Below are 144,179 nucleotides of genomic sequence, written 5' to 3'. Positions count from 1 at the left end.
CATATTGAAACTTTCAAACGTCCTTCTATACATTTGAAGCTTTGCCTTTTTTACCTTGTCATTTCCTTCATAAATATCGATGAGCTTGTCCCACATCTCTTTAGCTATTTTGATTCCCATAACCTTGGTGAATTTTGAATTTGACATACCACTTGCTATAGAATTCAAGGCATTTTCATTTGCCACATATTCTTTCTTCCCATATGGATCTATTGGAAGAGGAGATGACATCTTGTATCCATTTGTGATAGATTTCCAAACTTCGACTCCAAGAGACATTAAGTAGTACTCCATGTTGACCTTCCAAAAGGGAAATTTTGTTCCAACAAATTGGAGGACCTTAGCATCCTTACTGGCCATTGTGATTCAAAAATCCTTCTTCCAACTTCTACGTTGATCTTGAAGAAGTTGACACTGATACCAATTATTGGTGATACTGAAAGGGGGGCTGAATGAATATTTCTTTCTGTTGAGAAATCTAGGGTATATAGTTAGGGTATTTATTTAGTTTTATTTCTTTTTAATCCTTGGCATTTTCTTGTGATTTATATTAGGAAATTATCATCATTATGTAGTTATGTTTATCATCAAGACAAATACTAATATCAAGATCATAATGCAAACACAAGAACACCGGATGTAGGATGTTAGCTAGGGCCAAAACCTATCCTAGAGATGAAAACCCACAAAAATATATTCTTATAGAACTTCAATGAAGAATTCCAAGACCTTGACCTTGACACAAGACCAAGCCCCAAGTGATGAGCTAGCCAGAACTCCAAACCATTTTTTTGCAAAGTGATGACTGAGGAAAACCTAGTTCCTCCAAAATATCCACACGTGTGAGTTTTCTCCTTCCATAACCTCTACAGAATTCACTCCTCCTTCCACAGACTTCGCTAGATCAAATGTCTTTTTTCTTCATTGGGATCAAAGATCGTCCTTTTTATGTATGTTTCACAAATGAGGTGAGGCTTCTCTTTAAATATGATTTTCATGAGAGCAAATTAAGGCTCCTTAGGCTGACATGAGGAGGGTTGGCCAACCCATCACTTGGAGGCTTCTAGACATGACATTTTACATTAAACATTTTTCTTTCTTGACACATGGGCCTTCCAAGGGCTAGTACATCATGACCTTGACCTTTTGACTTGTCAACAAGACCCCTAGAGCACTCATTGGGTGCTTTGAACTAGGACAACAACATGATGGGCAAGAAACCCATTTCAATAAAAATATTTTTCTTTTCTTTTCTTTTGACAAGTACATCAATAATTACATCAATTCATGACTTAAGTAAAAATTATGAAGACCGAAACTAGTTACATTTCAACACTTTCAATTGTTAAATTATGCTAGTTAAGATTTTTATCATAAATTAAACCAAAAAAAATGAGATGGAATAAGAGAGAATTTTATTAATATGACAGTGAGGACTCCAATCCTCTTTTACAACAAAATTCAGGCTCCAACATGTACAACAAGATATTTAACTTATTCAAGGCAACAAACTTGAATGAGGAATCTAATCCTCACAACAAATCCATGCTCCAACCTAGTCTATCAAAAGGCTTGAATCTTGAAAAAGGACTCCAATTCTCAATCAGGCTCCAACCCAACACTACTTCAAAACTTAAAATACCAATGACTACCTCAAAAAATCATAAAAAAGACTTCAAACTGACTACAATAATCTTTCCAAAAACTGCTCGAAAATGCTTTACAAAGTCTGCACAAAAAGTACTCCAAAGGCCGCTACAACAAGTCTACTAAAGGCTGCTTCAATGGCTTCAAATCTTTCTTTAATTATGTGTTCAACACTGCTTTAAAGATTCTTTTAATAATGCTCCAATGATGTCTTCAACAAAGGTCCAAATATGTCATCAAAAGATGTCTTCAACAATGTCCCAAAGATGTCTTCAATAATGCTCTAGAGATGTCTTCAATAATTCTCCAAATATGTCTTCCTATGTTGCTACAAAAGTCTTTAAAATTGATTAAACTCCCCTTCTAAAAAGCCTTATAATTTTGCTATAGTTTGAGCTTTAGTCTAAATATTACGAGGCTAAGTGGTGTAGGAGAAAGGAAGATTTCAAAACCTCAATTTCACAACCAAAAGATTTCCATAATTTTGGGATTGATCACCAAACAATGTTGTAATTATACATCCTTAACCATGGGAATAAACCCTTGCTGCGCTCAACACTCTAGGCCATGATCAATTCTCGATATGGTTTTTCATTTCCTCGGATTGACAACACCAAGATCATTCCAAACTCATGCGCTATAGTTCATTATCAAATCCACTCAAAATCTATATGATGGATTTAGGTGAAATATCCATTGTAGGTGTGCATTGGGTTTTATTCTTTCCAAGGAGAATTTACTGGAATATGAGTCTCCACAATTCAAGATCACACCAGTAATTGTTAATACATGGTACCAAAATAGAGTAGGTATTAACCATAATCCTCCCCATTGATTTCTTTCTTGGAATCATTTCACTCATACAAAGGGTTTGATTGACAGTGATTGGGTATGTTCTATACTCAAAGAGACAATTTCTTATCGATTTCTGCAAACACCCATTTAATCTTCACATAAATTAGAAAATACACTTTAGATTGTTCTCAGACTTATATGCCTTAATACTTTATGCAGAGGTGCATTAAAACAATTACTTAGGAAGACGGAGTTCAAAATATATTAAAGAAATGGAAGGATTCATTCTTGTAATTCTTTATCACTACAAAATCCCCCTTTCAACAGTCTTTGAATGGGTTTTGTTTACAAAACTCAGATCCAAAAGAATAGGATTTGCCTCACTAAAATAGAAAATAAACCTACTTTTTCTTTTCCCAACCTAATTGACTAAAAATACAAATACAACAGACAAAAAGTAGCTCTCAATCATCCAGATGATTTCAAGATAATTTATTGTTACACAACTCACTACTAAACTCAACAAGTTAGACTTTCTAGAAGTCAACCAAGTAACTTAACAATGCCCTCTTCTAGGCTAGAAATTATTCATGGACTCTTGTCCATGAGATTTCCATTGGACTGTTGCTTTTCTGTAGTATTGTAGCAGTTTCCAAGCAACTTCCACTGATTGTTACTCCACGCATTTTTTAAATAACTTGTTCCTACATTTAAGTAGCTCTCTTTTTGTTTCAATCTATCATGATTCTGTTTGTTACAACTGGTCTTTCCAATTCATAGCTTGACATGTATTTACAATATTTTCCATTCGGCCTTATTGTAGGAGTTGTTCTCTTTCAATTGGATAGATCCTTCTACATGCCATAAAAAAAACAATAAATATAAACTTTTTGGATTTAAGAGATCTGTGGTTTGCATATTTTGAATCAGTGACCGGAGAATCCACAGTATGAACATTTTTATACCAACGTTTCAAATCCCAAATGGGATCCACCACCACCTAGCCCAGAAGTTTGGTGTTCTAAACACTCTTGCCATTAGAGCCCTTTGAATTTCCGACTCAGAGCATCTAAACGATGAAAAGAAGCATTTAGTTTTAACTTTTAAGGGTTTAGGCTACAAAGAGCAAGAAATTGAAAAAGCCATAGAGAAAGCTAAAAGAAGGTTGTTATCTCATGAGCCCAAGGCTCAGGACCAACCTCAATATGGTAAGGTTTTTCTTCCTTATATCCATGGAGTTACAGACAAAATCGCAAAAATCCTAAGAAAGAAAAACATTATCACGCATTTCTCAGCACCTGGTACGATCAGGCAAGGTTTGAAGTCTGTAAAAGATGATATTGACAATCATCAGCTTAAAGGAGTCTATAAAATAGATTGTTCTTGTGGAAAAAGCTACATTGGTGAAACAGGTCGCTCCCTCTAGACAAGGCTCAAGGAACATGGCGCTGATATTAAGAATGGAAGATCTCGTACTTCAGCCCTGGCAGAACACTCCTCAAAGACTAAGCACCATATCTGCCTGGAAAGTGCATCCATTATCGCAAGGGAAGAGCAGCATCAGAGACGAAAGATCAGAGAAGCACTTGAAATTATCAAGCATCCTCACAATCTGAACAGATACAATGGTATGGAGATTAGCGGGAGCTGGCTTCCCTTGATCAAGGAAATCAAAAGCGCCATAAACGCCAACACATCCCCAGGTGAAGCAATCAATAGGTAAGTTATCCCTCTCCTTTTCTATTTTATTAGTCTGTACCTTTTATTAATATCAAAGTCGTAGAGTTAATATTAAAATTCTATAGCATATTGATTTCTATATAGCTATTAATTAATATATTAATTCTTATATTAATTAATTATAAATATTAAATATTTATAATTGTTAATATGATTTGGTTTAATATATTAGTTTAATTTATATAGAAATTAATATTGTTTTCCCTAATATTTTTAGAAATAACCTTTCAATATAAGAATTAGCATTATAATGCTATAATATAATAATTTCGATATAACTATTAATTAATATATTAACCAATTATAAATATTTATTATTTATAATTGTTAATATAAATAGTTTATTATATTAATTTAATTTATATAGAGATTATTATATTGTAGTTCATTAAACTAATTTTACTTTTAGTTCTAGTTCAATTCCCTAATTTTGTCTTTAGGTTTTGTGTTAATATATTAACCCTTCAATAATAATTTTTTTATTAAAATAAAAGTATTTTAGTAAAAATAAAAGTAATTTTAAAAATTGAAATAAAATAAAATAAAATTATTATTTCAAGCCGACAGTGTGTTGTTCCCTAATTATTTTTCCTCATTATTATTTATTCCCTAAGAAGCTCTTCTTTTATCATCATTCTAAAATCCTGATGATGGATCCCATTTGGGATTTGAAACGTTGGTATAAAAATGTTCATACTGTGGATTCTCCGGTTACTGATTCAAAATATAAACTTGTTAAGATTGTTTGGAACCACAAACTCTTTGTGGAAATATTATGGTCCTACTTTCTCTTGCTTTCTTCTTGTTCAAAACTTCCAATTACTTCACTATCTTCAACAATTTCCTCAAGGTCTCCTTCTTCACTATCCTTCAAGGCAATGTTCTGCTCCTCATTCATTTGAATTTCCTCCTTCATAACAAATTATGCTACAAAAAGTATTGACTGATTTGCACTTTCCATTGGCATCCAATCATTAACCATTTTATTAGCTATCTCATTCTCAAAATCAAGTAAATTATGGTCAATTACCTTTAGGTCTATGGATTTAACCTCTGTTTGGTCTTCTTTTCCTTGCTTCACATTCTCTGTGTCTGTGGTCACCATCTTCTTTCCAATCATTACCAATATGCTTGATTCATGTTTCTGCTTGGTTCGTTCATCTCTCATAGAAATAATACATGTTTCTTACCATCCTTATTGTTGAAAATGTAACTAGTATCAGTGTTCATAATTGTTGTCTATCTCATGACATGATATAATTCATTTGTATTTATAAAAACTAAAAACTAAAATTATTGTAAAGATCAAAGCAAATTATTTTTATAAATCATGGGTTTCATGCTCATTCTATTATGTTTATAGGTCAAAGCACCCATTGTGTGCTTCTAGGATTGAGTCATAAGTCATTGTCATTGTCATCATGTCTTAGACCCTTATTGGGAATTTTGTATCAAGGAAGAAAAAATATTTGCATGTAATTTGGTCATGTAAACCTCCTCCACCAAGTTGGCCTCAAGTACTGTCACATCAGCCTTATTGGGGAGCTTCAACCACTATATATAGCAATGCATTAGACCTATTGTAAAACATTCAAGAAAGAAGTTTAATCTACAATCCAAGGAGGTGTGAAGGTACGAAAAGAAGAAAATAAAGGCTTGAAGAAGGAAGATAAACACGAGCGAAGGAAAGAAGATAATTTTATGTTGTTTCTAGTCCACACATGCAGAGATTTCGAAGTTGCAAAAGGGCTGAAAATTGCAGGTCTACAATAGAGGTCAAAATTTTGATGTAGGATGCCTAAACTTGTGATTGATGCTAGATTGAAGAGGGTGGACTTTTGTTGACTAAAAGAAAAATTTTGTCACCTTGGAAGTACTTTCTTGGGAGGTTGACTTAGTGGATTGGAGAAGGTCTTTTTCTTGGTCAAAGGGTCTTGGTTGTTTCTTTTGTTTTGGTTCTTGAAGAAGAGAAGAGAATTTTTGGGTTTTCCCCTAAGAGAGGGGTTTTGCCCTGGTTGAGAGCCTACATCCCGTGTCCTTATTGTTTTGATCTTCATGCATTTATGTTTTGGTAGTTTCTTGATGATAAGAAGATAAAAGAAGACATAAAATAAGATAATAAGAATACAAAGAAATCACAAGTAATTATCAAGATAACAAAATATTTTTTCCTTTCCGATTTCTAACATGGTATCAAAGCTAATGTGAAAAAGAAGGAAAAAGGTAGCTTGAAGATCTATAACTCTCATTATTTTAAGGAAGGATTCAAGAAAAGTTTTCAAGGTAGATCACAAGGAGAAGTGAAGTCTTATCTATCGAACCTTTTGAAGATCCATTGAAGGACTCCATTTGCTAGGAGGAAGGAAGTATTGTGAGATCTTATAGAAGTTTTGAAAGGTAATAAGCTAACTTGAAGAAGAAAGCTACAAGGATATCTAGACTCCCTCATAAGAGTAACATTGGCAAGTTTACCTATGGTCTCATCAATGAAATCTAAGAACAAAATTCAAGGATCCTCTAACTTTAGAGCATGGAAGAAAAGGATGGAACTCATCCTTGCAAGAAATAAAGTATTGGATTTAGTACAAGGAAAAGTCAAAGAACCAACTGATGATGCTAGAAAGGAAAAGTACAAAGAAAATGACATTATAGACATGATCTTAATTGTGGGTGGAGTTAAGTACAACTTGATTCCCTACATATCCAAATAAATACTTCATAGATAATGTACGATGCTCTCTCCAAGTTATTTACTATCAATAATATTGGACAAATGAAAATTATAAAGAATGAACTACGAACTGTCAAGATGACCAAAGATGATACAATTTCTCCCATATAAGAGATGAACTACAAACAATTGATGAAATTATCCCAGATAAGGAGCTTGAGTTTGTTTCCCTACTAGGATTACCAAAGTATTGGAATTCCTTTGTAGTTGGAATTAGTAGTTGGAAAGATACTCCCTAAGTTTGAGGAAATGTGGACTATTTTTTATCAAGAAGAATATTGCCTTTCTTTAGTAGTTGAAAGCAAGAGGATGGAGAGAACACCACCTCAAATGCCTATTCTATTCATTTCAAGAAGAAGTAAGGAAATAATAAGTTTAAAGGGTCAAAGAAGAACTATCATGGGAAGATTGACCTTTCTAAAATATAATGATATCATTATCACAAGATGGGACAATGTAAGAACTAATGTCCTGAGAATCCTAAGAACAAGAAGAGAGAAATAGATGAAGCCATTGTTGCCACTGATGAAGCTCCACCAAAGAAGAACAAAACTGTGGACTTTGAGGTCAAAGACTTATTTATTAAGTCTCTAGGAATGTTATCCCTTGTATATCCTTTGTTTATAGCATAGGTTATTGCTTTAGGTCTTGTAGAGTTTCTCTTATGATTGACTATAAGATTAATCTTTCTTTTGATTCCTAGGGTTTATAGATCTAATATGATTTGCTATAAAATTATTGAGTTGTTTTTTTTTTTAAGTTGAAGGAATCCCTCACAAAGACTGGATTAATTCAAGATCAAGAGGGAGCTTCTACCTTTTCAAAAAATTGCAGGAATATTCTCAAAGAAAGAATTGTGGATAGATTCAGAGAGAGCCTTCAAAGGGAAACTTGTAAGAAGATTTGTTGCAGAGGGAGCCCTTCAAGAGGAAGCCCTACAAGGTTTGTAAAGGAAGAAACTCAAGGTGTGTATAAGATTACAAGTTTTGTAGTAGGTATTCATCATATACAAAAGTACGAGCATTTTGTCTCTAAAATTGCTTTATATTAATGAATCTCCCATGTCTAGGATTTTTATTATAAAATCTTGAATATTCTTATATAGTTAGGGTGTTTGATCTCTAGGTTAAATCAACCCTTGTAATAACTATCTTTTGCTATTTGTTCACTTTGGTAAAACCATAGCCTTTTAATTTTTAGGGTTTGTTGATGGTATATTGGGCTTACGATAAAACCCTATATTTTTAGGGTTTGATGATAATATTTAGGATTTATATAAAAACCCTTATAGGAGTTGATATAAAATTCTAGGGTATGAAAGTGTAACCCTAGTTGATTTCTCCAATGATGATTGTGACCCTAACTAAATTTAGATATTGAACATATAAAGTTTAATTTCTTATTCAAAGTTTCGATAACCCTAGATGCTCTCCTTGTGATAACATGATAACCCTAGTTTGATAAAGTTAATTTCATACTCTTGTACATATATATTTGTGTGCTTGGTTGTAGTTGTTGTTGATATTTCTAGGCACATAATTTGCAAGAGGTTGTAAAGAGGTATGCCTACCTCATACTTGATGATGACCTTATGATGATGATGAGAATGATAGAAAGAGGTATCTACAAGAACCCTGATAACATTGAATCTTATATTGAAGATTGAAATATGACCTTGTTTCCATATAAATATAAAAGGAATTTGGAAGGTCAAAGTTCTTCGATGATATGGCGATGCCAAAGAAAGAGCTTTTGTAGTTGGAAGAATAAAATTTGTTGATAATGGACTTATCTCTCTAGTTAAGAGGGAGGACATGATGTGTCATGACTAATACCTGTATGTATAGTGAAGGTCATAAGGAGAGAATGAGATCAGAGAATAGCTAAAGCACTATTGGTGGTTAGTTTTGATGAGAGTCACGAATAAGAATCAATTTTTTGAGAAGTGCTGAGGCTGAGTTTGCTGCTGCTCGAGAAGTTGGAATAGGTAGCTTCCATCGATATTTGTTTGGATATTATGATGACCTAAGTAACCGTTGTATTGTTAGCATTGTCAGGATGGCTAGTGGTTGTGAGTGTGTTGGCATTGATGTCAACTGGATGACTATGGTGAATCGGGGGGTCAGATTCTTGGCATCATATTTTAGGCTGCAAGTGGGCTCATTACTACATCATGACCTCTCCATTGGAAATTGCTTTGAAAAAGATTTCCAACAGTATGAACAAGTCCAGGAAAGGCCATCAGGATCAAAATTTATTGACTGCCAAAGTTTTTCCATAATAGGTCAAAATATTGGGGCAGGCTAGCTTATAGGAATATCCTATTGGAGGCTGCCGAAATATCGAGACCCGATATCAGAGGATGAGTAGGCAAGCATTTTGGCAGGGCCAAGTTTTGAAATCTGAAATATTGGAGGACAACAGATCAAAGATTGGGATTTCAAAACTCCAATGAAATTCCCTCTGAAGAATGTTCTGATCTGATAAGATAGGCCCGATATCGGAACCTCGAAACTTATTAACGAATGAATTCTTCAAAATCTCCGATAGTGTTAAGTGCCGAGGGATGCCAAGAAGTGAAATACAAAGGATTTTGTCAAAAAACCAAATTCCAATGGACCCCTTTCTCTCTCCTCTAGGTGGACACATGGCAGCGGTTTATTGGCCCTAAGGGATTGAGGTGGTAGATGGTGTAGTCATGACGTGGCCATACGACAAGACACTTGGCAGGAAAATTAGGCATTTTGGATTGCCTAGTGCGCCAAGTCTGAGTGACACGTGTCACTGTTGAGGAGGCGCCATGTGGAGTGATGATATCAGTGTGACATCACTCGCAGGTTGACATTGCAGAGGTCAAGGATTTCGTAACTCCTATATGAAGGCCCTATGAGAAAAGTTCTGATGAAAGGGGATCCGATAAGAGTGGTACAAGGTCATGAAGCTCGGATAACCAAGGGTGCAGAGAAGGGCTAGCACCTAAGTGCTATGTAGTATATCAGAGGATGGAGATTTTGTAACTCCTATGTAAATGCCCTATGAGGAAATGTATGATGAAAATGGGGGATCAAATGGTGTTTTTGATGCTCAGTTGTGTTGAGTCTAAGAAACCAAGGGTAGAGAGGACTTAACAAAGGAAGATAGACCTCTGATAGGAACATAAGGCCTTAACACCTAAAAGATAAGCCGTTGGTTACAACGCCTAGTCCCATGGAAGAAAAACAAGAAAATGTCAAATGAAAGGAGCTCAGAACCTCGTGACCTTGTAACATCATTTGAATAAAAGTTACGAGATATGGTGGCTCTGATATTGCAGCACCCAAGGGCTATATTATTAGTCACATCTCTTGGTCCCATGGAGGAGAAATGATAAGGGGCTAAAGGAAAATCAAAAGCCTGCGATTTCGTAAGGTTTTTTTAATAAAAGTTACGATATGCAGGGGCTCTGATATAACACCACAACTACACTATGTCCATTTCCCACAACAACCAATTCCCAACCCTTGAACCTCTCTTACAAAATATCTCAGTGGCTCTTCGCTTCATCTCAACACTTGACATAGTCCCACTGAATCTACGTAACTCAGCACATTCAACAATCCACTCTTTCCATTTTTTACTTGATGAAAATCGGTGCCTTTGATCCTCTGTTGCACATTGTTCAACACTATCTTTGTCACAAGTTTCCATCACTATCCGAGTGTACCTATGTAGGGATCCTCCATGTTACTGTTGTATCGAATGGGTGAATTTTGTCATGGAATTTAAACATAAGGATGGGCTTCCAAGTTCTTCACTTACTCCCTGAGAAATCCTCCATACCGATAATTTAATCTCAGTCAGCTTGCCCATTCTATTGTGACTTCCATGCTTATTCAAGGCTTAATAGATCTTTCCAGTACTTTGAGAATGGCTTCTCTGTTCCTCATTTAAGACTGTAAGACATGGACAAGAAACAAGAGATGGCCTCTGTCTCTGTCTCAACAAACTTCTGAAGTCACAATAACTCCAATGACCAACCTTATTTAATTCCCTTAGCTGCTGACTCATCCAATCCTGCAATGCACTCAACTGTTATATCAGAGCTCTTACACATCGAAACCTTTTATTAATACAAGATTACAAAATTGCAAGGTCCTGATTGACTTAAGTAACAATAGAATAATTGAGGACCCCATATTTTATGCTAGCATATTGATAGTAAGAGGCAATATATTGGAAGTTTGATACTAGTTGGGGTCATGAGGTTACAATATGTTCTGATGGATGAACAAGTAGCTAATGTGTTGATCTCTCCCTGAGAAGTTTAAATATTCGATAAGCATGCTTGGATTGATGATTTGGTTTAGAGGGAGAGATTAGTACCTTAGGTTGTGTGTCTGTATGATGGTACTTGGGAGGACATCTTGGCATAGTTGGTGTGGAGATCTAAGTTATAGTTTGGCCTTGATAATGTCTAGATCCATGTGTGGGAGGGTATCTTGGTCTTGATGATATGGAGCTTTGTTTTAGTGATGATATCTTGACCTTGATGATACCTAGATCCCTGTGAAGGTTGGCGTCTTGGCATGGAGGCCTATATGGTATGTATATCTAGTTGGATTGATACTAGGGTTATAACTTGATGGTACCTATAGTGGAAAATTTCCTTAATGACACCTTAGTCCCTGTTGAGTTAGTGTCTTGGCAGGTAGCCTTAATGAAACTTGATTGATACCTTGGCAGTTTTTTGCCTTGATGGCATATAGCATTGTATATGCTATAGTACTCTTCTTGGAACACTTTAAATTGAGTTCATCCTTGTACTGATTGAACAATTATGAATACCTCCCTAGTTAAGAGGGAGAGTTAAAAATGTAACTAGTATCAGTCTTCATAATTGTTGTACAGCGCATGACATGATCTAATTCATTAGTATTTATAAAAAGTATAAAAGAAAAATTATTGTAAAGATCAAAGAAAAATAATTTTACAAAGAATGAGTTTCATGTTCATTCTAATATGTTTATAGGTCAAAACACCCATTGCGTGCTTCTAGGGTTGAGTCATGAGTCATGATGCAGGAGCATTCAGGCCTAGTCAGCAATGTGATAGCATGATCACATGTTGTGACTAACAAGGGGTTGGAAGATAAGAGATTAGTTAATTTTATTTATTTAAATGTGTGAGAGTGTTTATTTATTGTCAAATATGAGAAAAGGGCATAGTGGCTGATTGATCCTCCTTGTGTGGAGATCAGGCCAAACAGTTAGATTTATTTGGTTTGAATAGAATATGAGGAATTTGAAAGCTTGATTTAGCGTTTGTTTAGAAAAGAGTGGAGTTGAAGAGACTTTTTAGGAGAGAGTGAGAGATTTCTAGTTCTGAACCAGAATTGGTTCATGAATCCACTTTTGTATAAATTGTGATCTTTTTGTATAATTCAGGGGTTGGATAGGTTAGTGAGAGAGAAGCTAGAGAGGTTAGATAGGTTAGTTAGAGGTTTGAGAGAAACCACAGAGGAGAGAGCGAGGGTTTCAAGATTGAAACATGACCTTTTATTTATGTAAACGAGCCAGATAGGCGAGACTTTATAAATTCATTATATTGAATAAATGATTGCTGTGTGTGTAAATGGGCCATTTCTATTGAAATCCTTTGCTTGTCTCTGTATTGTTTGCCTGCAGAACAACAGAGGCATTATGCTCTGTTTGTTTTATGCATAAGTCATGCATTGCAACGATCAAAGGTAATTGGAGCTTTATTGTTGGTAACAATGTTTGAGCCACTTAAAACCCATTTGTCGCTTCAAAAAAATATCATAGTTATCCGTCGTATGGAGTAACGACAGTGTAAAATAGAGTTTTGCGGAGAATGTGTTTATAACGTAGAGTCTATTAAAACAACCGAATTCAAGGAAAGGAGAAATAGATGAGAGAAGGAATGGTGGTCATTGGATCTATAAGATCAACGGACCAGATCTAATCGGGCTGAGCAGGACACTTTATCGCATCAGCAGAAGTCTTTGTGGATGGATCGGGCCCTAACCCTTTGTAAACTCTGATAGAAACATGGCGATGAAACGTGGACCGTTGGATCATACGCTTGATCAACGACAGAGATAAGGCGCGCACATTAACTAGAGAATGGTTTCCAAATGATGGTAAGCGGTTATCAGGTGGCCTCAAAAACCGTAAGAAATTTTCCCAAATCGGACCCGATGAGGTAATGAACCGTAATTGAGTTAATTTGAAATCCGGGTGTGATCGGACCGTCCGTCAAATGGACTATCGGACGGATGTCTGGCGTGAATAAGCGTGAAAGTTAATTTCTAATCCGGACCCGATGGGATTATACCGCGGATTGGAATTCCACTTGAAGTCCGGGTTATGTGATCGAAAATCGGAAAATATAAAGGAAAGTGTTGTGGAGCGACTAAAGGGTGTGGAGTCGAAAATATATATAGTTCCGGCTGTATAAGTTTTGAGTTCCGACTTTTGAGTTTCGGAGCAGGTTTTCCCCGTATTTCCTTTGTAATTCAATAAAGTTGTATAGGCCGGGTTTTAAAGCCTAAACCTGCCTTAGGCTGAGGAAGGCAAAATTCAGGATAACCACAAACCAAGTGATGAGCCCCAAAAATGGACAATTGTTTGGGCTCATTCAACCTCCTAATTTGACTTAATCCACCATTCTCATTAGTTTATTGCATGTCTTTGATTATATTTATGTTAATAGAGTGAATTTGGTTAGTCATTATGCCAACAAGTCTAATGGGTGCTTTGTGTAGCCTTTTTGGTCAACTTGGAGACAAAATTGAAGGTCTTAATGAGCACTTGGCAGCCAAATTCGTGGGAGAACAAGCTAGAGGATTTGTAGGAAGGTGTCCCCCCTCATTTATGGGCCCTTACCTTGAATTCTCCACCATCAACTCGGAGTTCAAAAGCCACCAAATCAATGAGCACAAGGGCAACCAAGCAAGTCAAGTAGGACTGCTGTTAACTACAAGTCTTGGGCAGCCAAGTCCCTAAATTTTAGGAGGACTGTTGGGTCCTCAAATTGTATAAATAAGAAGGCTTAGGGCCTCATTTTTGTTAGCTAGTTGGTAGTCATTTTTGTAGCTAGTAGTTAGTCAATTTGTTTAGCCAGTTAGTCAATTTGGGTTTTTGCTCTTTGTAAGCCAGTTTTGGCATGATGTTAGACTCATGATTATTTAATAAAGGCAGGCAGCTTTGGATTCAATTCTGAGTTTTTAAGGGAGCTATAGCTCTCAGGTTAGGGCCCAACCTGAGAGAAATAGACCTCCTCTTCCTTGTATTGTTACTTGTTTCCTTGCAGCACTTTATTTCCTCTGTTTTGACATGCATTTAGAATTTACAGTCTGCTGATTCGATTTCTTTTGTGTGATTGAGTAGGATTAGTTTACAGTTCAAGTGCTTTTAGTTGTTTAGATTAGAGTAGGAGGATTGTAATTCATTGGAGATCCAAAAAAGGTTGATAGTGCACTCGCTGCCATCTCTGTTTAGAGATTGGGGGTGTGGGTTGTACCAACCACCAAAAAACGCAGTCTTATGCTTTCATGCAAGCTGCCACACAGTCATTTCAGTTATAAAACCGTCCATGCATTCTGATCTTGAGCAATACTTCTTCGTTCCAACACCATGCACGATTTCTCTCCACAATTTACATTGCTGTTCATTGATTTAATAACACAGTTAGAATAGGTTGATGTAATTCTTGGTTTTGTGCAAGACATAGAGGATTTGTTTCTTTTACACTGCATAGCTTCACTTTATCATGTTCTTCTTCTTCTCAACCACGCCTGAAGCCACTTGCTCGACCTCTGTTCAGCTCATTAGCCTTCCAACCCTTCTACTTCTCACGTAGCTCCATCTTTTCAACTTTTCCTTGCTTCCACCCTTCTATTCACCAACCAACTGTACCCACTCTTTCCTCATCTCATATCTCTGTCCCTAAGCCACCACAAACTCCTCCTTCACCTTACCCATCCACTCATACCACTCCTTCACTCCTCCAGCACCCAAAACTCCAACCATAGCACATCCTGTAGAAGTTAGCAGACTTCCTGTAGAATTCCTGAGTTTCCTGTAGGATCCCCTGCAGACATCCTGTAGAAGCCTGCAAACTCGGTTGCCGAGCACCTGAACGTTGTGGACTTCTGTGGACTGATGCTAGGGATCCCCTAGGACCTCTCCTAGCCCTCCTGACCTTTCCCAAGCTTTCTCTCCCTTCGCACCACCTCTGCACAACCAAACCCTAATAAGAAACAAAATCATAATCACTCCAACCACTTAAGCAAAAATACAAAAACAATGTTCTTTTCAATGGAAGTAGTTTAAGTTCATGCATTTCATATCACTAGAGGTAATGGCATCATTCTTAGACATTTGCACTCCCACCATTGCATCATAGAGATTAAGCTAGTCAGATTAGGGTTTACTAGGGTTTCCATGTTTTGGTTGGCTTTCAGTTCATTTTTGCAAAGTAGATTAATTTCCTTTGAGATAGCCTTCGTCCATCATTTAGAAAGCTTCTTCTGAGAGCATATAGAAGTTGGCTTGAGCCCTAGCGGACTTGTGCCAGCTGACCAAGTGACAACTGCGACAAGAGCTAGTACTTGTGCATACAACACCGTCGCTTCCAAGTTTGTACGAACTACCGGGTTGATAAAATTAGAGATAGGAAGCCCCAGGAGTTGTAGCATTATTGCTACAATACTGGAGCCCACCATCTTTTTGGCGCCGTTGCCGGGGAAGCATCAGAGTATTGGTGATTGTCGCTTTTCTTCTATTTTCCACTACAATCGTCTTCTAAGTAGTTTATTTCGTTTCCATTATGCAATTTCGTTTATGCAAAAGTAGATTAGCATTTCCCGCTTTCATAGATTAGCATTTCTAGCTTTCATAGATTAGCATTTCAATTTTGTAATTTCATTTCTGCAAGCGTAGATTAGCATTTCAATTCTGCAAGCGTAGCCTAGCATTTCATTCCTGCAATTTGATTTGAGCAAAATAGATTAGTCCTTTCCTGCTTTCATTTCAATTCCGCATTTTCATTTTAGCAAGATAGTTAGTTGCAGTTCAATCTATTTCAGTTTTGCAAGTAGAAGTAGAAAAAAGCAAAAATCAACCAAAAAGATTTCATTTCATGCGTTGTAGGAGTAGAGATAAGTTAGAAAAATGATTGCAAAACACCCCCACTGCTTCACACAGCCTTCTCTCTTCTTCGATGGCTGTGATTGAAGAACCCCTGGGTGGACATCAAGACATATTTGAAGAACCTCTAGGGGAGAAGAAGAAGAAAACATTCCTCTGGAGCAAATGGCTACAAGCAGAGATGTTGGGAGCAACATCTTGTCCAAAGATGAATTTGAAAATCAGATCAAAGATTTTAAGAGTGATATGAGGCAGTTCCTTGCCATGCAACTGGATACCTTGCGGATCCAACAGAAGCAAGAGGAAGCCAAGAGGGCTGTGGTCATTTTTTGTCCTAGGTGCACTAGAAAGCATCTTAGGAACGAATGTCCATTGTACTCCATAGAAGTGTGTTTTGTCTGTGAAGAATACCATCCTACAGATCAGTGCCCTTCCTTACCCAGATTCAAAGCTGCATATCAGAGAGCCAAAGGAGCCATTGAATCACTCCGTTATATGAACCAAAGGAGGCCATATGGACCTAGATCTTACCAACAAGAACTACAAGGGACACCCGAGACTTATTATGACCCCTATCAAGCCACTTTCATGCCTTCTTGGGGTCCCCCTGCTCATCCTTCCTGGTCTACACCTCCTCCTTGGTCATATCCTCCTTGTTCCTTCACAGATCCATATTATGCCCAACCAGTTGCTCATTCATTTCACTCTTATGCTTAGCCACAGCCTCAGTGGAATGCACCTTATCAGGAGTGGAGGCCCCAATACAACTCTCATCCCGCTCATTTTCCTCCACCACCTGCTCATGCACAACCATCGCCTCCTCCTCCACCAAGGCAACCCCAAATGCCTACCCAACCACAATGCCATCCATCTCCATCTCAATTTCACACCTCCACTCAACTACCCGTACCACCATTCCCAAAGCCATGCCATAGAGTAGCTCAACCCAATTGCAAATCTGAGGCACAACATATGCAAACAACTCCTCTTGAGCTCAATGATCTTCACCATAGCTCAAGAAGAGTGTTGCAAAGCAGATACTATGTTGCAAGCATTGAAGGACCGCATCCAGCAAAAGAAGATTCAAAAGAGGAGATCAAAGAACCATGGGCTGCACTTGATGAGGAGAAGAGATCAGAATCAAAGATGGAGAGAGTTTCCTCATGGTTACCATCAAATCCTCCATGTACTCAAGAGAAGGATCAACAAAAATAAGAATATGAGAAAGTCACGATAGAAGGTGACATGAAGAATGATCCAGATCAGCAAAAGGACCAAGGATATCAAAGCTATATTGAGACATGGTTCCAGACAGTCACTAAGTTGCAGCAGTACTCTCTTCATCAGCTATGTTTGATCCCTTCAAAGTCAGATCAGTTGGTCCCTGAGATCTGGATACCTATCCAAGCATGCATTTCGAGCCTCCACATCATTTTGTCTCTAATCTCGATGTGCACATGGCTCCATTGCAAGTATTCTTATACTTGAGAACAATTTTATTTTTCAAGTAGGGTAGGGTAGAAAAAAGAAAAAAAAAGAAAAAAAGAGAAAAGAAAAAAAAAAGAAAAGAAAATGAAAAAAGAGGAAAATAGAAATCTAAGGTGAAAACCTCCTCGGAGGCGCCTTAGATTGGCTCATTGATTGAAAACCTCCATGAGGCGGTCAATGGGTTGGAAAAAAAGAGAAAAGAGAATAAGATCTTTGGGTGAAAACCTCCCTTGGAGGCGCCCAAGGCAGGCAATTAGGGTGAAAACCTCCATGAGGCGCCCTATTTGTTTTTCAAAAAAAGAGAAAAAGAAAAAGAAAAATAAAAGCTAATCTCCATTGAATAATTTCATGTTGCAGCAGTGACATTGCAGGTTGCAAGAAGGACGTTTCATGACAGGAGGAGCACTCAAATCAAGGTCAAAGTAATTTTTCTTGTGCCTTCTACAGGAAGCTCTGTATTTCTACAGGAAACATCCTGTAGAACCTTTGGATGAGCCAAATCCAATTTCAAAAGTGAATCTAATGGTGGGAATCTGTTTATTAGGCCTACAAGCACTCGTGTGTCCATCCCTTGCCTTTCTCCATCATTTTTTCCACCTCCTTGTGCTTCTCATTGTGCTTCTACAGGAACTTCTTGTAGAAATTGTGGGAAACTAGGCATGCATTTCAAAAAGTGGTTTGGCGAACATGGTAGCTTCCTCAAGGGTTCAGAAGTCCTCATGCAATCTTCCAACTCCTCCTCCATCATCTCCATACTTGCATCACAGCCCAAGCTCAGTTTTCCCTTCCATGCAAGCACATGCAAAAAGCCTTGAGGCAAAAATCCATAGAACAAAATTTGTTTTTGCCATAACTTGAAAACCATGCATCCATTTGACAAACCGTTTATGGGGAATTATACAAGGTTGATGACAACATGCCTGAGCAGTTTCATGCAATTCTGGTGCACGGTTTCCAAGAAATCATCCTCCATCACCATAAACCATTTTTACATTTTCTCCATATCCGTGCATCCGTTTCAAAACCTATTTCATGGGGATATGCATGTGAGTGATGGTAACCTACCCAAGCAGTTTCAGCCGATTTCGATGCACAGTTTCCGAGAAATCGAGCTCTGAAATCTTCAGCCATTTTCCATTTTTCTCGAAATTCGTGCATCCATTGATCACGATTTTGCTATGGGAGATGCATAATGATGATAGGAACATGCTCACCGAGTTTCAGATCAATCCGGTTTACCGTTTGAGAGCAATGGCGAAAACAAGTTCTGGTTTTGTGACCATGCAGCAGCATGCATGGGGAAGTCATTCACGTGGAAGTTGAAGAACACAGTTAGTGGTAGATCAGTTGAACTCCAGTGCACAGGACGTCAAATAATTAACAGATAGAGGAGAACATATAGTTTATAACATCACTGTAGTTCGAATGAAGACAACACACGTTTTTTTGCCAGCTCACCACAAATCACGCAGCAACTAAAGAAGGCTCGGCTGAAACTCACGAACTGCTGTTCATCTGCACTTGCCACATCGTCAACTGAGGTTTGCACAACATGATTAACTAAGTCATCCTCCACCAGTTTCCTACTTTGTTCTCGAATTTCACTCATGCATCGGGCTCACTCAAAGGCAGAATCACATTCTATAGGAAACGGGTGGGGTCTTCTACAGGAAAGTGCAGCAGAGTCTTTTCAAAAGCAGAGAAGCCCAAGTTTTTTCTTCATCCAGTTCGAAGCTTGAAGAAAGAGAGGGATTACTGTAAGAAATTAGTCAGTGGTGAGAACAGGTCCTGGTCAAAGTGCAAATCAAGCTCAAAGGAAACTTTACATTGGTCGTATTTCATATGACATGGCCAATGATAATATTCTAGAAGTTTTTTTTTTCCAAATATGGAGAGATGGAAGAAGGTTCAGTTGCATATGATAAGAATACCAGCAAATCTAGGTTACAAATCTAAGATACATCAGATTTCTTTATGATGGGCAGTTTAAAATGCCTCTATTCTTAGAGATTTATGCATGCTTTTCCGAGGCCTAGATTGTTTGGTTGTATTTGTCTTGGTTAATGTTGTATGTATTTTTCACCAAACAGGGATTTGCATTTGTGACTTTCAAGACTGTGGAGGCTACTAAGTGAGCCCGTAAGGAACCAAACAAAACCATTGATGGAAGGATTGTTACTGTGAAACTTGCAGTTGATGGTCAGAAGGACAATTTATCATCATAACCTGTAGTATCTCCACAAATGCAGACAACTTATGGAATAGACTATCCAAGCCTGAACTCCTATCATAGTCCAAGGCCACAAGTACCACCCTCTGCACCACCACCAATTTGTTTCTCAGCATATCCATCAGGCCTATCAACATATTGATGAAACCAGTGCTTATAAATTTTTTTCTATGGGCTTCCTCATTCCTTCATTGCTAAGATAATCACAAAGACTGAGCCATGGAATCAGGCTGTGGCATTGCTCTACAAGCTCTGCATTGAATCTTTTGGGCAAATCATATACATATATTTGCCTTCCTTTGCATTGTTTCTGGCTTGGATCCTTCATGGCCGCAGGCATTGAAGCAGACCTAAAGGCCTCCATTTGCATTTTCACTGCATCCAAGTAAAAATGAGCACCCACTGTTTCCTTTTGCAGCGAGGAAAAGGAGCAAATTGAGGCAGAGAAACTAGCTAAGGGCAAGGAAACGCAGGGCAGACCATCACCGGAAAGGTCGCCAGAAAAGAAAGAGGAAAAGCAGGAGAAAAAACAGGATGCTGAGGCCAAAACAGTGGGTGGTAAAATAACACAAATGCCAAGGGAGAAGCGGTTGCAAGCACGAGCAGAGAGAACTGAAGAAGGCCAAACAAGTAGGGACACACCCAAGGTAACCAGCAGCACAGCTGAAAGGAAGAGCACCCTCAGCCAAGTAGGCTAAGACAGTGCCGACTGTTTCTACAGGAAGACAAAGAACTATTAGCAGACTGTTTCTACAGGAAGACAGAGAACAGTTAGCAGACTGTTTCTACAGGAAGACAAAGAACTGTTTCTACAAGAAGTTTGAAAAGAGGGAAGCCAAAGGAGAAATCAGCTGAGATGTTAGCCAAAGAAGCCATCAGGGCCATCAAAGATGAGGAGAGAGATTGGTTGCTCAGAGGATGAGCAACACTTTCAGTAGGGGGGTGATGATGAGCCCCAAAAATGGACAATTATTTGGGCTCATTCAACCTCCTAATTTGACTTAATCCACCATTCTCATTAGTTTATTGCATGTCTTTGATTATATTTATGTTAATAGAGTGAATTTGGTTAGTCATTATGCCAACAAGTCTAATGGGTGCTTTGTGTAGCCTTTTTGTTCAACTTGGAGACAAAATTGAAGGTCTTAATGAGCACTTGTCAGCCAAATTCGTGGGAGAACAAGATAGAAGATTTGTAGGAAGGTGTCCCCCCTCATTTATGGGCCCTTACCTCGAATTCTCCACCATCAGCTCGGAGTTCAAAAGCCACCAAATCAATGAGCACAAGGGCAGCCAAGCAAGTCAAGTAGGACTGCTGTTAACTACAAGTCTTGGGCAGCCAAGTCCCTAAATTTTAGGAGGACTGTTGGGTCCTAAAATTGTATAAATAAGAAGGCTTAGGGCCTCATTTTGGTTAGCTAGTTGGTAGTCATTTTTGTAGCTAGTAGTTAGTCAATTTGTTTAGCCAGTTAGTCAATTTGGGTTTTTGCTCTTTGTAAGCCAGTTTTGGCATGATGTTAGACTCATGATTATTTAATAAAGGCAGGCAGCTTTGGATTCATTTCTGAGTTTTTAAGGGAGCTATAGCTCTCAGGTTAGGGCCCAACCTGAGAGAAATAGACCTCCTCTTCCTTGTATTGTTACTTGTTTCCTTGCAACACTTTATTTCCTCTGTTTTGACATGCATTTAGAATTTACAGTCTGCTGATTCGATTTATTTTGTGTGATTGAGTAGGATTAGTTTACAGTTCAAGTGCTTTTAGTTGTTTAGATTAGAGTAGGAGGATTTTAATTCATTGGAGATCCAAAAAAGGTTGATAGTGCACTCGCTGCCATCTCTGTTTAGAGATTGGGGGTGTGGGCTGTACCAACCACCAAAAAACGCAGTATTATGCTTTCATGCAAGCTGCCACACAGTCATTTCAGTTATAAAACTGTCCATGCATTCTGATCTTGAGCAATACTTCTTCGTTCCAACACCATGCACGATTTCTCTCCACAATTTACATTGTTGTTCATTGATTTAATAACACAGTTAGAATAGGTTGATGTAATTCTTGGTTTTGTGCAAGACATAGAGGATTTGTTTCTTTTACACTGCATAGCTTCACTTTATCGTGTTCTTCTTCTTCTCAACCACGCCTGAAGCCACTTGCTCGACCTCTGTTCAGCTCATTAGCCTTCCAACCCTTCTACTTCTCACGTAGCTCCATCTTTTCAACTTTTCCTTGCTTCCACCCTTCTATTCACCAACCAACTGTACCCACTCTTTCCTCATCTCATATCTCTGTCCTTGAGACACCACAAACTCCTCCTTCACCTTACCCATCCACTCATACCACTCCTTCACTCCTCCAGCACCCAAAACTCCAACCATAGCACATCCTATAGAAGTTAGCAGACTTCCTGTAGAATTCCTGAGTTTCCTATAGGATCCCCTGCAGACATCCTGTAGAAGCCTGCAAACTCGGTTGCCGAGCACCTAAACGTTGTGGACTTCTGTGGACTGATGCTAGGGATCCCCTAGGACCTCTCCTAGCCCTCCTGACCTTTCCCAAGCTTTCTCTCCCTTCGCACCACCTCTGCACAACCAAACCCTAATAAGGAACAAAATCATAATCACTCCAACCACTTAAGCAAAAATACAAAAACAATGTTCTTTTCAATGGAAGTAGTTTAAGTTCATGCATTTCATATCACTAGAGGTAATAGCATCATTCTTAGACATTTGCACTCCCACCATTGCATCATAGAGATTAAGCTAGTCAGATTAGGGTTTACTAGGGTTTCCATGTTTTGGTTGGCTTTCAGTTCATTTTTGCAAAGTAGATTAATTTCCTTTGAGATAGCCTTCGTCCATCATTTAGAAAGCTTCTTCTGAGAGCATATAGAAGTTGGCTTGAGCCCTAGCGGACTTGTGCCAGCTGACCAAGTGACAACTGCGACAAGAGCTAGTACTTGTGCATACAGCACCGTCGCTTCCAAGTTTGTACGAACTACCGGGTTGATAAAATTAGAGATAGGAAGCCCCAGGAGTTGTAGCATTATTGCTACAATACTGGAGCCCACCACCAAGCTCAGCCTCGTAGCTAGCCCTACGAGGACATGAGAGGGCTCTCTCCGGGTCAAATCAGTAAAAATACACAATATGGTCTGAGATGGCTCAAAATGAATACTGATTTTAGGCTAGTAAATAGATATCAAAGAGGTATTTTGATGAATGACTGAGTTTTCTGGGTTGTATGGGGACAAAGGATAGCATGAGCAGGGAAATTAAATCAAAGACGCAGGGTGTTTTGTGAGGCAAGATAGGCAGGAGGTTTAGCATTCAAATTTGTAAATAATATGGAGTGAAAAGACTGTTGAGAGGTCGAAAAGGGCATAATACATGAATCCTTTTCAACAGAAGAAAACATAGAACATGAACACTTTCCCAAGGCAGAGCAGTAAACTGAATTCTACCTTTTCTACTTAAAAAGCATTCAATTAGAAATGATAATGAATGAACTGTCAAACATAATAGGCTACGTATGAAACAGAAAGAAAGACACATGCTAAACTCTAGCCACATGAATCTCATAAACCGGAGCTGCAACCTTCCATTATTTCTCTGTCAAAGCTGTACAATGAAGTGCTGAGTTTTTCTCCCCTCTGCTCCTAGAAATTCCAACCCTTTACCAAATGATCTTCAATACAATAAATAGACTCACTATATCAAAAATGAATCGACTCAGAATATGGGATGATTTAATCATTGTTAACTGAAGATGAAAATCCAGTCATCGCTAAAGGGAGCAGTGTTACACTTTTTACTTCAATCTGTTGATGACCAATTAAATCTGTGGCGTAGACCATCCTGAGTTGTAACTGAAGCCGAAATAGAACATCGACCCATATTCCTTTGCCACCATGGATATATACGTTAAATTCAGCTTTTCGGTTTAGGACTTTTCACGTTCCCTTGGGTAGAAATGCGAGCATAACTGATTTGCACATATCAAGAACATAGTGGTGCGACTGTACATCCAAGAAAAGGGGTGGCACCATGCTCACGGCCTCTTGTCGAGTTATGTTCCCAACCTCGTTTTCTGGCTTTAAGAATTCATGAATCCTTTCAAGCATTTGGTTTTTCCTTAGTTACATGCGAGAAAAGTTCAAGTGCCAAGCAAGTTTGCCAGGATACCATGGTAAAGGCCTAATATGTTCAACCACATTGCCAATTCCTCTGCTGCCTACATATTTTTGAATTACTTCACTCAGTACTGGATATTCTGACAATATTGAATTATACCGCCGGACTAGATTCTGAAATTTCTTTGATTCACGGAGACTTTCTTATCTTTTCCTAGTGCCTGCTAGATCAGACCAGACTGGTATCAGCGACAAATAAACTATACCCAACCACAAAAGTCCGCAGTGACAGATAATTATCCACATAAGTACATGATTTTTCAAATTCAGCTCCAGCCTAAAAAAACATTTGCGTATTCCAACCATTCATCAATCTGAGTTGTTGCAAACACATCACGGAATACATTTAGAGCAATTGCATCGAGATCCTTTCATGATCAATACTTGCACCAAGATTATGACTTCATTTAGTTCATCTTCAATATGTCGAGACAGAGTATGCTTGCGCAGAAATCATGACTTCATTCCATATGTTGAGACAAAGTATGTTTGCACCAAGATCATGACTTCCTTTATTATATCGAGACTATGAACATATGACTGAGATCTTAGACTTTATAATTATGCTGTTTCTGTCTATTTTCGAGACCATCATTGTGCCGAGGCAAATACTGCATTCAATTGTGACTGCGTTCCAAATTTTCAAGAGTTTGTTTCGTAGCTATCAAGAGACGGTGACTGAGATGTCACATGATCCTTTATCACAAGTATGCAGTGACCTCGATCCTGCGATTATTATCATTATGGAGGAGACAAAGCATCTACTGAGATAGAGCATTGAGACATGGATGCCGGGACAACATTTGCGTGAAGTTAAGGCTACCAAGACAGAGTGTGTTCCTACTTCACTGAGACAGAGTGTCGAGATCATGCTTGCATGACACTGTTATACCCATCGAAGATCATAGAATCCTTCTTCCATCGAAGCATTGCAACCTTGCCTTCATGGGAGATTTATTTATCTATTGTGCCATCGAAGCTTCATAACTACATCTGAATTTTTCTTGCTTTGACTCTGATTTCACACGCCAATTTAGGATCAGCATTTATCAATATACCAGTAGACAGCTATTACTAAACCAACATGGAGCAAGCAGAGCTGAGTGATATGAATTTTTAGCAGAGCAATGATAAAAAGTTTGATTGTCTGCCCTGTGCGTTGCACAGCATACCCAATGCGCCACGTTGCACCAGTGCGTCGCGCCCATGTAAAACTACACTGCGTGGAGGCGCCCAATGCGCCGCGCGCTCCCAGTGCGTCGCGCCACTTAGCCAGTGCACCGCGCCACTCAGCCTAGCATCAAAACTGACTAGATCAAATTGTAACAGAACTGACGGAAGAAATCAAGATATCAATTATCCCATTCTTATGATATGAGGTTTGATTCGCAAATAAATTCACACATGAAAACATCGTGCAAGATGGCAAAGGTTTCTTCAAACAGTTCAAAGGAGTAGCAAATAGTTACAACATAGAGGAACCTAGTCACAAGAATGAAATAGATCCTGTAAATCAACGATATCCGCTAGAACTCCTGCCGCTGTGGTGTCATTACCAGCTCCAGCTCCTTGAATAACCAGTGGTAGTGCCTTGTAGCATCAACTATATACCTCTACCAGATTATCGCTTCCTTTCAGTTGCCCTATTGGAGAATTTTCCGGCAGCTCCAAAAGCCCTACTTTACACCTGGAATTGTCAATTTTACACACATAACGAACAACATTGCCATTTGAAACAACATTCTTAATCCTCTCTACCATTTCCTCATCAAGTGTTGGAAGGCCTTTATTTAGGAAATCCTCAATTTACATAGCATCTGGTCCCATTTCAGAAGGGTAAAGACTCTCAACCTCAACATTCTCCAAGTTGATTCGCCAGCCAAGCAACCGAGCTAGGATCAAAGCCTTCCTTGCCACATCCATTCCACTAAGGTCATCATGTGGATCTGGTTCTGTGTAACCCAGGATTTTAGCTGCTCGAACAATTTCACTGAAAGGGTGTCCTCCTTGTAGTTCACTCATTACATATCCCAATGTACCACTTAGAGCACCCGTGATGCACTGTATAGGATCACCGGATGCTATTAAACGATCCAAAGAACATATGACAGGGAAGCCTGCTCCAACCGTTGACTCATAATGAAGGCAGTGACGATTTGACACAATCTTCTCATAAAGATCAATTTTTTCTGTGAGTGGCTTTTTGTTTGCCTAAAAGACAGGTAATTATTTCATGAACCACAAATACCCGAAATCCATCATTACCAATTGAATCCAATGATGATAGAGGAGAGCCAGAAGACTTTAGATGACAAATGTTCTTCAAGCATTTATCACTTAGCTCTGCCTCTAGAACTTTTGCAGCCATTAGTAGAGATTGGGAGTCACAAACACCCAACACTCTTAAATGTATTCCCACAGATCCTCTGTGTTGTTGTAAGAGAAAACCAGTTCTCACCCTGCTCACTATCAGCAACTTCCTCCTCATTTTCCTGGCTAAAACGATGGTTTTTTGGTTATTTTTGCAGGCGATGGTGGCGTTGAACTTCGGCAAAGGATGATGGTGAGGCTGCATGTGAACATCTTCAACTGAAAAACTTTGAATAATTTCATATTTGAAAGTAAATTTAATGATTTCTTCTTCAAAACAGAGTTTTGAAGAAGAATCTCTCTTGAGCATTACTTGATGATGAAATTTTGTAATAGAGACTGTTTTGGAACCTCTCGTGCAGACTCAGTCGACAAAACCCTAAACCTAAAAACTCTACAAGACTCTTCGCTGACCAAAGACCATCCATGACTATAAATGACTGAAACATTGAGTTTGATGAATTCTGATGGACTTAATGATCAATCACAAGCCAGCAGATACAAACATGAGGGGAATGAGAAAAACACGCCCTTTCATCAGACAATGGCATGACCCTAGCGGAATTCAACTGAGTGAATCGAGCGAGACACCTAAAAATGAAATGCAGAAAAAGTTTGATCTCTGACGGAGGATTGACAAGACCGACTCTAACAATTGCGGTGTGTGTAAATGGGCCATTTATATTGAAATCCTTTGCTTGTCTCTGTATTGTTTGCCTGCATAATAACTGAGGCATTATGCTCTGTTTGTTTTATGCATAAGTCATGCGTTGCAGTGATCAAAGGTAATTGGAGCTTTATTGTTGGTAACAATGTTTGAGCCACTTAAAACCCATTCGTCGCTTCAAAAATATCATAGTTATCCGTCGTATGGAGTAATGACAGTGTAAAACAGAGTTTGGTGGAGAATGTGTTTATAACGTAGAGTCTATTAAAACAACCGAATTCAAGGTCCGCATGGGGTAGCTCAAGTGGCAATGGCCGTGGAAATGAAGTCTCACCGAACCGGAGATCTTGGGTTCGATTCTTGTGCTACCCTCCCTGGAAATGGGGTGAATAACGGACATGTAAAAACTCGAAAATGAGAAGGTCCCACCTAAGCTTACAAAAAAAAAACAACCGAATTCAAGGAAAGGAGAAATAGATGAGAGAAGGAATGGTGGTCATTGGATCTATAAGATCAACGGACCAGATCTAATCAGGCCGAGCAGAACACTTTATCTCATCAGCAGAAGTCTTTGTGGATGGATCGGGCCCTAACCCTTTGTAAACTCTGATAGAAACATGGCGATGAAACGTGGACCGTTGGATCATGTTAGACTCCGTCTTGTCAGTCCGCTGCAGTCAAATTTACCAAGGTTCATTTGCAGTCATTAAATAGTCATTTTATTTCTTGAGTCCAGGGTTTGGTCTTGTGCAGGCCAAAGGAAGGTTCAGTAAGTTTTTCAGGGATGTCATCGTCAATAATGTGAGATTGATTCTTCTTCAAAACCCTATTTTGAAGAAGAAATCATCAAATGTGTTTTTTTAGAATATGTAATTTGTCAAAATGTTTCAAATTCTCCAGCTCTTCAAATGGTAGCAGCTTCCTCAGCTCCTATCCCTGCAAAAGCACAAACAGAAAGAACATCACCAGCAATCAGAGACAAAGAAATCAAACAAAATAGAGTTTTGCATCCAAATGTCAGAACTGCCAAATTATACAATGTGCCGAGCTGTTTGGTGGAGTTGATGGTTATAATCTTGAAAGTGAACCATGTGTGGCTCGTAGCTGGCCAGACATGATGCAGAGATCTGCCATTCAAGACTGGAAACAAGGATTAAAGTCTGAATCTTTTACAGCCAGGATTTTAGGGGCAGATTTCCGTGAAATTATTCCACGTATAGAAGGTGTCCGTGTGATACTTGCCATGCATGGGGAGGCAGAAAAAGCATTTTGAAAAAATGGTTGGAGTGACGAGGTGTACAGGTTTGGATGTTAAATCAAAGATCTTGTTTCGATGCTTAAAAACTTAGGACATGATATTTTCTTCAACAGTTGTAGATCCTCCAGTTCTTTTGAGTTGGTTTCTCCAGAATATCACTTTAGTAATACATGCCTTGATTATGGTGTTGAGCGATCTCCTACAGCTGGTTGTGGTTCAACTGGTTAGAAGGGCGAAAGCTCATTTTCAAAATTGAAAACTGGAAGGCGCGCTACCCATATAGTGTGTGCTACGCACACAGAGGTGCGCTACGCACTGAGCCTCACCGGCCAGTGTAAAAAAAACAAAGGCGCTACGCACTGGGTAGGCGCACTACCCATATAGTGACAGAGCCCATAAATTTTTTGTCTTGCGCCCAGTTTCTTATCAAATCGGCTCCATTGACTTGCAAGTAGGCTTCTAAAGGTTGCTCAGTAGATTTTAGCATGATTGTGGTGTTATTAATGTTAGGAAACAAGCCTTGGTTGAAGAGAGAATTGTTTTTCATTCTCTGTCATTTCAATCTGATCGACGATAGAGCTAAGAAGTTCTGAATTGAAGCGCCGAGAGGATGAGCTCCAGCAAAGAAATCGTGCCTTGGAAGAATCATTGAAAAGAATTATTGAAAAGAATCATTTCAGAAATTGTGGGCAGCATATAGAGAATTCAAGCAAGCTTTACTCATCGCAATGGAAGAAAATAGCAAAGAGGTAAAAGATAAACAGGTTGATCGAATCCGTAACCTATTTCGGCGAAAACTTTCAATACCATTGAAAGACATTGATTCAACGCTTCAAGATTACAAATTTTGGGAAGAGCAGCAGGGAGTTGTGATTGGGAATGACATAGATCATTTAGCTGGACTTCCTTCCAATGTGATATCAGCTTATAAAAAGGCTCTACAAATGTACAATGCGCGTGCTAGTTATGAAGAAAAGGTGGCTAGAGGAAAGCAGGCGGATACTGAACTTTTTCAAAATTACCTGTCCTATATCAACTTTGAAGAATCCTCAGGAGATCCAGCTCGTTTTCAAGTTCTTTATGAGAGAGCAATAACAGAATTTCCAGTTGCAAATGATCTCTGGCTCCGTTATACTCAATATTTGGATAGCAATTTGAAGGTTCCCAGTATTATAAAATCTGTTTATGCCAGAGCTGTCCGAAACTGCCCCTGGGTTGAAGCACTTGGGCTAAATACATGCTTGCTTTGGAACGCTTTGATGCTTCAGAGGAAGATCTCTCTGCCGTGTTTGAGCAGTCTCTGCATTGTGGGTTCTCAAATCCTAATGAGTATTTGGATTTGTTCCTTGTTCGTGCTGATGGCTTGAGGCGACGGATTATGAAGATGGATGAAATTAGTAAATCATCTTACGTTGTTCAACTTCGAGAAACATTTCAGCGTGCAGCAGAATATTTGTCTTCACATCTGAATTACACAGATCAATTCTTGCATTTGCATGCATACTGGGCTCGGTTAGAATATCAGCTTGGAGGGGATTTGGAAGCTGCTCGAGGAGTTTGGGAAAGCTTAATTAAGATATGTGGTGGGATGTTAGAGGCCTGGCAAGGCTATATAAACATGGAGCTGTTGGCTGGTAACATAAATGAGGCTCGGGCAATCTATAAAAAACTATTTTTATTAAAATTAGTTTTTATTCAAATAGCATTTTGTTAATAAGTTAGCAAATAAAGGAAAAACAAGTGGCAGTCAAAGGCGGAAAGTTTAAATTTAAATGGAAATACTTGCCACAACAGAGCGCACTGTCTATTTTGGTCTTCAGTTACAAATTTAAAGGGTCTTCAGCTACAGCTACCGCCTCTCCATTAGTTATTAACAAACAAATGTAACGCTGCTCCTTTTTAGAGCAGACCTTTCCTATTTTCATCATTTTAGTTGAAACAACGCCCTTGTTTTGGGTCGTTTTGTTTTCTCCTAGCTGAGTTTTATTTAATATATTAAAAATCATTTGTAGGGGTTGGGGAGAGAATTTTGAGAGGTACGTGGAGGAGAACATAGAGCTTTATTGTACAGTTGTTTGACAGAGATTAATTGAAGAGTACAACTCTATTTTGTAAGATTCCTGTGGCTTGAAGTTTAGCATAATGTATTTTCTCTGTGTTTCATATGTATCTTGTAATGTTTTTCATTTCCATTCATAAATCGTTTTCAGTTTGAATGCTTGAGAGTAAGAAAGGTAGAACTCAGTCATTGCTCTGCCTTGAGGAAGTGTTCAGACTTTGTGTGGCTTTCTTCTGTCTGAAAGGGATTCATTGTTTAATGCCCTTTTCAGCTATCTTAAACAGTCTTTCCACGCCATTTAATTTCAATTTAATTGTTAAACTTCACTCCTATCTTGCCTTATGGAATAATCTGTACCTTTGATTAAATCTATGCTCTTGCTGTCTTTGCCCCATGCAGCCCAGAAAACCCAATCATTCATCAAAATACTTTCCTATCTATTTACTAGCCTAAAATTAGCATTCACTATAGGTCATCTTAGCCCCTTTGAAAACCTTTTGTCGAGACAGACCTGGAGAGAGCCCTCTCCTGTCCTCGTAGGGCTAGCTACGAGGCTAAGCTTGGTTTGATGTGGCCTTGAGTCTCGCCTTCCCTCAGCCTAAGGCAGATTTGAGCGCTAACAAATCATATGCTTGATCAACGACAGAGATAAGGCACGCGCATTAACTAGAGAACGGTTTCCAAATGATGGTAAGCGGTTATCGGGTGGCCTCAAAAACCGTAAGAGGTTATCCCAAATCGGACCCGATGAGGTAATGAACCGTAATTTAGTTAATTTGAAATCCGGGTGTGATCGGATCGTCCGTCAAATGGACGATCGGACGGATGTCGGGCGCGAATAAGCGTGAAAGTTAATTTCCAATCCGGACCCGATGGGATTATACCGTGGATTGGAATTCCACTTGAAGTCCGGGTTATGTGATCGAAAATCGGTAAATATAAAGAAAGTGTTGTGGAGCGACTAAAGGGTGTGGACCCGATAATATATATAGTTCCGGCTGTATAAGGTTTGAGTTTCGGCTTTTGAGTTGTAGAGCAGGTTTTCCCTATTTCCTTTGTAATTCAATAAATTTGTATAGGCCGGGTTTTAAAGGAAAGCAACAATAACGCTTCCGACAGAGATGTGTGAACATAACCATAAGTCCAAGTTTCGAATAGTTTATATATGGAGGGATTTGCCTTATGAGTGGGTTTCCTGCATCATTTGTGGTATTAGAGTAGGTTAATGCTCTGTAAAGACTGGTTTAGAGACTGAATTTTAATTCCAACATATGTATAATTTGCACTGAAGTGAATTTGATACAGATGCGGATCAAACTACAAAGAACACTGAGATCAGAATGGGGAAGCAGTGAACTTCTGAGGAAGGCCTAGTAAGAATGTTTAAATTTGATAATTTTGCAGAGATTTGTTTGAATGTCTAAAGAACAACAAGGGATTGAAATTTCAAGGGAGAAGATGTTTTCATTTCAGGAAAATGAAATCTCCATGTAAGTTGATTGTATGATTGATTTGATTGAATTGATTTGATTCGAAAAAGATAGTAGGGTATATTGAGCATTTTTACTCTAGTGAAATGCATTAAAATCCGGATATGATAAGAATAGACCCTGGAAAATATACCTTCACATGAAAAATATTTCATAATAATCTTCATCATTGGGGCATATCTGTCAAGGAGGTGTGAAAAAGGAAAATAGCCCCTTCTTTCATTTTTGTACCTTGGTTTCATGTAAGGCTCATAATAATGCCTCTCCAAATCACCTTGCTTAAACCATTTTTCCCCAACATCTCGGACCCCAGTGGAAGCTGATATGGTGGCAGTAGATAGAGTAAATGTGATACCTGCTAGAGTGTCCTGGTTGTCTTGGAGTTTGGATATGAAGAGCCTAGTCAACTCAGGATGGTGTTGGACTACCTGAACTTGCTCACAGAAATCATAACAACCTAGCCATTTGAAGGATGTCACAGTCATAGGGGATGCTAAGAGTTCCCTAAGATTTGTGGGCTCAAACCTGTGTATCTGGCCTCCTTTGTGAGCTTTTTTTACCTATGTTTCTTTTCTATCATTTTCCTCTTCCTCATTGTGTGATTTGTATGTCTCATCGCCATGGTGTTTAGTATCAAACCCTAGGGAGATGTAAGGTAGTGGGAATGCAGTTTTCAGGAAATATGGTGTATGGGGAAGGGTGAATATGAAGATGATGGGTGAAGGGATATGTATTGGAGGGATATATAGGGTAGTAGTATGATAGCTTGGGGATGGGGAAATTGTTTGCAATATAGGGGGTTTGGGAGCCTAGGTAGTTGTGGCACCTAGGACTTAGGGTTTTGGGACAAAATGTTAAAGGGTATTTGGGATAAAGTTTTAGGGAAAGGGTCCAAGGAATTTTTTGGGGGGAGATCTAGGGCTTATATATAAACTTAAACCAAATCTTTAATTAAATCTTTCAAACACTGAGGGAGTAACTTGAGGAGGAAGAAAAACACCTTCCCAAGCATATACTTACTTGTTTTGAGGTTGAATGGATCTTGGAGGAGCTAATGAGCTAAGTGGAGCCTTCCTGGACAAACACACAACGCCAATGCAGAGTGCGCAGCACCTCAAGAAAGCGCACAATGCCTTACGGAAACGCGCAACGCCTTAAGGAAACACACAACACCAAGTAAACGCGCAGTGCCAGAACGAAACGTGCAGCGCCAAAAGGAAACGCGCAGCGCCGACTCTCTTATGCTAATTTTCTCCTTGAACTGTGGAAAGGGTCTCTTGGGGTTTTCTCAATTAGTGATAGGAGGCAAATGAGGCTAAGTTTGAAGCCAAGAAGTCCTTTATAGCTGAGTGAATTTGATATTTTAGATAAAAAACCCACTTTCTAATGTTACATTTCACCTTTTTGACCTCTTTGCTAATTTGCTTTCTGACTTTTTCCTTTACAGGTGGATGATGCCGAAGTTTTGGCAATCTTCAATTTTGACTTTTTCTTGATATTGGCAATAGATTTTGATTAAACAACTAGGAATAGTGACTTATTACATATGATAAACATAAAAATACATAAATAAATAAAAATATTACATCTCTCTTTTTGAAATAAAATTACAATCTGAAACAAAATTTCACTTTTGGAATGAAAATTAGAGATCTGGCAACCATATTTACATGTTGCAAATCCTTTTTTGAATGAAAAAGGATATTATTTCTTTCACTCTCATGCTTTTTTTGGCCTTATTCAGTGAAATGGTGTTTTATTAGACCTTGAAAAAAAAAATGAAACCTAGAGACCTAATGAAAACCTTGAGTGAGGAGAATTCATGTAGACTTGACAGACATAAGACATAATGAAATGAGATTTTAAAATGAATGTATGCTCAGTAAGACATAGGAAGGAGGGCCACCAAATATTGATTTTTTGAGGGAGAGTGGGATTTTGACTTGGGCTACCATCAGTGAGTAAATTTTTGTATGAGGACCTAGGGGGAATGAAAAAAATTTCTGAGCGAGACCCTAATGAATATGAAAAGAGGAGTTGTGATCATGGATGGAAATATGAAAATACTGACTCTAACATCAGCCTTACTCATGGATGTCAGCTCCTTGGAGGTGTCAAGAACACCGTAGACCAAGTGCCTAACCATATGGGCCAATACAGTCAAAAACTCAAACTAAAACGCATGAGTAAATGCTGACAACTCAAATGAATCAAAATGACTCAAAACTGACTTACATGACTAAGGATTGAATACTAAAAATGTTAGAAAATCAGTGAAGCTCCATGGCCTTCACTTCAGGCTCCGAACTCCATTGATCATCTACTTCACACTTGTAGAAAATTAAAATGTATGTACAATGAAACTAGGAAAATTCAGAAAAGATAATGCTTCAGGAGCCTACCATTGACTGGTCCTCATAAGCATGATTCTCCATTCATCTCATCCAACAAGAAAGCATTTTTTCCTCGAAAAGTTGAAATCTGACAAGGGCCTTTCCATAGCTTTTCAAATCTACAGTGCTTATCCTTGTCTTCATTTCTGGCATTCCAACTAAGCACCACATCTCCAATTTTGAAGTCATCTTCCTTTGTTTTCCGGTCATAGATTCTTTTTATCCTCTCATGAAGCTTAGAGGTGTTCTAAAATACCTCATCCCGTGTCTGTTGTAGGTGAATCATTTGTTTGATCTGACATTGAATATATTTCTCTTCACTTCCCGCTTCTTGTAACAATTTCATGACCGGTACTGCTAATGATGAAGGAAAAATAATATCTACTCCATACACAATCTAAAAAGGAGAAAGCCCAAGAGATTTCTTACTACTCACCCGATCTTCCCATAATGCATTAATTATCTTTTTGTGCCAATTCTTTTTGTTTGCCTCCAACATTTTCTTGATGATGTTGATTAAGGATTTATTGGAGGACTCCACCAGACCATTTCCTTGTGGATAGTATGTTGTAGAATGTCCCAAATTAATGTTGTGTAAATCACAAAACTCATTCATCCTTTTTGGCTTGAATGTTGTTGCGTTGTCTGTGATAATCTTATTAGGACAACCAAAACAGGACAAAATATTAGTTTCTAAAAACTGAATGATAACTGAATCTATTGCTTGCCTGGTTGGGATCACTTTGATCCACTTAGTAAAGTAGTCTGTCATTGTCAATATCCATTTGTGTTGTGCGAACGATGATGGATTGATCTCACCTATGAAATCTAGGCCCCACTACTGAAAAGGTGCACTAACTGATATAGGTTGTAGAGGCAAAGGAAGAAGCTTTCTTTTATCTTGGAAAACTTGACATTCGTGACAACTAATCACTGCCTTGTAGATATATGAAAAATTTGTAAGCCAATAGTAACCCACTCTTAGTACTTTGTTGGCTGTTGTCTTCCAGTACAAGTGGCCCCAACAATCTCCTTTTTGGAAGCCATTTATTACCTCTTTAGACTCATCTTCAGTCAAACATTTTAGCAACACACCTCCAAGATATTTCCAATAAATTGTGTTGTCCATGATACAATATTTGGAAGCCTTCAACTTCAATGACCTGCTCTTAGGCTTAGACATGCCTGGAGGGGGATTTAGATGTTGAAGCACATAAATAATATCATAATATCGTGGAGATGATAGAAAGATTTCAAATACCTAAATGAGATCAACTTCTTCTTGATTATCAGATAATGCTGCTACATGGTTGATGTCTAGAGCATGAAGGTTTGACTCGGCCATGAGTTTGGCTAAGCCTTGACCCTTGATTAGCTTGGTTGGCTTAATATCAAGATCATATTCTAATAATGTTGTTGTCCGTCTACCTCTTCTACCTTCCACAGGAACTTCTTTTATCGCCGCATTAGGCACATAAGCAAGAGTATGTGAACGTAAAATGTAAACTCTGAAATCCTTGATCTCCTTTACCAAAGCCAAGGTCTGTTTCTCAATAATGTTGTAATTGATGGCTACATCCCTAATATTGTGACTGAAAAATGTGATTGGTGTCTCGGTTTAATCCCTTTTTTGCATTAGTACTGTTGCCATGGTATGCTCAGAAGCAAATGAAAATATAATAAAATCATCAGAGTAATCCAGACTAATTAAAACAAAGGAAGTGGTTAAGGCAAGCTTTATTGCATGAAAGGACCTGCGGGCTTATTTGGACCACTTCATCTCATTGTCTGTTTTCAACATATTGGTCATTTCTCTAAGCCGTTCAGCCAAATTAGGAATAAATTTGTGTAAGAAATTCATCTTACCATTGAATGCTTGGATATATTTCTTGCTGCAAGGGAAGTCAATTTGCTGAATGGCTTCTACTCGTGAAGGGTCAATTTGGATGTCGTCCTTTGAAATGATGTGATCGAGACATTTTCCTTCCTCCATATCAAACAAACTTTTCTTCGAATTGAGATAGATTCTGAACTTTCTACATTTCTAAAAAATGACACTTAAATGATGCAAATGTTCATCATCTGAATGCGAAAATATGGTTACATCATCTAAGTATACAACCAAGAAAACATCTTTTTCATCTCAAAAGCGGCCCCTGCATTTTTGAGACCAAATGTCATTTTTGCATATTTGAATGTACCCCAAGGTGTGGTGAATGTTTTCTTGTCATGATCATCTTCATGCACTAAACTTGATTATAGCCAAAGTAGCCATCCAAAAGTGATAACCAAGAAGTGCCCACAACTCTTTGAAGGATATGGTCCATTTTGGGAAGCGGATAATTATCTTTCAGAGATACTTTGTTCAAGTTTCTGAAGTCTATGCAGAGCCTAATCTCTCTATTCTTCTTTCTCATCGGGACTAGATTTGATATTCAAACGGAAAATATGATAGGAACAATGATGCTTGCCTTGTAAAGTATGTTAACTTTTTTCTCTATGGATGGCAGCAACCTTGGGTTAATCCTTCTTAGCTTTTGTCTGAAGGGATTTTGATTGGGCTTAATCAGGATGGTATGCTGAATTATTTTCTTGTCATACTCCTTTAAATCTGCATAATCCCAGGCAAAAACATCACAAAATTTAGACAATAGAGTAATGTATTTCTCTTTTACCTCAGGAGACAATGTTTTGGATAGATTAATCATTTTTGGTTTGTCTGTTGTTCCGATGTTCATGCCTTCAACACCTTTCTTTGTAGGTACTAATGTAGGCTTCCTTGCTACATCATCTTGATCAAACAAGTCTTCCAAAGGTACAAGACCTTTCAGAATATTGTTTTCCTTCAGCTGTAATATGTCAACTTGGGTTGCCTCAATGACTTGATCATCCTTGTCGCAAACTTCATCCATGTAACAATTCTCAAACTCTTCTTCACTCTGAATAAATTTATTCACCTGTTTGTCATCTCAGAATACTTGCCAATATTACAAGTTGTCAGGAACAGAAGGCTCATGCTTCACATGAATCTCAAACTTCTTGTTTTAAAAGATGGGGATTTTGAAATTACTTGCAACTGTAGCTAATGAATTGCCATAAGATTTTGACTCCTTGGTACGACTGAAAGTGTATATTCAAGAAACATCCTAAGAATATCTAAAACCACATTTCTATATTGTTTCATTCGCAGATGATGAGCTTGATATTCTCATTTGACTTGCTTGATAACAAGTTTTGGATCAACATACACTGAAATTTTTCATGCACCTAAACTTTACAATATCTTTAAACCTATGATCAACACTTATACTTCGCCTCATTGTTATTGCAATCAAAAGCTAACTTGTATGAGCATAATCTAACATTCTAAGGGAGCTTACCTTGATGATGATGAGGAATTCAAATCCAAATGCTAATACCTGCTCCATCTTTCCCAAGAGCTCCATCAAAGTCCATGTACAAAGGCCATCTTCCTCTTCCAAGGGATGTACGTCTTGGTTCTATCTTGGGTCAATTTTCTGAACTTTCTCTTCAGAGTGTTTTGACTTTTCCATTACCTTCTCTAATGGTTGTTATGATGAACTTGGCAGCTTTTCTTTTCCAGATCTGAAACTATCTTTATACAATTGAAAATCTTTCGTACATCTTTAATTTCTGTCAGGCCAAGAGTAACTCCATTAGGCAGAAAACTGGTTCGTCTTTTCATTCAATCAGGTAGGTCTATTATATACATGAGGGAGAGACTATTCAGTTCATCTCCCGATGACTGTTCACATTTCACATTTATTTATTTACAGATATTTACCCAATCACCAGGATTAGGTGTCAACATTCCTCCCTTAATCTGAAGGGATGTTGGTGAGTCCAAGCATCGTTCTGAATCGTTCAAGCTTTTCTCTTCCAAGCGCTTTGGTGAAGATGTCTAAAATTTGCTCTTTTGTGGAACAATGACGGAGATGGATTGTTTTGGCCTCAACATGATGTCAAATCAGATGATATTTAGTATTGATGTGCTTTGTTTGATCATGGAATTTTGGGTTCATGGCCAAATTTATTGCAGAGGTGTTGTTAATCATGAGTGGAGTTGATTGTACTTTTTTACCTGCAAATCTTCAAGAATTTTCCTGAGCCACACAATTTCTTTTGTTGCTTCAGTTGCTGCCACGCATTCTGCTTCTGTTGTGGAATCTGCTGGAACTAATTGTTTGCGTGATCTCCAGGAGACAGCTCCTGATCCAAGACTCATATCACAACCTGAAGTAGATACCCCAGTTTCTTTGTCTCCATCGAATTCTGAATCAGAGTATCCGATCAAGCTGAAGTCATCCACTTGTGTGTACTTGATTCCAAAGTCTTGAGTTCACTTCAAGTACTTTAGAAATCTTTTTGTAGCAGACCAATGTCCTTCACAAGGCTTTTGCATAAACCTGGAGAGGATTCCAACAACAAATGAAATGTCTGGTTTGGTAGTAGTTAGGTAGTTGAGACTTCCTACAAGTTGTCTATACTTTGTTGCATCCTCAAATTCCTTTCCTTCAATAGATGTCAGCTTTAAGTTTTGTTCCATTGGGGTAGTAAGAGGATTGCACTCTGTCATGCCAAACCTGTTCAACAAATCTCCAATGTATTTCTTTTGAGAAAGAAATATGGACTTTGGATGTTGGGTTACTTCAATGCCAAGATAGTAATGAACATAGCCCAAATCAGTCATTTCAAAACTTTTCCCCAATTCCTTCTTTATGGATGCAATGTAGCTTTCATTGTTCCCTGTCATTAAAATATCATCTACATACACCACAAGATATACAACTGTTTTGCCAACTTTCTTGACAAATAAAGTTGCATCATCAAGATCAAAATGTTTGAAATTGAGTCTCAGAAGATGCTCAGTTAGTTTTTCATACCAGGCTCACGATGGTTGTTTGAGGCCATACAAGGACTTCACAAGTTTGCATACTTTATGTTCATGTCCTTTCATAGCAAAACCTTCTGGCTGGGACATAAAAACATTCTCTTTTAGATCTCCATTCAAGAAAGCAGTTTTTACATCCATTTGATGGACTTTCTAACCGTTCTGAGCTGCTAGTGCAAAGAGTGTCCAGATGGTAGCCCATTTTTTTGTGGGGGAAAAAGTCTCCTCATAATCGACCCCTTCCTTCTGTGAAAAACCTTTTGCCACAAGCCTAGCTTTGTGCTTGTCAAGTGAGCCATCGGCTTTATACGTGTTCTTGTAGACCCACTTGCAGCCAATTGCTTTGGTTCCAAATGGAGGGTCAACCAGCTTCCAAGTGTTGTTCTTTATGAGGGAATCATACTCCTTTTGCATTGCTTCTTTCCATTCATCATGAGAAGCAGCTTCTTTGAAGGAAGTTGGTTCAAAATCTGTAGACAAGTTCAATTCACAATCATAAGAAACATCCATATCAACAGGTGAATTAGAGTCATTTACATCACCTCATTTTGCCGGTTTGAATTTCTGGTTCCTGTTTTTCCAATTTCATCAGGATGAACACTTTCAAATGTCTTCGTCAGCCACTTTGGGGGACCTTTCTGAGATGGTCCAGGCTGCTCTATTGATTGAGTTGGGACCGAATCAAGATTGAGTCTCCCAATTCTATCAATTACATCACTTAAAGCATCATCCGTTGTTGGAGTTTCATGCGGGGGAGAGTGTTCTTCAGAAGAAGATTCCACATGTTGATCTAGTATAGGAATCCCGCCTTCAAGATGTGGAATCTGATTATCAAATTCTTGAAATGATTTTGTTTTTGCGAATCTATCCAAGCGATCAAGTTGCCGCTCAACAACATTGTCAGTTTTGGATGATTCAAGAAAAATTACATCTCTAGATACAACAAACTTCTTATTTATTTCATCATAGAGGCGGTATGCTTTGGAGGTGTTTGAGTACCCCAGGAAGATACACTTACAACTTCTAGCACCAAGTTTGTTTCTATGTGCCTTTGGTATTAAAGCATAACAGATGGAACCAAAGACCTTGAGATGTTTTACCGTAGGAACATGTCCATACCACATTTCATAAGGAGTCTTGTTTCTTATAGCATTAGATGGACATCTATTCTTTATATATACAACACATAGAACAACATCAGCCCAAAACATTATCTTTACATTTTTGAAGAAAAGCATGGATCGTACCATATTCAAGATTGTTCTATTCATTCTTTCAGCTACACCATTCTGTTGGGGATTATAAGGCACAATTGTTTGATGTTTGATCCCATGTTGGCGAAGATAGTTTTCAAATTCATTTGATGTGTATTCTTTTCCATTATCAGTGCGAATAGACCCAATATGAGATTGTGCATCATTTTCAATCCATTTATGAAAATTCTTGAATGTTTGAAAAGCATTAGATTTGTTCTTCAATAAATAAAACCAACACATTCTGGTGTAGTCATCAATAAATGTCATGATATATTTATTTCCATTTGCAGAAGGAACGGGCATTGGACCACATAAATCTGAATGAATAAGTTCAAGCTTCCTATGTGCTCTTGAATGTGAATCATGAAAAGACTATTTGCTATGCTTTCCTAGAATGCAAGCATCACATTGCTTAAGTTTTCTAGGAATTGTAGGCAAACCAGGAACACCATTTTTCTTCAATAAGCGGAGACTGTCATAGTTTAAATGTCCAAATCTAGCATGCCATAATAAACTTGTGGAAGTGTACCTTCTTCATGATGAGAAATATATGAGAAATGTTGTGCATGAGTAGAGGTTCCTTGCAGTTTGAGAAGCCTTTCTTCTTCTATTCCCCTCATGACAAGTGAGTGGTCAGATGCTTTTCTTACCTCAAGCTTGCCATCAAACATATGAATGGAGTGACCATGCTGGCGGATGTGGACCAAGGATAGCAAGTTTCTCTTGAGCTGTGGGAGATATAGAACATGATCCAGAAGAAAGTCTGGAAGACCAGATAGTTTAAACCTGATTGTGCCAAGCCTTGATGGCTTGATTTTTGATTGATCTGCAAAGTATACTGCTCCATCAACATTGTCAGTGAAATCTTCAAAAAAGTCTTTTCTATGAGTCATGTGACAGGTTTCTCCTGAATCAAGCAACCAATTATTTTTCCAAGAAGCAAGTGAAGCATTAAACAAATCTTCATTTACTCCAATGTTACATTGTGCCTCAATATAGTGAGCAGATTTAGGTGCTTTACCTTTGTCTGTATCATCAGTTTTACCTTTCTGTTGGTTTCTTTTCTGCTCAATTTTGTCCCATGGTAGCTTGCATGTAGAGGCATCATGTGATCCATTTATTTTGCAGCGAATGCAGTGTAGATCTGCCTTTTCTCCTTGAGAATGTCTGCCCCCCCTGCCTCTAAAATATCTTCCTCTTCCTCTTCGTCCACCTCTTCCTCTTGTAGAATCTTGAGCAGGATGCTTTTCTTTATGAGCAAGGCACATAGTCTCTTCAGAAGATTCAGGGGCTGTCTTCTTTCCAAAAGCTTTCTGTCTTTCAGCAAAATTTTTCACAAGAGAGTCAAAGGTTATATCTTTGAGATTTCCATTTGCTTGCAATGACTCAAGATAATTGGAATAAGTAGGATAAAGTGCCTTGAGAAAAGCAATAAGAGGAATATCCAGCTCAACCTTAGTAGAATTCATATCATGCATTATAGACTTTACTTTAGAAGCAAGAGCAAGAGGATCATTATTTTGCAGTTCAAGAGTGAAGAGTTTAATCATAAGTTGAACAACTTCAAGTGAAAAATGTGAGTCATAGAGTTCTTTCAGCTTTTGTAAGGCTTCAAAGGCAGTTGAATATGACGAAATATGGCGACTCACCTCTTCATTTACAGATGCTGCAATTAATTCATAAGCTTTGCTGTTCTTGTTTTCCAAAATGACGAGCTCTTTGTCTGAGGTAGGCTGTACTGGGTCATTATCTCCTTCTCCAACACACACTCCTTTCCACAACTCATTGAAAATGAGGGTGTGTTTTATCATCCAGGACCATTCAGGATAGTTCTCCTTGCCAGTGAGAACTATTCCCACCATGGATATGATTGAATGCATTCTATAAAAAAAATTACTTCTGCTGGCAAAAATCTGTGTACTGTAAAAATACTTCTGCTAGGAAAATGTGCTTCAAAATACTACAACCTTATTTTCCTTCTTCATTTAATATACAAAGATCAACACTATGTTTTATGCATATAGACTATCACAACTCCTTTTTTTTTCAAGAGAAATAATAATAAGTTATTACATAAGTCTTAGCTTCTGGATTTTTTGCATCTTCAAAACCTTCTTGACAATCTTCTATTCTTCGACCAAAAAATGCTCTAATTATTCAGTCACGTATAGGTGAACCAGATAAAACACTTAGGAATCAATATAAAACACTTAGGTCGCTGGTTCGAATCCTGCAGGTCGGACCAGATAAAACACTTCGAAATGGCGAAGGAACCAATATACCTATGTATATTGCAAAACACTGTCGTAAGCGAGATTATGATTCATATACTCGTGGTCCAGATTCTAACCTTTATACGCTCACCGCACTGTTCCCGTTTCTTCCAGGAGGATCTGCTATCGAATCAAGTCTTGTTTGCAGGTGGCAATCCGGTGTTGTTGAGTGGCTTCTGTAGGCTAAAAAACACTGGTTTGCAAACAAAGATGAAATACGATATCTACATTCACTTACTACTGCAGCAACAACCATATATGTTGATTCCCATTAGATATACGATATCTGACAATGGAACTATGAAGTCTCTTATCCTTCTGACTTAAGGTAATAAAATTCAGATAGACCGATGCACAGAGATAAAAGCATAATTGGGACTCCAAATTCCTCAAGTGATTCTGGTCACCCTATGAGACAAACAGGATGGATTATACGGCAAAACAGGAGGACACTTCACGTGGTTCAGTTTTCTTCTGTAAAATCATGGAGGATCGCTGGACAGATTTCGGAAGATCTAGTTACAAGCTAGAAGAAAAAAAAACGAGATTCACAGCACCGGCATTTCTGTCACAACCGGCGAGCTGGAGGCCAGCATATAGCTCTACTATCAATAGAACCAAAACATAAGACCACTTGCAGACAAAAACTTTAGCGCAGAATCAAGTTGGCCGAGTGATACCTGCCAGAGGCGTAATACCATGTCAGGCTGGGCGGACTGGTCTATGCGCAAAGTTTAGATAGTGGACAGAGGGACAGAGAGCCCGACAGTGAACATACTGCATGAAACCATGTCAGAGTCGTAATACCATGCAGCAGTGGTATTTTAACGGACCTGTGTCAGGCCTGTATGGAGCAGAGCGCAAGTAATATAAATAGAATATGGAAAATCATCAAACATTCATGGACAGACACCTTTTAGCTGACAGAGAGCCAGGTAAAAGGAATATGGCAGACATACAGAGGAGTTACAAGGAGCATGAGAGCTAAAAAAAGGAGCTGGCTCTGATACCATGTCAGGCCAGGAGTAACTCCATTAGGCAGAAAACTGATTCATCTTTTCATTCAATCAGGTAGGTCTATTATATACATGAGGAAAAGACTGTTCAGTTCATCTCCTGATGACTGTTCACATTTCACATTTATTTATTTACAAATATTTACCCAATCACAAGGATTAGGTGTCAACAATTTCCATAATATGACTATCTACATCGTTTGGTCCACTATCATTATATAAAATAAGTGACTCTAAATCTGTATGCACAACATTTATAGGATGATTATTGGGCTTCTCCTTGCTATTTATCCTGAATTTCATTTTGGTTTCTGTTGAAGCCCCGAAAATCGGGTCGACAACAAGGGGGATACCCACCCGGTCTGGACCTTGGTTGGAAGCTCCTTATCCGTTTGGTATAGCGGGTCCGACTGGGGATAATGGGACCAGTTTCCCAATCTAAGGGTGTGTGCGTGTGTGTGTAGAGTTGGATGTTGCTGATCTAGGAATACTTAAAGCTAATCTAATTCAAACTTTTAAACTAAATCTATGCTATTGTAATCTAGTGAAAAACAGCACATCTAATCTATGCTAACCCGGGGTGTATCTCTTCTATTATGCGATCTAAAGAGATTTCAAAAAATAACTGGTAATAAAGATCATTCAGCTATCATAAGAATAGAAATCAATTAAGATGAACTACTTTGCATAAAAAGTTAGGCAAAACAGTTGTGAACAACATATCACATAGTAAGTTATTCATATATCAGACATAAATAAATGGCTCCACCATACAAAAGTGCCAAATGGTAACTCACACATTCATGCAATAACATATAAACAACTAAAACTGTATATCACTTCAAGAATATAAGCAGAAATAGCCAAGAGATAAAAGTACCATTTATGATTGATCCTACTCATAATCTTCAAGCAAAAATGATTTATCTCTACTTTTTCTAACATCTACTAAGAGTACAAAAGTGCAACATCAGTAGCAGACATCAAATGCAAACATTAATAAACCTCGATCCATCCATTCATCAAAACCTCCTCTGAGGGTGCAGAAGTGCATGTTCTGAGGACAAGTTTTTGACAAATTTCTGGACCCCTCTCCAAATGTAATGACAAGGGTTAAAATACTACTTCCTAATTCTAATAATAGTTTGTTTACAAATAGGATGCGGTTTTCAAATGACCGTCCTTTTTCTAATCTAATTTTAAAGAAAAAAAAACAACATTCTAAATAAGACTATTTCTGAATCTGATCTTTAAAGCTACAAGTGTTCATCATGGGCTTGAGGAGAGTCGGCTGGCTGACTTCTGCTTTGAGCTGGGCTGCGAAAACGGAATCTATGAGAGCTGGCACCACTTTTTTGACTGCGTTTATGATGCATTTCACAGTCATCCATTGACTATGCGGCTTGACCAAGTATGCCCAGTAACACTCCCAATTTAACCTGTTTAATGCTTGGATCACTTTTCCCTTCTCCTGCGCCTTCTGCTTCCATTCTGCTTCCAGTCGTAGTTTATTTGGTAGATACCCCAGGGTGGTCTCTTCGAATAAATTTGCTCTGTGCAAATTTTCATTTACACAGTCGATAAGAATGCTTGCTTGCGTGGCCGCTGTCTCCGCTGCTTGTTCCGCCTGCCTGATTTGATCGTCCCATTTATCAAAGAGCAATTCTTTATGATTCTCGTTTATTCTTGTAGGAATTTACAGGGTAAATTCCTCAGAAAGAACACCAAAAGGACACCGCTCACAACCAGATCATATATCAATACACCAGTATTTTTGACGTGGTTAAAACCCTCAAAGAGGGAAACGGTCCACGGCTTGAGCCAACACGGCCACTTCAGGCAATTTATTAATCAAAGAATGAAAATTTACATAAGCTTCTCTCATGCACAGATTACCCTACAAATGACCCTCCATGCGCTTTAAATAGAATTCATGGACCAATCGGGTGTCAAGCCACGGATCAAGTGTCGGTAATACCGAGGAGAGAATGAACCGTCGGATCACTACATATCGTGACCGTCGGATTGTAAGTTACAAAATGTACAATGGTAAAGAAACACACTTTACCTAACTTTATACTAGACCAAGTTGTACTTAACTATTTCCTATGTGTCGGAATATCCTAACATCCCCCCTTAAGAACAACTTGGGATAGGATTGAAGGATTTACAAATATGACACAATAGGAGAAGGAAGGAGGCACTAGAGCCTATCCCCCCTTAGTGACAACTTCCTGAACTCCAACCATAAATCGAAGTTTAGTGAACTTTGCCTCTGTGAGAGCCTTTGTGAAGATGTCTGCAACTTGATCATCTGTTGAACAATATTGCACTTCAAGAACATGGTCGTGAATGAGCTTTCTGATGAAGTGCATGTGCAGTTCAATGTGTTTGTTGCGCTGATGTTGAACTGGATCTTTTCATAGCTGAATGTCACTTTGATTATCACACCAAAGTGTAGTCGAATGCTGCTGCTGAAAGCCAAATTTTGACAGGATCTGATGAAGCCACAAGGCTTCCTTACTAGCTTCTACGACACCACGATACTCTGCTTCTGTTGATGAAAGAGAAATGGCACCCTGTTTCTTGCAAGCCCATGTAATAGGTCCTGAACCAAGAGTGAACACATAACCGGCAGTAGACTTCCAATCATCAGGGTCACCAGCCCAATCGGAATCAGTGAAACCAACCAATAGAGGAGATGCTTTGGCACTGTAATGAATCCCAAACTGAACTGTACCTCGAACATAACAAAGTATTCTTTTAGCTGCTTTCCAATGAATTTCACGGGGGTTTTGCATGAACCGAGCAACAAGGCCAACAACAAAGGAAAGGTCAGGACGAGTATGGGTTAGATACAAAAGTTTTCCTACAAGCTGACGGTATAAGGTAGCATCAACTTCAGGAGAAGTACAAGTGACTGAGAGTTTGACTCCGGACTGAAAGGGAGAAGGGGCTGGCTTACAGTCTTGCATGTGAAAATGACGTAGAATATCACAAGCATACTTGGACTGGGAAAGGGAAATACCCTCCTTGGATTGCAAGACTTGAAGACCGAGAAAATAGTGTAAGTGTCCTAAGTCTGTCATTTCAAATTTCCTTTTGAGGCTAGACTTCACATGGTTTATAATTTTGGGATCACTACCAGTAAGGATAGTATCATCAACATAAAGAACAAGGATGATAAGAGAGTTTCCCACTTTCTTGGTGTAGACAGTATTGTCAGAATGACACCTAGAAAAGCTAGATTCTAAAAGAAAGCTATCCATTTTGGCATACCAAGCCCGAGGAGCTTGCTTGAGACCATAAAGGGATTTCTTAAGTCGACAAACAAGGCTGGAGTCTATTTGTATGAAGCCAATGGGTTGTTCCATATAGATTTCTTCATGCAAGTCCCCATGCAAGAAGGCAGATTTAACATCCATCTGATGGACTTCCCATTTGAAAGAGGCAGCAAGGGAAAGAACAAGGCGGATAGAGTTCATTTTGGCAACAGGGGAGAAGGTTTCAGTGTAGTCAATGCCTTCAACCTGTGAAAATCCCTTAGCAACAAGACGAGCTTTATGTTTATCAACTTTCCCATCTGGTCCATACTTGGTTCTGTAAACCCATTTGCATCTAACAAGTTTTCGTCCCTTTGGTAAAGGAACAAGATCCCATGTATCATTTGCCAATAATGAATGATATTCTTCATTCATAGCTGCTTCCCAATCTGGATGGCCCGAAGCTTCTGCAAAGGTGTCAGGATCATAATTTACTGGAGCTTGAGCCAGTAAAGAAGAGGCTCTCTCGAACTGAGAACGTGTGCGTCGCTGATCTGTAGGATCACCGACAAGATCACCTGCTGCATCTCGAGTAGCACGAACCCATTTTGGAAGCTCAGGAGCTGAAGGAGGATCCTGAGATGGTGGGGGAGGATTTTCATCCTCACTTTCATCATCTGAAGAAGAAATGTTTTCAAAGGTAGAAGAGATAGGGAGAGGTGGCACATCCGTCGGACTAGGCTCGCAGGCCGATATATTTTCATCAAATTTTACATCTCTTCTAATGATAACATTTTTGGACTTAAATGGAATAATTCTATAGCCTTTGACATCTTCAGAATATCCAACAAAAGTACATTTTTCACTCTTAGGTTCTAAAGCTTTATGCTTTTCATCTAGAATATGGGCCCACGCTTCACTTCCAAAAACACGAAAGTGACTTACATCTGGTTTGATTGCGCTCCATGCTTCTTCTGGAGTGATATTCTTTAAAGCCTTAATAGGAGTGCGATTTATTATGTAATTTGCACAATTAATTGCTTCTTCCCAAAAACTAAGACCAAGTCCTTTAGATTGTAGCATACAATTAGCAATTTCCTTTAAGAAGCGATTCTTCCTTTCAGCTACACCATTTTGTTGTGGAGTATATGGAACATTATGTTGCATTTGAATTCCATTCTCAGTGCAATATTTGATGAATGTGTTTTTAACATATTCTCCGCCATTATCAGATCTTAACTTAAGAATTTGATGTCCAGATTGTTTTTCAACAAAGGCCTTGAAGGCCAAAAAAGTGTTAAATACTTCACTCTTGAGTTTTAAGAAGTATACCCAAGTGCGTCTGGAGAAATCATCAATGAAAGTTAAGAAATACTTGTAACCAGAGAATGACACAACTGGAAGTGGACCACATAAATCACTATGCACAAGCTGTAAAGGGGCTGAGGCGTGCCAAGAGGCACGTTTTTCAAACTGTCCCGATGATGTTTTCCGAGTACACATCCGGAACAAACACCATCTCTGCACGATACCATAGGAAGACCTGTCACCATATTTTCTTTACATAGATGCTGAAGGGAGCGATAGTTTAAGTGACCAAATTGCTCATGCCAAAGTTTGCTCACTTCATCGTTATGAGCAACAAATACTGAGGGAAGATTTGATGACCCAAAGTTGTGAAACTTATACAACCTTGTAGAATCATCAGCAATGCCAGTAGCCAAAATCTATTTAGGATCTTTTAAGTCTTTGATTACAATATCATGAGGTGAAAATTCAACGATTTTACCTTCACCTGAATGAGTTATCTGATATACAGATAGAAGGTTGCAGGATAAGGTTGGAACACATAATACATCATTAAACTGACCATTGTCTAGATGAACAATTCCAGTCCCTACAACATTAAGAGATCTATCATCGCCAACATATATATATTTTTGGTGTTACAATCATTTAAAGAAGAAAACATGGCTTTGTTTTTGGCCATGTGATAAGAAGCTCCAGAATCATTGAGCCACTCATGAGAATGAGAAGAAGAAGATACCTTTAATGCATAGCCAGACCGAGATGCTTGACAACCACATGCAGAAAGTGCCATTCCTGAAGATGAAGTTGAAGTTGAAGATTGCCCCAAATGGATGTTATGCTTCTTCATTGCTACTTCCAAGGCTTCCATCTTTTTAAAGCATTTTGATTCTAAGTGGCCATCTCGATTACAAAAATTGCAATGTCTATCAGTCTTCTTCCCTTTGTTTTTATTTGTCTTATCATTTTGTTGAAATGATTTTTCATTTTGGGGCTGAAATTGCTTAGGACCCTTGTTTGGTTTAGGACCATTCTTTTTAGGATATGACTTCTTAGGATTCTTTGAATTTGCTTGTTGTTGGGCGGCTAACGCTTTCTTGGAAGAGTTTCCAAGATTAAGAAGACCAAGGTGTAAGAGTTTTTCTTGTTCTCTTATTAAAGAATCACAAAAAGAGTCAAAGGAAGGGGGCTTGTAGTCTTTTCCTTGAGAAATGAAGGCTTCTCTTGTAGAATGGAAGGTGGAAACAAATACAGAGTAGGCTGGTCCCAACTTAGTAAGGATGGAATAAATAAGGTTACTATCTTCTTTCTTAACCTTAACACTTTCCAAGAGATATCTAAGGGTCTTGAACTTGGAAAAGAAATCTTCAATGCAAGAAAAATTATTAGGGTCCAATGTAAGCAACTCATTTTCAAGTTGATGGGCTCTAATTTCATTTTTAATCCCAAGAACTTTAGTGATTTGTTCCAATGCTTCATTAGGAGTATCAAGTTCTGCAATATGGAATCTAAGATCAGGAGAGATAGACATCTCTATCAAACCACGTGCTTGATCTTGTCTATTTTCCCATTTAGCAACCTTATCTTCATTCTTCGGTTTCTTCGCTTGGCCTGTGGCTATTCTGTAGAGACCTTTACTTCTAAGTAAATCCTCAATGTAGGACAACCATTGGAAGTAGTTGGTGCTGTCAAGGGTAACTTGGTATTGACTTTCCATTTCAACAGAAACTGAAGCTGAAGATGCTAAAAGTAAGTGTTCCAATGGATAGATCTCGAAAAATTAGGCTGGTTTAAAAAAAACGGCTCTGAAAAAGGCTTCCGGATGAAGAAGTTATGGCTTTTTGAAAAAAAGTTGTTGAAGTTGCCAACGAAGTGCGGGAATGTGCGGAATGAAAAAGTCCGCCCCCACAAAATGGAGACTTGAACCCAAGACCTCTACTCTCTTAAAATAGCTTTGAACCAATTGATCTATACAAAAAATGAGAGAGAGAGAGAGAGAGAGCGGGGGGGGGCCTTGGGTTGCGTGCTTGCTTTGAGAAAACTCTTTTTCCCTACAAAACAAAAAACACAAAACCCAACACGGACATGCAAAGAAAACGAACCTTATGGCTCGAAGTTAGCTTTAGTCGAAAAACTAAATATTTTCAAAAATGAACCTTGCGGCTCAAACTTAGCTTTGGCCGGAAACTAAATATTTTCCTCAATGTTTCTCATTTTCCGAGATCACCCTAAGGCGCAGGGAAAAGAGCATACGCATGAGAAAAATCCTTCCTTTCTGTTTCTGATTTGCCCAGATCGCACAGAGTCGCAGGTCAAAGAGCATACGCAGAAATGAAAGGTATAGATCCGGTAATAAAAAGGCTAAATAAACCGAAACCGAAATAAACAGAGAGAAAATAACAGTAAACTGCAAATAAGCACTGTATACCTCCAGATCTTAAAAATGACACAGCTAGGGCTACCGGAAACCTTTTCGCGTGAAACGAAAGGGGTTCCTCACTAGAACAGATGCTCCGAATACAACAGAGCAGTCCTCTCGGCCCGAAAGCAGACAGAAATAGCAGATCTAGGAAACGGCAGTCGGATGCAGTTCTACCGGCTTCAAATTTGGATCACCAACGGATGCGGCCCTCAAATAGCTCTGATACCATGTAGGAATTTACAGGGTAAGTTCCTCAGAAAGAACACCAAAAGGACACCGCTCAAAACCAGATCACAGATCAATACACCAGTATTTTTGACGTGGTTAAAACCCTCAAAGAGGGAAACAGTCCACGGCCTGAGCCAATGCGGCCACTTCAGGCAATTTATTAATCAAAGAATGAAAATTTACATAAGCTTCTCTCACGCACGGATTACCCTACAAATGACCCTCCATGCGCTTTAAATAGAATTCATGGACCAATCGGGTGTCAAGCCACGGATAAAGTGTCGGTAATACCGAGGAGAGAATGAACCGTCGGATCACTACATATCGTGACCGTTGGATTGTAAGTTACAAAATGTACAACGGTAAAGAAACACACTTTACCTAACTCTATACTAGACCAAGTTGTACTTAACTATTTCCTATGTGTCGGAATATCCTAACAATTCTGGGTGCACTTGCTCTTTTCCCTTCATCTTCATCCTACCAAGCCAAGTACTCTGTCACTCGTTTGTCACTCTGATCATAGTCACTCCGCAAGTCTACCACTTGATTGGTGATTGTATCGTTCAGTTCGCAATAATGACTCCACTGTGATATCTTACGTCCCAACTCTTCCTGTTGCTGCAGTAGTTGTTCATTTAAGCCAATAGACTCTAAAATAAATTCTGTAAGCTTAGGCTCATCTTTATGCATTTCTTGGAAAATTTGTAATTGTTTTCCTTTCTCGTCTAGACTTCTTTGATAGCCTATCTGCATCTGATGAAAGTCTTCTTGCAACTTCTCGAGCTGTTTGTTAGCTTCAATATTAGCATTGGCTTGTTGCAATTGTCGTTGTAGTAGCTGTATTTGATCTTCTTGTTCTTTCAACTGTTGTTGAACTTCCGATGCCTTGTCAATAGTTGCAGAAGCATATGCTCCTGCAATCTGAGACAACTTAGTGAGATTTTCAGATGGGTTATTGTTGGGGTCTTTCCATAAGACGTCCAATTGTTCAGCATCTTGTGACAATGTATTTTTTAGTTTTCTTTTCTTTCTCTGTCTTCTTACAACTGCTTTATGTTGGGGACTATAGAATACGTCCAGTGGAGGAATTTCTTCTACATTAAGTAGAAGCTCAGAAGGTGGAGCGATAGGAATGTGCTCTGTTTCTGTGACACTGCTGACTATGGTCGAAACCACTTCTTGTGCTACCTGTGTATTGCTCACAGGCGTTCTTGGGGCTTGCCCTTCAAGATTGATCATCTCGTTGAAGGTTTCCCATTCTTTGTCTAATTCTGTCATGACGGGTGGCGTTTTAATGACCAGAGGGGGGACATCTCTTGGCGGAGAGGCGATAACCTGCTGTTGCGACATTTCACTTGACTGAGCCGTGTCTTTAGCTACCTCTTCGTTCTTTACTTGGTCGCTTCCAGACCCTTTAGAATGTTTAGGTACTCCTTGCATAGTGTTAGATTTAGATCTAGAAGTTCTTGAGTTCCCACTGAGGCTAATGCTTGGAGTCGGTTCTCTGGCATGCAGTCGCAACTTTTCTAAAGGAACACTGACCAGTCTTCTTTCCCTGTATACCATGAATATTTGGAGGTTATCTGGAGACAATTTTGACTGAGCTTCACGAAACATTTCCTGGAATGAGCTTTCATTCTGAAATAAATCATCAAATAAATCTTTCTTTCCAACGAATACTTTTATTTTGACATTCGTTGTGAAATCTTGAGCAACTTCATTAGGGTCGAATGGCCTTGCCGGGAATTTAAATAATTGTAGACACATCACATTCTCCACTTCAGTGAATGCGTGACCTACATCGAATAATGAAAAGGCCCCACAAACTACAGGAAACTGAGGCCATATGGCCTTCTTTTTTTCTTTTAGGTCTTTAGTTAGGCTGCCTTCTGAACAGGTTTGATAAGAAATTTCTCGAGCCAGCAGTTTGTCAGGAATATACAAGGGTAGGACATGAGGAGGGATAGTGCTTCCAAATACTCTAATATAGGTGAACCATTCTTCCCTGAACCATCTTGCGATGGGGATGATATCTATCCATGCCTCGGGTGAGCACCTCGGGGAATCTTCATCATACATCATTCTATACAAGGGTAAGATAAGCCTGTGACAAATCTGGTAGAAATGTGGGATGAACTGAGAATTCCAAAGTACCTTATGATAAACATGGATAGGTAATGGGTCCTGGGTAGTCCATTTCCAACCCATAATGGGAAATTTAGACACGTAACAAATAGAATCCATAACATATGCGGATAGATAAAAAGGAGGATAGATCATTTGAGACAAGGATCTCTTAGACCGGTAATTGACAATAGCCGTGTATAGATTATCAGAAAAGATCTTGGCCCAATCCATAATATCCGTGTTTGTGGCAGCATCTATAATGGTAACCATTCAGACGAAAACTTATTGATATCTGGCATCCCAAATAATCTACAAAGCATGGCCGCAACAAAACAATACGGAGAGGTGAGGGAACCAGTGCTATACATACCGTTTTTGTCTTTCTTGAGCGGTTCCTCTTTTCTGGACCAATCTTTGGTGGTCTTTGATAGGTCTGGGTTCTCCGCCACAAATTTCTTAATGAATTGTGCATTGTAAGTCGCCTGCGGTTCAGGAAGATGATACATAAGCTTTAAATTTTGTGCAGCGAATGATCTGATGAGCCCTTGTCCTTGAATCTTGAATTGTCTGTTGTCCATGTCTGCATTGTCAAGTATCCACTTGATCATATCCGTATATGGTAGAATTTTGGGCCTTGCTGCTATCCGATGAAGAAATGAGCATGCTAGCTCTTCTAAGGACGCTTCGGAAGAGCGTTGTGAGCCCATGATAGCAGTAACCTTCATTATTCTGGGATTCTCTTTTTCAAGTAATTTGTACATGCTTTTCGATGTCGATATCCCTGCATCTTTGTTACAGGCTGTGTCTGTATACAAAGGCGCCATTTCCTTCGTCTTTTCCTTCGCCTCAGAGCCATGAGCTCTATTTTTCTTTCCCATTTCTTCCTGCATATGGTTGTGTATCGTCTTTCGCTCTCCGTTCCTGCAGCTCACCAGTGAAATGGAAATGACTGATCAAGAAAGGTGATGGGAAAGTTTTAAATGCAGCAGATATATCAAATATGCCACCTTACATGAAGTAATTCTTTACACAAGCACGCGTCTACATTTCATTTAATAGCTGACAACTAATCCCTTTACTATCATTAAAAGCGCATGATCTTGAGTCAGATTATGGTAAGTGGCTTTTCTTAAATAGCGTGCCCGAAGGATTCGTGATGAAGTGATTTTATGATTTTCTTACGTAACATCGCAGATCGCGCAAACACACGAATATAACATCACAACGATCGCAACATCGCAGATCGCAGAAGTTTTATGCTTACCAAATCTTGTCAGCTCATTTTCTGCGATATGCGATCTTGCGATTGGTGTTATCGAAGATCGGTAAATCTTGAAGTTTTTCCGTTATGAGTATTACTTTATTGCGATGCGATATATTGTTTAGCATGAGGGTCTTGTACATACCGATATTATAGCGAAATGGAGGCACTTCCTATCTTTTTTGCAACGCAGTTTTAAATATTTTTTCTTTATCATAGACTTAGGTTTTAAAATATTCAAAATATCTTCCTAAGCTTATGATGGTAACCTTATTTTGAAGAAAGGAAACTCTTGCTTTCCCTAAATTTTAACTAAGGGTCCCCATTCATTTAGTATTTTGGACAACACTTAAATGAAAAAGGGGGGGGGGTTGTTGCTAGCCACAACAATTGGTGATTCACTTGGGAGAACCAGTTATCTCTGCATTTTCTATTGAATTTTTTAAACTTCCGAAACAACAAAAAAAAAATTCAGAAAATTAAACTTTATTATAAAAAGATAAAGCATATTATACTCCAAACTGTCAATGATATTTTGTTTCAACTTCTTTCTTTTTTAATTGTTTGTTTCCTCAGCTTGTCCTTGCATTTACACCAGCCATTACTTGGTCTTGTAAAGATAAAATAAAGTCTTCCCTGTGTAGCAGCTTTTTAAATATGCTCCTTTGTCGCAGGTAGAGCCTCTGCTGCCAGCAGGCGTCCATAGCCTCGACAGGGTTACCTATTACCCAGTAATGATCCTTTATCTTGTTTAAGGTGATCTACAACTTTCAAAGAAAAATCCAGATTGACACTTTTTCCTTTTTTATTCTTAAAGAACAATGTCTTGGTTTGGTAGCCAAATTATGACACAGTCATTCACTTGATTTACACTTTTGTTGAACAAGCTGGCTCGTGATGAGACCCCTTGTCTTGTGATTTCAATAATCTTAAGTCGTTGCCCTGTTTTGGTGGACAATAATGGCAAAGTCAGCAAAGTTTATAATATATGTGATTATGATAAGCCGGCTCATGATGAGACCTCTTATTATTTGAGATATAGTGTTTCTTGGATTGTCTCTCTGAATGCTGTGATTTTCTCTAACAGGGAGGATATCATCGCTTTCCTTAAGAAAGCTCTGGACGACAATAATAGAGTTTTTTGGAAATGGCTGTTTCTACAGGGAATCCTTATTTTGTTATTGATACCTTTCATTGTACTGATATAAAACAATTTCTTCACTAAGATTGCTTTCGTCAAGTTTTTTGGAAGTTGAAACTAGTATCATATCTGGTTTAAAGTTTTTAACTATATCTATTAATAATAAAGATCAAGTTTCTAATTTTTTTTTGCTATTTATACAAGCAAAAGTTCAAAATCTGATAGAGAAATGGTGTCTTTAGTAAATGTCAAATGCTGTTAACCACAACAAATTTTATTAGGAAACAAAAACATTTAAAGAAATGAGAGGTTGAAATTCCCTAGGATTATGTACATAATAGGGATAATCTCTTCTCTTATTTTGCCTACCAATATTTAAAAACCAAATTATCCACCTAATAACCTAGCTAAATTACTCCTACTATTCTAAATATACACAGAAAAATTAACTAGGTAAAATGATATTTCCAGTGGAACCATCTTTTCATTTTTATTCCTACACGTATGTACCTTTTAAACATCAGTGTTGAGAACAAAGCTTTTCTTGGATTGTGAACATTGGATGTGAAATTAGAAAGTGTAACTTCAGTCGAAATTCTGTCTGAAATTTCTTTCTTATGAAATCTTCTGTCCAATTGGATACCTATTGGATCATAAAAATCGGGATGAATTTCTGTTATGGATTGGTGATCATGTAATAGGAAAGATGACAAGCCAGGTTGCGAATATGATTTTTCAGTTTTAATGGCCTGTAATCCATTATGCGTTAAAGTCAAGCTTTTAGCAATTTCTTGTAAAAGGAAAGTTTCCATATATAAATCACTAAATAAATCAATGAGGAATAGATAGAAATTTGTGACAAGAGATTTATCTATTAACGCGAATTGCTGGCAAGTTTCCAAAAATACTTTCTTTCGTCGATGATGTCTTGGAGGACATAGAAGTTTTTTAAGGAAGTCTGATATTGATTGATCTTGGAATTGAAAAAGTTCTATACTTCCTTGACACAATCTAGTTTTCCAAAATGGTAGCACATCTTTCGAATGTTCTTTGATAAGGTGCTCAGTATACCATAGTAATCTATCAAAAGTCTGAAAATTTAAAACACAATCCGATTTTGTACAAAATGAGTGCAAGTGAGAAAGAATGAAATGATTATTTGTACAAATAATGTTACAGCACAACTGGGATTGACTTGAAATATCTTCTTTTTCACAAGAACTGGCCAGAATTATGGGATCCGAGCAATTTCGAATTCCGTCTTGTGAATCAGAAGACAAGTTATGATTTTGAACAGGCATGGGGGTTTCCTCATGATATGAATCATAGATCGGGGTATTGTCTTGGATAGTAAAATCATGCAAATGATCCTTTACTTTGGAATGAGGATTGACTGATATGATTCTTGAATTAGAATATCTCTCATTATCTGAGCTTTGTTGAGTTACTTGAGATAAATCAACAACATCATTATCATCAAAGTAGCTATCATAAATGATTTTACAGGTTTCCCTAGATTTCTCTTTTTGATTGAATATTTTCAGACAAGGAAGGTCAACTGTTTCTTGTTTGAAAATGATCAAAGGATGTCCTATAGCTGTCTTTTTATCTTGAAAACCTAATGATGACTCATTTGAGTAATCCTCTGTACCTTTTGAGATATCTTTAATATTGAGAGGGGAAAAATTATCATCACTAAAAACATCAGGATAAAGAGAAAAATGCGATTCTGGAACAATGCATTTGAAAATATCATCTTGGAAAAATATTTGTTCATCAGATTCATCATAGACATCAGGCTTTAGATCATACCTTTGTGTACTGATACTTTTCGAAAGAGAATTAGATTGTTGTTCTAACCTTGGCATATGCATTTGTTGACTTGCAATGATATTATCTGACCTTGTATCAAAGTCATCTCCTGGTTCCAAGGCAGACTTTCCTCCATCATTCTTGCTTTTGTCTTCTTGCATTAGAGCATGCATGTCTCCTAGGCTTTGGGAACCTTCTCCATCATGAGTGATTTGTATATTCAAATTGGAATTATCATTCATATTAGAAGAAAATGAGACACAACTTGGACTAATTTCTGCTGGATCGGACATAGGAGGCAGGAAATACTCAGCATAATTTGAAGATTCTTCATCCATGAGTTCACTTTCAAGATCATACTTTAGAAAATTAAGATGAAATCGCATATTAAAATCCCTAACAGATTCATCTTGTTTCCGTAGATAATCAATTTCATCATATACCTGGTAATAGTCATAACAATCAAATTTACAAATGAAAGTCTTGACGAATTGGTCCCAGCTGTGAATTGAGGCAACTGGGAGGGTTCTACACCATTTTCTAGATTTCGCCGTGAATGTAAGAGTAAAAATTCTGCATAAAACGCCTTCATCAATTCTTTGAACGTTCGGACTTGAAACTCTTTGAATAAATTGAAGAGCATGATTAAAAGCAGAAGAATTATTCTTACCATTGAATTTTACCTGAGACAAGAGTCTTACCACTTCAGGTGGAGTGTTGGAAGAGGCACGAACATGGATGCAACTCCAAATGGGAAGTTTGTGAGCAGCCATCCTAATTCAAATGTTATGATTTTCAAACCATTCGAACAGACAATATGCTTCAGGACCTCCTTCTAGCGCCAAATATGTTGAAGCCCCGAAAATCGGGTCGACAACAAGGGGGATACCCACCCGGTCCGGACCTTGGTTGGCAGCTCCTTATCCGTTTGGTATAGCGGGTCCGACTGGGGATAATGGGACCAGTTTCCCAATCTAAGGGTGTGTGTGTGTGTGAAGAGTTGGATGTTGCTGATCTAGGAATACTTAAAGCTAATCTAATTCAACCTTTTAAACTAAATTTATGCTATTGTAATCTAGTGAAAAACAACACATCTAATCTATGCTAACTCAGGGTGTATCTCTTCTACTATGCGATCTAAAGAGATTTCAAACAATAACTGGTAATAAAGATCATTCAGCTATCATAAGAATATAAATCAATGAAGATGAACTACTTTGCATAAAAAATTAGGCAAAACAGTTGTGAACAACATATCGCATAATAAGTTATTCATATATCAGACATAAATAAATGGCTCCACCGTACAAAACTGCCAAATGGTAACTCACACATTCATGCAATAACATATAAACAACTAAAATTGTATATCACTTTAAGAATATAAGCAGAAACGGCCAAGAGATAAAAGTACCATTTATGACTGATCCTACTCATAAGCTTCAAGAAAGAATGATTTATCTCTACTTGTTCTAACATCTACTAAGAGTACAAAAGTGCAACATCAGTAGCAGACATCAAATGCAAACATTAATAAACCTCGATCCATCCATTCATCAAAACCTCCTCTGAGGGTGCAGAAGTGCATGTTCTGAGGACAAGTTTTTTACAAATTTCTGGACCCCTCTCCAAATGCAATGAGAAGGGTTAAAATACTACTTCCTAATTCTAATAATAGTTTGTTTACAAAATTTAGTATGTGGTTTTCAAATGACCGTCCTTTTTCTAATCTAATTTTAAAGAAAAAAAACAACATTCTAAATAAGACTATTTCTGAATCTGATCTTTAAAGCTGCAAGTGTTCATCATGGGCTTGAGGAGAGTCGGCTGGCTGACTTCTGCTTTGAGTTGGGCTGCGAAAATGGAATCTATGAGAGCTGGCACTACTTTTTCGGTCGCGTTTATGATGCATTTCACAGTCATCCATTGACTATGCGGCTTGACCAAGTATGCCCAGTAACACTCCCAATTTAACCTGTTTAATGCTTGGATCACTTTTCCCTTCTCCTGCGCCTTCTGCTTCCAGTCGTAGTTTATTTGGTAGATACCCCGGGGTGGTCTCTTCGATTAAATTTGCTCTGTGCAAATTTTCATTTACACAGTCGATAAGAATGCTTGCTTGCGTGGCCGTTGTCTCCGCTGCTTGTTCCGCCTGCCTGATTTGATCGTCCCATTTATCAAAGAGAAATTCTTTATGATTCTCGTTTATTCTGGGTGCACTTGCTCTTTTCCCTTCATCTTCATCCTGCCAAGCCAAGTACTCCGTCACTCGTTTGTCACTCTGATCATAGTCACTCCGCAAGTCTACCACTTGATTGGTGATTTTATCGCTCAGTTCGCAATAATGACTCCATTGTGATATCTTACGTCCCAACTCTTCCTGTTGCTGCAGTAGTTGTTCATTTAAGCCAATAGACTCTGAAATAAATTCTGTAAGCTTAGGCTCATCTTTATGCATTTCTTGGAAAATTCGTAATTGTTTTCCTTTCTCGTATAGACTTCTTTGATAGCCTATCTGCATCTGCTGAAAGTCTTCCTGCAACTTCTCGAGCTGTTTGTTAGCTTCAATATTAGCATTGGCTTGTTGCAATTGTCGTTGTAGTAGCTGTATTTGATCTTCTTGTTCTTTCAACTGTTGTTGAACTTCCGATGCCTTGTCAATATTTGCAGAAGCATATGCTCCTGCGATCTGAGACAACTTAGTGAGATTTTCAGATGGGTTATTGTTGGGGTCTTTCCATAAGACGTCCAATTGTTCAGCATCTTGTGATAGTGTATTTTCTAGTTTTCTTTTCTTTCTCTGTCTTCTTACAACTGCTTTATGTTGGGGACTATAGAATACATCCAGTGGAGGAATTTCTTCTACATTAAGTAGAAGCTCAGAAGGTGGAGCGATAGGAATGTGCTCTGTTTCTGTGACACTGCTGACTATGGTCGAAACCACTTCTTGTGCTACCTGTGTATTGCTCACAGGCGTTCTTGGGGCTTGCCCTTCAAGATTGATCAGCTCGTTGAAGGTTTCCCATCCTTTGTCTAATTCTGTCGTGACGGGTGGCGTTTTAATGACGAGAGGGGGGACATCTCTTGGCGGAGAGGCGATAACCTGCTGTTGCAACATTTCACTTGATTGAGCCGTGTCTTTAGCTGCCTCTTCGTTCTTTCCTTGGTCGCTTCCAGACCCTTTAGAATGTTCAGGTACTCCTTGCGTAGTGTTAGATTTAGATCTGGAAGTGCTTGAGTTCCCACTGAGGCTAACGCTTGGAGTCAGTTCTCTGGCAGGCAGTCAAAGCTTTTCTAAAGGAACACTGGCCAGTCTTCTTTCCCTGTATACCATGAATCTTTGGAGGTCATCTGGAGAAAATTTTGACTGAGCTTCCCGTAAAATTTCCTGGAATGAGCTTTTATTCTGAAATAAATCATCAAACAAATCTTTCTTTCCAACGAATACTTTTATTTTGACATTTGTTGTGAAATCTTGAGCAACTTCATTAGGGTCGAATGGCCTTGCCGGGAATTTAAATAATTGTAGACACGTCACATTCTCCACTTCGGTGAACGCGTGGCCTACATCGAACAATTAAAAGGCCCCACAAGCTACAGGAAACTGAGGCCATATGGCCTTCTTTTTGTCTTTTAGGTCTTTAGTTAGGCCGCCTTCTAAACAGGTTTGATAAGCAATTTCTCGAGCCAGCAGTTTGTCAGGAATATACAAGGGTAGGACATGAGGAGGGATGGTGCTTCCAAATACTCTAATATAGGTGAACCATTATTCTCCAAACCATCTTGCAATGGGGATGATATCTATCCGTGCCTCGGGTGAGCACCTCGTGGAATCTTCATCATACATTATTCTATACAAGGCTAAGATAAGCCCGTGACAAATCTGGTAGAAATGTGGGATGAACTGAGAATCCCACAGTACCTTATGATAAACATGGATAGGTAATGGGTCCTGGGTAGTCCATTTCCAACCCATAATGGGAAATTTAGACACGTGACAAATAGAATCCATAACATATGTGGATAGATAAAAAGGAGGATAGATCCTTTGAGACAAGGATCTCTTAGACCGGTAATTGATAATAGTCGTGTATAGATTATCAGAAAAGATCTTGGCCCAATCCATAATATCGGCGTTTGTGGCAGCATCTATTAATGGTAACCATCCAGACGAAAACTTATTGATATCTGGCATCCCAAATAATCTATAAAGCATGGCCGCAGCAAAACAATACGGAGAGGTGAGGGAACCAGTGTTGTACATACCGTTTTTGTCTTTCTTGAGCGGTTCCTCTTTTCTGGACCAATCTTTGGTGGTCTCTGATAGGTCTGGGTTCTCCGCCACAAATTTCTTAACGAATTGTGCATTGTAAGTCGCCTGCGGTTCAGGAAGATGATACATAAGCTTTAAATCTTGTGCAGCGAATGATCCGATGAGCCCTTGTCCTTGAATCTTGAATTGTCTGTTGTCCATGTCTGCATTGTCAAGTATCCACTTGATCATATCCGTATATGGTAGAATTTTGGGCCTTGCTGCTAGCCGAGGAAGAAATGAGTATGGTAGCTCTTCTAAGGACGCTTCGGAAGAGCGTTGTGAGTCCACGACAGCAGTAACCTTCATTATTCTGGGATTCTCTTCTTCAAGTAATATGTACATGCTTTCCGACGTCGATATCCCTGCGTCTTTGTTACAGGCTGTGTCTGTATACAAAGGCGCCATTTCCTTCGTCTTTTCCTTCACCTCAGAGCCATGAGCTCTATTTTTCTTTCCCATTTCTTCCTACGTATGGTTGTGTATCGTCTTTCGCTCTCCATTCCTACAGCTCACCAGTGAAATGGAAATGACTGATCAAGAAAGGTGATGGGAGAGTTTTAAATGCAGCAGATATATCAAATATGCCACCTTACGTGAAGTAATTCTTTACAAAAGCACGCGTCTACATTTCATTTAATAGCTGACAACTAATCCCTTTACTATCATTAAAAGCGCATGATCTTGAGTCAGATTATGGTAAGTGGCTTTTCTTAAATAGCGTGCCCGAAGGATTCGTGATGAAGTGATTTTATGATTTGCTTACGTAACATCGCAGATCGCGCCATCACAAATCGCACCATCGCAGATTGCGCAAACACACGAATATAACATCGCAGCGATCGCAACATCGCAGATCGTAGAAGTTTTATGCTTGCCAAATCTTGTCAGCTCATTTTCTGCGATATGCGATCTTGCGATCGGTGTTATCGCAGATCGGTAAATCTTGAAGTTTTTCCGTTATGAGTATTACTTTATTGCGATGCAATATATTGCTTAGAATGAGGGTCTTGTACATACCGATATTATAGCGAAATGGAGGCACTTCCTATCTTTTTTGCAACGCGGTTTTAAAGATTTTTTCTTTATCATAGACTTAGGTTTTAAAATATTCAAAAGATCTTCCTAAGCTTACGATGGTAACCTTATTTTGACGAAAGGAAACTCTTGCTTTCCCTAAATTTTAACTAAGGGTCCCCATTCATTTAGTATTTTGGACAACACTTAAATGAAAAAGCGGGGGGGTTGTTGCTAGCCACAACAGTTTCTTGGTAAAACTTCCTTAATTGCTCAAAAACCGGGATGATGGCATAGGAGAAGTCTAACTGCAATGTGCTTCTTAGTTTAGCTCCCCAAGATCTTGACAATAGCATCCCAAACCATGGTGGTATGTCAGCTACCACCACATCCATTAAAACATTCTTCATCGGGATTTCGTCTAGGGATACCACCAAATCTTTGATTAGACCAAGACAATGGACCTTACTGGAATCAAAAGAGTATAAGTCATGGTATTCTCGAGTTATATCTAGACACAACCTTTACATGATGGCCTTGGGAATTAAATTATGGGAGGATCCGGAGACAAGCATGGATTTATGAAGAATGAACTGATGAATTCTTAAACCCAGGTAAAATGGAGGAATATCACTATCTCCTAATTGACCATCTACGGTTGGATGAAAAATGAATTCAGGTTGGTCATCTTCAATATTAACCATATAGATATAGGATCAACTTTTAGCATTTTAACTATATCAGACTTGTAATGGCTATTTTTGGCAAGTTCAGTATGAGGGATTGACACTTTCAACTTTGAAATTTTAGTTTCTAAATTGAATGAGCTAGATTTGTCTACCTCTTTTGGGATGGTGTCTCTTTCTTGGGTAGATCTCTTGGTGTCTGATCGTTCTTTTGATTTTCAGGGTCTTTGTTTGGATTGCTTGTAGATGCTTTGTTTACTTTTCTTTGGTTAGCTGCTGCCAGCTCTTTACCTTTGTTCTGATTTCCTTGAGGATTTATTTTTGGTGGGGTATCCTTCTACTATGATGTCGTTTTCTGAATGGGAGTGATTGGGACATCTCTATTTCTCAAGTAATATTTCTTTTTTTGAGAGTTGAGTGCATTCAAGTATCCTCTTTGATAATCATCGGGTTGAGTTTCCAATGCATTATCATTTTCCAGTATGTAGTCTTCATCCTTAGGATCCTCCATCTCCTCGACATACTTCTCATTTTCAGTCAAGAAAATGGGATGGTAATATTCTCTGAAGAAGTGATTTTCCTCGACAATCGGGTCCATTTCATTATCAAACTCTCCTTTAGCATAGTTATGCTGCAAAGGTGTCTGAATTGGCTACAGAGATGTCGATGCTTCAGAATCTTTCTGTACTGAGGTTGCTGCTAGTTTCTGAAGTTCGAATTTCTAACTTGTGGCTTCTGAGGTCTATTTGAATTTATCATCCAACCATCCATTCCCTCCAATGGTTCTGATCAATGCATCTAGTTTGAGATTGGTGGAAGAAGAAGGTTCTTATTTGATGGTTACTCTTTTTTGTAGATTCTCGTGTTTCAACTGAGACTTTTTAATCATCAAGTTCGCTTCCAAACTTACTGCATTATTTTTCATTTCTTCCAGAGTTGGGGGATCTCTTTCCCTTAGTTGATTATCCATCTTTGGATAAAAATCATCTGGGTAATTTTGAAGTGTCAAATTAGGTTGAGGTTTCATGTTATTGTAGATCTAATTAAACCTTATAGTGAACTCCTAAACTGTCTCGTTAGGATTCCTTTTCATTGTATTTTATTTCGCCAATATCTGCAATAGATTCTTCTTTTCTCACCACTTGGCTAAGAACAACTCATTTAACCTTTGAGTATCAATAAAGCATGTTGCTAAACCACAAAACCATTTTTTCACATCTCCAGAAAAATTTTGGGCCATTAGTCTCATTTTGGCATCATCTTCAACAACCTCCTTGTTATATACATTTTCGTGCCTTACAGCATTGAGCATGAAATGTCCATAATCCAAGGGATCCAAAGTCCCTAAAAGAGTTGTTCCTGCCCCTAAAGGAACAAGGTCAACCAATGACAGCTTCCCCCAGAAGTTCTCCACCAAAAAACCACTCAGAAACAGTCAATTCAGGATCAATTCAGAAGCTCTTCTAGCTGCCTGCGTTGCAATTCAGAGGCTACACTGGCTAGGTGCATTGCAACGCAGGTAGATGCACTACCAGGATGCACTGAGCGGGAAATGACAAATGGCAAGCTCATTCAACGAGGTGGAAAGACACTGGAAGCTTCCAGAATCTTCTCCAATGACACTTGCCTCAATGAATTCGACTAGTGATGAGTAAGAGGCTCTCAACCTCCAAGTGGAAGCAAGAACTGACAGAGAGAAGCCACAAGTCAAAACATAAGCTGACTCATCCTCTCTTCTTACATCTATATATGGATCTCTCACCCAGAGGTCCAGGAGGCTGGAATTTTGTACTTTGCAGAGAATTGCTGTTGGGTTGAGATTGAGATTAGTACATTGGGTGATTTATGCTTTGTTGGAGGAGAGGAAGGGATTCCTTTGCTGGGAGGTAGATGCTGGATCGGGACTCATTTGGTTGTATCTCCTCTTGGACTTTCTTATCATATAAATAAAACTATTTGAGTTTCTCCTATATGCTTGTATATCAATGATGCTTTGTTATATTTGCATATTTAGTTTATATCTGATCCTAAACTAGTTATGAATGTAAATCTATGTCTTTTGTGTAGTTTTCCTCTCTTGTGATCTTGCAGGAACTTGGTGAAGCTGGACCAGTAAAGGAGCAAGCAGCGGGAAGCGAACAAAGGAGAGAGCGATTGGATCGACAAACTAGCGGAAGACACCGGTTAGTTACATCCTTCTTCTCCATTTACATTCCATAAAGAAGAATACGAAAATAGTTTTCCTTGTTTGTTGCTAAGGCACTATCACACCTTAGAGTGGGATAGGGGCATTCCGAATTGGATACTTTTCCCAACAACAGATTGGCGACTCCACTAGGGACTGTATCTTGTTAGTTTATTTGTGTTTCTATTGTTGTTCATCTCATAAACTCAAGAGTGCCAAATCGAACTACATTTGCCATTTATAAATGCAAAGTAGAGATCTTCTACTCTAGTCCATTCACTGGGCCTGTTTATGATTTGAACAGCTGATCCACAAGTGCTCTAACAACCCTTTGTGATAGATCTTAGTCCTCCTTTAAATCATCCCTCTAATTGTACCTAATTGATAGCTTCTATCCGGCCAAAAACCATAGATTAAAACTGCAAACCGTGACCCAGAACCCAGAAACAACTCTCATTTCTGCTTCGGCGCAGACTCTGTGAAGAGGTTCTGCATTTCAACGCAAGTCCCGTGAAGGCTACCTGTGCTGAAGTTCAGTTTCTCTGTGCTGGGGGTGCGCTGATCAGCCTTTGCCTTGTGCAGCTGTGGTTCCCTGCTTCCTTTTGCTCAGTTGTATCTCTGTTTTTGCAGCCTGTTATCAGTGTGTGTACCTATCTGAAAACCCCTTTTCTTTGCCTCAATTCCGCCTCAGTTGTATAAAGAAACTGTATTTTTTCTTTGTGTATTTGTTACATCATTTGCAGTTTCCCATTACAAAAGTAAACTAGTCATACTGTCGCCCTTAGATCTAGACCTGTCGTAAGTGTCGTTTTGATCTTAGGAGTGAGTTTGTTTGCTGTTCACAGTTGATTTAGCTTTTACTTTTGTCTTTTGGTTTGAATTTATGAATTTCTAGTGTCAAAACAAGTAAATCATAAAGTGTCGTAATCGTCTTTTTGATTTCAAAAAAAGCTTGTTTGTGTTTTTCACTTGAAATCGAATTCAAATTTGTACAACAACTTTATTTTTAGGCATCAATATTAAGAAAGTGAAAACAAATACATGCATATGTGCATTTGCATTTTGACAGTTTGTATGTTGATTTAGGAAAAGTGCATTTACAGTGTGCTCTATGCTCTTTGAAAAAAGATTGTGTCTTTCTTTTCCCCTTGTAGCTAGGATTTTCATTGTTGAAAAGATATAAAAACTTGCTTATCATCTTTAGACTGCATTTAGGAATTGTATCATACATCTCTTGGTGATCCAAAAAGGAAAACTTCTAAGAAAGATCAACCTAAAATAAATTGAATGAACTTAACAACTCTTTGTAACTTAACGCACAACATAGAGGTCTAGGCTAGAGACGTGTTCCGCCGTCGTAAAACCTGGTCACTGGTCGCCTCACTGATGGTTGGGTGATTCCTCCTGAGAGACGATAAGTGCCAGTACGGACTATGCTCCCACGTACCGTCGAGTATATATTGGGAGACCCCTATATGCATAAAACCTTTATCCATAGGAAGCCGTGTCGGCCGCCCTACTGATCGCAATGCACTGAACACAGCATTCGGGAAGATTGACCACCCGTACCTTAAAAAGTATTCTGCAGTTTTGCGAAAAGTTTGGCACACCCTCTACCTAGAACTACAGAGCAGTCCCTTTCGTTCCTTTTCAGACTCCTTAACGGAAAAGGTCCATCTGAGCACTTGTCACTTCAGGCTCATTAAAAATCGAAGGAGACTAGAGTCATCTTTTGCTTTTTCTCGACTCTTTAAAATTGAAAAAGCAAGTTGTGTCTAAGCGTCGTTAAAATTTATTTTAAACGTAACAATCACCCCTTTTTTCTGCGTTGATCTATAGGTTGAGAAAATGGAGCCTACCAACCAAGGAATTCCCCTTGGTGGAAATCCTAGTCCCTTCTCCTCTTGGGGAGATGTTGGTGCGCCCCATATGGCCACATTGTCGCTTCCAGGACTGACAATTGGCTTGCCGATCTGGCTCTTCTCGACCAATGTCGTTCAGAACACCACTATTCCTGAACAGTCGAATCAGTAGTTAGACGAGTCCAGAATTTCCCACCAACCTTCTACTTCCTCTAACTCTTCCTCTCTTCCTTCCTCTTCGCGTGACGGGACTGGTAAAGCTAAAAACCAAGTCCCTAAGGAGAAGAAGGAAAATAAGAAGAAAGAGAAAAAGAAGAAGGAGCCAAAGGCAAATAAGGGAAAACGAGTGTCATCTAATGAAAATCCACACACAGCACTGACCAGGCCTAAATCACCATGTGTCATTTGCAAGGGAGACCACTTTCATAGAGATTGTCCTTGCATCCCTCGGATACTAAGGGACTGGTCTCCCCGTTTGCACAATCTGGTGTCATCAACCTCTGATAGCCATGTTGAAAGTACACCGTCAACTAGCGAAAGTGAAGTTCCAGGACAAAAAGGGAGGGCTAGACCTCCCTGTAGACTGTGCGAAGGCAACCATGCCCTCCACCGTTGTCCCTTCTTAGACGAAGCTAGAAGAGTTTTGGAAGATCGTCCGGTTTCACCGTTACGACTTCCTCCTGGATATAAAAAACTCTTGCCGAGTCCTTCGTTAGTTGAGAATCCAGCTGGCCCGCTCAAGTGGTCAGCTGAAGTGTCTATCATTGAAGATAAACCAACTGAATCCATACCAGACGAAAGTCAAAAGGTTGAGGCGACAGTTGACCCGGTCTTGCCTTCAGAGGATTTATCTTCGAATGATACAGTCACTGAAGAGGATAAGGATGACACCATCCAAATTCTTTTCATCAACACAGAATCCGACGAACACGGGGGCAATCAACCCATTCCTTTATCACAGGAAGGAAGTTCGTCAGAGCGATATCCGGCCGTCTACTCGGTCCCACCACCAAGCAACCTAGTTGTATCCTTCGACTGGAACCAACTAGGCAGACCCTGGTTGCCAGCAAGCATACCATTCTGAATTATCGTTCAAATATACAGGATGGTAATGGCTGGCACCATCATTGATGAGGGGGCATCTGTGAGTATCCTTTCGTCTATTGCTTGGAAAGCGCTTGGTTCTCCATCGCTTTTGCCTGAAATGAGAAATCTGAAAGGCTTCGATAAAGGAACCAGTCGACCTTTAGGGATCCTCCCCAATGTGCCCATAACATTGAAAGGGAAGACCGTTCAAATGAACGTGATGGTCGTTCAAGGACCCTTGGATTATAACCTACTCCTTGGACGAGACTATATATATTGCATGGGAGCCATCGTCTCCTCACTCTTTAGAGTAATGTGTTTTCCGCACGAAGGAGGAGTGGTCAAGCTCGTGGACCAACTTTCATTTCCCAGATCACGCATCGCAAATAGTCATATACCATCCCTAAATGGTCTCTTCACACAAGAAATGTCTCAACCCACGGTCCGTCCTCCCGATGAGCGCGCGTGACTCGGAGGGATATGACTGGAACCCAGGGGGCATGCGTCCTGGTCTGCTTCGGCAGGAAAACTTTGGGTATAGGGTAGGTTTCCGCGGGAGAATATGACTAGTCTGTACCCCGCCCATGCTGGAAGAGGGTTATTCTAGAATAAGATTCTTTTGTCAAATTTATGTAAGCTGGGTCGGCGCCGCTTACCTTTGTTTATCTCGGTAGACATCACCGAAGAAGTGTTTTGTTTGCTGCGCAAATGAGACAATATTTGGATAACCTGAAAGAGGTAGGCCTTTCCTGGTAAAACAAATGTTTTATCTGCAAATTGATGGGTAACCTTGAAATCGTACTTTATGCCTAGGGGCATGCAAACCTTTTGGAGTGCAAGCAAGGGGCGGCTATTTATTTTTTAAATTTTTAGGTCCTCCCTTTAAACCTGTAGGTCTAACCCTTTTAACTCGTAGGATTAGTCGTTTCCGAACTTGCATAACGAAAGGATTCGGGGAAAAGCTTTGTGAGGTGCAAGCTCCATAAAAAATGGCATCTTAAATGAGACATTCTTATCAAATGACTGGATTAATCAAGCAGTTTTAGCGCATAGTTCATGCTCGTTAAAAATAAACATAAGATCGAGCAAGTGTTTCAATCCACATTTAAGCTCGTTAAAAAATGAACTACCCGGTAAATAACCACCGTGAATGTAACATTATCAGCCATTAAAGCCTTGGTCATGTTTGCACCGTCACCTCCACTTTTCCATTGGCCGATCATTCACCTCCATTTGATTGTTTACCCATTTTGAGGAACAGCTGCGAAGAGTGATTTCACTAGCCATCCTTGTGACACTGCCGTGATTGGAAAATTCCAACCCTTACCTGGAATCAGCTGCTACCTGTTTTATCACTCGTTCCTCAAAAAACGAGTCTTCTTTAAGCTCTTTTCATCTGACTCGTAAAATATGAAAAGATTACCGAGTTTTGGCCTTCCAGCTCGTTAAAGCGACCGGAAGTGCTATCCCTCCTCTAGATTTTAATCTTTTTGGACCTGAGGGATTATTGCACAAAAAGATCGAGCACTTGTTTTGTTCAGCTCGTTAAAACTTCAAAAACTCATCCCTTCTGTATTGTTTTATACTTTTTCGGACTTAAGGGATTAGATGACGAAAAAGGATCTTTGGAGTTATCTTTACGTACCTTTTCAGACTCTCTAAAAATGAAAAGGACCGAGTTATCTTTGTCGTTAGACTCGTTAAAAAGATTAATAGCGACAAACTTGTATTTAGACGAGAACGAGTTTCACTATCGCTAGGCTCGTTAAAACATAGCGATGGGTTTTCCCGAAGGGCAAATTATAGAACAAGCATATGTTATCCTCCTCAAGCTTGACAAAAATAAAGAGGTACTGGTCATAAATGACTGGGGAAAATTGGGAAGAAACTCAAAGAACTTTTATTGGTAGCAAGTCGCTCTTGAACATGACACTTCCACTCCGTGCCTGAGTCGGGTTGGGTTGTTTCATTCACCGGCCACATCACCATGGTCTCGCCATACCATCCATCTTTGGGGTAAATGCTACCAATCCATCACATAAGTGTCACCGATATGTTCAAGAGAAGTCATCCAGAGAAGTCAACCGTGTCCCATCCACTACCATACATTATCCTTCATTCTTTCATGACCGCCACCCTGAACCATATATCATTAGATCGTTTTCACCTCCATCAAAATCATTTGCTCCGTTCCATGTCACTGATGTGGGATACATTAAGGCCCTCCTTTGATGGATCGCTTCTTGTCGACATCAGCTCATTATCCAAGAAGTTGATCTAGGAACACCCCCTTCAGTACTTTGAAGCTTGCATGCCTCAATGGCAAGTTTCTCACTTCCGGCGACAGGTGTACATCAATGACCTTCGACCGAAAGATTTTGCGTGGTGTTCGACGCCAAGTCCTTTATTCACACCACGTGAATTGTACTGCAGTACCTTGAGGGTCATTATCATTATCGGTGATTCCTCTCGCGCTTGTTAACAGTTTACATCATTGACTGGTAATCAAGCGATGTCTTTCCATGTTCGACTTCAGAACATTTCTCACATGGATCGACTTGTACTTAGAGTAAAGATCGGACGAGATTGAAGACCCCAGATCTAGTTTCATCCATCCGGGCTGCGATATATTCAGAAAAAATAAAGACATTGACATGTACAACATTGCAACACAGATAATCATCCTACCAAAAGGATGATGATTTCATCAAAATCATCAGTCTACCATCAGACGATTGTCTGTCCTATGTACAGAAAAATGAATTTATAAAGCTGAGCATGGGAATACCCGCCTCAGCTAGAACATGAAAACAGTATGAAAAATAATGTATTGTATTGTATCTTATTACAGGTCTCCTCCGAGCATTGGAAAAACTTCGGATCCTCCTAATAAAGCATTTCACCCGATAAACGGCCTCATACTTTAGGGGGCAACTGTTATAGACATTTTTGTGCCTTACAACATTGAGCATGAAATGTCCATAATCCAAGGGATCCAAAGTCCCTAAAAGAGTTGTTCCTGCCCCTAAAGGAACAAGGTCAACCAATGACAGCTTCTCCCAGAAGTTCTCCACCAAAAAACCACTCAGAAACAGTAAAATCAGGATCAATTCAGAAGCTCTTCTAGCTGCGTGCGTTGCAATTCAGAGGCTACACTGGCTAGGTGCATTGCAACGCAGGTAGATGCACTACCAGGATGCGCTGAGCGGGAAATGACAAATGGAAATCTCATTCAACGAGGTGGAAAGACACTGGAAGCTTCCAGAATCTTCTCCAATGACACTTGCCTCAATGAATTCGACTAGTGATGAGTAAGAGGCTCTCAACCTCCAAGTGGAAGAAAGAACTGACAGAGAGAAGCCACAAGTCAAAACATAAGCTGACTCATCCTCTCTGCTTACATCTATATATGGATCTCTCACCCAGAGGTCCAGGAGGCTGGAATTTTGTACTTTGCAGAGAATTGCTGTTGGTTTGAGATTGAGATTAGTACATTGGGTGATTTATGCTTTGTTGGAGGAGAGGAAGGGATTCCTTTGCTGGGAGGTAGATGCTGGATCGGGACTCACTTGGTTGTATCTCCTCTTGGACTTTCTTATCATATCAATAAAACTATTTGAGTTTCTCCTATATGCTTGTATATCAATGATGCTTTGTTATATTTGCATATTTAGTTTATATCTGATCCTAAACTAGTTATGAATGTAAATCTATGTCTTTTGTGTAGTTTTCCTCTCTTGTGATCTTGCAGGAACTTGGTGAAGCTGGACCAGTGAAGGAGCAAGCAGCGGGAAGCGAACAAAGGAGAGAGCGATTGGATCGACAAACTAGCGGAAGACACCGGTTAGTTACATCCTTCTTCTCCATTTACATTCCATAAAGAAGAATACGAAAATAGTTTTCCTTGTTTGTTGCTAAGGCACTATCACACCTTAGAGTGGGATAGGGGCATTCCGAATTGGATACTTTTCCCAACAACACTCCTCTAAGTCAATGAAATCAGCCATCTTATCAATATGTTGTTGTGTAGTCACTCCTGGGCTACCATCAAAAAGAGGATGTCTCTGGCCATAGGTCTAAGGTAAGGCTGCCAACTGACCAGGTAATACTAAAGCTGCAAATCTCGCCATGACTGTTGGGGAATGGTGAATGGGAACTGCAATGGGTTGTGTTGGTTGGGATGAAGATGAAGGTGACAATATGGATGTTTTTGGAGGTGTGGTAGGGGATATGGCAGAAGATAAAATTTCAAGTTGATACTAAATATAGGCCTTTTCCACATTGATTTGTAATTGATCAACTAGGCTTTGAAGTTTTAGATCAAACCTCGTGCTCAAGTTTTGAAAACTGAGAAGTAGCAGAAGGTTTATTAAACAAAGAATTTGAGGCAGGAAGGTATCAGTCAAATTTTATGGGATCAAAAAATTCTTTGGTAAGACAAGACTCAGATTTCGAATGAAATAGGGATAGCTCGAATTTAATGTCAAACAGAATATCCTCAATACTAAGTATATGATCTAGCAAGGAAGTGGTCCTTTCCAATTTTGTGGTTTCAGTCTCAGGGAAAGGGACTTTAGGCTTTCTCAACAATCTTTTAGGGTCATCAATCGAAGAAGGAGGATTTGGGTCAGGGTTTGACCTGGTATATCTTTTCGGAGCCAATATCTTAACAGGGTCATAGACTATATGAGGAAAAAGACCTAAGACTTTGAGCTGAACAAAGATCTTTTCAAAGGAAAGTTTTCAATAGAGAAATGTTAACTTGGTAATGATCAAAAGCTTACCAATGAAATGAAGTCTGATTGAACTTGTGACTTGTAACCTTCTTCGCTTTTTGAACAAGCTCTATTTGTCTTCGATTGAATCAGCTGGATCAGGATGCAGAATTTTGCCTTGTTTGTCTCCTCGAGGCTAGCTCTACAATCTCGACACTGCAATTACGGAATCAACCTTTATGAAGCTTAGTCCCATCATCCAAAGGACCAAACTCGAATGAGAACTAGTCGTACACCCAGGGAAAATGAACCTTTCATTCCCCGGCAATGACGCCAGTATGTTATCACTCCTCTGGATCTCCAAGGCTGAGGAAGAGTCTAGCTGAGGTAACCACAAACCAATCTTTTGACTTTTTATCTAACCCTACCAAGCCGGAGAGGGCTCTCTCCAAAGGATCGCAGCCAAGAGGGGTGGATGGATTAGGGTTTTAGGCTAGATATAGTAGCTCAGGGTTTTGATTTATTTGATTTGATTGGGGTAGTCACTGGATGAGTGAATTAGGTTAGAGAGTGAACTAAGTCAGGGAAAAAGAGAATTAAAATTGCAGACATCTGATGGGGCAAGGTGGGAAAGTTACTTTAAAACTTTGTAGTATAGTGATGAAGTAATTTAGACTGGTGAGGTGCTAAAAAGAGCATAAAACCATGAATTCTTTTTAAATTGAAGAAATGAAACAATTTATGATGATTTTCCCAAAACAGAGCATAGAAGATGAATTCTGCTTATCACACCTTGAAAATCAAACATATTTGAAGTGAAATGGGTCATGAAAGGTACAAAACATTCATATATGTAACTAAAGAGGAAACAATATCAAAATACCATGCCACAGGAATCCCACCAAAATAGCTGCAACTCATCCAATATATTTCATGCCAAAGTCTGAAACAAGAGTACAACATCCAATAGAGTCCAACCTCTAGAATAACTGAGAAATTACATGATATAGGCATCAAACCAATTGATCATAGCCTCATGGGTCAAATCCATGAGAGGAGGAGTAGTTACAACAAAAACTAAACTAATAGCTAGAATGTAGGGTGGTCAAAGTGACTCATCCCTAACTTAAGAAAATTGATTCATTACAAGCCATGGAGGCCATTTACCTAATGTATTTACCCTAGGTAATAGTAAAAATATAATAATTACATCAACCACATCAATTACATCAGTAAAACATTGATTTCCCATAGGTAAAAATCAATTTTGGAGAGAAATAGTGAAAAACTGGGCTAACTGTCAAATGCATAGCACCAATGTCAAATGCGTAGCGCCATCTTCAAGATGACTTTTACCTGCCTTCATGATGTCAAAATTTAGCCCAGGATAGCTCATTGGAAAGCTTATCTTGTCTAGTTTCTAAATTTTCCCTTGTTTTTCAAAATAAGCTTGACTTGCCCCCTAAAAATGCCATTCTCCCAATACTACTCAAATGTGTAGCGCATGGTCCAGAAATGAGGTAGAAACATGATTTTTAGGTGGTGTTTTGTATTTTTCACATACCACTTTTGCTTTCAAGGGTTGGAAACATGGTTTTCCTGGATGTCTTAGTCATTCTGAATCCACTAGTGGTTTCCATTCCTCCAAAAAATGCCTCAAAAAAGTGTGCAGTGCCTGACCAAACCGCTGATATGAAATTGCCTGAAAAAAGACAAGAGATATAATTTTACCAAAAATGAGCCAAAAGTCTTCAAAATTTGGCAAGAAGCTGAGGCTTGATGTTGCTAGGCATGGAGTGAAGCCTCTGCAAGTATATCAAGCTTCTTCTTCTCTCCTTGTTGAATTAGGGCTTCAATTCTTACATTGGCAGCCTTGAGCTTTGCCCTTGCTATTTGGTTTCTTCAACAATAATACTTTTCCATCTTTCTCTGAATGTTATTGTCCCTTTTGGCCTTGTCTAGGAGGTTTTCAAGATGGTTTTTCACCCTCTCAAGCCAATGCTCCCGGTTCTCATTGACCATTTTGGCAAATTGTTCACTTAGGGTGAGCTCATTAGCTAGTTTAGCCTCTCTCTGTTTTTCTAGCTCCAGTGCTCTTTTTAGGCCTCTAGTCCTTGGCCTTCTTCTTGGCACTTGTTCCTCCAGCTGGTCACTATATTCTCCATATGCTTCATCAAGTAAAGACTTAGCTTTTTCTGCCTCCCTCTTTGCTTTGTGAGCTGAATCTCCATGAGCTCATGTTTGGTCTCAAACTACTTGTTCTCTTGCTCATAGTATGAAATGATGTATTTTTCCCTCTGCAAGTTAACGTGGAGCTTTCCTATGAGTGCATCCTTTTCTTTGATGACAATGCTTGTGTATTCACTGTCATCATGCTCACTTAAATCAACTAAGTGAAAATCATGTTCTGTCTCATGGAGGTCCTCCTCCTGCTGGATCTCTACCTCTTTCATCTTCTCCTTGCCTTTTTGTACCTTCTTTTTTGATCAAGAAGGAAAGACCCCTCCCACAATCTGTGGGGAAAACACTTGCCTATGTCCCCTCTGATAAGTATGAAGAAAAAATGCCAAAATCAGCCTCTTTATGTTCGCTGACCTCAACCTGTTCAATGTGCTCTTGCTCTCTGAATTCATCTCTGTTAGGTGAATGAATATGCTCATGGAATGGTGGTGATGGTGTGGTTGACTCATCAGATGAGGATGAATGCTCAATGGGCTAAGATGGAAGAATGGAGGTGGAAGGATGAGATGATGAAGGGATGTTTTGAACATTCTGAGCAGATGTATGAGTGAATATGGGATTAGCTATGAAGGTGCTCCAAGCAATGTTGAGTTCCTTAAGATGATAAAGGACTATGATTTTAATGAGGGAATGATGAAATAGGCTCTTCATTTGATCTTTATACTCCCTTTTTTTGGCAATGTAGGCCATCTTCTCAACACTCTGAAAAAGATAGTAGGGTATATTGAGCATTATTACCCTACTGAAATGCATTAAAAGCCGGATATGATAAGAATAGACCCTTGAAAATCTACCTTCACATGAAAAATATTTCATAATAATCTTCATCATTGGGGCATATCTATCAAGGAGGTGTGAAAAAGGAAAATAGCCCCTTATTTCATTTCTTTACCTTGGTTTCATGTAAGGCTCATAATAGTGCCTCTCCAAATCACCTTTTTTAAACCATTTTTCCCCAACATTTGGGATCCCAGTGGCAACTGATATGTTGGCAGTAGACAGAGTAAATGTGATATCTCTAGAGTGACCTGGTTGTCTTGGAGTTTGGATATGAAGAGCCTAGTCAACTCAGGATTTTGTTGGACTGCCTGAACTTGCTCACAGAAATGATAACGACTAGCCATTTGAAGGATATCACAGTCATAGGGGATGCTAAGAGTTCCCTAACATATGTGGGATCAAACCTATGTATCTGGCCTCCTTTGTGAGATTTCTTGACCTCTGTTTCTTCTCTATCATTTTCCTCTTCCTCATTGTGTGGTTTCTATTCCTCATTTTCCATGGTGTTTAGTATCAAAACCTAAGGAGATGTAAGATAATGGGAATGTAGTTTTCAGGAAATATGGTGTATGGGGAAGGGTAAATATGAAGATGATGGGTGAAGGGATATGTATTGGAGGGAGATATAGGGTATTATTATGATACCTTGGGGATGGGGAAATTGTTTGTAATATAAGGGGTTTGGGAGCCTAGGTAGTTATGGCACCTAGGACTTAGGGTTAAAGGGTATCTAGGATAAAGGTTTAGGGAAAGGGAAGGAGGGTGAAAGGAAGTTTTTGGGGGAGATCTAGGGTTTAAATATAAACTTAAACCAAATATTCAATTAAATATTTCAAACACTTAGGGAGTGACTTGAGGATGAAGAAAAACACCTTCCCATGCAACTACTTACTTGTTTTGAGGTTGAATGGATCTTGGAGGAGTTGAGGAGGTAATTGGAGCCTTCCTAGACAAACGTGCAACACCAATGCAGAGTGCACATTGCCTCAGGAAAGCATGAAAATCCTTAAGGAAATGCGCAATGCCTTAAGGAAACATGCAATGCCAAGTAAATGCGCAGCGCCAAAAGGAAACATGCTGCACCAAAAGGAAACACATAGCGCTAGCTCTGTTCTGTTGATTTTCGCCTTGAACTGTGGAAAGGGTCTCTTGGGGTTTTCTCAATCAGTGATAGGAGGCAAATGAGGCTGAGTTTGAAGCCAATAAGTCCTTTATAGCTGAGTGAATTTGATCTTTTAGATTTAAAAAACCCACTTTCTAATGTTACATTTCACCTTTTTGACCTCTTTGCTAATTTGCTTTCTGACTTTTTCCTTTGCAGGTGGATGATGCTGAAGTTTTGGCAATCTTCACTTTTGACTTTTTCTTGGATGATATTGGCAATAGAGTTTGAGTAAACAGCTAGGAATAGTGACTTATTACATATGATAAACATAAAATTACATAAATAAATAAAAATATTACATCTCTCTTTTTGAAATAAAATTACAATCTGAAACAAAACTTTCACTTTTGGAATGAAAATTAGAGATCTGGCAACCATAGTTACATGTTGCAAATCCTTTTTTGAATGAAAAAGGATATTATTTCTTTCACTCTCATGCTTTTGTTGGCCTTATGCAGTGAAATGGTGTTTTATTGGACCTTCAAAAAAAAGGAAACCTAGAGACCTAATGAAAATCTTGAGTGAGGAGACTTCATATAGACTTGACTGACATAAGACATGATGAAATGAGCTTTTAAAATTGAGTAAATTTTTTAATGAGGACCTAGGTGGAATGACAAAAATTTCTAAGTGAGACCCTAATATGAATATGAAAAGAAGAGTTTTGATCAATGACGGCAGTATGCAAATACTGACTCTAATAAACTCAAAGAGCATGGAAATGAAATAATTGCTGGCTTCTTGGGTGTTTTATAATGGAATTAACGGGGGATCATGACAAGATTATTATCATTTTAGGAATTAATGCAAAACTTTCATCTGTGGGTTGGCGGGTGATTTGAAAGTTCAATGGTCAGATGACGTGGAGAGGGGATAATGTGGAGGAATGACATGGAGGGAAAAAGGGATGATAAGTGGCACAAGCGGATGGGCGAAGGTGACGAATGGAAAAGGTAAGGAGGCGACAATTTTCGGGGGGGGGGGGGGGGGTAGGCGCGATAAATGGTTTTGGGAAGGGACCCCCCGAAATTTTTTAAGAAGTGACACATCACTCCGAGGTGTTTTCACAAACCGCTTTTCGGGACCCCCCGGCACCATTAAACATCGATAGTGCGGGGGGTCCGAAATCCTTCTCCAACCATTGATTAGTGCATGATTGTTATTCATAGTGCGACAAGATGTCATGTCGAGTGCTAATAAAATAAATAAACCAAAGTTTTATGAAAAATACCATTTAAATCAAACTTTATTGTAAATTGAAGGCGACATTTTTACTGGCACACGATAGGTTTTTTTTTCTTTTATCCTTTTTATTTCATACATACATGTTTTTTATCCCCCTTTATTTTATTTTTTCTTTTATGAGCCAAACAAATTTAAAATGAAAATTAATTTTTTGTAATATCGTGTTGAGTGAAAAAGTCTAGAAAGTGAGCAGTGTACTCAAGAATTCTTGTTCCACCCTAGCCATCAAACTTAAGATTCGAAAAGTCATTAATTATCCCCATGGGAACTTTCAAATTTGTAGTTCTAGAAAAACATGTTGAGGCTAAGATATGGGAAGAACCATTAAGAGATAAGTAAAGTTTAAACAAACTTCATTGGCTCAACTTGTCATTTGGCCCTCCTAGCGCCAAAAATGTTGACGATGTTGGACTCACCAACATTCAAGGGGTCTCCCTGACATGAATTCCCAATTAGACATCATACCATTTAGAGTAGAAGCCCCATCCAAAATATGACCTGGTTGCAATAATGCATAGAGTGGTGTATTTGTGACTTTAGTGAAACAAGTGTGTGAATTTGTGGGAGGTTCTAACACAATGAGGGGAAAATGAGTGAGCCCCTTAGAAGCATGTAATAGAATGCAGCTAGAAAGGAACACACGAGAAGAGTCATCATTTTGAACTATTTCTTGTTTTGAAAAATTCCCTTTTTGAGTTAGAGAAAGACCCTTGTCAATATTTAGGACTTGATTAAATTAGTGAAACCATTTTAGGAGCATATTTACATGAAGATACAAAGGTTCAACTTACATTTCCTAAGCCCATCTTCAAACCTTGAAAAGAACTTAGGACTTAGACTTCTATTGTGCATCTCATCAATTTTGTAATCATCTTCAAACCACTTCACAAAAGCTTTAGCTTTTCTGATATTCAAAATTGATCTAGAAACTACTTCAAACCTAGTTTGAGAGTTAGTGATTTGGCTTAAACCACCACTTGTAAAAGACTTCAACTTTTGCTACTTGTTTGGTTTGTGGTCTTTCTTAAACCACCATTTCATAGTGCAACACATCCAAGCATAAACTCCTTTACACTTTCATATTTCAAACTCTCTTTTTAGACTCATATCTACCTTTCAAATTAAAGAAAAAATGTTGGAAACATAATCTTTTTATTTATGTGAACTTTGACACATTCATCCACGTGAAAGACTAACAGTGAATAAAAATCCAAAAAACTTCTTAAAAAATAAAAACAAAGGTTCAATAAAATTGTATTAATACATATATTTGTGAATAAAAGGAATCACATCATTTATCCAAATACCAATCTTATTTCCTCGAGCATCAAATTAAAAATAATTTAAAAACAAAATAAATAACAATTCGCAGTTAACCTAATATCTCATCAAAGAAAAGCCAAAGCCAACATCCTTGTGGAATCATCCCTCCCACAGAAAATTCATATAATTTCTTTAATCCACCGAGATTTAACCCAATTCCTAAAACAACAGAAGAAGGAAAAAATGGAAAGAAAACGTGGTTTGTATCTTAACGTCGTCTCTTCGCGGAGGGCTCTTCCAGTGACTGGTGGCGCCTTTTTCTGCTTTCCTCTTCCTCCGAATTCTCCGAGCCGCCGCTGGAACCATCGAAGCTCGCACTCCCTTCTCCGCTGAAACCATGGACGTCAGCACTCCCTTCCCTCTCAGGCTGCAATTCCTTGGGATCAGACGGCTGCGAAGGTGGAGGGAGATTTGAGGCGCTAGCTTTGCGAGGTTTAAGGTGGCGATAAATAACGGAGAGAGAACGACAGTCGAAGTCGGGCGGAGGAAGTATGAAGAAGTGGCCGTGCTTTGGCCACTCGCAGACGGCTACGCGGTTTTGGTGGTGGAAGAGGTAACTCACGAATTTGTACCACTCAACTACCTGCTCCTGGTTTTCGCTGGCCACGGTTATGAAGAACTGGGGAGATGCTTTGAGGTTTTTTGCCATCTCCTCATCCAACACGGGCATCTCATTAAGCATGTGAAGCTCAGGGGAAGCGGGATGATCACCATGTAATGTTGTACCCGAGAAATGATCTTATTGTCCTTGTACAGCTTCAGCATGCGCGCTGGTTCCAACAGCGGACTAATCAGTGGTGGCGCATTATGTGCCACCCTTTGGTTATGCCTACTGCTATTCCAATTCCTATTCGGTGTAGGTTTCTGTGTCACCCTTCCACTGCTACTGCTATTCCAATTCCGATTCATTTTCTTTCTCTCTCTGCAAACACTGGTCTTCAGAAAATACACAAAAAAATTACAGTATTCGGGTATGAGTGATTAAGTAATAAAAACAGTAACTGACCGAGAGATACCGAGGGGTGCGTATGTTAGCTCTGCTATCCCGCCGTTTGGTGACTTCAAGTGCCTCACTGGGATTCAAATTACGACTAACAATAAAATCTTAAATACTCGTAGAAAAATTATGAACATACGCTTCACTAGACGTTTCATTATTATACCGCTCACAAACAAATTCATTTTTTTTTTTAATTTGCATAATTTTATATAAAATTTGAGATATTATTATTATTATTATTATTTTTAATTTTGTTTATGGATGTTGAAATTGGTGACTTTTTTGTTACCTAAATCACTAAGCTTGGTTCGAAAAGTCAAGATAATTGAATCCATGAAATTTGCACAATTAGCCCAAGAATTTGGTGAAGAGAATTGAACCCATGGAATTTACACAATTAGCGGAATAATTAGGTCAAGATAATTGAATCTATGAAATTTGCACAATTAGCGAGATTGATTCTGAAGAGAATATGTTTAACATATATTTTGTTTCAATGTTTATCCACAGTTTTAGTGTGTTAGAGAGTTTGTTAGGTTGTATTGACTTTTAATAAATTTAAAAAATTCGAATGTACCAATTTCTTAGGGATTTTCAATTTGTTAAGTTGCATTGAGTTATAATCAATTTGAAAAATTTGATGTAGCAATTTCTTAGGGATTTTGAAACCATACCCAATTTTAGAAATACTACCTTGTATATTGGTTGTAAAAGAAAAAAACTCAACACTTACATCTTTTTGTTAGGCGTGACATTAAAATCAAAGTTAATAACAATATTTTTTTTTTGCATTAGTTAATAATAGTATTTTTGTTACAATAGCTTTTTAGTTTTTTTCTTATCGATGGTATATACAAATAACCCTTTGGCTATATCAACCACATTAATATTTTTAATGTGGTTGTACTAGGGTTATCTAAAATTTGAAAATTGAACCCATAAAATTTGAGTAATGTTATAGAAAATTGAGAATTTTAGTTTATTAATACAACATTATTATTATTATGGTGGTTCGTGCATCTGGAGATTGGTCATAGGCAGCCCATAAAATTGGCATAATGTTATATAAAATTTGAGAATTTTAGTTTATTATTATTATTTTTAATGTGGTTCATGGACCTAAATATTAGGCATATCATTTCATCAAAAGTGTTTATATAAACAAGCATTTCATCTAAAGGGATCACTTTGTAGTGGGAAGTGACCTTGAGTGTGAAGTCCGATCAAAATCTTTTAAAATTATTTTCAATAAAAAGTGACATCAAAATGTCTTGAGACTTTGTAAAACTCCTAAATATTTATTAAATTGCATGATAAATGTGGTCTCATGTTTGGCTCAAAACTTAGAGTTTGTTTGGTCTTTTTAACATAATGGATATTTGTATATTAGAAAATTTGGTTACATGGAAAAACCATTTACATTCACATGCTTCAGTTATCTATGTTGCCACAATATTCTAGTAAATCCAAGTAGCATTTTTTTGCCTCTACGACCTTTTGGACTAAGATTTTACATTAAAACATGTTGAAATGTAACTAATGACAGTCTTCATAATTTGTACTTGAGCCATGACTTGATACAGTTATTGATGTACTTGCCAAAAGAGAAAGAAAAGAAAATTATTATTCTTTGGGTTTCTTGCCCATCGTGTTGTGGTACTAGGTCAAAACACCCATTGAGTGCTCTAGGGGTCTTGTTGACAACTCAAAAGGTCAAATTCATGATGTACTAGCCCCTAGATGGGTCATGTAACAAAGAAGGAAAATTATTATTGAAAAATGTGATGTCTAGAAGCCTCTAAGGGATGATTCGGCCAACCTTCTTCATGTCGTCCCAAGGAGGCTTAATTCGTGCTTGTGAAAAGCTATATAATGTACTATACCTAGGGGAGATAATATGGGGTATACCTAGGGAGGATCGTATGGGATACAAAGGGAGGCACCCAAGGGAATATTGTGATGTAATGAGCCATATATAATAAATAAAGTGGTTAACCTGCATTATGCAAGGGACCACAAGTAGTTACAGAATAATGTGATAAACCCATTGTATTGGATGTATGGTATTGAGAGACTCATGGTAATTACCCATGGTATTATATGTATGAAGCCTATATAGAGGCTAGAGACTCCCCATTGAAAGATGTCAAGTATTTTTTTGTATTGACAAGCATATGGCTTGTGCAGTGATCTCCTTCCTTAAGGAGTAGTTGTATGGCGTTACCCTACCTCAAGGGTTTAGATTAATAGAAGCATTTCTATCTTATTCATGTTTTAGGAATATTTTGCAATTTTTATGTATTTGCAGGTAAGATCCATTACATATAAAGAAGAGCCTCACCTAATTTGGAATACATCGATCAAGTGAAGTATCTTTGTTTTCTAGAGAATTCTAGGAAATCAAGAGAGAAGGAGAGTGAATTTCTTTGAAGATAAACAAAATTGTTCAAGGAAGAAAATCTCTACCCTTGCTTCCCACATGTGCAAGTTTTGGAGGAGAACCTAGGGTTTCCTCGGTCTTATTTTGCAGAGAAGTTGTTTAAGGTTTTGGTTGGCTCATCTCTTGGAAGATTTGGCCTTGGGTCAAGGTCAAGGCCTTGGAAGTATTCATTGAATTCTATATGAAGATTTTTTTGTGAGTTTTCCTCTCTAGGAGAGGTTTTTGCCCTAGCTAGCAACCTACATATGATGTTCTTATGTTTGCATTGTGATCTTCTTATTGGAATTTGTCTTGATGAAGAACACAATTTGTCTTAAAGAGCATCGGTGTTCTTGACATATAGAACATTTCCATCTGAGGAGGAAAAGGCAAAGAAGGACAGTTGGTCGACAGTGACTATCTTTCCTTGATGGGGAAAACGAATCACGCGGAACAAGGAGGAGGCTACTGCATGAATGGCATGGGTCCAGCTCCATCCGAGTAGAAGATTATAATTGAGATTAGCATCAAGGATTTCCGCTTCAACATGTATTGTCTTACCCTCTAGAGTAATGGCATGGTTGGGTAAGACACTGAATGGTCGCGAATCGCGCTCGTCAAAAGCTTCCAAAATGTTAGGAGATTGATTCAATGTAGGAGAACCAATTTCCTTCCAACAGGCGATTGACATGATGCAGGTAGAGGCACCTTCATCGATGACGGTCCTATGGATGGTTTTCTCATTTATGATGTCCTAAATGAGAAAGGAAATCTGATGAGGAAGTCATGGAACATGGTTCTGTAGATCAAAACACATTAAACTAGAATCGGTGGGATCAATACCTCCAATAGTCGACGGTAAAGATTTCTGCTGAGACAGGCAGCTTTGGAGTACCTTGAGAGCAGACATAACTGATGGTGCCTGAGCAAAATCCTCAAAAATATTATAGTGTTGAGCGTTTCGAGAGTTGGTATTGTACGGGGACTTCCTTAGCACACCACGAGAAAGTGGTCAAATGTCAGAATCAGGATTAGGTTGCTCTATATGGAGAGGACCAGAACTGGATGGGATCGAAGAAGAAGGTGTGGCTTCTTTCTCTTTCCCTGTTGTCGGGGTAGCACTTTGATAATATTTTGATCTAATGGCCACATTAATAGGCGTACTCATCATGAACACTTGTGATCCGGAGGAAGCAAACGATTGAGGTTGGTCTACCATTTGAGTCTGCTGAGACGGAAACGGCTCTTTTAGGACAGCGAGGTTCCCTTTGAGAAAATGACTAACTTTGGATCGTCAGGGACAATCTTTAGTATAGTTATCATCCTCACAAATGAGGCACAGATACTTGGTTTCTGTTGTGAAGTATCACCAGGAGATGATTTAGAAGGACCTTGTTTTGGGGCATCAACAACATACGGGTTAAAAGGCTATTGAGCCTGTTGACCTTGGACAAATGGAAATTGTACATGTTGTCCTTGGACGTATGAGTTTTGAACCTGTTGTCCCTGAACAAAGAGGATTTTGGACCTGTTGCCCTTGGACATAAGGATTTTTCACTTGTTGTCCTTGGACATAGGGATTTTGTACCTGTTGCCCTTGGATAAAAGGTTGTTGAACCTGTTGTCCTTGAACATTAGGATTTGGGTCTGCTGCTGCAAGACTTGACCCTGACCTTGTCCTCGTAAGGGTTGACCCTATTGATATGTCTATAAGGGTTGTTGTTGTCCAGGTTGAACCTGATGCTGCAAGGATTGACCTTGTGCCTATACAAGTTGTCCCTGTTGCTGCATAATTTGGCCTTGCGAAGGTATAGGCTGGGATGTCCGCTGAGCATATTGCAAATACAACTGCATGCTTTGCTGCAACTATTGTGAGGGTTTCCCCTGCAGTTGTTGCAGTTGTCCTTACTTTGGAATCATCTACCCCTGTGGTGGCGAAGACTGCCCTTGCTGCAACAAAGGTTGCCCTTATTGCTGCAGAGGTTTCCCTTGCTGTTGCAAGGGTACTTGAACAGTTCCCAGAAAATTTCCAAACTGCATCTGATCGTAGCCACCAAGAAAGGTAAATGATCCAAGCTGAAGGACATAGGGTGTAGTTACCATTTCTTGAGAACGATATGGAACATAAGGATTTTGGTACTAAACCTGAGCCTCATAAGGCTATTGATACTGCAAATTACTTGACCCAGATGGACCAATGAGATTTTGGACCTGTTGGTACTAAACATTGCTTGATCCAACAGAGTTTTGAATGATACCAGAAGAAGGCTGGTTCACCCCAACAATGTGAACTTGTGAGAATTTCACATTGGTTGCGCTTGACATCATACGTAGACACATTCGGATTCTGCCCCCCAGGCAGTGGCATAGCCTGTGCACTTACTGGAGGGGCTGAAGGACTAATAGATACATGACTCAAAGCTGTCGACTGAATCGAATGGTTGATTGGGACGAACGAGACAAGAGTGTTCGGAATGGTGGGTTGCACCGGGACTGAAGTGACTGTAGTAACGATAGGTTGTTAGGAGGTCAGGTTTTGAATGAACGGACCTGTAGTCAGCATGGTGCCAGATGCCCAAACAGGATTGTGATAAAGTGATGAGGCATTAGGAGTACTTGAAACCAATTGTGCCAAAGACACATAGTTAGGTGGAAAATCCCAAAACACACTGATTGGGATGCTTCCTGTGTAGGAAATACCTCTAGGAGGAAATTCGAGTTCTCCCTCTTGAACATTGTGTGGAGTAGAAACCTCTGCTTCATCCAAAGAGGTGACTAGAGCATCGCCTTCAGGTTCCATAGGTGGAAATAAGCAACGACGAACGACCGAAGATGTAAGAGGGGATAATTCCAAAGGAACACTTGGCTGATCGTACGGACTGTAAGGACGCTGCGGTCATATCATAACAGGGTCAAACAAAGGATATATAACTAGTCCAAGCTGACCATTAGAAGTAAGCAAACTCTCAAGAGTTTGGACGGGATTGTCCAGAGATTCCAGGCCAATATTAAATAGTGACCCATTATCTGAAGCAGGTGGAGGACGAGATGACAAAGGTTGAATACTCAGAACAATTATGAGTTCAACACCTTGGTCCTCGAGTGACTCTGGTAATTCAGGAAGAGGATCCTCATACAATCTTTCAGACAAAGGAGAGGAAGAGGAACTAGGTGAACCAGATGGTTCAACCACGATGACCTTGTCTCAGTTAACAATAAAGGAGAGATAAATTACAAGGCTTTAATTTTTTTTTAAGGAATACTCATGATTTGGTCTAGAAAAGACTAACTAGATGTTATAAGATCGTGGGTAACAATTTTTTAAGATGCATAAATGGACTGATGCTCCTTCATGTTTTAAGAGTCGAGAAAGAAGCAAAGATGGCTCTATCACTTTCGATTAGGAACGAGCTTGAAAGGACAAGTTCTCGTGTGATCTTTTAATTTTAATGATTCGAAAAGATCATATGACTACTCTAGATGATCTAGGTAAAAGGATTACAAGGAAATTGTGAACTGCAGAATACCTCCCCGTGAAACGACAAGTACAGCCAGGTAATCTCCCCGAATGTTGTGTTTGGTGTATCATGTTTGCAAGGCGATAGACTCGGCTTCCTATGGATAAATGATTACAGCCTAGAGGGTTCTCCCGTTATATACTCGATGGTAAGGGGATCATAAGTCCGTACTAGCGTTGTCTAGTGCCAAACCTAACAACAACTACTAGGTTTAAAGATGTCGGAACACGTCTCTAGCCTAGACCTTCTACATATGATCGTTAGATTTCAAATGTGCCTTAGATTAATTGAGTTCATTTTAAAGTTTAACTTGAATTATGTCTCGGTTTTCAGGCCTTAGCGATCTGACTCGAAAAGTCCTAAATGCAGCTAAATGAGACAAGACTCTTCCAATTCGATGAATTGTCTACACTAGATAGGGTAGAAAACATGATCAAATGCAAATAACCAAGCAATCGAAAGAAAAATGATTTTTCACTACTTCACTTTTCGAGAAATAAACTAATGAAAAATGCATTCCAAATCCTATTTTCCTAATAAGTGCACTTCAAACAGTCGTTCAAAAGCAAAAAAAAAAAACTCTTTTTCCTTTTCATATGTGAATGCAACTCTTATTTTTCAATAATGCCTACTAATGTAACATATTGATGCAGCAAACTAGAGTTATGTACTTTCTCATAAAATGACAAAATGAATTTTTCATAAAACACTTCAATGAAAAAGTTTTCAAGACTATCAATATTCAAGCAAATGAAAAGACACGAAAGAGAATTCTTTTCAAGCTAATGATGCAATGACTCTACCAAAAACAAGATAGGCAATGTGATCTATGCCCCAAAAAGAAACGTTTAAACAAGCAAACAAAACTTTTTCAAAACTTGTATAATGGAGACCAAAGCAAATAAGAGGACTATAAACGAAATGCAAAGAGTAAATTCACCAACCACTTGACTTAATGAGTTCACAATCAGTTGAATGGAAGAGACCCTAGATGCCCTAAGGCCACAACTCATCCAAGGACTCAAGAAACCAAGTAAATAGAAGGCAAACCAACAAAAAAATGAACCAAGTCAAATGCAGCTTTCTAGGCAGGGAGAAACATCGTGAAAATAGGCTATGAGGCAAAAATCAAAGAGCAAGACACACTGGTCAAGATTTGGGGCAAACCCTAAACTTCATCTATAGGCATCGGCGTGATTTCCTAACTAATAACAAGCGCCAGAAGGGGGTCAACGCGACTGTTTCTGAACATATCACGCTGGTTGGTGCTACTGTTTCTGAAGATATCGCGTTGGTCGGTGCGACTATCAGCTAAATAAGCGCGCTAAGTGAGAAAACAAAGGAAAAAAAATCAAGAACAGAGACCAGACTTTCTACTGTGAATTTTCAACCCAAAGTCGTTAAAAAAGCAAAGTAAACATATCTAAAGGGAAACGGTGAAACTTGAAAAGTTTACACAAAATCATGAAATTTCAAACAAACAGAAAGATGGATCAATCCCCAGTGGAGTCGCCAATTTGTGGTGAAGTAAAATTACGAGTGCGGACACAAACAATTCCCTCTAGCCCGATAGCGGGTCTAGCCACAAACAAGACATTCTATGGAAGATTTCCTTAGGTTAGAACCAATTAAGAGGGCCTACCTCTTAGTCCTCTTATCCTGTTTGGTGATTCCCTTGCTTCTTCGCTCCAGCTATCACCTGTTTCCTTCTTTGAGCACCTGAAACAAAGAAGCAATGGCAAACAACAAGCATAATAATAGACAAATTGTAATTCAACCTACTTAACAAGTCAAGAAGCATTAAGACATAAACATGTAATATGACATATTATGTAGGAAATCAATTGATAGTTGCATATATATTAAATCAAGAAGAGGTTACAACCATTGTCTTGACGTTGTTGTTCTCCCTTGACAAATCTGGGTTCCCACACACTTCCATCAGCATTCCATGATGGCCTCAACAATAGTAATCTCAAGGCTCTTCCCTTTAGTCTTCACACTAAACCAAATTCACACTTCTCCCTCACACAACTAGAAAGGCTACAAGCTATGTATAACTTGATTACTTCAAGCTCAAAACTTCAACCAGAGTATAATTAGAACTAGCACACACACACACTAACACTAGTTTGTGCTTGGGAAAAATGGAGGTTTATATAGGAGAGATGGATCCTCTTCTCATGGGAGAAGGTCTTATCTTTTGAGGTAGTTCCATCCTAGTAGGGAAAGGAGCCTAAACTAACCTCCTTGACTCCATCTGGCCTAACCATCTACCAGACTTTCGTTACGAAGCTTCTAGAACTAGAAGCTTCAGTTCTATTTATAAAAAAACTTTCCAATATAGGATCGGCACGACTGAAAAACGGCACAGTCGCTCTGGTCAGCGCTAGGAATAGTTGTAATCCCTGCATATCGGCACAAGTAGGACATTGGTCATTAGTGTCGGTCTTGTAAACTGGGAAAAACAAAATATTCTTAGGAAATGATGTAAAGGGGAATTGTTATGCTCATGAAGAGGGACAAAATGGAATTTTCTTCATGATGGGAAAGCATACAAGGTTCACTATAGAGGTCCTCCAGGATCAAGGAACAGGGAGTACAGGTACAATGACAAAATTTTGTGTAACACCAAGGTCATGGGACACGTATTCCAAATTGAGTGCTAGGTACAACATCCTAGTGTGGGTGTTCATTTGGTTTAATATGGCTAAGGAAATCAGAAAAGGAAATGAAAAAGGCTTTGAAAAGGAAAAGTGGCATTAATCATCATTTTTATTAATGAAAATAATGGAAAATAGGAGAAAAGGAAGGCGAAAGGTCACAGGTTTCATGTGAGGAGGAAAATGAAGGGAAACTAATGGAAATTGAAGAAAATAAAGGCCTCACTAATAAAAATGATTTTGAGGACCAATTCATAGATTTTGTTAGTTTAACCTTTTGTCATTTCAGTTTTGGAGCTCTCTCTCTATTCTCTCTACTCTCTCATACTCTTGAACACTTAGAGAATTCTTGGAGCACTATAGCATTGGAGGAAGGGAGGAAAAGGAATGACAATAAAGCAAAGGGAAGCAAAGATCAAGTAAGGAAGAGCAGGATCAAGTGTCTACAACAGGAGTATTTACAGGTATAGAGTTACAGGTATGATTTCCTTGCTAGTTTTGGCATGCATGTGTGTATTTGCTTCTCTTGTTGTCATTGGCATGGGTTTTTCCATGTATGACAGTGGTTTTCAGCCTTGCCTTTCCATTTTCGGATATCCATGGGGTGATGGGGTTTTTCTTATTTGGTTGAGCTGGATTGCCAAATGGTTTCGAAACTGAGTGGGGTAGTCTCAAGAAAATCACAAGGCGTAGGAATCCCTTGACCGGTAATGGAAGGATACACGGTCAAGCTTGATTTTGAATGTTCTCGTTGGGCCTAGGAATCCCTTGACAAGTAATGGTAGGATACACAGTAAATCCTAGAGGGTAGAGATGGAAAAATCCTCACGGTTTAAGTGGAGAGATCCGGAGGTATCCATGCTTGTTTAGGCCTAGTGATCCCTTAACCGGTATATGGTGGGATTGCGGTAAATCGTGTAGTGTATGTTTATTATTTGGGCTTAAGAATCCATTGGTGGGTTACATGGAAAATCCTGAGAAAGCCTTGGTGGATTATGTTGTGAGTCGCAAATTCATGTTTGGAATACGGCACGAGGGTGATTTCCTAAAAGAAATTTTTGGTTCAATCCAATATATGGTCAGGTGGTACAAGGAAGTCCTTGACTTGGTTGGATTTGCACATGTTAAAAATATTTATTTTCCTTTTGTGATTTATGTGTACATGTACTTTTTATTATGTAGATTTAATGGTTGTTTTATTGTTATTGTTATTGTTCTACTGGTTATAAGCATGGTTTTATGACAATTCTTATTCATGGCTCTCATCATGTTTTGATTAGTAAATGAATGGATGATTAATGTATTACCTAATATATGATAATGTAGCTATTATGAGAGGGCATCAGTCCTCCTTGATGATTCTTAGATAAGTATGAGACCCCTATGCTCAGATATTCTATTGTTATGACCTGTAGAGTACATTTTCATGATGTGTTTGATGGAATGCATGTCATGTTTGTTAGGGGTCAGGTCAAGTCCTTGTTCAATTTTTTACAATTATAGCCTTTCTTTATCATCATTTATCATTTCCAGAAGTTTCATGGATTTTGGGCAGAGGCCTAAGTCCTAGCCCTGAAAAATTAGCTCCGAATATGGGGTTGTTGGCACAAAACTGCCTAAAAAAGACTTTGAATAGTCTCATGGATGACTTGTCATGGGAGTGATTTGAGGGTTTTGGTCGCTTAGAGAGTTTTTCATGGGAGTGACTTGGGATCTAGTTTAGTGAAAAGATGAGTTAACTTAGTGGTTGTGCACCTGGAGTGGTTGGTTAGCTCCTAGGGGTCCTGTAACACCCAAGGGAGGTTTCTAAAGTGTTGGTCTGTCGGTTCCACTTCCTTAAGGTAATCTAGGAGGTCGAATCATATCATAGTAACACTTCATCACATGTTTACCCTGGTAGGCTGATAACTTGGGTAAATGTGGGAGGAGGGTGAGATATAATGTAACCGAAAGTAGAAAAAAAAAATAGCTTTTATTATGAGGAAGAAATGTAATGAGTAAAAAAAATATAATTTACTTTTTACATGACAAGAAATAGTATTATTGATATTACATTACGTGTAATTCAATCTATTTTCTATTTACATGTGATATTTAAAACAAAAATATATTTATAACAAAAAAAAATTACTCACAACTATAAGTAAAATATTTCAATGTCCATATTAAATAACATGATTTTATAGATAATTTACATAAAGAAAACTAAAGTAATTTAAATTGAAATTTTTCTTATATTTTCACTTTAGTGAGAAATATTGAGAGAATTCTTATTCCATTAATAATTGCCTTCTAATTAAATGGATGAGGGATATTTGTAAAATTTTCAATGTTTAATATGGATTTGATATGTAATATTTTAGAAAATATTAATAATAAAAATAATTAAATGTATACATACAGGAAAAAAATATGGGGGGCATATTTTAACATTTTAATATGGAGAACATGAATTATAAATAAAATATTTCAATGTCAACTATATATATATATATATATATATATATATATATATATATATATATACACCAGCTACCTAGATCCACCAAGCCCCCAAGGGGATCAAATCTCTTTTCACTCAAAAAGATGTTTGCATCTCAAGAGATTTGATCCCTCTCGGTGCTTGGTAGATCCAGAGTTAAGATGGATCTAGGCTACAGATTGTAAAAAAAATATGACTTAAGTTTTTTAAATTTAACAATAGATTGAATTTTATAAACCAATATTGAATTAGTTAAATTGTATTTTTGAATAATTTATTATTAATAATATTTTATATTAAAAATTGAATGAGTTACACATTTTCGTCTTTTTAAGAACTAACTAAATTATTTTACCTTTAATTATTTTATCGTTGTAAATATTGAAATATTTTACTAATTATGTTAGGTTGAATATCAATGAAATATCTAAGGAATCGAAAAATATTTATCATAATTTTACAATCATAGTTTCAACAATACTAAAATTTGTAATCTATAAAAATATCTTTGCATTTTTTTTAAAGTAAGTTGTTTTACATGCAATTTCATATATAAAATTTTGATATAAATTCATCAATACATAATCTATAATAAACATTATGTCATAAAAATAAACATCATGATGATAATCATCTAACAAACATAAACATCATCTAAGATACACATTCAACACTACCATCATCTAACTATATACACTTTTAGTAACATATATAAATGTCAATAGATAACACACAAATCTAATAATCTAGCATGGCATCATCATTATGATCACATCTAACAAAACACAAAGATTGTAATTCAACATCATCACCACACACATTCTCAAATTAATATAAATCTCATGTCAAATAACGGCTATCATTTACACATTTATATGTAAGCACATTAAATGAACATATCTAACATGAGTTAACAATAAATTATCCGAAATTGATGAATGGATGATCAAGGATCCTTGAAATGCTCAAATTTTATAGTCTCATATGCTCGCAAAACCACTGCCAAGTTGAAGAGCTCATCGCACTGATTCCAGTGGTATATTCAGTTTTGAAAATGGCCTCCATATGAAGGAGAAAACGAGTTCTGAAGTTTATGGAAAACAGGTAAAAAAATGGGTTTTGCAGGCCAAGAGGCAGTGTCATATCATGACACATGGCAGTCAAAGTCAACACAGTGGTAGGTCAAAGTCAACAACGCAGGTCAAGTGGCATGGGTCGGGCTCAAACCCACGACCTCCACAATCATATTGCAAAACCTTACCAATAAACCATGGGTTTGATTTATTAAACCAAGGCACATTCTTGTATTTATGTTTTGGTTATGAGGCAAGTGGAGGTAGGGTTGGCAGAGCCCGCCACATCTGGTGGCCCCGCCAAACCCAAAGCTCTGGTTGATATCAGCATTAACAACATACCACATATAGCGGAGGCCTCACTATATACAGTGGCATGGGGTATTGCTTTGTTGTTGTACCATGTGGTATGCCAACAGGATCGTCACATCACATGCCACGGAACCGTCGGATCAAGCCTTTGTGATGAGGCGCCACAGTTGGCGTAGTGTGGAGGTGGCATATAATATTTAATGTTTGAAACGGCTATACCATGGGTGGCAACCTTATAACACCATCGGTTCTTTCATGACTTTGCGAGCCATGGTTGAAGAAATGTATCGAGAGTTTAAGAAAGAAAAATATGAAGACACAAAACCTAAAGACAAAGAGGGACAGCCATCACAATCTAGAAAAGAAGATGAAAGTGATCAAAAAGACCCTATCGTTTCTCTCTTGACTCCATCTGAAACTTCAAAATCACTATTGAAGCTCGATGTTAAGTTTGATTTACCCATGTACAATGGAGAAATTGATGCTGAGAAGCTTGACAATTGGTTCAGGAAAATGGAGGTTTACTGTAGAGTGCAACAGATCACTGAAGATGATGTCAGAATCAAGCTAGCATTGCTTCATTTAGAATGCACATCATTGATCTGGTGGCAATGTAAGTTACAGAAAGGCACTCAGCTTATCAGTAATATTTTTCCATCATGGTCAGATTTTATTACTACACTTAGAAAGCATTTCTATCCATTGGGATATAAGGAAAAAGATTTAATAGAATGGCAAGGACTAAAAGTTAGGAAAGGTCATTGAGTGCAGGAATATACATATGAGTTTCATAAGAAGGCGTTGATGCTGGATATTCCTTTGTATACTCAAGAAACTCTAATGAAATACATAGGAGGATTACCTGAGTATATTCATAATATTGTATTTATGTTCATTCCTACTAACCTGGATGAAGTGGTAGTACAAGCAACTTACATTGAAGCAGGTAAGTTAGTAGTTGGGGTATCATCAAAATCGATATCCAGAAAGGAGAGCAAGGGAAAAGGAAAAGAAAAGAAAGAAAACTACAATAAGATGGAAGTTTAAAATATCTCTTGTAAACATTGCAAGAAAGAGGGCCATGACGAAGACCACTATTGGCAATTTCGTCCTGAAATGAAACCGAAGTGGACTAGAAAGGGAAGGAAAAGGTTGTAGCAGCAGTGAAACCGATGGACTTAGGGTCAAATTCAGGCGATGAGGCGCAGATCACATCATTGGTTATGACCTGTAAATATGATGAAGGTAATAATTCTAACAGTGCCAGGCGCAAGTTATTTCATATAAGGGTTGTTATGAAACATTCAAGTATTGACACATTACTAGATAGTGGATCTCAAGCTAACATAATTTCAGAAGAAGAAAAAAATGGTTAAGCAATTAGGATTGAAAACCATAAAGAATCGTAAACCTTATACTTTAATTTGGATGAGAAGACACCATGAATTGAGAGTGACTAAGAAATGTATGTTACCATTTGCAATAATTTCTCAATTTAAGGATAAGGTGATGTGTGATGTGGTAAAACTAGATACATGTGGGATGGTCTTGGGTAGCCCGTATTTATATGATCGCAAAGCCATATTTTCAGGGAACAGAATCAATATCACTTGTTCAAAAAATGAATTGAATATATTTTACATTCTCACCCCGTAAAAGGAGATAAATCTCTTTTCACAGTGAAACAATTAAAACAAGCAGCTTATGCCAGTAAAAATGTTGTTGTACAACCTAAAGTACCTAAGCATGAGATCATTAAAGGTATCACAAACAGAGATACATGCTTAAGGAATCCAAAATTGTACATCGACAAGAGTTGCAACATGATAAGTTGAGTTTTGTTTCAGTTGTGAAGAAAAAGCAAGGTATGGTTTCATCTATGTTAATACTTTCAATCTTGTTAATGGGTTTATTACTTTTTAGTGGTGCTTGGATATTAGCAGCAACTATGAATGTAGGTGTGGGTGAAAAAGACTCAATATAATTTGCAGTTTGTGTGTTTTACTGATGATTGTATGGATGAGTAAAGTGTATAGATTCAGAACATGGTGGATAGATACCAGTCAAGTGGGGAAACAATACCCACATTTGTTTTTATGGAATTTAAGACTTTTGGTGGTCCAAAAGGTCTCAGCTGGGAGGAAATGATCTGAAATTGATCAATGGATGATCAAGGATCCTTGAAATGATCAAAATTGTATAATCTCATTGTTGGTATCATCCCATGACCCCCTTTTTCCTCCTAAAACATATCATTTGCCCATTCCTTTTCATCATATATCTCTTAGAATCCTTGAAAATTGATTAGTTAATAGTCCTATAGTTATTAAAATGCATTGAAATTGATTTAGGAAGTTTATGTTAAAGAATTAGAAGTTTTTGGTGAAATGGTTACAGGAAGTTCCAACATCCTGTAATTAGCTCATTGTTTGACATGTGGCACAACAGCTAGGCTGGAGCGAAAGGCATGGATGAAAAGTAGAATGTCCAAGCATGGACAAACACCTATCCTACAGCAGAATCGACCCTCCTACATGCGCGGTCAACACAGGTCAAAGCATGGCACACTGGCGACAAAGGCAGCAACAGCAGCGCATTCTAATTTGATTTAGCTTTTGTTCTTTTCGAAATCAGTTAGGATAGAAACATTTTGAAAATCTCGATGTAGTAAAAGCGACAACAGCCATATTCCGAATGTACATTCATTTTCGAAATGACATGGTTGTAATAGACATATGTAAACACAGTTCAATGTAATAAACAATGGTAAATCGTGGTATCATTCTGAAACATAGTTTTTGAACTAAATACTAAGAATCCAGTTACAGCTACGACTCGTTTCTTGTGCATTGATTTGCTAGTCGGTTGAATATAGTCCAGTATACCTCTGGAACGTGGACGGGCCCTGCGTTAAATCGGTATACTGTTCTTTTCATTTATTTGCACTTAGGGTATTATATGGTTTGCACAGTAGTTACGATTGGTTTCCGATTTCAATTGCTCTTGATTTCAATTGAATGTATATGGTTTGTGTTTATGGTAATGCTTGAACAGTCATCGCTGAGATCTTGAAGCGCATCCTGTAAGGGATTCGATCGCTGTGTGTCTTTTAAAAGCAATGTCATGAACTTTATTTTTATTTCAAAATCTATTTATGATCTCTGTATATTTTTACCTTGTGTAAATATTAGTGAATGCTGGGTGTTTGCAGAACAAGGGTTTTATGTGTGATGTCTCTGTAAGGAGATCGAAAACTTGGTTTGCAGTGATACACAGTGTTTAGGTTCAGTATTTAATTTGGTAAAAGCATTTCATGATAGCATTGTAATCAGGTATGTTAGCAGAGTGACCTGAGTGTTTGCATGATAGGTAACATACCCCAATCTTCTGTAAGGAAGTACTGTGACCTACATCATAACCACTTAGCCAACAATCCTTTATGTCTATATACTTTAGATGCATGCCTCTAAGCTTACGCATCCTGGTCGATAATAAATATAGTCTAGTCTAGTACCCTAGCTAGAACACTACATTTTGGTGCCGTTGCCGGGGAGGCGTACTTAAAGGATTCAGACAAAAAGAAAAAAATTTCAACACACAAAAATAAACAAAAACACAGTTAGAAATCATGTTCATTTATGCCTAGATTTAGAGACAGTCAAGGGAGATTTGTAAAAACCCCCCACCATCTAAAAACTAACCCATTATCATCAGGAGCAAACTCTCTAGGGAATACAACACCAATAATAGAGTTTAGGCTTCTGTGATCCATATTAAGTTAGAGAAAGATTTTGGCGTAAATCACATGAAAAGTCATTTGTCGACGCGTTTCGAACCAACCAGTGTGGTTCATCGTCAGGACAAGATGAAGAAAACAAATCTAGCTTAGCATGCTATATAGACCGAGCAGAGCCTCCAACGGCTAGTTTGACCCAACCGCTAATATTGACCAAAGGACCAGGATCAAAATAAAGATAACCAATAAATAATCAAAAATTAAAGGTCAAATTACTAATAAAAGAAAATTAGTTGCAATGGACCGTTTCTAAGAAAGAATTAAGGGAGAATAACTAAGTAAACTATTAAAATAACAAATTAAATAAATAAATAGATATAAAAACCCGAACTAAAATAGTAAAAATAAAACAAATACACAAACACAAAAATAAAAATAAATAAAATAAAAGATAAATCAAACAAAAATAAACCACTAGATATGACTAAGAGTTAAACGAGAATAAAAATAAAAATAAATAGATAAAATAAAACGCACAACAAAAATAAAAATAAAATAATAAATCAAGTGATAATAAATTAATTAAATTAATTAATTAATAATATTAAAAATTAATAATAAAAATAATAAAATAACTAACTAAATAAACGAAAAATACTAATAAAACAACGAAAAAATGAAATAAAATAATAATAAATATATAAGAATGAATAACTAAGAGGGAATAAAATAAAATAATAAGCTTAAAAAATAATAAATTAATTGAATTAATTAATTAATAAAAGCTAAAAATAATAATAATAATAAAATAACTAAGTAAATAAAAGTAAAATAATAACAAAACACGAAATAAAAATAAAAATGAAATAAAATAATAATGAATAAATAGAATTGAAGAAGTTATCCAAACATTGGAAGAAAAAATTTATTCAGGACATAAACTTACTCTTATTGAGAGGGAAACTTTATTCACACATAAATCACAGAAGAAACACTTTCCTAAACCTTCTACACAAGGAGAAAGTAGTACAGTTACCGAACAATCTTCCTTTCTCCTTTTTCCACCAAGTGACACTGACACGGAGAGACCAATTAGAATGGCTGAGGAAGGATCTGGATCAGTACCACGCCAAGGCGATGAAGAGGAGTCAAATTTTAAGTTCCCTATACATGAACCACAGGAGGATGAGGAGATCAAAATGAAAAACATACCCCCATCTGTGCTACCAAATTTCTATGGTATGGCTTCGGAGGATCCAAACTCATTCTTGTTCGAGTTTGACATTGTATGTCGAACTTATGGCTATACAGATGATGCCCATAGGCTTAGATTGTTTCCAGCCACATTAAAGGCATCAGCCTTAAAATGGTTCATGGGGCTTGGTGAGCATGCTATAGTTGATTGGGATGGCATGAGGAGAATATTTCTTAGGAAATATCAGCCTTATTGTAGATCCAAGGACTCTAAAGATGATATCTTTAGAATGAGTCAGCAAGAGGATGAAACCTTAGAGGAATATTTAGAACGGTTTGTCTACAACTTACAAAAATCTAAACACCGAACTATGCCTCCTGATCTGGTCCGCACAATATTCTTGAAAGGTATCCGAGAGGAATACATGGATGATCTCAATTTGATGGGCAAAGGTGACATTTCCGCCTTACCCTTTGAAGAAATCGCTGAGTTGTGCGAAAAGTATTCAAGGAGTAAAGCTAAAATGGGAAAGAGAAGCCTGTCATCAAGGGTCACAAAATCTGCCTCTGCAAGTGTCACAAGGGCCGAAATAGGGAATCTTTTAGAAGAGTTTAAAACAGATCTGTTAAGCACTCTAGGGAACCAAATTGACGCTTTAAAAGCCAAGAAGAAACAAGAAGATGAAGATCATATCATGGCTATCTTCTGCCCAAAATGCCGAAAGAAACATGCATTAAAAGATTGTCCTCTAGAGAACATCCAAGTTTGTGCTTTCTGTACTGAACATCATGATATGTTTAACTGTCCTAAAGTTAAAGTTTTGCAGAACTGTAATATGGCAGCCAATACAGAGATGGAAAACGTGTATTACATGGGCACAAAGCGACCATGGCAGCCAAGGCCAGCACCCCAAGGTATGTTTCCAAATCAAAATCTGCAATTTCCCTATGAATGATCAAATGTATGCACAAAACTCATGGAATGTACCCATGCCATGGCAGCACCAAAACCAACCACAACACCAATGGAGACCATCTCAACAGTACTCCCAATCTTATCATACATATCCTCAATCAAACCCACCTTACTCAAAACCATATCAACAATACCAACACTCGTATCCATCACATTCTCAACCATATCAGCAATATCCTCAGCAAGTTGTCTATCAACTCCAACCTCCTCAACAAGCACTACCTGCTCCTCCACCAATAAATGCACCACAACTGCAATTTCCAGCTAACTCACAACCTCCCAGACCCACTCAAATTCTTGCTCAAACTGTCCCAAATCCAAATAATAGAGTAGAGAGGCCAGCCTACAATGTAGAAGAAGGAACCTCATATTCCACACTGCCTTTGCAAAACATTAATTTGAGGTCTGGTAGGGTGCTCCACAAAGATTCTCCAATAACAGATAAGCAAGAAGAAAACTCAGAAAAGGAAAATGAAATGACAAATCAAACAAAACCAAACAATGATACCAAAGATAAACAGATGCAACCACTGCATCCACCTTTTCCAGACCGATTGGTCCAAATAAAACCACCACTGTCTATACCACAATTTGATGTCTTAGATGAACTTAAAAATGTCTACATAAAAATTCCACTGCTACAAGCCATAAAAGACATTCCTATCTATACCAAAGCCATCAAAGACATGTGCCTCAAGAAGCCTGCTAGAAAAAGGATTGATCCTCAAACCATTCATGTTTTAGGAAATTTAGCAGGCCTTATGACCAATACCATCTCCATGGAGAAGTATGTTGATCCTGGCATCCCCAAAGTGACCACCATCATTAACAACATACGGATTCCAAACACTTTGATAGATATTGGAGCCGCAATCAATGTCATGACTCTGGAAACCATGAGAACACTCCAGCTCCTGAATTTGCAACATACTACGATTGTTCTAGAACTAGCTGATAGGTCCAAAGTCATTCCTGAAGGGATTTTGGAAGACATCATTGTCTCACTGGACTCTTGGGAGTATCCAATGGATTTCTTAGTCCTTCAACCCAAATCCAATTTAGGAGGACACCCTATCATCCTTGGTAGACCATGGTTAGCGACTGCTGATGCATTTATAGGATGTCGATCGGGCAACATGATCATTTCAAGAGGGACCGAAAGAAAACAACTCACCCTTTATCCATCGGCACAATCACCAGCAGTAACACACAATTTGTGGCTTGATGATAAATTTAATGATAAAGAAGAAGTACAATCTGTTTTTAGCATTGACCAAATCTATGATTTCCAGGAACAAGACAATAATGATTTGGTAGAATTATTCCTTTCTCAACCTGATATGTCTGAAAATTTGAGAAGTGAACAATATCATGCTGCAGATGTACTTTTGGCCCAAAACTTTCAGGAAACCTGCACCATCCAATCTTTGCAAACTACATTTCACGACATTTTTCCAGTTCAATCCATCACCAACACACAGAGTCAGATCATAGAGATTAGTCCAGGGAAAACTCTGAACATAGGCAAACACCTAGACTCATCTCAACAAGAGAAATTGATTAAACTCTTGAGAAAATACCAAAAAGCCTTTGCTTGGGACTACACCGATATGCATGGGATTCACCCCGACACATGCACTCACCATATCTATACAGATAGCACCATTAAACCAGTGAGGCAACCACAAAGAAGAATGAACCCCATGCTCCAAGATATTGTCAGAGAGGAACTGCAAAAACTTTTGAGAGTTAATTTTATATATCCTATTTCTGATAGTCAGTGGGTATCCCCATTGGTTATAGTTCCCAAGAAAAATGGTAAGTGGTGCATTTTTGTTGATTACAGATAGCTGAACAAAGCAACGCTCAAAGATTATTTCCCACTGCCATTTATTGACCAAGTGTTAGACACCCTAGCTGGCAAATCATCATTTTCTTTTCTTGATGGTTTCAGTGGCTACAACCAGATCAGGATCGCCTCAGAAGACCAGGACAAAACCACATTCACCTATCCTTGGGGCACCTATGCTTACAATGTTTTGCCATTTGGACTTTGCAACGCTCTAGCTACATTTCAGAGAGTTGTGTTAGCTATTTTCGCTGATTTAATTCATGATTGTGTTGAAGTCTACATGGATGATTTTTCAGTATATGGCAATTCATTTGAACATGCATTAGAAAATCTTGAGAGAGTTTTGAAAAGATGTATTGAAGCTAACCTGTCCCTCAGCAATGAAAAGTGCTTTATGATGTTAAATGAAGGGATAGTGTTAGGCCACTATATTTCTTTTCAAGGCATCCAGGTTGACCCAGCAAAGATCCAGATCATTGCTGATTTGCCAATTCCACAGAATCAAAGAGAGGTAAGAAGTTTCCTTGGGTATGCAAGCTAATACCGGAGATTTATTGAGAATTTTAGTAAGATAGCTTTACCTTTGTTTAAACTTCTAACCAAAGATGTACTTTTCAACTGGAATGAGAACTGCCAACAAGCATTCGAACAACTCAAAAAGAAGTTATCAACCGCACCAGTCTTGAGAGGGCCTAATTGGAGCCTACCATTTCATATCTTTACAAATGCATCCGACACTGCAGTAGGTGCATCCTTAGGCCAAAAAGAGGAATATTGTACTTATGCCATTTATTTTATTAGCAAAAATCTAACACCTGCAGAGTTAAACTATACAGTTACAGAAAAGGAAACACTTTCCATCATTTATGTTGTGAATAAATTCCGACATTACATAACTGGTTATGAGGTCTTTGTACATACTAATCATTCGGCCATTAGACATTTAATGAATAAACCAATAACTAGTGGCAGAGTTACCAGATGGTTACTATTGTTACAGGAATTTAACATCACAGTGTTAGATAGACCAGGCAAAGAGAACCAGGTGGCAGATTTTCTCTCTAGACTGCAAAATCCAGGTGAGGTTGTTCCAGTTGAAGATTCTTTTCCAGATGAAAACTTATTTGCAATTTCCATAGTAACTCCTTGGTATGCTGATTTGGCCAATTATTTGTCTACAGGAAGGACACCTCCACGCTTTACTGCAAAGGAAAGGAAGAGACTAGTCAAACAAAGTGCTAGATATTCATGGCTTAATGGCGATTTATTTTACACTGGTTATGATATGATTATTAGAAGATGTGTAAGAAATGATGAGGTAATTGATATTTTAAAATCTTGCCATGATGAACCGTGTGGTGGGCATTTTGCAGCGAAGCGGACAACATTCAAAGTTCTTACTCTTGGATACTACTGGCCATCCATTTTCAAGGATGCCAAGAAGTATGTAAAGAGTTGTGACAGCTGCCAAAGAATGGGCAGGCCCACAGCTACTGATGAGATGCCCTTTCAACCCCAAGTTCACTTAGAGCCATTTGACAAATGGGCTCTAGACTTTATAGGACCCATCAACCCAACCTCCAATGGTAAGAAGTACATCCTAGTATGTACTGATTACGTCACAAAGTGGGCTGAAGCAAAAGCATTGGTTAGAGCAACAGAACACACAGTAGTAAATTTCCTTTTTGAAGAGATCTTTGTGAGGTATGGAGTACCAAGGGAACTTGTGACTGATCAAGGTACTCAATTCACCTCAAAGCTAGTGAAGGACATCACAGACAAATACCAAATCAAGCATAGGAAAAGTACCCCTTACCATCCACATGCCAATGGGCAGGTGGAATCAACAAACAAAACCTTGGAAGGCATCATTACTAAAACTGTTGCAATGAATAGGAAAAATTGGGAAGAGAAGCTCAAAGATGCACTCTGGGCTTACAGGATTACCTGGAAAGATACTACAGGATTTACACCATATCAGTTGGTGTACGGCAAAGAGGTAATGCTTCCTATTGAGTTCCAAATACATACTTTTAAACTGGCTGCAGATTTACAAATTGATTTGGACCAAGCACAAAAAGAAAGAATTCAGCAGTTGAACCAGCTGGATGAGATGAGGCAGCAAGCAGAGGAAACCACAATCCTCATGCAAAAACAAAGGAAGCAGTGGCATGATGCACATATTAAGCAGAAGCAGTTCAAGGAAGGTGACTGGGCTTTACTTTTTGACTCAAAATTCAGAGATAATAAAGCCAAGTTCACCACCCATTGGATGGGCCCCTATGAAATTGTTCAGGCTTACGACAATGGTTCAGTCAAGCTCAAAACTATTAATGGAGAAGGTCACTCCTTTACTGTCAATGGTCATCGCCTGAAACTATACACCAAGCCCATCAGCAAGCAAGTATTTCTCCATACAGTATCTCAGCAAGGAGAGGTTGAGGTATTGCAGCCCTCAGCTGCAATATCACTGCCTTAGTTTCTTTTGTTTCAATTTCAGAGTAAAAAAGAAATAACAAAAAAATATATAAAAAAAAAATTATATAAAACAAAAACTAAAAAAAATATAAAAAATATATATATAAAAAAATAATGGGTTAGATGTGAAAACCAGCCTCTGGCACAGTCTAACCCCGAATTCCTACTTGAAAACCAATTCGTTGGCGGGTATGAATTCTCTTTCTTTTGTTCACTGTTTGATTTATCAGCTGAATCATGACTTGAGGACAAGTCAAAATTTTAGTCGGGGAGAGAGGCATCAGCATTTTGTTCTTTTATCTCTCCATTGTAAATTCTTAAAGATTTCTTATCCTATATCTTCACTGTAAATTTCCAAAGCAGCTTGTTCCAGCATTCTGGACTTCAATAAATAAGCTGTTTTGTCATTGTTTTATCTCAGAGGGACCTGGTTATAAACATTATGCAGGGGGGCCTGTTCTGTCCAGACATCTATGCTACCAACACCAGCAGTAAGGGACCTGTTTAAGACACCCAGAAGGGACCTGTTAAAGAGATTGACACCAAGGGCTACTTCAACAAAGTTTTATCAAGTTTCTACAAGGATTTGGGCACCAAGACTCCATCAAATGCCCAAGTTCAATGAACCTGTATACATATAAGGAGCTGCATGAACATCTTCAAATCTTTCTCAAGGGACCTGTTGCATTCAATCTTTCTCAAGGGACCTGTTACATCTTCAAATTTTTCTCAAAGGACCTGTGCATTCAATCTTTCTTAGAGGACCTGTTACAACAAGCAAAAGAACAGTCAAAAGGGACTAGTCCTACTCAGCATGTCAATACAACAACAACCAACAAAAGAGTAATATGTTTCTTATTCTTAAACATTTAATTTCTTAGATTGATTTTTAATGTAAATTTGATGACTGTGAACTGTTATGATTGATTTCAAGGACATCTACATTTCCTATCATCCCTTATTCCACCGATTCTCATCATTTCTCATACATCAACCTATTCATACTTCTAAACCCATTACCAACACATCAACCTTGTCATACATCCTACAGTCATACCAACATCCTCCATCTGACCGAATACCAACCGAAACGGGACACGTGGTGGATTGTGTTTTTAAATAAAAGGAGAAAAGAAACAAATGTAAAGCAGCCTGGCTATTGTATTCCACACGGCCAAATCATGACTCCACCACCCAACGTACCCAAGTGATTCAAGGGACTCCCCGAAATCATACCCAGCATTATATATATACGCTCCCAGCGCTCTTGTGGTGACATCTATGCAAGCGTACAACACCCCTCTGTTCTAAAAAAATGAATACGCTGTGAGTAAGTACAGCTGGTTATCCCACCATCATTTTCGGGTTGTCTTACGTTGGCATTTGATTTCCCATGACTTTCAAAGTAGAATCAGAAGCAGTGAGCGCCGAAAGAAGTATTACCATTTGGGTTCGACTTACACAGTGAGGATTGGAAGCAGTGAGCGTCGAGAAAGGGAAATATAACCACTCTGATTCGACTCCCACCACAGTCATGAGACAATCGACCGACCGAGCATCATATTGAAGATTAAGGGAAGCGATACACCAGGTAACAAATTTGAAATTTCTTTGATTGAAATTGTAGAAACATAAACAGAGAAGGGTTAGAGCATGACCCTCTGCCACTATGACTAATAGGGTCGAGCCGAGTGTGTTCGACAGTTCACAATATCATGAAGATTGCATTGAAATTCTCAGAGAGATACAATGGTTACCATTCTTAGAAAAATTTCATGGAAGTAATGAAGAGGTTACCAAGCAATTTTCTTTCACCTTCAATGGAGAAAAAGCCCTGATAGGTAACTTCTCATTCAGGGTTTCAGAGGATACTATAGCTCAGGCAATAGGGATTAGTCCAGAAGGGGAGAATTATTTTAAAACAAAACAATGTAAAGAGAAATCGTGGACGCATTTTATGTCTAGATCCAGAGTCTCATCAGTCAACTGGAAGAAAGGTGTTCCCAGAAGTTGGTTGATGCATCCCTGGGATGAGATGGTCTACATCCTTCAAAAATTCATAACCTGCGAAGGCCGTTACAGTATTGTCTATCTATACCATATTAAGCTACTGCTCCACTTGAAGAAACAATGTGTTATCAGTCTACCATATTTTCTACTACAAAGCTTAACCAAGATGTCCAAGACTATCCAGAAGCAGAAGGGGAATGGAGACAAGAGCCTATATCACTTTGGCTTAATTAAAATTCTTATTGAGCATGAATTGCAGAGAAGAGGGAAACCGTGGAAAGAATTCCTAGCTGCTAATCAAATTAGAGATGAGGAAGATAAAGAAGAAGTGCAAGAGGACTCAGGGTTCATGAAGGATATTGATGAAGAAATCCCAGTATCCAAAGCCAGCAAAGCACCTCTACCTGTGGGCAGCATAAGGACCAGGAACATGAGGAAGGAAGATGCTAAGAGGGCCGAACAAGATAAAATTTTCACCACTTACTCACGAAGAACAAGGAGGACACCAAAAGCCCAGTTACAAGAAGACCAGCTTGAATCCAATGCACCTGCACAAATGGATGTTGAGAGTGGTGACCACTCACTACCAGGACCAGAAGTTGATATAGAGGTAGAAAGCAATAACAAGCAGGAAAAATGTTCACCACCTCCCATTAAGAGACAAGAAATTGGAGAAACAAATTGAAGAATTAAAGGAAGAGCTCATGGAGGCTAATATGCTAGAAAAAGTTATCAAGAGAGAAAATGAAATGCTCCGGGCGCAAAGTAAAGAAAATCAGAAGAAGAATGAAAAGTTAAGGGAGAGAATCAGTGAACTGGAGGCTGAGCAAATGGAGATTTCTAACTGGGACACTAAGTGGTACAATCAGAAGAAGACCCTCAAAGAAAAATACAAAAGGTTAAAGCAGGAGCTCAAGGGTCAGAAAGATAACCAGGTGAAAAAGAATGTGGACACATTGCTGAAGGCAGCAGAGATCCAGGCAGGGACAGAGTTCAAGGGAAGCACTTCGGGGATAGCATGAGGACATGCTAATTCCTTAAGTCGGGGAGAGATGTTGGTATCATCCCATGACCCCCTTTTTCCTCCTAAAACATATCATTTGCCCATTCCTTTTCATCATATATCTCTTAGAATCCTTGAAAATTGATTAGTTAATAGTCCTATAGTTATTAAAATGCATTGAAATTGATTTAGGAAGTTTATGTTAAAGAATTAGAAGTTTTTGGTGAAATGGTTACAGGAAGTTCCAACATCCTGTAATTAGCTCATTGTTTTACATGTGGCACAACAGCTAGGCTGGAGCGAAAGGCATGGATGAAAAGTAGAATGTCCAAGCATGGAAAAACACCTATCCTACAGCAGAATCGACCCTCCTACATGCGCGGTCAACACAGGTCAAAGCATGGCACACTGGCGACAAAGGCAACAACAACAACACATTCTAATTTGATTTAGCTTTTGTTCTTTTTGAAATCAGTTAGGATAGAAACATTTTGAAAATCTCGATGTAGTAAAAGTGGCAACAGCCATATTTCGAATGTACATTCATTTTCGAAATGACATGGTTGTAATAGACATATGTAAATACAGTTCAATGTAATAAACAATGGTAAATCGTGGTATCATTCTAAAACATAGTTTTTGAACTAAATACTAAGAATCCAGTTACAGTTACGACTCGTGTCTTGTGCATTGATTTGCTAGTCGGTTGAATATAGTCCAGTATACCTCTGGAACGCGGACGAGCCTTGCATTAAATCGGTATATTGTTCTTTTCATTTTATTTGCGCTTAGGGTATTATATGGTTTGCACAGTAGTTACGATTGGTTTCCGATTTCAATAGCTCTTGATTTCAATTGAATGTATATGGTTTGCGTTTATGGTAATGCTTGAACAGTCATCGCTGAGATCTTGAAGCGCGTCCTGTAAGGGATTCGATCCTGTGTGTCTTTTAAAAGCAATGTCATGAACTTTATTTTTATTTCAAAATCCATTTATGATCTCTGTATATTTTTACCTTGTGTAAATATTAGTGAATGCTGGGTGTTTGCAGAACAAGGGTTTTATGTGTGATGTCTCTGTAAGGAGATCGAAAACTTGGTTTGCAGTGATACAGAGTGTTTAGGTTTAGTATTTAATTTGGTAAAAGCATTTCATGATAGCATTGTAATCAGGTATGTTAGCAGAGTGACCTGAGTGTTTGCATGATAGGTAACATACCCCAATCTTCTGTAAGGAAGTACTGTGACCTACATCATAACCACTTAGCCAACAATCCTTTATGTCTATATACTTTAGACGCATGCCTCTAAGCTTACGCATCCTGGTCGATAATAAATATAGTCTAGTCTAGTACCCTAGCTAGAACACTACACTCATATGCTCGCAAAACCAATGCCAAGTTGAAGAACTTGTCGTGCTGAATCCGGTGGTATATTCGGTTTCGAAAATGGCCTCCGTATGAAGGAGAATATGAATTTTGAAGTTTATGCAAACATGTAAACAAATGGGCTTTGCGGGCCAAGAGGCAGTGTCATATCATGACATGTGGTGGTCAAAGTCAACAGCGCAGGTCAACTGGCATGGGTCAAGCTTGAACCCACGACCTCTGCAATCATATTGCAAAACCTTTCCAATAACCAAAGCTCTGGTTGATATCAGAGTTAATAGCATACCACATATAGCGAAGGTCTCACTATATACAGTGGCATGGGGTATTATTTGTTGTCAAACCATGTGGTATGCCGATGGGATCGTCACTTCACATGGCATGAAACCACCGGATCAAGCCTTTGTGATGGGCACCAGAGTTGGCACAGCACGAAGGTGGCGTATAATATTTAATGTTTGAAATGACTATACCATGGGTCACAACCTTATAACACCGCTGGAATGTTTGGTTGAATTTTTAAATATTTGTTATGATATATATGCCACCAGTCTCATATGGTTTTAGATCGTCGAACCATGGCTTATACCTATACGCCAAGTATATGTGCCATTTAATAAATATTAAAACCATAATACTATGTGGTTTCAACCATATAGTGCCAACTTTATTATTGTTTAAATAATTTGCTAATTCAAGTCTAGGAGGTCTATGGGCTTGACCTCAGGACCTATCTATGACTCTATAAAAAGAACTTCATTGCGCCATTAGGGGACAAGTTGTATTTTTGTGTAGCAGAGAATTTTTTGAGCAAGTACAAGCAGCGAGACTGAAAACTTTGAAGGCACTTTTTGGGAGATCCAGGAAACCTTTTTCAGAACCAAGAGTTGCTACAGGATCCTAAAACAGAGAAGTTTTCAGCAGGATTATATATGAAGCAATTTTCTTTTATGTATTTATGGTTTTAAATATTTAATATAAATGCTTCCCCACTGAAGATCAGGGCCCAGAGATGTAGGTTTGAAGAAAGCGGAAACCCAATAACAAAATTTTGGTGTGATTGTGTTAATGTGCTTGCCATTATATTCTCTGAATTGCTCCAATTTCTATTTTCAAGTTATTATTCTCAATTCAAGTTTTAAATCATTTTAAATGGTGTTTTAAAAAGTCATGCATTAACTCTTTTTAAAATATAATAAATAACATTTCAATAAAAGATCAGATCTGGGATCATTTGGTATCAGAGCCTAATCAATAATTGTGATTTGTAAGTGTGCATGATCACCAGGAGAAAATCAAATCTTGGTGAAGAAGAACTTGTTTAAGGATATCCAGAAGTTGGCTCAAGAAGAAGGACAACTCGAGGAGAAGAGATGGTTGAAGAAGGAAGTGGTGATCATCCTTTTAGGTCTGATGCAGATTTTATGGATGCTTTCATGACCTTGCAAGCCATGGTCAAAGAAATGTATCAAGAGTTTAAGAAAAAAAATAAGAAGACGAAAACCCTAAAGATGAGGAGGGGCAACCATCACAATCTAGAAAAGAAGATGAAATAAATCAAAAATACCTTATCGTTAATTCTTTCTTGACTCCATATGAAAATTTGAAACCACTGTTGAATCTCGATGTTAAGTTCGAGTTACCCATGTACAATGGAGAAGTATGTGTTAAGAAGCTTGACAAATGGGTCAGGAAAATGGAGTTTTACTGTAGCATGTAATGGATCACTTAAGATGAAGTCAGAATCAGGCTAGAATCGCTTCATTTAGAAGGCACAACATTGATCTGGTGGCAGAGTAAGTTACAGAAAGTTACTCATCTTATCGGTAAGATTTTTCCATCATGGTCTGGTTTTATTACTGCACTTAAAGCCTTAATAGAATGGAAAGGACTAAAAGTTAGGAGAGTTCATTGAGTGCAAGAATATACAGATGAGTTTAGTAAGTAGGTGTTGATGCTATTTATTCCTTTGTATACTCAAGAAACTTTAATGAAGTACATAGGAGGATTAGCTTAGTATATTCGTAATATATTATTTATGTTCAGTCCTACTAGCTTGGATGAATTTATAGTACAATCAACTTACATTGAAGCAGGTAAATTATGAGTTGGCGTATCATCAGAATCAACAACTAGAAAGGAGAGCAAGGAAAAAGGAAAAGCGAAGAAAGAAAACTACAGTAAGATGGAGGTTGAAAATCTCTCTTGTAAACATTGCAAGAAAGAGGGCCATGACGAAGACCACTGTTGACCACGAAGACTCTCTTAACAAACGTGTTGTGTCATTATGTTAATGTGATTGGTGTTATATTCTCTGAATTGCTGCAATTTCTATTTTCAAGCTCTTATTCTCAATTTCAAGTTTTAAAGCATTTTAAATGTTATTTTAAAAATTCATGCATTAACACTTTTTAAAAGATAATAAATCACATTTCAATAAAAGATTAGATATGGGATCAATATACATCAACAACAACATAAAAATTAAGTACATAAACATGAATAAAAAAAATGCAATATATATATATATATATAGAAAGAAGTCAAATAACTACATAATGAAGTCAAATAAGTCCAATCAAATATCTTATACAACAAACATAGTAGTTCTTATAGCGAGGTCTGTAGTAGAATACGATGGATGGTCTAGTAGAAGGTGGCTAGTCTATTCTATCAAGAGAAACATATGACACATCCTCTATCTCGTACATTCAATCATCATCAAACGATTTAGAAGCAGGTGTACTACGAGAAGGATCACCAACACCCTGACGACCATGATCCGATGGGGTGCCACCACCAGAAGCATCATCATCACCATCCTCATCATTATGATCATGAACATCACCCTCATCATCATGATCATGATCATCACCCTCATCATCATGATCATGATCATCACCCTCATCATCAACATGACCACCCTCATCTGATGGATGTGTTGCTGCATGATGCCCTGTAGCCCTCATCGCTGCTAGTAAAGTACTAGCTCCGATGAAATGTTGCATAAGAGACATCAAATCCCACAAACATTCCCTATAGAGATCCATGAACATTGAATATGCACTAAAATATTGAGGCCTCACAGGGTGGACTCCCTGCCAAATCAAAACTTTGGCCAATCTATCACAATAGTCCATCAAAAATCACATAGCAATCCTTCACCCCCAGACGCCCACGCCCCCCAAAGGATGTGCCTCACCCTCTTAGGCCTCGCCCATCTCCTCATATCCTACATCCAATAGTGGGGGAGGATGCATGTCCCCATCATATGAGATGATGTCTACAAAATATATAGTACACAAAAATAATTAGAAAATTTCATTAAACAATTTAATAAAACAAGTTAAAGAATGTGCTAGAATAAATTTTATTCTAATTCATTAAAACAAGAAAATGAAACTAGATTAATTTAAAGAAAACACTAATATTACCTCTATCATCTGGAGGCTTATTTTTTTTTAATAAGATGTTAGGACACCCTCTCCATTCAATTCTTTCATATGGATACCCCAAAACGACAAACACATGCTCATCCACACTAGCTAGTAGCACCAGTGCCTCGTCTAAAATCCTAGCTGAAAACTCTTGCATGTGCATCCAGGCCTCAATGATTAGCCTAGGAGGGTAACGATCAAATGTAGGCCTTATCTCCGAAAACCTCTTAAAAAATAATGAAAAAATATCTAAAGCAAAAGGGAAGGTCTCCCTCCCCTTTCTCGACAATGCATGACATCTATCTAAAGTCGTGAAAAATTGCGTTTAAAAAATGGCAAACCATTTGATGAAACGTGGAGCTTGAATCAAAGAATAAACATAATACAAAAGAGGGAAACTAATGTGCTTCCCATAACCACAAGAATGTGCAATGGTTTTGAATAATAATGAGAGGTACAGACCTAAAAATATGATGGAGAGAGTGCATGAGGCCCGAAATATCTCTGAGTGTATGCAAGTTGAATCTCAGTTGTAACACCATGGGGGACATTAGGTAACTGGGGAAAATCCTCCCCTCTCTTGAATATGCCAGTTATAAAGTATATGCCCTCCTTAGTGGGCCTATACCACAACTCAAGACCGACAAGAAAAGAGTTTTGTTGGACATTCCATCAACGGATCAGATGCGACAATAAGACAAAGTGCACCTTCAAGGATGTACCCTCCTTATAGTACTTGAGGAGGCCTACATTCCTCAAGAGCGCTCAGGTTGATGTAGTAATAGAGTGAGGGTATAAATACCTCTCCCTCTCTCTTGCCTGCCATGGTCAGACAATATTGTATGGGTCCACTTGCTGCTCCTGCTCCCTCTGATTGACGTCTCTGCTACATGATTGACATATAAAATACATTAGCCTCATACATAAAATACATTTTTTTTATAAAATGAAACATGTATTTATCACTATCGAAACATAACTTTCAATTTCAAAAAATAAAATTACTGGTGTGCTCAAAACACAGTCATGCACCGGTGTTGGTGCACTTTCAATTATAACTACATCGGTAACAGTGCACACATAACTATGACGCACCGTGGGTGTTTTAGAAATTTAAATTTTCATAGCGATGCGACATACTTGTGCACCTGTGTATACGTATAAGTTGTTGGCATCAGTACATTACGTTTATGTTATCGAATGCACCGAGCTATAATAATATTTTTAAATATTTATTTGAGGTGCATTTGGTAAATATAAACACACCGTGAGTGACACACCAACACAGAATTTGTTGCATCTTTCCCGGTGCGTTTATATTTTAAAATGCACTGCCATAATGGTAGTGCATTATGTTCATGCAGCAAAACTTGGTGCACCTTGTAAATTTACAGGGTGCATCGCTCTTGGTGCAAGCCAAACATATCGAGTGCACCGTGTGTCGATTTTTTTTAAACAATGAGAAATTCAACCTAATTTTCAATTCTAATCTGCTAAAAACTTAAATTAGAAAGAAACATAGAGATTACCTATACATTTGGTCATTAGGGAGGCATTGTGGACACATAATGGAGAAAAATATGTTAATAATTTACTGCAGAGAGATAAATTATTACTGATATTTACCAATATTTACAGAGAAGAATAATAAAATAACCATTAACAATCCACATAAATATTATACACATAATATTTATCCAGGAAAACCCCAAATCTGGGTAAAAACCCAACCCAATGAGATCCCATTAGCATTGGCCAAAACCCTGGCCAGTCCAGCCAAGTGAGCCTTCACCACTCACCTCCATGCCTCTCTTATAATGAATTATTCGCAGCCTTTTATAGGCTCCATTTCATGCAATACCATGGACCATAATACCATGGGTACACTATACCATGTGCCCAAAACCACTACTATTTAACCAAGTGAGCCTTGACTCAAACCCTGAGTCAATTTTACCTAAAAATTCCCCCCTTAAACTTGACTTGGGGTTCATTGACTAAATCAAGTCAAAATCTGTTAAGTGAGACAATCCCGCTCACTCTAGCCCTTACCCCCTTCAAATTTTTTAACCGGGGATTTGTTAACCTGACATCCCCCTATTACCTAGGTCTAACCCAGACTTTACTAGTAATTACCTAGGGATATGCATGCCTTACTAGGTCTTACAATAATATGCCCATTTACATGCAAATTAAAAATTTCACTCCATTATAATAATAAAAAAATTGTTTACCCTTGTTGTCTTTGTACATATGACATCAATGTCCATATAAAAAGAACCCATCTACATAATTACATGGGTCACCATCCACTGTAACCGCTAGTTATCTAGGCATTCTTTTCAAGTACGTGGTTCATCAATTAATTAATCCATGTTCACATATCCTCCTCATCCACTGAATCTCTCATGGCCCAATAGTGTGCATATTTGCTTCACAATCTATGGCTTTTGATTGAGATCTGTAAGAAAAACTTAATTATCTCTCTATCTACCAGGCCAAAACAAACCCTTGGAAAAAAAAGATATTCTGAAGCCAACTTAGCTCTGATACCAATTTTTAATAATTTACTGCAGAGAGATAAATTATTTCTAAGATTTACCGAGAGGAATAATAAAATAACCAGCAGCAATACACATAATATTTATCCAGGAAAGCCCCAAATCCAGGGAAAAACCCAACGCAATGAGATCTCATTAGCATTGGCCAAAACCCTGGTCATTCTAGCCAAGTCAACCTTCACCACTCACCTCCATGCCTCTCTTACAATGAAGTATTCCCAGCCTTTTATAGGCTCCATTTCATGCAATACCATGTACCATAATACCATGGGTACACTATACCATGTGCCCAAAACCACTATTATTTAACTATGTCAACCTTGACTCAAACCCCGAATTAATTTTACCTAACAATTCCCCCCTTAAACTTGACTTGGGGTTCATTGACTAAATCCAGGAAAAACCTGTTAAGTGAGACAATCCCGCTCACTCTAGCCCTTACCCCATTCAAAGTTTTTACTGGGTATTTGTTAATCTGACATCCCCCTATTACCTAAGTCTAACCAAGACTTTACTGGTAATTACCCAGGCTACCCATGCCTTACTAGGTCTTACAACAATATGCCCATTTACATGCAAATTAAAAATTTCACTCCATTATAATAATAAAAAAATTGTTTACCCTTGTTGTTGTCTTTGTACATATGACATCAATGTCCATATAAAAAGAACCCATCTACATAATTACATGGGTCACCATCCACTGTAGCTACTATTTATCTAGGCATTCTTTTCAGGTACATGGTTCATCAATTAATTAATCCACGTTCACATATCCTCCTCATCCATTGAATCTCTCATGGCCCAATAGTGTGCATATTTGCTTCACAATTTATGGCTTTTGATCGAGATCTGCAAGAAAAACTTAATTATCTCTCTATCTACTATAAACCCTTGGCAAAAAAAGACATTCTAAAGCCAACTTAGCTCTGATACCAATTGTTAAGAATTTATTGCAAAGATATAAATTATTACTGAGATTTACTGAGAGGAATAATAAAATAACTAGCAACAATACACATAAATATTATAGACATAATATTTATCTAGGAAAGCCCCAAATCCAAGGAAAAATCCAACCCAATGATATCTCATTAGCATTGGCCAAAACCCTGGCCAATCCAGCCAAGTGAGCCTTCACCACTCACCTCCATGCCTCTCTTACAATGAAGTATTCCCAGCCTTTTATAAGCTCCATTTCATGCAATACCACGAACCATAATTCCATGGGTACACTATACCATGTGCCCAAAACCACTACTATTTAACCATGTCAACCTTGACTCAAACCCTGAGTCAATTTTACCTAATAGTTCCCCCCTTAAACTTGACTTGGGGTTCCTTAACTAAATCTAGCCAAAACCTACTAAGTGAGACAATTCCGCTCACTCTAGCCCTTACCCCCTTCAAAGTTTTTACCAGGGATTTGTTAACCCAACATCCCCCTATACCTAGGTCTAACCAAGACTTTATCGGTAATTACCCAGGGGTATGCATGCCTTACAATGTCTTACAGAAATATGCCCATTTACATGCAAATTAAAAATTTCACTCCATTATAATTAAAAAAAAAATGTTTACCCTTGTCGTTGTCTTTGTACATATGACATCAATGTCCATATAAAAATAACCCATCTACCAAATTACATGGGTCACCAGATGTTGTAACCACTAGTTATCTAGGCGTTCTTTTCAGGTACATGGTTCATCAATTAATTAATCCACGTGCACATATCCTCCTCATCCACTGAATCTCTCATGACCCAATAGTGTGCATATTTGCTTCACAATATATGGCTTTTGATCTAGATCTGCAAGCAAAACTTAATTATCTCTCTATCTACCAAGCCAATACAAACCCTTGGCAACAAAAAATGTCCTTCTGAAGCCAACTTAGCTCTGATACCAGTTGTTAAGAATTTACTGTAGAGAGATAAATTATTATTGAGATTTACCGTGATTTACAAAGAGGAATAATAAAATAACCAGCAACAATACACATAATATTTATCTAGGAAAAACCCAACCCAATGAGATCTCATTAGCATTGGCCAAAACCCTGGCCAATCCATCCAAGTGAGCCTTCACCACTCACCTCCACACCTCTCTTACAATGAAGTATTCCCTACCTTTTATAGGTTCCATTTCATGCAATATCACAGACCATAATACCATGGGTATATTGTATCATGTTCCCAAACCCACTACTATTTATCCAAGTTAACCTTGATTCAAACCCCCAGCCAATTTTACCTAACAATTCCCCCCTTAAACTTGACTTCGGGTTCCTTGACTAAATCCATCCAAAACCTGCTAAGTGAGACAATCCCGCTCACTCTAACCCTTACTCCCTTCAAAATTTTACCAAGGATTTGTTAACCCGACATCCCCCTAGTACCTAGGTCTAACCTAGAATTTACCAGTAATTACCTAGGGTTTCGCATGCCTTACCAGGTCTTCTTACAGCAGTATGCCCATTTACATGCAAATTAAAAATTTCACTCCATTATAATATTTTTTTTCTTTACCCTTGTTGTTGTCTTTGTACATATGACATCAATGTCCATATAAAAAGAACCCATCCATTGAATTACATGAGTCACCAGCTGCTGTAACCGCCAGTTATCTAGTCGTTCTTTTCAGGTACATGGTTCATCAATTAATTAATCCACGTGCACATATCCTCCTCATGCACTAAATCTCTCATGACCCAATAGTGTGCATCTTTGCTTCACAATTTATGGCCTTTGATCCAAATATACAAGCAAAACTTAATTATATCTCTATCTACCAGGCCAATACAAACCCTTGGCAACAAAAAACATCCTTTTGAAGCCAACTTAGCTCCGATATGAGTTTTTAAGAATTTACCGCAGAGAGATAAATTATTACTGAGATTTACCTAGATTTACATAGAGGAATAATAAAATAACTAGCAACAATACACATAATATTTATCCAGGAAAACCCCAAATCTAGGGAAAAACCCAAACCAATAAGATCTCATTAGCATTGGCCAAAACCTTGACCAATCCGGCCAAGTGAGCCTTCACCACTCACCTCTACGTCTCTCTTACAATGAAGCATTCCCAGCCTTTTACAGGCTCCATTTCATGCAATATCATAGACCATAATACCATGGGTACACTATATCATGTGCCCAAAACCACTACTATTTAACCAGGTCAAACTTGACTCAAACCCCGAGTCAATTTTACCTAACAAAACAAATTTTCACACCATTTGAAAAAATTGGAAACTCAAATAGTGACCACGGCGCTGAAAGGTGGTGAGCAAGAGAAGCATTGATCTTAGGGTGCATACACATGGAAATAGTGGTACCAATGCTTCAGAGCTCTCTGGCACTATAGATGGTATAAATGAAAATTACGGTTGGGAGGGTTTTTTTTAACCCTCCCCCAGTGCATTTCGAGAAGCCAACCAGGGTGGGCTATATCCAAAAGCACCATGTTTTTTTAAAATTTAAAATTATCACAGTGCTTTATCGAGATGCCATGGGGCTTTACATTATTGGTAATGCACCGGTGTTGTGGTTTTACAATAGCACTATAAAAAATAGAAATTAGAAATTGTCTATCGTTACACTTTATAAGATGCCCTAGAGTGTTGCTATAAGTTTACTACACCGAGACGTAATTGTCGAATAACGCTGGCATTTTTTACTATATGAAGGAGTCTAGTGCTAGCGAATACTCAACACGGTGCGTTTGGGTATTTAGTGCACAGTGTTTTTTTATTTTTCAAAAAAACAATCTATAGTGCACCATGTTATATGTAGCTCTAATGCATGTATGGATAGTAAAGCACCAGTGCGCTTGAATAATTTAGACGCACATTCAAAGACACATCTGCTAAAACATCTTCCCACCCACCTCCACTAGTGACCTCCGCTACAAATGGATTTTTGGCCTATTTTTGTAGCATGTTGGGTCCCTATAATACTAGTGATTACCCCATTAATATTGTAGTTGCATCCCTTATTAATATTGTTGTGCCCCTATTATCCCCATATTGTTATTACTATGCCCCATAGAATCCCTCTATTGTTATTTTTGTGGCTTTATATTATTATTGTTAGGTCGGCTGGGTTATATTGTCACTCCTTAGACTCCTATATATAGAAAGGAGGTTTTGTCATTTGAATCATCCAGAAATTGTTCATTTATGTAATGTAAAGGAGGTTTCCCCCTCGAAGAGGCTAAATTCTAAGGTGTTTATCTATCTTTTCTTGAGCTGGTTTCATAACATTTGGTATCAGAGGTTTGAATTCTAGGGTTTCGCTGCTCCAAATAGATCATCATGGCATTTTCGCTATAATTTTTTTTCTGCGATGTTTCAGAAGCTAAAAAAAAAAAAACATTTGAGAAGAAATCACGCTAAATCTCGGGTCCAAATTTCAGAGCTTTTCTCTCTATATTTGCAGAGATATGATCTGAGGAAGTTGGTCTTTTTGTAGACTCCTGAATTACATTCCAAACAGGTGATCTCAGGAAAATCGTCATAAATTTCTCTCTGAGCATCAGATTGAAATTTCATAAGAAGGTATAGAAAGAGGACATGATGTAGTTTCTTGTATATATTTTTCAGAGCCAAAGGTCAAGACAGTGACTCGTGGCACGTCATACAAGTTCGCTCTACTGAACTAGTCTATAATCAGGTCACTATGGGAGATTTTGCATAACTCTTCCTTGGAGAATCTAATTTGGATTAGATTGGTAGCATTGGAAAGAGGACACAGAGGGCTACTGCAGGTTATAATTTCATAACTAGATGATTTGAAACTACAGAGATACATCAGAGGCAATATCAAGCTCCTACAAAGTGAAAAAAGGTGTGTAGATTCTTTTAAATTTTTGCTTAAGATTGGTTTGAAAATTTATTTTGAAGGAATTCAAAGGGCATAGTAGAGCATTATTATTGGTAACTGATGCCCCGAGGAAAGAAAATGCAAACACCTAGTAAGGAACCTGAAAGCTCTAGCATGACTCATGAAGAAGAGGAAGAAATTCTACATGATATATCAAAATTACAGGAACAAGTGCAACAAATGTCACGCTCACAAAAGCTAACAGAAGCTAAGATAAATGGCGTAGAATCTAAGATAAAGGGCATGGAAGCTAATATGGATGATTTGAAGATAGATTTGAAGACAGATTTGAAGAGAGACATGGCATATTTGAAGACAAATTTGACAAATTTTCTACAAGAAATACTTACTAATGGTGAAAAGGTTGTAAAGGAAACTAATGATGCGAACAAAGAAATGTTAATCATGATGGAATTGACTCTAATGTGGGATCGAAGACCCACCATATTCCAAAAATAGATATGAGGAAGTTTGATGGCAAGGATCCCGCAACATGGATATTACAGATGGAGAAATTTTTCGATCTCAATAATGTGAAAAACACACAAAAGGTACGTATTGCAACTTTATATTTGGAACCAAATCAGTTTGTATGGTATCAATGGCTTTTCTCTCGTAAACAAATTATCACTTGGGCAATTTTTACGGAAGAATTGACAGCACATTATGAGGATACAAAAAGCAACACTTTTTTTAGCCAATTGATAAGTCTCAAACAAAAGGGTTCAATAATGGAGCACATTGAGGAGTTCCAAAAATTGAACATAAGGGTAAAAAATATTCCAGAGGAGCATAGGATTGATGTGTTCATAGGGACTTTAAAGGATAATATCCAACATGATGTTTGCCTTTGGGAACCTGATTCATTAGAGAAGGCATTTAGGTTAGCAAGAAAAATGGAAAGCAAAATTATGGCAACTAGGAAGCATACCACTCACAACTATAAAGATGGAAGTGTTGTTGCCCCTAGTCTTCCACAACCTATAAGGTTGACACCACAATAATTGGAAGAAAAAGAGCAAGAAAGGTCAAAAGAAGAGGATATACTCCAGGAAAAAAGCCTAGATAAAGAATAAATGAATCCGATCATATCTTGTAATGCATTGGCTGGAATTACCACTCCTCAAACCATCAAGATAGAAGGACAAATCAAGAAGAAAAAGGTAATAGTGTTGATTGATTCAGGAAGTAACCACAACTTTATTGATTGTAAGGTAGCAAAAGAATTGAATTGATGGTTGCAAATGGAGGAACAATAAATTGCTCTGGAAGGTGCCATAATATCAAGCTATCGATGGGAGAATATGTATTGACTAGCCCAATGCTTTCCATTCCAATGGGAGGTGTTGATGTTGTACTAGGAGTCCAATGGCTACAATCCTTGGGTACAATAGCTTTTAATTTTCAAGAACTTTTCATGAAATTTTTTGTGGAAGGAAAGGAAGTTGAATTAAGGGGTATTGTAGGGAAACTGGGAAAGATAATCAGCTCTAACGGTATGACAAAGCTTCTCAAAAAGGAACAAAGGGGTGTAATTGCACAATTATGTTCGCTAGATGTTTCCACATTGGAATCATCTATTTCTCCAGATCTCCAAAAAGTCTTGAACAATCATTCCAAGGTATTTGAGACTCCCAAAGGTCTCCCACCTATTCGTGATCATGATCATGCTATTCATCTGATTCTAGGAAGTGTTCCTCCAAACATCAGGCCGTGCAGATATCCCTATGCCCAAAAGAGTGAAATTGAACGTATGGTTGCAGAAATGTTAGAGCCTGGTATAATTCAACCGAGTCAAAGTTCTTTCTCTTCTCCAGTAGTATTAGTGCACAAGAAGGATGGATCATGGCGCATGTGTCCAGATTATAAGGAGCTCAACAAGCTCACTATTAAAGATAAGTTTCCCATTCCTGTCATTAATGAATTACTGGATGAATTGCATGGATCAATTTACTTCACCAAGTTGGATCTTCATTCAGGATATCATCAAATCAGAATGAAGACTGAAGACATTCCGAAAACAGCATTTAGAACTAATGAGGGTCATTATGAATTTTTGGTCATGCCTTTTGGCCTTACCAATGCACCTTCAACATTTCAAGGTTTGATGAATTCCATTTTCAAACCATTCCTTAGAAAATTTGTGTTAGTATTTTTTGATGATATACTAATCTACAGCAAGTCTTGGAAGGATCATGTTGAACATGTTGACAGGGTGCTACAACTATTGGAGGAGAAACAATTATATGCAAAAGGATCCAAATGTTTCTTTGGAGTACAAGAGGTGGAATATCTGGGTCATATTGTATCTCATGAAGGAGTTAAGGTAGACCCTAGCAAAATTAAAGCCATTAAGGAATGGAAAATCCCCACATCCATAAAGCATCTGCGAGGATTTATCGGATTGACAGGGTATTATCGCAAGTTTGTTAAGAATTATGGGAGAATAGCAGCACCTCTAACAACATTATTGAAGAAAGACGCATTTTCATGGACTCCAGAAGCAACAAAGGCCTTCGAACATCTTAAAGAGGCAATGTGCCAAGCACCGATATTAGCTACACTGGACTTCACAAAAACCTTTATTGTGGAATGTGATGCTTCAGGAAATGGAATTGGTGCTGTTTTAATGCAAGAAGAAAGACCCATTGCTTTTGAAAGTCGTCCAATCAAGGGAAATTTTTTACACAAAGCTATTTATGAGAAGGAAATGTTGGCAATACTCCATGCACTTAAGAAATGGAGACCCTACCTAATGGGAAGACATTTCAAGGTAAAAATAGATCATGATAGCCTTAAATACTTTTTAGAACAAAGATTATCCTCTGAAGAGCAACAAAAGTGGGTCACAAAGATGTTGGGTTATGACTTTGAAATCATCTACAAAAAAGGGAAGAAAAATGTGGTGGTAGATGCACTCTCAAGAGAGGATGAGGATGTGGAAGCATTGTTGTGCGCCATTTCTATTATCCAACCAGATTGGATAAACGAAGCAAGGGAGGAATGGAAGAATGACAAAGAAGTGTGGGCACTTATTCGAAAGTTACAACAAGATTCCAGTACGTCTGATACATTTAGCTAGCAAAATGATTCTTTATGGTACAAAGATCGCTTATACCTCTGTAAGAATTCCCAACTAAAACAAAAGATTCTTATGGAATTGCACGCTTCTCCCTTAGGAGGGCATTCAGGATTTTTAAAAACTTACCACAGGGTTAAGAAGGAATTTTTTTGGGATGGCCTTAAATCGGATATTCAAAAATTTGTGGCGGAATGTTTGGTTTGCCAACAAAATAAAGTCAAAACAATTAAGACACCGGGTCTATTACAACCTTTATCCATTCCAAGTCAACGTTGGTAGGAGGTTTCAATGGATTTTATCACAGGTTTACCCAAGTCTGAGGGAAAGAGTGTCATCATGGTGGTAGTTGACAGGCTTACTAAGTATGCACACTTTTGTGCATTAGCACATCCATTTAAAGCCAGTACAGTATCTACTGCATTTATGGAAACAATTCAAAAGCTACATGGAAACCCAGAGATTATTGTAAGTGACAGAGATCCCAATTTTACTGGAAATTATTGGACAGAATTATTTTCTTGTCTTGGTACTCAGTTAGCTCATAGCTCATCTTATCATCCTCAATCTGATGGGCAAACTGAGATAGTAAACAAATATTTGGAAGGATATCTTCATTGCTTTGTATCTGATAAATAGACACAATGGTTCAAATGGTTTCCTCTGGTTGAATGGTGGTATAACACTTCCTTCCATACAACAACAAAAATGACCCCATTTATGGCACTTTATGGATATCAGCCACCATCCATTACATCATATTTAAGAGAAAATTCTAAGGTTCAAGCAGTGGAACATCACATCGAACATCAACAACATGTCCTGCAACTCTTAAAGGATAACCTCATGTTGGCACAGAATAGAATGAAACAATAGCCAGATCAACATCGCAGTGAAAGAAGTTTTGATGTAGGTGATTGGGTATTCCTATGGCTACAACCATATAAGCAAATGTCCCTCAAGCAAGCTAAGAAGGATAATAAATTATCACCAAAGTATTATGGTTTGTACAAGGTGTTGCAAAAGATTAGTACTGTGGCATACAAATTAGAGCTTCCTGCAGCTTCTCAATTGCACCCAGTTTTCCATGTTTCATGTTTAAAGAAGGTTATATGCGACAAGCTCCCAGTTCAAACAATATTGCCAGAACTTGATGAGGAAGGAAAAAATATATTGGAACCGGAAGCAATCACAGAAACAAGAACTCGACAGCTATGAAATCGATCAATTTTGGAGTATCTTATCAAGTCGAAGAACTTATCTGCTAAAGATTCCACATGGGAGGATGAGAATTTTATACAGAAGCATCCAGAACTACTCAAGCGTTGAGGACAACACTTTTTTGAAGGAAAGGGGCATGTTGGGTCCCTATAATACTAGTGATTACCCCATTAATATTGTATTTGCATCCCTTATTAATATTTTTGTGCCCCTATTATCCCCATATTGTTATTACTGTACCCCATAGAATCCCTCTATTGTTATTTTTGTGGCTTTATATTATTATTGTTAGGTCGGTTGGGTTATATTGTGACTCCTTAGACTCCTATATATAGAAAGGAGGTTTTGTCATTTGAATCATCCAGGAATTATTCATTTATGTAATGTAAAGGAGGTTGCCCCCTCAAAGAGGCTGAATTCTAAGGCGTTTATCTATCTTTTCTATCTTTTCTTGAGCTGGTTTCATAATAGGGCCTCCACAAAAACCTCCACTAGAAGGCCTTTTCCTTGTAGTGATGGATGTAGTATACAAGTACCCATCAACATGTTCACATATGCAATACATAAGTACACATCAATATAATCACATGTGCAATATATAAGTGCACATTAGCATAAACACGTATGCAGTATATAAGTACGCATCAGCATAATCACATATGAAATATATAAGCGCTCATCAACATAATCACATTAATATATATAAGTATTTGTGCAAGTATATTCAAGGGCGAAGAGAACTCCCTTATTTCCATTTTCCTGGCTGCACATATTTTTTTCCATTATTCTCATGGACTCAACCAGCCCATTAGGTTGTTACCTTACTTAATCATCTCCACAACAACCATTCGCTTGTGCCAAATAGATATAAGGTTTAAATTACTCCCTAATTGAGACCAAGCATCCATTATACAATATTTTCACACTACTATTGTTTTAATTCTTACTTCTTGTTTCATTCATGTCCATTTCCCAACAATGTTCCATTTTACCTAAAAATTTATTAGACTTGACATGTTTTCCTTCATGCCTATGAAGCACTACCCCTTTTTAGGATTCTGCAGCCTTCTTGCCACTCAAAACCTCCTTATTCCAAGTTTCCCCAACCATATAATTCGAAATTCAAAAATTGAGGGGCAATGCAAGAGAAAGAACAAGGACATTCTTTGAAAAAAAAAACATGAAATTCATAACAACATTCATACATAAAAATACAATAAAAATAATATCATAAGCAAGACAAAAACAACATGAGAACCAAAACCAAAAACTGACATGGCCATGCACAAGTATAAAACAAAATGACATCAACCCATGAAGTAAATAAATTACAGCCACATCACAGAAGTATTAAATAAATAATCCCCAAAATAGATCAATTCAATCTCCATGAGTCCAACATTCATGGCAGTTTTGAGCCATCATACAAGCATATATATACACACTTATAAACTATTCCAAGGCTTCTTTACAAGGCTAGCAAAAACCTTGAAGTCCTACATTCCCCAATACTGTCCAAGGGAGTCTTCCCCAATATATATTTGCATATTTCAAGGACTCTGGGATATTGTTCCGTCCTTTTCCTTGACATTTTCCCGTGCAGAGTCACGTCCCTGTAGTTCACATAGGATTTTTTTATTTCTTGTCCCTCCCATGGGAACATTCTCTTTTTCAATGTTATTCTCCACAACACCAACTAGAGATTGTCCTATTCTCTGTTTCGGCCTCACAAGGCCTCTTCCTACCAGAGAAATCTTTCCTTTTAGAGGATTCAACTTGGTATGTCTTCTTTTGCAACTACTTTTGTAGCTCAACATTCCACTCAAATAGTTCTCATCTTTTTTTCCTGGTGAGCTTTCGAAGTTCTCTTGGGAAAAATTTTAGCTCACCTTTGATGTCTTTAAGCTTGACCTCTAATTCCTGATAGATTCTTTTATTTTTTGGAAATGTCCCTCCTTTTGTTCCTCTATGGACTTGGTCCATATCCTGCTACATCTTGTCATGATGCTTGCTTCCTTTCATTGCCACTGAGTCTTGCTACGCGATGCCACATACACTTAACTATTAGTTCTTAAAATAAATTACCAAAACATATCTCAGTTGTCATCTTACCATGTTAGGCCAAGTATGTAATTCCTACTATGGACATACAACTTTAAGACCATCATTAGTGACATATCATAAACCAGGGCACCAATTATCACAAACATAAGATAGTTTTCATATTTTAGCATTACATGTTTGTTAACATAATTCATAATAATCATGCCAAAGAAAAAGTTAGATTTCAATCTTTGACCCATACTAACAACATTATTTAAAATCACCCTCTCTATTAAGGCCAACAAGACTATTTTAATCAACTTTTAAACACAAGAAGAATTCAGCCTTCTTATTAAGGTCAATAGTAGCCATGGCATCTATGACATCTAAGGGTCAGTTAGCAAAAATCTCATGTCATCTTACCACTTATCATACTTATAAATGTCATGTTCACATAGATGCACTATAGGGCCTGCATGTAGCTCAAGTTAGCACCTTTCATATCACTACCCTAGCCATCATGCACCCTGCTCATGCAACTAGTCAATAAGTAACCATGATTTTTGTTGCTATTTCAAATACCTACAACCAAGTATTTATCAATCACTTGGCTTCCTGAAATTTACGCAACAACATATCGTTAATCTCTTGAGGAACTTATATCATATACAAGCCATTGGATATTTCCATCGAATTGGCATATCTATACATATGTATGTATATAAAGTCGATAGTAGCAACCATGCTAAGCAACACAAGCAATCACAGGATCATGCAAGCATTCACATGCACATAGATTTCAATTTAGACGTTGATCACATGTCTCAAAATCTAGAACCTACCTACGTGAATTTTACATCCCGACACAATGTTCAAAAATCAGAATTTATATGCACACACACACACATATCGACTTGTTTAGAATCACGCTTTCACATGAGCAAAAGAATCAATCTTTTACCCCAAATTATAAACATTAATTAAAGTTAGTCCCCACTACCCAACCATATTCTGCATGAATACCTGCCATCTTAATTACCATATTTACGAATGCATCTTGGGTATGCGTGCAATATTCAATCATCACAAAATACATCCATCATATTGCTACACCTAGCATTCACTTGCACAAGTAAACAACAACTATAAGCAGACAATCATCAATCACATAATGCTCTAGCAAGCTATATGTCTTGCAATTACAAGGTCCACACAAGCCCCCTACCTTTGAGTTCATCCAGTTCCAGTATGACAAGAAAGGCATTAACCACTAATAACAAAATACCCCTAATAAACATAATAACCATTTCCTCATACAAAAATAGTAAACCTCTATTGAGGTCCTTGCCATATGATAACTAGGCCATGGAACTCCCACATCCCAATAAACTAGCATACACATAAATACAACATTCCATAAATATGAATAATTCAAAAAACACAGGGAATTTTCCCGAGGTTCCTTGCATCATATTAATAGTCACATACATATTCTCCCAAGCATGCAAAGGCTCATCAAATAACCAGCAATGATGATACACTAAATAAATCATATACTCAACCATGCCACATAGCTAGAGCACTATGTAAATTCATCAATCATGCTTGTCGTAATCATTTACAACTGACTTTTAACACGTAAACATTATCTTTATTATTTTTCTAAAAATCATTATGAGGTCCTCTTACTCAAGGACTTATCGTTATTTTCCCATGATAAATCCCACCTAGTCCAAATGTTGAACTTGGATTATCTGATACCACACTGTAACACCCCCCTCCTAACCCATATCCCGACCAATTAGAAGGAGGTAGTTATTATGCAAATCTAGTTCCCAAGGTATGATTATAGGAATGGAACCTAAAAATTTCAACCTTTTTCCAAACTCCTCTAAACTCGGAATAACCATCACCATTGAGTTCATCTCATCGAGACAAACTTAGTGATATAAAATTTCACCTCAATCTGAATTCCGGATTTAGAGTTATGGGCCTCCAAAGATGGGCCCCACTAGCCCTGCCACATCATCAAGCTACCACATGGAAGCTCATCATTGGTCCACTCGATAGTCAAGTCCAAAGGTCAATCAGGGTTTGCCTTACGTGTTAGCATGGAATTTCCTATTTCTTGGGCCTAACCCCTGACCGCCTGTGCAAGTTACTTTCTATTCTCCTCCCCAACCCTCAACTCCTGACCCCCAACCTCTGACCCAAGTCGAGGTCGACTCTCACTGCGATTTTCCATTTTTTACCAAGGTCTGACCCCCTAAATTCTGACCTAGTCAAGGTCCCGAGTCCTGACCTTCGACCAAGTCAAGGTTGGATTTTCACAGCGCAAATCACCCTTTTTACAACGGCCCCGACCCCTGACCTATGGGTTAGAAAACTTAAAATTTTCAGTTAATTTCCAGAATTTCAATGAGTTTCAAGGGTCATCCTTCCTTAATCATTTTTGGGTTTTCTAAAAACTTTCAAGTGCCAATAGTTGTAACTCAAGGCCACTAAACTCTAAGTAAAAATATTAAGACCAAAATGCATAAACATTCCTTCAAGGTAAGTCACAAACATGACCACTTCCAAGAGGTATTTTTGTCAAGGACGCAAAGAGATATAACAAAACAAAAACAAAAAAATAACTTGTAAAATAGGAAAATTTCCTCCCTTGACTCTATCAACCTAAGCAACTGAGAAATAATGAACATAAATCCAACATGAACATGCATATACTCATAGTCTAAGTAAAAGAGATGCACTAAGAGAACTATAACAAACAACATACAACCTTGGAGTTAGCAATGTAGAAACACAACATTTCTATGATAACAAGGTTCAACTCATAACATGCATTCAACACAATATATAAAACAGTCCACAAGGACAATTATCCTTACTACCGAACTATATCACTAGTGTAATCCCAACACTATAAAGAGTGAAAGCTTCCCTGCATCAACATGTCAACATAAGGCTAATAATTACATGAAATGTCCATATGCATCCACATATTTGCATGGGCTCATAATCAAACAGTCAACAAGAGTTAGTATAGGGAAATCCAACCTCCCTTTCTGCAATCAAGGAGCCACATTTGTTTTCAACAACATAGGCATATGACTCATATAACGAAAATTTACACATCATTACATGAACAACTAGTAAGATGCACCTACGAACATTACCATAACAAACATTATTACTTTCATGCCATACCAATAGTACTGCAGACAAACAATGCAACACATTTTGAATCCCACTTTCTAGCACATGCAAGTTATCAATGTTCTCAACCAAGACTTCATTATATTGACAACTACAAAAACACATGGAGTGAAGAATTTATCCATTAGAATTATGAACTCTTCATGCGCACACACAGATGCAATTTTAGGTTAAATACAGAGACATAAACAATTTCACTCAAGCCCATGAAACAGTCCCACTGCACAATGTTAGTGGTTATAAGAGCCTACAACAAACAAAAATCATGCCATTGCAAAAATGTTTGGATTTGTTAGGTCCCTATAATACTAGAGTATTCCCCTTATTATTATTGTTAGTGTGGCCCAGTATTTTTGTTGTTGTGCCCATGTATCCCCCAAGTTGTTATTGTTGTGCCACATAGAATACCACTATTGTTATTGTTGTGCCCTTAAATTATTATTAATATGTAGGCTTTGAATATATTGTGACCCCTTAGATATATACCAAGGAGGTCTTATCATTTGAATCATCCAAGAATTATTCATTTATGTAATTTAAAGGAGGCTTCCCCTTGAAGAGGCTAATTTTTAAGTGATCATCTATGTTTTCTTCTATTTTGGGAGATTGTTATGCTCTTAACCTGCAAGACGATACTAAAATACTGAATATGCAAAGAAATATACCCAGAACATAGAATAGTGAGAAACAACAGCAAGTATTTTATTATTCATAAAGCAATGTTCACTTGCCTCTTCGAGGGGGCAACCTCTAATAAAGCAGAGCTCGATGGAAAAATAAGACACGATGCTCCTCGCAGGGAGTCTCTATCCTTTATATATGACTCATACACGCAATACCATGGATCAATAACATGGTTCTTATTAATACCATCTATCTAATACCATGGCCCATTTGCAACTAACTGTGGTCCCGTCATTAAATGCGGCTTAACCATTTACAATTATTAATATGGGCTTTATTGACTCTTTACTATGACTCGATCCTACTACATAAATAAGGGGGTTAGGGTGGGACCCTAACATGCCCTCCTCCTTAAGAATAGCCTTGTCCTCAAGGCTGAAGGTGTGGAAACTGCTGAAGAATAGTGGCTGGTTCCCAGGTTGCATCTTCCGGAGAGGTGTCTTTCCACTTGACGAGGACTTCCCTGATCATGCGGCCACGCAGGTGCCGTTCTCGTGTGTCTAGGACCTGTTCAGGTTGGAGCCAAGTTGACCCTTCTTCATCCAATTCAGGTAGACTGGTTTGAATTCTGCAATTGTTCCCAATCACGTTCTTGAGGCACGAGACATGGAAAACTGGATGGATTTTTGCAGTGGGTGGCAAAGCTAGCTTATAGGCCACTTCTCCAATGCGCTGAAGTACCTGATATGGTCCGTAGAATTTTGGAGATAGTTTCTGACGACCCTTGTCTTTAAGTGTTGTTTGCTTATATGGTTGCAGCCTCAAAAATACCTGATCCCCTTCTTGAAATTAGCGCTCTGAGCGATGCTGATCTACCTGTTGCTTCATGCGGTTTTAAGCTTGATGAAGATTCTCTCTAAGATGGGCAAGCATGGTTGTTCGGTTTTGTAGGAGTTGATCCACTACTTGTACCTTTGAGCACCCCTTGATATAATAAGTAGTGGAAGGAGGGAGTTGACCATAAACTGCTTCATAGGGAGTCACTCTGGTGGTGGCATGATAGTTGGTGTTATACCACCATTTAGCTAGAGGTAACCACTGTACCCAAAGATGTTGCTTTTCTGAAGTGAAACACCTAAGGTAGGTTTCCAGACATTTGTTGATGGCTTCAGTTTGACCATCCGTTTGTGGATGATAGGAAGTACTGAGTTTTAGTTGGGTGCCTTGTAACCTGAAGAGTTCCTACCAAAAATTACTGGTGAAGATCGAGTCACGATGATCCAGGTGGATGTTGGTGGCCACCCACCTATCCCATTTGGACCCCCACAACTGTCTCTTTCAGCTCTTTCAGTTTCCTAAATTGTAGCACATTTTACTATTTTTAGCAGATTTTCGGGTCTTGAACTTTCGGAGCCGTTTTGAGGCCCTAAACGACGTTTTTTTGGGAATATGGGGCAACATTGGTCCATGGTACTCGGATAGATCTTTCTAACGAGCTATCGTACGTGTCAAACGGAGATTGTATGCCAAAGTTACGACCCCGGGAAATTGATGTACCAATTTACCCAAATGGGGCCCACAATTTGGTGTTTCATCTTCTAGGGTTAGGTTTCGGGATGTGAAGGGTTTTCCATTGTTTCTCAACAATAAATAGGCCTTCGAGCCTCATTGTAACACAGTTTTTAGAACAGTTCAGAGGCATGTAGTCGCACATCTCTTCTCAGAGATAAGCTACCATCGCCCTAGCTGGTTTATTTCCATTTCTGGTTGTAAGCATATTTCAGTACTTTCCATTAATGAAATGAAGCATTATTTCAGCTAGATCTCTGTGTTTATGGTTATTGCATCTCTGTATTTATGGTTATCTTTGTAATCTATTTCGTTCCTGCTTAAATCCAGATCAGTGGTATCAGAGCAGTCTGCTTTGTCTCTGTTTTTCTTTGCATGTCCCCAACGAGGTCGGGATATAAGGAGTTAGGGCTTGAACTAGTCGAACCTTTGCAAGACCAGCCTCGCAAATCCCGACGGCCTCCCATGGCGGATGAGAAGAAAGACGAGGGGGCAGGAGATCCTATCAAAATCTTGCTCGAAGAAGCGCTCGAGCGGCAAAGGAACGCGATGATGGATAGCTTTGCGCAGATCCTTCAGCGGCTACCCAGAGGCGACGCATCGGCTTCCAACAACGACTCTGGAAATGCCACACCGTTTAAGGTACAAGTTAATTTTGAAATCCCCATCTTCGAGGGTCAAATAGACGCAAATGCCGTAGATAAATGGTTAAATCTGCTAGATGGGTATTTTTCTGTTCACGAATTTTCAAGTCGGGAAAATATTGTTTTTGCTCTTCTCAAAGCAGCCCCCCACATCAAGGACTGGTGGGAAACCTACTGCGAGCAGAAGGATGAAAGTACAGGTTCATTATTTCCAGCCACACCCACTTGGAATGACTTCCGGGATGCCATCAAGGAGCAGTATTACCCTGTCGGAAGCTATGAGGAAAAATACATCAAATGGACCACACTGCGGCAGGGACGAGACCAAGATGTGCCGGAGTTCACAAACATTTTTCATACCCTTCGCACACAGTTGGGTATCAAATATTCTGAGCTGCATCTGGTACTCAAATACCACGGCTGCCTACACAGATACATCCAGGAAGAGATGGTGTTCTTGAATATCTCCTCACTCGGCACAGCATACCGATACGCTGTCAAAATCGATCAAAAGTTCAAACAGAAGAAGCGAGACTTTGGATCTGCAAATCCAAAGCCCAAAGGACAAAGCCAAGGTGAGGTGACCCAAGACAACCCGTCGAAGCCGCAAGAAAAGAACAACACCATGAAGCTGAAGAAGGACACAGGAAAGTGGTGTGAGTTCCACAAGAGTCCCACTCATAACACAAGTGACTGTCGGACCAAGCAGTCACTGGTGGCCGAGTTGAAGGCTTCCGAATCAGATGCATGTTCCGACCCTGAGCCAGAACCCGACAAGGGGAATGGAAAAGGGAAGCAGATCATTGATGCGGATCCCAGCGCCACTGTTGCCACCGCCAAGATCCAAAAGAATGAACCTGCAAATCTAGAAGAGGGGGAGCGTCTTTTCCACTCACAGATGTGGGTGAAGGGTTCGCCGCTACAATTCATTGTCGACAGTGGCAGCCAAAAGAACCTCATTTCAGCAGAGGTCGTGAAGCGGTTGGGCCTACCGACTACACCACACCCACAACCGTACAGTATCGGGTGGCTTCATGAAGGACGAGATCTCAAAGTTCGCCATCAGTGCCGCCTTCCCTACAGCATCAAGCCCTTCACAGACGAGGTATTGTGTGATGTTACACCTATGGATGTTTGTGATGTATTACTTGGCCAACCATACTTGTGGAGGCGACATGCTGTGTACGAGTCAAGGCCTCGTGCTATCATTATTTCTTTGAATAATTCATTATACAGGATACCGGAGGTAGCCCCACCTCCCGCCACATCTTTGATCACTACCAAGAAAGGCAGCAAGCTCATATCACAGACCAGGAAATTCATCTGTCTGGTCCACTCCCAAAGTAAGGGGAATATTGTTACTACATCCATGACCCCTGCAAAGGGTTCCTCTACACAGCAGCAGCAGCAAAGGAATACGGTCATGATAGAACACAGGAACAACTTCTCACGCACATGGGTACCACACAAGCTTCAAGTGGGCGACAAAGTCTGGTTGCATATGCAGAGAGAACGCCTTACCAGAACCCATCAGAAACTCAGACCACTCCGACATTGTCCTTACACGGAAAACAATGCTTTCAAGCATAGAATTCCTCCATTCCTTCACTTGCACCGAGTGTTCAATGTGGACCGTCGTCGACCATGCTTCCCACCATTTCTGGACACATCAGAGATTGCAGAACAGCTCACCAGAGAACCAACTCAGCAGAAGCTTCCTCATCTCAGGGAGGAACTCAACGCAATGGGGACCATTGCTTCCTAAGGGGGGAGGAATGATCCAGGTGGATGTTGGTGGCCACCCACCTATCCCATTTGGACCCCCACAACTGTCTCTTTCATCTCTTTCAGTTTCCTAAATTGTAGCACAATTTACTATTTTTAGCAGTTTTTCGGGTCCTGAACTTTCGGAGCCGTTTTGAGGCCCTAAACGACGTTTTTTTGGGAATATGGGGCAACATGGGTTTGTGGACCCATGTTTCCTCCCAAATTGGTAGTACTCGGATAGATCTTTCTAACGAGCTATCGTACGCGTCAAACGGAGATCGTATGCCAAAGTTACGAACCCGGGAAATTGATGTACCAATTTACCCAAACGGGGCCCACAATTTGGCGTTTCATCTTCTAGGGTTAGGTTTCGGGATGTGAAGGGTTTTCCATTGTTTCTCAACAATAAATAGGCCTTCGAGCCTCATTGTAACACAGTTTTTAGAACAGTTTAGAGGCATGTAGCCGCACATCTCTTCTCCGAGATAAGTTACCATCGCCCTAGCTAGTTTATTTCCATTTCTGGTTGTAAGCATATTTCAGTACTTTCCATTAATGAAATGAAGCATTATTTCCGCTGGATCTCTGTGTTTATGGTTATTGCATCTCTGTATTTATGGTTATCTTTGTAATCTATTGCATTCCTGCTTAAATCCGGATCACACGATCAGACACAATAGAAGTGGGCATGCCATGCAATTTGAATATCTGATCCATGAAAGGTTGAGCGACCAAATTCGGTGTAAACGGGTGGGGTAGGGCGCAAAAATGAGCATACTTAGAAAGTCGGTCCACCACCACCATGATGACTGACTTGTTTCCTGACTTTGGAAGACTTGTAATGAAATCCATAGAAACCTTCGTCCATATTGATGCCGGGATGGGCAACATTTGTAATGTGCCTGGTGCTTTGACTGTCTCCCCTTTGTGGCATTGACAAACAGGGCATTCCACTATAAAAGTAAGGATGTCCTTTTTCATGCCTGTCCAAAAAAGTGATCTTCTAGTGCAAGCATACGTCTTCTAAAAGCTTGAATGTCTTGCAATGGGGGATGAGTGCAATTCTACCAAAATGCGGCTTTTGAGGGTGGATGTTGGTGATATTACAACTCTGTCCTTGTAGCGAAGAATCTCATCCTGCCACGAGTAGCCCTTGGTGGAATTTGGATCTGCCTGCAATTGAGTAATGAGTTGGGAGAGCCAGGGATGTGAAAACCATTCCCTACGAGCCTATTCAATCCATTCTGGAATGGGAAGGGAAATTGCGAGCAGGGTACGTTCCTCCTCAAATTGGCGAGATAATGCATCTACTACACTATTTTCGCGCCCTTTCTTGTAAATGATCTCATAATCATATCCCATCATTTTGGCGAGCCATTTATTTTGTTGTGGGGAAGATAGGCGTTGCTCCAAAAAATATTTAAGACTGTGATGGTCTGTGCGGATTTGGAAATGTCGCCCCAGTAAGTAAGGTCGCCAGGTATCTATTGCATGTAAGATGGCCATCATTTCCTTCTCATAGGTAGATTGTCCCAGATTCTTCCCACTTAGTTGTTGGCTTGTGAAGGCCAAGGGTCGACCTTCCTGCATTAAGACTGCCCCAATACCCGTACCCGAAGCATCACATTCAATGACAAAAGATTTGGTGAAATTAGGTAGTGCTAAGACTGGAGTGGAACACATGGCATTTTTGAGAGCTGTAAATGCCTGTTGTGCGTCATCATTCCAGAAGAACGATTTTTTCTTGAGGAGTTGAGTGAGGGGCTTCGCAATGCGACCATAATTGTGAACAAATTTCCTTCATGCCTATGAAGCACTGCCCCTTTTTGGGATTCTGTAGCCTTCTTGCCACTCAAACCTCCTTATTCCAAGTTTCCCCAACCATGTAATTCGAAATTCAAAAATTGAGGGGCAATGCAAGAGAAAGAAAAAGGACAATCTTTGAAAAAAAAACATGAAATTCATAACAACATTCATACATAAAAATACAATAAAAATAATATCATAAGCAGGACCAAAACAACATGAGAACCAAAACCAAAAAATGACATGGCCATGCACAAGTCTAAAACAAAATGACATCAACCCATGAAGTCAATAAACTACAGCCACATCACAGAAGTATTAAATAAATAATCCCGAAAATAGATCAATTCAATCTCCATGAGTCCAACATTCATGGCAGTTTTGAGCCATCATACAAGCATATATATACACACTTATAAACTATTCCAAGGCTTCTTTACAAGGCTAGCAAAAACCTTGAAGTCCTACTTTCCCCAATACTATCCAGGGGAGTCTTCCCCAACATATATTTGCATATTTCAAGGACTCTGGGATATTGCTCCGTCCTTTTCCTTGACATTTTCCTGTGCAGAGTCACGTCCCTGTAGTTCACACAGGATTTTTTTATTTCTTGTCCCTCCCATGGGAACAATTTCTTTTTCGATGTTATTCTCCACAACGCCAACTAGAGATTGTACTCTTCTCCGTTTTGCCCTCACAAGGCCTCTTCCTACCAGAGAAATTTTTCCTTTTAGAGGATTCAACTTGGTATGTCTTCTTTTGCAACTACTTTTGTAGCTCAACATTCTACTCAACTAGTTCTCATTTTTTTTCCTAGTGAGCTTTCGAAGTTCTCTTGGGAAAACTTTTAGCTCACCTTCGAGGTCTTTAAGCTTGACCTCCAATTCCTGATAGGTTCTTTTATTTTTTGGAAATGTCCCTCCTTTTGTTCCTCTATGGACTTGGTCCATATCCAGCTACATCTTGTCATGATGCTTGCTTCCTTTCATTGCCAATGAGTCTTGCTACGCGTTTCCACATACACTTAACTATTAGTTCTTAAAATAAATTACCAAAACATATCTCAGTTGCCATCTTACCATGTTAGGCCAAGTATGTAATTCCTGCTATGGACATACAACTTTAAGACCATCATTAGTGACATATCATAAACCAGGGCACCAATTATCACATACATAAGATTGTTTTCATATTTTAGCATTACATGTTTGTTAACATAATTCATAATAATCATGCCAAAGAAAAAGTTAGATTTCAATCTTTGACCCATACTAACAACATTATTTAAAATCACCCTCTCTATTAAGGCCAACAAGACTGTTTTAAACAACTTTTAAACACAAGAAGAATTCAGCCTTCTTATTAAGGTCAATAGTAGCCATGGCATCTGTAACTTCTAAGGGTCAGTTAGAAAAAATCTCATGTCATCTTACCACTTATCATACTTATAATTTACATGTTCACATAGATGCACTATAGGGCCTGCATGTAGCTCAAGTTAGCACCTTTCATATCACTACCCTAGCCATCATGCACCCTGCTCATGCAACTAGTCAATAACTAACCATGATTTTTGTTGCTATTTCAAATACCTACAACCAAGTATTTATCAATCACTTGGCTTCCTGAAATTTTGCAACAACATATTGTTAATATCTTGAGGAACTTATATCATATACAGGCCATTGGATATTTCCATCGAATTGGCATATCTATACATATGTATGTATATAAAGTCGATAGTAGCAATGATGCTAAGCAACACAAGCAATCACAGGATCATGCAAGCATTCACATGCACATAGATTTCAATTTAGACGTTGATCACATGTCTCAAAATCTAGAACCTACCTACGTGAATTTTACATCCCGACACAATGTTCAAAAATCAGAATTTATATGCACACACACACACACATATATCGACTTTGTTTAGAATCACACTTTCACATGTGCAAAAGAATCAATCTTTTACCCCAAATTATAAACATTAATTAAAGTTAGTCCCCACTACCCAACCATATTCTACATCAACACCTGCCATCTTAATTACCATATTTATGAATGCATCTTGGGTATGCGTGCAATATTCAATCATCACAAAATACATCCATCATATTGCTACACCTAGCATTCACTTGCACAAGTAAGCAACAACTATAAGTAGACAATCATCAATCACATAATTCTCTAGCAAGCTATATGTCCTGCAACTACAAGGTCCACACAAGACCCCTACCTTTGAGTTCATCCAGTTCTAGTATGACAAGAAAGGAAATAACCACTAATAACAAAATACCCCTAATAAACATAATAACCATTTCCTCATACAAAAATAGTCAACCTCTATTGGGGTCCTTGCGATATGATAACTAGGCCATGGAACTCCCACATCCCAATAAGCTAGCATACACATAAATACAACATTCCATAAATATGCATAATTCAAGAAACACAGGGAGTTTTCCCGAGGTTCCTTGCATCATATTAATAGTCACATACATATTCTCCCAAGCATGCAGAGGCTCATCATATAACCAGCAATGGTGATCGCTAAATAAATCATATACTCAACCATGCCACATAGCTAGAGCACTATGTAAATGCATCAATCATGCTTGTCGTAATCATTTACAACTGACTTTTAACACGTAAATGTTTTCTTTATTATTTTTCTAAAAATCATTATGAGGTCCTCTTACTCAAGGACTTATCGTTATTTTCCCATGATAAATCCCACCTAGTCCAAATGTTGAACTTGGATTCTCTGATACCATACTGTAACACCCCCCTCCTAACCCATATCCCAACCAATTAGAAGGAGGTAGTTATTATGCAAATCCAGTTCCCAAGGTATGATTATGGGAATGGAACCTAAAAATTTCAACCTTTTTTCAAACTCCTCTAAAATCGGAATAACAATCACCATTGAGTTCATCTCATCAAGAAAAACTTAGTGATATAAAATTTCACCTCAATCCGAATTTCGGATTTAGAGTTATGGGCCTCCAAAGATGGGCCCCACTAGCCCTGCCACATCATCAAGCTACCACGTGGAAGCTCATCATTGGTCCACTCGGTAGTCAAGTCCAAAGGTCAATCAAGGTTTTCCTTACGTGTTAGCATGGAATTTCCTATTTCTTGGGCCTGACCCCTGACCGCCTGTACAAGTTACTTTCTATTCTCCTCCCTGACCCTCAACTCACGACCCCCAACCTCTGACCCAAGTCGAGGTTGACTCTCACTGCGAGTTTCCATTTTTTACCAAGGTCTGACCCCCTGAATTCTGACCTAGTCAAGGTCCCGAGTCCCGACCTTCGACCAAGTCAAGGTTAGATTCTCCCAACGCAAATCACCATTTTTACAATGGCCCCAACCCCTGACCTGTGGGTTAGAAAACTTAAAATTTTCAGTTAATTTCCAGAATTTCAATGAGTTTCAAGGGTCATCTTTCCTCAATCATTTTTGGGTTTTCTAAGGACTTTCAAGGGCCAATAGTTGTAACTCAAGGCCACTAAACTCTAAGTAAATATATTAAGACCAAAATGCATAAACATTCCTTCAAGGAAAGTCACAAACATGACCACTTCCAGGGGGGATTTTTGTCAAGGACGCAAAGAGATATAACAAAACAAAAAAAAAAACTTGTAAAATAGGAAAATTTCCTCCCTTGACTCTATCAACCTAAGCAACTGAGAAATAATGAACATAGATCCAACATGAACATGCATATACTCATAGTCTAAGTAAAATAGATGCACTAAGAGAACTATAACAAACAACATACAACCTTGGAGTTAGCAATGTAGAAACACAACATTTCTATGATAACAAGGTTCAACTCATAACATGCATTCAACACAATATATAAAACAGTCCACAAGGATAATTATCCTTACTACAAAACTATATCACTAGTGTAATCCCAACACTATCAAGAGTGAAACCTTCCTTGCATCAACATGTCAACATAAGGCTAATAATTACATGAAATTTCCATATGCATCCACATATTTGCATGGGCTCATAATCAAACAGTCAACAAGAGTTAGTATAGGGAAATCCAACCTCCCTTTCTACAATCAAGGAGCCACATTTTTTTCAACAACATAGGCATATGACTCATATAACGAAAATTTACACATCATTACATGAACAACTATTAAGATGCACCTACAAACATTACCATAACAAACATTATTACTTTCATGCCATACCAATAGTACTGCAGACAAACAATGCAACACATTTTGAATCCCACTTTCTAGCACATGCAAGTTATCAATGTTCTCAACCAAGACTTCATTATATTGACAACTACAAAAACACATGGAGTGAAGAATTTATCCATTATAATTATGAACTCTTCATGCGCACACACAGATGCAATTTTAGGTTAAATACAGAGACATAAACAATTTCACTCAAGCCCATGAAACAGTCCCACTGCACAATGTTAGTGGTTATAAGAGCCTACAACAAACAAAAATCATGTCATTGCAAACATGTTTGGATTTGTTAGGTCCCTATAATACTAGAGTATTCCCCTTATTATTATTTTTAGTGCGGCCCAATATTTTTGTTGTTGTGCCCATGTATCCCCCAAGTTGTTATTGTTGTGCCACATAGAATACCACTATTGTTATTGTTGTGCCCTTACATTATTATTATTAATATGTAGGCTTTGGATATATTGTGACCCCTTAGATATATACCAAGGAGGTCTTATCATTTGAATCATCCAAGAATTATTCATTTATGTAATTTAAAGGAGGCTTCCCCTCGAAGAGGCTAATTTTTAAGTCAATCATCTATGTTTTCTTCTATTTTGGGAGATTGTTATGCTCTTAACCTGCAAGACGATACCAAAATACCGAATATGCAAAGAAATATACCCAGAACATAGAATAGTGAGAAACAACAGCAAGTGTTTTATTATTCAGAAAGCAATGTTCACTTGCCTCTTCGAGGGGGCGACCTCCAATAGAGCAGAGCTCGATGGAAAAATAAGACACGATGCTCCTCGCAGGGAGTCTCTATCCTTTATATATGACTCATACACGCAATACCATGGATCAATACCATGGTTCTTGTTAATACCATCTATCTAATACCATGGCCCATTTGCAACTAACTGTGGTCCCGTCATTAAATGCATGTTAACCACTTACAATTATTAATATGGGCTTTATTTCCTCTTTACTATGACTCGATCCTACTACATAAATAAGGGGATTAGGGTGGGACCCTAACATGCCCTCCCCCTTAATAATAGCCTTGTCCTCAAGGCCGAAGGTGCGGAAACTGCTGAAGAATAGTGGCTGGTTCCCAGGTTGCATCTTGCGGAGAGGTGTCTTTCCACTTGACGAGGACTTCCCTGATCATGCGGCCACGCAGGTGCCGTTCTCGTGTGTCTAGGACCTATTCAGGTTGGATCCAGATTGACCCTTCTTCATCCAATTCAGGTAGACTGGTTTGAATTATGCAATTGTTCCCAATCACTTTCTTGAGGCATGAGACGTGGAAAACTGGATGGATTTTTGTAGTGGTTGGAAAAGCTAGCTTATAGGCCACTTCTCCAATGCGCTGAAGTACCTGATATGGTCTGTAGAATTTTGGAGATAGTTTCTGACAACCCTTGTCTTTGAGTGATGTTTGCTTATATGGTTTCAGCCTCAAAAATACTTGATCCCCTTCTTGAAATTGGTGCTCTGAGCGATGCTGATCTACCTGTTGCTTCATGCGGTTTTGAGCTTGATGAAGATTCTCTCTAATATGGGCGAGCATGGTTGTGCGGTTTTGTAGGAGTTGATCCACTGCTTGTACCTTTGAGCATCCCTTGATATAAGAAGTAGGGGAAGGAGGGAGTTGACCATAAACTGCTTCATAGGGAGTCACTTTGGTGGTGGCGTGATAGTTGGTGTTATACCACCATTCAGCTAGAGGTAACCACTGTACCCAAAGATGTTGCTTTTCTGAAGTGAAACACCTAAGTTAGGTTTCCAGACATTTGTTGACGGCTTCAGTTTGACCATCCGTTTGTGGATGATAGGAAGTACTGAGTTTTATTTTGGTGCCTTGTAGCTTGAAGAGTTCCTACCAAAAATTACTGGTGAAGATCGGGTCACGATCATACACAATAGAAGTGGGCATGCCATGCAATTTGAAGATCTGATCCATGAAAGATTGAGTGACCAAAGTCGATGTAAACGGGTGGGGTAGGGTACAAAAATGAGAATACTTAGAAAGTCGATCCACCACCACCATGATGACTAACTTGTTTCCTGACTTTGGAAGACTTGTAATGAAATCCATAGAAACCTCCGTCCATATTGATGCCAGGATGGTCAACGGTTGTAATGTGCCTGGTGCTTTGACTGTCTCCCCTTTGTGGCGTTGACAGACATCGCATTCCGCTACAAAAGTAAGGATGTCCTTTTTCATTCTTGTCCAAAAAAATGATCTTCTAATGCGAGCATACGTCTTCTGAATGTCCTGCAATGGGGGATGAGTGCAATTCTGCCAAAATGCGGCTTTTGACAGTGGATGTTGGTGATATTACAACTTTTTCCTTGTAGCGAAGAATCTCATCCTCCCACGAGTAGCCCTTGTTGGAATTTGGATCCACCTGCAATTGAGTAATGAGTTGGGAGAGCCAGGGATGTGAAAACCATTCCCTGCGAATCTCTTCAATCCATTCTGGAATGGGAAGGGAAATTGCGAGCAGGGTACATTCCTCCTCAAATTGGCGAGATAATGCATCTACTACACTATTTTCGTGCCCTTTCTTGTAAATGATCTCATAATCATATCCCAGCATTTTGGCAAGCCATTTATTTTGTTGTGGGGAAGATAGGCGTTGCTCCAAAAAATATTTAAGACTGTGATGGTCTGTGCGGATTTGGAAACGTCGCCCCAGTAAGTAAGGTCGTCAGGTATCTATTGCATGTAAGATGGCCATTATTTCCTTCTCATAGTAGATTGTCCCAGATTCTTCCCACTTAGTTGTTGGCTTGTGAAGGCCAAGGGTCGACCTTCCTACATTAAGACCACCCCAATACCCAAAGCCGAAGCATCACATTCAATGACAAAAGATTTGGTGAAATCAGGTAGTGCTAAGACTGGAGTGGAACACATGGCATTTTTGAGAGCTGTAAATGCCTGTTGTGCGTCATCATTCCAAAAGAATGAATTTTTCTTGAGGAGTTGAGTGAGGGGCTTCGCAATGCGACCATAATTGTGAACAAATTTGCGATAATAGCTTGTGAGACAAAATCCTCTCAGGCTTTTCAAGGTCTTAGGTTGAGGCCAATCTTGCATTGCCTGGATCTTTTTGGTGTCCACCTTGACACCTTCATGCCCCACAATGTGGCCCAAATACTCAACTTCTTCCATGCCAAAAGAGCACTTGGACATCTTAACAAATAATTTATGCTTGCGGAGCAGTTGCAAGAGCAGATCTACATGCTGAAGATGGGCAGCCCAAGTGCAGCTATAGATGAGGATGTCATCGAAGAAGACAAGGACAAATTTCCTGATATATGGTTTGAGAAGGTGGTTCATAAGGATCTGAAAAGTAGATTGAGCATTACAAAGACCGAATGGCATGACCAGGAACTCATAATGGCCTTCATGAGTTCTGAAAGTAGTCTTTGGAATGTCGACTTCCTTCATGCGAATTTGGTGGTATCCTGAACGAAGATCTAGCTTAGTGAAAAATTGAGCCCCATTGAGTTCATCCAACAAATCATCAACAACCGGGATGGGAAATTTATCTTTGGCTGTCAACTTATTGAGGGCCCTGAAGTCTGGACACATCCACCATTCCCCATCTTTCTTGAGCACCATGACCACCGGTGATGAGTAAGGACTAATGCTGGGACGAATGACACCTGCTTCCAAAAGTTCCTTGATTATTTTTTCTATTTCATTCTTTTGGGTGAACGGATATCTGTATGGGTGCACATTTGGTGGTTGGGCCCCTAGAACCAAGGTGATGCAATGATCATGTTCCCCTCTCGAGGGTGGAAGCTCACGAGGCTTGTCAAAGACTGGCAGATGGTTATTTAAAATTTGTTGCATCTCACGATGAATCAGCAGAGAATTTGGTTCGACAGCCTAGATGGCATTAAATTGAGCTATAACTCCATGATGGCCCTTTTTTAGCAATTTTTCCATCCTATGTGAGCTAATGATAGAGGGAGCTCCCGCCTGGAGTCCGCGGAGGGTATGTGTGGAGTTGTTCTGCTTAAAGCTCATATATAACTCCTGGAAATCCATTGTGATTGGCCCAAGAGTGCGAAGCCATTCAGCACCAAGGACAATGTCACACCCTCCCATGTGTATGGAAAACATGTGGGTCTTCAACTGATAATCCCCCATTTGAGGTTTGACATTTTCACAGTGGCATTCACATTTCATTGTTCCCCCATCCGCAATTTGGACTTGGAAGTTAGAAACTGCTCGTACAAAACAATGCACTGCTTCCGTGACTTTTTGATGGATGAAATTATGTGTGCTTCCACTATCAATCAAGACTACTACTGGGCGATGTTTAATAAAGCCTCTGATTTTGAGAGTTTGAGGTGAAGAAATCCCTGCCAAAGCATGCAGCGAAATAACTGGTTCGTCAGGGACATTGTCCTTCTGGTTGTCCTCTTTTGCCTCCTCAAGTTCCTCAAGTGGTGGGGCTTCCTCCAATGAGCTGTAATCAGTGGAATCAATTTGAAAAAAATTGGGCTCCTTGCATTTATGACCTGGGGAGTATTTTTCATCACAGTAGTAACATAATCCCTGCTTTCTTCTTTCAGCCATTTCTGCAGGTGACACCTTTTGAACTTTAAGTGTTTGAGTCGTGTTGTGAGCCTGTGGGGGGCGAACCTTGGCGTGAAATTTGGGCGAATGGACTGGGCTGCTAACGCACGTTCCACGTTACGAGCTACCTTGCAAGCCTCTGACCATGTGGGAGGGTGGTGCAGTCGGACGTGGGCTTGTATGGCCTCTTTCAGACCGCTGATAAAACATTCCATGTAGAACGCATCTGGGAGATCCCTAGTGTGGAATTTTAAGGCTTCAAAGGCTGTAACATATTCATCCACTGTGCCAGTCTGTCGGAGCTAAGTGAGACGACCCAAAAAAGTAGAATCATGGTCAAAGTGCTCTATAAGAGCTTTTCTGAAGGCAGCCCAAGTCAAAAAATTTCCATTGCTATGTTGATGCCATTCCCACCATTTCCATCTTTCATTGTCCAAGTACATGCTCCCCACCATAAGCTGAGTCTCATTATCTAAGATGTTATTCAGATTGAAATACTGCTCCATTTGTGCTACCCATGCGTCCGAGTGAGAACCATAAAATTTATGCATATCTA

At 38.5% G+C, this 144,179-nt stretch overlaps 1 protein-coding gene across 1 annotated transcript; it reads left to right on the top strand.

Moving 5' to 3' along the window:
- Positions 1-28,994: 28,994 nt before the first annotated feature.
- Positions 28,995-77,507, top strand: LOC149185584 (uncharacterized). Its single transcript, XM_089409089.1, has 3 exons — positions 28,995-29,433; positions 29,535-29,920; positions 77,436-77,507. The coding sequence occupies exons 1-3, from the start codon at positions 28,995-28,997 to the stop codon at positions 77,505-77,507; spliced, it is 897 nt and encodes a 298-aa protein (XP_089265215.1).
- Positions 77,508-144,179: the final 66,672 nt, after the last annotated feature.

The sequence above is a fragment of the Pinus tabuliformis genome, chromosome 3_1 (assembly GCF_031772625.1).
Source record: "Pinus tabuliformis cultivar Carrire ecotype Pingquan chromosome 3_1, CPIR1, whole genome shotgun sequence".
NCBI lineage: Eukaryota > Viridiplantae > Streptophyta > Pinopsida > Pinales > Pinaceae > Pinus > Pinus tabuliformis.
This window is presented reverse-complemented; position numbering and strand designations above follow the sequence as displayed.

What these genes read in the sequence shown, in the direction of transcription:
- LOC149185584 (XM_089409089.1), top strand. Translation starts at nt 28,995, where the DNA reads ATGGAAGAAAATAGCAAAGAGGTAAAAGATAAACAGGTTGATCGAATC. An exon ending in TAGCAATTTGAAGGTTCCCA is followed by an intron (nt 29,434 to 29,534) that starts GTATTATAAAAT and finishes TTGATGCTTCAG; the next exon opens with AGGAAGATCTCTCTGCCGTG. An exon ending in GTAACATAAATGAGGCTCGG is followed by an intron (nt 29,921 to 77,435) that starts GCAATCTATAAA and finishes TTTCCTTTGCAG; the next exon opens with GTGGATGATGCTGAAGTTTT.